The sequence below is a fragment of the Hermetia illucens genome, chromosome 6 (assembly GCF_905115235.1).
Source record: "Hermetia illucens chromosome 6, iHerIll2.2.curated.20191125, whole genome shotgun sequence".
Classification (NCBI taxonomy): domain Eukaryota; kingdom Metazoa; phylum Arthropoda; class Insecta; order Diptera; family Stratiomyidae; genus Hermetia; species Hermetia illucens.
The window spans coordinates 89,863,931-90,008,109 of NC_051854.1; the positions used below are offsets into that span (position 1 = coordinate 89,863,931).

At 44.1% G+C, this 144,179-nt stretch overlaps 3 protein-coding genes and 1 long non-coding RNA gene across 6 annotated transcripts; all 4 read right to left on the bottom strand.

Annotated features, from left to right (window-relative positions):
- Nucleotides 1–15,491: 15,491 nt before the first annotated feature.
- On the bottom strand, nucleotides 15,492–76,185 carry LOC119659131 (bromodomain and WD repeat-containing DDB_G0285837). 3 transcript variants are annotated; one of them, XM_038067056.1, is made up of 10 exons: nucleotides 75,143–76,185; nucleotides 64,288–64,502; nucleotides 32,867–33,129; nucleotides 32,618–32,808; nucleotides 26,922–27,115; nucleotides 26,566–26,703; nucleotides 18,176–18,260; nucleotides 18,028–18,109; nucleotides 17,425–17,969; nucleotides 15,492–17,334 (listed from the first exon to the last, which is right to left on the bottom strand). In XM_038067056.1, the coding sequence occupies exons 1-10, from the start codon at nucleotides 75,148–75,150 to the stop codon at nucleotides 17,097–17,099; spliced, it is 1,959 nt and encodes a 652-aa protein (XP_037922984.1). In that variant the 5' UTR covers nucleotides 75,151–76,185; the 3' UTR covers nucleotides 15,492–17,096. The 3 variants fall into 3 exon arrangements, with proteins under 3 accessions (XP_037922984.1, XP_037922985.1, XP_037922986.1); XM_038067058.1 differs by having other exon boundaries at nucleotides 17,194–17,334; nucleotides 17,398–17,969; XM_038067057.1 differs by lacking the exon at nucleotides 26,566–26,703.
- On the bottom strand, nucleotides 53,696–54,302 carry LOC119659133. The gene is made up of 3 exons (XR_005250318.1): nucleotides 54,123–54,302; nucleotides 53,938–54,055; nucleotides 53,696–53,854 (listed from the first exon to the last, which is right to left on the bottom strand). It is a non-coding gene; the product is annotated as an uncharacterized LOC119659133 (long non-coding RNA).
- Nucleotides 76,186–78,817: 2,632 nt separating the features above from the next.
- Nucleotides 78,818–80,589, bottom strand: LOC119659832 (putative nuclease HARBI1). Its single transcript, XM_038068126.1, has 2 exons — nucleotides 79,797–80,589; nucleotides 78,818–79,709 (listed from the first exon to the last, which is right to left on the bottom strand). Exons 1-2 carry the CDS (start codon nucleotides 79,962–79,964, stop codon nucleotides 78,885–78,887), a joined length of 993 nt encoding a protein of 330 aa, XP_037924054.1. The 5' UTR covers nucleotides 79,965–80,589; the 3' UTR covers nucleotides 78,818–78,884.
- Nucleotides 80,590–100,140: 19,551 nt separating this feature from the next.
- Nucleotides 100,141–136,477, bottom strand: LOC119660252. Its single transcript, XM_038068707.1, has 3 exons — nucleotides 136,219–136,477; nucleotides 134,475–136,152; nucleotides 100,141–100,805 (listed from the first exon to the last, which is right to left on the bottom strand). Exons 2-3 carry the CDS (start codon nucleotides 134,599–134,601, stop codon nucleotides 100,453–100,455), a joined length of 480 nt encoding a protein of 159 aa, XP_037924635.1. The 5' UTR covers nucleotides 134,602–136,152; nucleotides 136,219–136,477; the 3' UTR covers nucleotides 100,141–100,452.
- Between the last annotated feature and the right edge of the window lie 7,702 nt (nucleotides 136,478–144,179).

Here is a 144,179-nt window from a genome sequence, read left to right on the forward strand (position 1 = left end):
TTGACTAATAGCATTGACCCGAGATGTTTAAATCGCTCAGTTCTCTCTCGATCATTTCATTTGTGGACAAGATGCTGGAGATCATTTTTGCTATCAGACGCTAGGAAAACATCATCTGCTGGGTGAAAGAGGACGCACCTTTGAGAAGATTGGAGAGCCGGTGATATTGATATGGTGCTGCACATCGTGCTTCATCGGCTTGGAGAAACTACTTTTCGTAGTGATGTTGCGAAACTCTCGGAGTAGTGCGCGAATGCGATGGTCGGCAAAGTTCTCGAAAATTATCGAGAAAGTGTCATTTCGGCAGGTAGAAATCTTCAATGACGTCTGAAACTTTGCGTCTATTAATGTCTTGTTCTGTAAGTCAACCAGCAGCCCGTACTGACATAGGAAGTCTGCTCCTGATAGGGGGAAGGTAATGTCCGCTAAAATGAAGCGCCACGAAAACGTTCGGCGGAGTCCGAGACTCACGTCCACCTGCCTATACACATAGGTGCTGATGGGAGGTGAGTTCGCGTCCGCTAAACGCAGGTATTGCGGAATAACGGTGTTCGGACGGGGTATAGGAAGAACCGACACCTCAGCGCCCGTGTCGACCAGAAAATTGTAAGGCGGCGTGGTCGCAAAGGCACTCAGCCAGCCTAGTTTTTTATTGCGCTAAACGCGCTTCCGGTGGTACATTTATTCGCTTGAGCTCCATATTTCCAATGGTACCAACAGACTGTCGAGGCCGATGAGGGTCCCGTCGTATGACGCCTCTTTTGGGAAGCGGACCTCGACCGTGATTATGATCGAGATCTACCTCCCGAACGCAAAGAACCTAACGTCGCAGTGAGCTTGGTGACCGCGTCGGCCAATGTCGTCACCGTCGATTTCAGTTCGGCGATTTCTCGCGTTGCGTCTCAGAAAACTTTGTCGGCCGTGGCAGACAACACCTCCAGCGAACCCGAGTCCGCGCAGGCCAAGATAGCGCGGGTGCTTTCCGGACTTTAGCAGCTCCGAGCCAACCTTATCCCCACCCAGCTGCTTCATTTCGCGTCCGCCGACGCAACTCAGCCACACAGAAAAACAGTTTGGAAGAGACCGAAGACCGGAAAACACAAATATACATAATCCAAGCGACTTCTTTCCGTTTAACTACGCTGCAATCTCACAAGAAGTTGCTTCCCAATTTCCTCGTCAATTGGGATTTCGTCTACAGGTTGCGAGGACGGAATAAACGTTTTAATTCCGATTCAAAATTTTTCGCGCATTCAATCAGCACAATATTATAGTTGTACTTATTTAATTGCTGAGTGCACAGATGTTTTATGATGGATCGATAATTCATCCATAGCTCGCGAAAATTCCGATGGCAAAAACTAATCCGCGCTTTTGAAAAGTTGATGACTTGACAAAAAAATCAGTTATTTCCATTTTCCGCTAGAACTTTTTCGGGAAAAACTGTTCAAAAAACTGTACGGGTTGGGAAATGAAATTGTATCCGCGAAAAAAACTGTTCGGGGTCACTACTTTGGCCATACAGCCATTTAAACACTATTCTTATTTTCCTGATGAAATCTCGCGTTTTGATGTGTAAATATCATCATGTACAATAAACAATTGTGCATGAATTAAAATAATTAAAAAAGTTGTGGAATTATGTAAATTTTTTCTAACCGTCGGGGTTGGCGGACGTGAGTCGACTTTCTTACTTGTTTCAAAAACTGACCTCTCTCATATTTCATTGGCCCCAGTCTCATGTCAGACCGTCAACTGTTTCTGCGGCCACTGAATGCAGCGGTGAAGGCGAATCCATGTTGGCGTCTAGGTTCGCACCTCCGATGTGCCGCCACAAACTGCTTAGTTTACAATGAAGGGTTTACATTATTTCCAACAGATACACTCCCGGTTCATATTGTCGAAAGCCTTCTCGAAATCGGGGAAGAATACGCAAACCAGCCTGCTCCCTGTCGATCCAACTTTCGAGGTGTTCTTTGATGCGTTCCAGGATTCCATCACGTATATTGACGCACTCAAGACGGGTATCCTTCTTTGAAATCCCTCCCTCACAGGACGTTAACGTCGCTCAGACTTGTGTTATTCTTTCATTATTTGCATTTGCCTCCCTTACCCTTTTCACATCTGGTCGCACTGCCACCGCCTAGAAACCAAGAAAAATAACGGTTCTTTGTTTTGATTGAAAGCAACTTATTTAAATAAATTTTCACAAAAATGCACTTAACTTATAAGCTTCTTTTGGTTACTAAGAATAAATCGCGGGACCGAAACTACCGTGTTCTTAACTTATTATTTTTTAAGGTTTTGTGTGAAACAGCAGAGCTGTCCGTCTGTCTGTCTGTCTGTCACACCCGATTTATTCGGAAACGGCTGAACCGATTGTCACGAAAATTGGTAGAAGTATGTAATCTGCCGTTCCCTTTACATGCAGGAACTGACGCCATTTTGTGTTAAGTTTAAGGGGGGGCTCCCCATACATGTGAAAGGAGGCTGCAAAATTTTTTTTCATAAAATGTGGCCATGTGGGGTATCAAATGAAAGGTCTCAATTAGTACTTTTCGAAACTGGTTCAATATTTGATATTGGGTGAAACATAGGGGAGTGAGGGCTCAAAATATGCCCCCCAAAAAGTGTAACAGGTCTCGTTCTCAGAACCTATCCAACCGAAAAATCTGAAAAAAATCTCAATAGTGCATCTCTACGAAATCTAGGCCTCAAAATATATCCGGTTCCGATATCTCCATAAATAAAGTTAATAATAGTATATTTCCACATTTTAGAAATTTACCCGGCAACCCCCCTTATATTCATCCCAGAAGTACAAAATTTGGCATGCGCGTAATGAAGAATGAAGTGTATTTCGATTTAGGGTATGTTCAGAGGATCAACTTGCAAAATGTAATCTTAAAAAGAATTTTTTATTTTTTTACATTTTGATTATCCTGATCTGCTCTTTTTGATCTTTCCATCGGTAGCGGTTGCTGGGCAGTTGGTTGATATGGTGCTTCAGTTTGCATCCATCATCGAATCGCACCTGAGAGTGAAGTCGTTTGAATTTGTTGATGATTTTCTTCACCTTCACCTTACGCAAATTTTCTAAAAACGTGTAAGGTAAGCGCGAGGAGTCCATTCGCTACTGGGAATGAATTTGAGGAACATTCCTTATTCCCTGCGGAAACATTTTTTTGTTATAACAAGGGGGGTTCTTACCTTCCAAACATACCGGTAGCAAATTTACTGATTACAAAATAAACGTGACTTCATGCTTCCTTTTTAATTATATTTCCACCACCACGAAATAATCAATTCTAACTGGAAACGAAAAGCAGTCAATTACTACTGATACGACAACCAGTTTCATTAAAATAAGCGCAGAGCGGAAATTTTAACTTTATATTAATCATCTCCCATTGAAAGATATTATTCAGATCCTGGAGCTAGGATTCGAAAGCAAAAATTCGCAGTTCTAAACCAATAAATGAATTTAGCATGATCTTCAAATAAATTTAATTAAATTATTCAGAACGAGGTTTATATTAAATACTCTAATTTGTTTAATTATTCCACATTCAGTGATTATAGCGATTGTACCTCAGTTTGAGCCGTGTCTATATTTTATGTGAGCATTAGATGAGAAGTGCAATCTTTAAATTAGCATTTATTTTAAAGGAATTTATATTTTATACATTAAAGCATCATTCAAACGGGATGAAGTTCGTCAATTTTATCGTCTAGATATAAAAACAACAATCGTAGTTTTTGTTTTATGCGCATTTGAACCGTGAATATGTGATATTTTCAAACAAAAATCTCTTAACCGAGTTTTTATAACGACTGTAACGATACGATATGTGTATATGAGAAAGAATGTGAATGTGAATTTTAAAGTCCTTAAAAATCTGGTAACAGTCAGGGAAATAATTCCTAAGCATCATTGCGAATTCAAGAACAATATCCTGGCGCTTAATTATAGTAATTTGCCTCCATAACGTTGAGAATGGAATAAGATAAACGTATGGATGTAGAATTTGCGATGTCTTTTTAGACCATTCTATCTAGTCATTTTAATATGTAGGAAGTTCTCAAGTTAAAAATTATAAACGTCAACTAAAACTATAATAAATACGGAAACTCAGATATAGAGTAATAATGGAAGTGATGCATGTTTATGAAATCTATCGCACTTACTGTAAGTAGATGTTTAAAAAACAAATCTAATGGATTTATTTTAGAATTAAATAAATGAAAATTCGACATCGTCAAAAGGTATTTTATTTGAAAATTTTAACGAAATTATTATTAACTGATTCATCATCAACGGCGCAACAACTGCTATCCGCTCTAGGCCTGCCTTAATAAGTAACTCCAGACATTGATTATGATTACTTGGTATACTGACGGATCCCTCACAGCAGAGGGAGCGGGTGCCGGTGTCATTGGTCCAAGGAAAATGTACTTTGAGCCAATGAGCAGGTACACTAGCATATTCCAGGCGGAAATATACGTTATAGACAAATGTACCTCCTTTAATCTGCAAAGGAACTACAGGGGGCAGAACATTGCTATTCTCACCGATAGCCAAGCAGCGATCAAGGCACTTAGGTCCAACCAGGTGAACTCTAAAGTGGTATGGGAATGCCTTGAGAGACTGAATACACTCGGCTCGTCCAACAAGGTCTGGATACTTTGGGTTCCAGGCCATGCTGGGTTGGAAGGCAACCAGGCAATGGACGAACTAGCCAAGAAGGGAGCAGGGATGCCTTTACACGGGCCAGAACCCTTCTGCGGAATCGGAAACGGTTTCATGGCTATGAATTTAAGAAATGTAGAGAAACGGTTGAAGGAACTATATTGGGCGGGCCTACCAGGGATGAAGCAGTCCAGGGTACTTATTGGAGGACACGAACCCATGCGCACAAAGGATTGCTTAAACCTCACCAAAAAGAACCTCCGAATCATAGTAGGAATTCTCACTGGCCATTGTCGGCTGAACTATCACCTAGGGAAGCTAGGGATATCTACGGACACTGCATGCAGGTTTTGTGAGGAGGAGGACGAAACCTCTATACACGTCCTGGGACAGTGTCCGGCACTTGTGCAAAGTAGGTCGAGGCATCTGGGAGACCACTTAATACCAGATGCAAAGTTGAAAGATTTGGAAGTAGGGAACATACTAAAGTTCCTAACGGTTACAGGCCTGCTTGAGATGCTATGATCAACAGGTACACGATAACCAGTAAAAGGGGCACAATAGTTCTTCAAGGACGCGGTGCGACTTTCCCTTAACAGAATAATAATAATAACTCCAGACATCCCGGTTTTGCGCCGAGGTCCACCAATTCGATATCCCTAAAAGCCGTCTGGCGTCCTGACCTACCCCATCGCTCCATTTCAGGCAAGGTCTGCCTCGTTTTCTTTTTCTACCATAGATATTGCCCTTATGGACTTTCCGGGCTAGATCATCCTCATCCATATGGATTAAGTGACCCGCCCAACGTAACCTATTGAGCCGGATTTTATCCACAACCTGACGGTCATGGTATTGCTCATAGATTTCGTCGTTATGTAGGCTACGGAAACGTCCATCTTCATGTACGGAGCCAAAACTTCTTCGGAGGATTCCTCTCACGAACGCGGCCAAGAGTTCGCAATTTTTTTTGCTAAGAACCCAAGTCTCCGAGGAATACATGAGGACTGGCAAGATCATTGTCTTATACAGTAAGAGCTTTGACCCTATGGTGAGACGTTTCGAGCGGAACAGTTTCTGTAAGCTGAAATAGGGTCTGTTGGCTGCCAACAACCGTGCGCGGATTTCATCGCCATAGCTGTTATCAGTTGTGATTTTCGACCCTAGATAGGATAAATTATCAACGGTCTCTTATCTTTATTCTTCCCGTCTGACCAGTGCGGTTTGATGTTGTTGGTTGGTTGGTTTTCGGTGCTGACGTTGCCACCATATGTCTTGCGTTCATTAATGTGCAGCCCAAAATCTCGCGCCGATCGACGCCTGCTCGATCTAGATGAAGGCAGTTTGTAGCTTCCTCCGGCCAATTTTGTCAGAGAGTTGATAGACCAGTAGCTTACTCCAAACTACAATTTTATTTTATTATGTATATATATATATTTCGGGAGCAACTTACTTAGTACAAAGCTACAAATATATATATACATAATAAAATAAAATTGTAGTTTGGAGTAAGCTACTGGTCTATCAATTTTAGACTTAACTACAAACAGAAGGCAATATCTAACATGTCAGAGAGTTGCTAAGAAGTGCTGTCAGCTGAAATTGTGTCGCATATTAGTTCGGGTTCCTCTTAAGGAGAAGAAGACTGAGCTCTACAAGTGGAGTTGGTTCCTTTCCTCTTTTCACCTTCCATTGGTGAAATAAATTTCTTGATTTGAAGGTTCCTTAAGGCGGAGGACTAGTCGAAAATAATGTATCAAATTGTCTCGGGCTAGTTGTTCGATGACGGTGAGCTGTTAAGTTAGGAAAGAGAGGAGCAAGGATTTAATTGAATGGGTCCTAATATCTGCTTCTTCAACTGCTCTTTCTTTAAGGGGGTCATCCTGTGTGTCGGGTTGGAGAAATCGATATTTTTTTGCATAAATTGTATCTATATATAGTGGAGAATATGTGGGCAAAGGGATTTTCCGATATTCCGGGTCGTTCAGAAATTACAGTGTTAAACAGGTAAGGAGTTTGCAGCCGCCGCTAGAGTACTCCATGAGAAAGAGCATCGAATCTTTTTTTACCTGTTAGGTATAAATATAAAAAGATGGAAAACCAATAATTGTCCACACTTATTTGCTATTTGGAATAAAAAGGATTATCCAGTCTAGAGTGAGCACTGAAAGGCTTTCAAGCTATACTCAGTTATATTTTGTTGTAAGTATTGTGTTGTTTGTGTGTTAAGTGATTTTTTTAAATGGATCGTACGAAGGAAGATCGCTTTAATGTTCAACGTTATGCTCGCCCTAGAAAACGAATATTTCATGGGAATCGATAGTTATCAGAGAAGAAAAAGGACTTCGCATCAACATCAGCAAAGAAACTTTTAGCAAGCATGAACATGGATGTTCCAATTGCGACAAGTTTTGTATATTGTATATTGGATTTTGCTGGAGTTTTCTCCGGTATTTCTGCAAATTTCTGCAAATAATAAAATATAAGTGGTAATAAAAAAGGAATGCGTAGGACATGTCGAGAAAAGAATGGGGAACGCGGCTTAGAAATGCAAAGAAGAATCACAAAGGGGAGGAAAAGGGGCTGGAAAACTTACTGATAAGGTTATTAACGACCTCACTACATTTTTTGGGCTAGCTATTCGTCGATACGCAAATTCGATAGAAGGAATGAAGCAAGAAATTTGGGCAACTTTCTTCCACAAATGTTCTACAGACGAAAATCCTCAGCATCAAAATTGTCCAGCAGGCGAGGACAGTTGGTGCAAATGGCGCAAAGCGGAAGCTAAAGGAGAACTGAATAGTTTCCACCACGAAAAGGCACCTTTGACTGAAGAAGTTCAAACAGTCATCAAACCAATCTACGAAGATTTGTCACGAGATGATCTCTTGAACAGATGTTTAGGAGCAGAGACCCAGAATAACAATGAGTCGTTAAATGCATTGATCTGAACTTTCGCTCCTAAACACCTTCATTTTGGGGCCCAAGGTCGTAGAAATAGCCACTTTTCTGGCTGTAATTATTTTCAATGAAGGATTCGATGGTATTCTCAAAATCCTAGTGACAATGGGATGTCAAGTTGGTCACATATGTCAGGTTTATGCCGACCACCGTAATGAAGCGCGAATTTAGCGGTCCGAGCGACGATCGACCTCGCTAAAAGAGCCAGAATTGAAACCAGAGAGCAACAATTGGCCTTACAAGACTTTCTTGTAGAAACGGAGGATGCTCTCTATGGACCAGGTATAGCAGATTAACGGTGAGTTAAAATTTTACTGTTGATAATCACATTTAAATTTTCAAATGCGTTTTTCTCGAAACTGCATCTTGAAAATCAGCTGCCACCATAGCTCAAAATCTATCCAACCAAATTCTTTGAAATTTTCACGACTTCTTTAATACATATTTCTACGGTCGGCAAACTAAGATAATTGCAATCGTGATGTGATGTGTCGGGTCGTTTTTTTTTTAATCATAAAAAAAAGCCGTAAAAACACACCAAAATCCAAAAAATTAAGTTTAAAAGCCGACCAAAAATTTACCTTTTAATATTTTCTAATTATCCTAGTTTGCGGACCGTGGAATATTGTCCACATTGAAATGCCGTTTAGTTTTTTTCCCTCAGATGAGCACAGTGCCCTCCAGCGTGGCAGCAGAAAAATACCTTTTTTTTGGAGATGGGTGCATAAATTGACACATATTCCGAAAACTAGCTACGATATCAAGCTGAAAAATTTATCACATATACTAGAGACATCAATAAACATATGGTGAAAAATCACGTTTCTATCTTTATCCAGTCCTCCAAAATAATTTATTAATATATATTTCCCTTATAGACTTTTCGGGCTGGATCATCCTCATCCATATGGATTAAATGACCCGCCCACCGTAACCTATTGAGCCGGATTTTATCCACAACCTGACGGTCATGGTATTGCTCATAGATTTCGTCGTTATGTAGGCTACGGAAACGTCCATCTTCATGTACGGAGCCAAAACTTCTTCGGAGGATTCCTCTCTCGAACGCGGCCAAGAGTTCGCAATTTTTCTTGCTAAGAACCCAAGTCTCCGAGGAATACATGAGGACTAGCAAGATCATTGTCTTATACAATAAGAGCTTTGACCTTATGGTGAGACGCTTCGAGCCAAACAGTGTTTGTAAGCTGAAATAAGCTCTGTTGGCTGCCAACAACCGTACGCGGATTTCATCATCGTAGCTGTTACCTGTTGCGATTTGCGACCCTCGATAGGAGAAATTATCAACGGTCTCAAAGTTGTAGTCTCCTATCTTTATCCTTCCTGTTCGACCAGTCCGGTTTGATGTTGTTGGTTGGTTGGTTTTCGGTGCTGACGTTGCCACCATATATTTTGTCTTGCGCTCATTAATGTGCAGCCCAAGATCTCGCGCCGATCGCAGCCTGCTCGATCTGGATGAAGGCAGTTTGTAACTTCCTCCGACCAATCTTGTCAGAGAGTTGCTAGGAAGTGCTGTCAGCTGAAATTGTGTTGCATATTAGTTCGGGTTCTTCTTAAGACGAAGAAGACTGAGCTCTACGAGTGGAGTTGGTTCCTTTCCTCTTTTCACCTTCCATTGGTGAAATAAATTTCTTGATTTGAAGGTTCCCTAAAGCGGAGGACTAGTCGAAAATAATGTGTCAAACTGTCTCGGGCTAGTTGTTCGATGACGATGAGCTGTTAAGTTAGGAAAGAGGGGAGCAATGATTTAATTGAATGGGTCCTAATATCTACTTCTTCAACTGCGTGGAAAATGCTCCTTCTTTAAGACATCACCTAAGCATTTAGTGTAAAGACATCTTGCAAAATCCTGGCTGCTACCTTAGGAGTTTTATTGATGGTACTTTCCAAGCCAGACGCGTTTTTTCGACCATTTTCGTAGCAGTTTTCATGACTCTCTCTTCTCAGTTACTATTAAAGGTTGGATTAAATCTATCCGGATAAAGTGGAAAGATTAACAGCGCTCACATTTTAAGGCAAAGGATTCAACACTATCTGGTATAGCAAGCAGGTTAGGGGAAGTAGTCGATGGAGAGCGCCTCTGCGTTTGACATTACTGTTTCATATGCCCCATGCGTGAAGTCACGTCAGCTTCCTTAGCGAGTCACTTTTAGTTTTTTTAATAACAATGTACAATATTTTCCACGCGCCTTTGAATTACTTGCACAAGTGCTCGTATCCAAAACATCTGAGTTCCAAGTGTTATACTCATTTCTAGGACTAAATGCACCTGGGTATAAACACGTCACATGCCATGCAACTTTTCGTTGATTTGTAAAGCTTGTTCATTTGCATTTCCTTTCGCCGTTATATTTTGCTGCAGGATCTCTTTAAACGTCTGCTCGTCAAATCCATCTCAAAGCTTCTGTCGATTTACACTTCTTAATGTTTCATTTTTATGTTCTTCCATTTTTGCCTATCACCTGCACATCCTATCCTATTGTGTATTGGAACCCAGTGTCCTGATAATTTCTGCAAGATGTGGTGTATAAGCTTGAAGGCAGGGTTAGGCTATGTACAGTGAATAGAAAGCAGAGGAATTCCTAGACATCTACTCAGAGGTAAGATAGAAGCCAGATGACTACCTGGAAAGCCGGAATAGTTAAGCTAGGGTTTTTCTTAAGTTCAGTTCGGTTTTTACAATGTTAAATCAGATATAGAACCAAGGTGTGTACCAAATCTCACAGTCCTTTCGAGTTTTTCTGCTACATCAGACCATTCTAAACAAGTCAAGGTCAATGCGTGTGAAAGGTTCGCTCTATTGCTCGTTAGCGGACGAACAGATACTATTGATCGAATAGATATTTTCTACAATAAGGAAGTTCTCCATTTTCATGACCGAATTAACTAAAATTATATCCACGAAGACCTGAGAGCACAAAAAGCAATCCCCTATCAAACTGTAGAGACTTACAAGTCCCTGAACGTATCCTGCATTAAGTAGTCCTACATTTTATGGATCCTGCCGCATTCTGTAAATAATCTTAACAGAGAATCATCCTTGACTACGAAGGTAGCTGTGTTGGCCGAGTCCTGCATCGCTAGTGCGTCCTCTGCGATAGTTCCTGTAAAAATAGGAAGCAGCTTTCAAGGAATCGTGTCGCAATTAAGGACGTTTTTTCGTCACTTGCCCTTTGACCACTGCGGTTTGATGTTGTTGGTTGGTTGGTTTTTGGTGCTGACGTTGCCACCATATACTTTGTTTTGCCGTCATTGATGTGCAGCCCAAGATATCGCGCCGGCTGCTCGATCTGGATAAAGGCAGTTTGTTCATCTCGGGCCGTTCTTCCCATGATGTCGATATCGTCAGCATAGGCTATTAGTTAGGTGGAGTTAAAGAGGATCTTAACTGGTGTCCATATTCCAGTAGTTTCTCCATCGCTTGCCGCAAAGAGAAAATCTGATCTGTTGCTGATTTACCTGGAGTGAAGCCTCTTTGGTATGGGCCAATGATGTTCTGGGCGTATGGGGCTATCCGGCCTAGCAAGGTAGAGGCGAATATCTTATAGATGGTACTCAGCAACCTGATACCTCTATAATTACTGCACTGTGTGATATCTCCCTTTTTATGTGGGAGACAGATAATGCCTCGTTGCCAATCGTCAGGCATTGATTCGCTGTCCCATACCTTGAGCACAAGTTGATGAACCACTTGGTGTAACTGGTCGCCTCCATATTTAACCAATTCACGGACTGTTTCTGCTATACTTGGTGGTGGCAGTATTTGTCCGTCGTCTTCAGTTAGCGGGACCTCCAACTCGCCGAGGTTCTGGTTGTTCAGTAGCTCATCAAAGTATTCAACCCAGAACTAGAAAAGTACAGGGAGCAACCGCACCAGGCGCGGAAGTTTAGCCTCGATGCTCATCCTGCCGAGACAAAGAGGGAAATCTGATTTCAGACAGAATGGGCATATTGTAGCGATGGGTTGGATTGGACTGATGTTCGATATGGAGACATTTAATTGGGTCCTGAAATAGGTCCCTTTTTCCTTAACCGAAGTTAGGTTTGAGTTGGAGGAGGGCAGGGTTGGGGGTACGGTTTTATCTGAAAGTTTTGTGGCATTCGTGGAAGGTTCACACTTTGCTGGGTTCGCCTCTTTAATGGTGACTTGGGCATATGATCTCTTCCTAATGAGGAGATTGTTATAATCCCTTCGTCTGTCCTTGGTGTTGTTGCCTGTGGATTTTGTTTTTTGTTTTTTTTTTAAAACCGGAAAGTCTACTTCATAGCTGGTTTCGTTAAGATCCTCGGCAAGGAGATCGTACTAATTTTTGTTGGTGTCCTGAAGGATTTCCCTCCTGGATTTGTCGGATGTCACCATTAATTTGTTTATCTCTTTTTCCTTAAGTTTCTGGGGATATATTGCATCTCTAACCGGGTGTAGAGTACTGTCGCAAAGGAGGCATCTCCTCTGTTTGCAGGACTCTTGTTGGTTATGGTTTTCACCACAGTTTAGAGAAATTTCTGTGATGCTACGGCACTACTTGTCTTTATGTCCAAGTTTACCACATTTAAGGCATTGTATTACTTTTTTTCATAGTATTCCACATTTCTGACGCAAAATCCTACGCAGACTTTCTATGGTAAATACTGACCTTCGAATTCAATTTTCACTGCCTTTGTGTTTACCCAGTCGTTATCCACCCTTCGTTTAAAGCGGTAGACGCTCATTATCTTGCATGGGGATTTAGTTATATTGATCAGTTCTTGGTCATCTATATCTTCCGGTATATTTCGCAGGATCCCGTACGAAGATACGTACGACTGTGGGATATACGCAATTAACCCATGTTTTTTCAGGGCTACATTGTCTACTAAATCATTAGCTGATTTGGGGGATAAGAGTTACACCTTGGCTCCGTTAAAGTCAATTTTCTTTATATCTAGTACCCCATTAACATTCAGCTTTTTAAGTACCCGGAAGGAAATTCTATCGTTTTTCTCAATCTTTTGTAAAAAGAGTGTAGAGTGCTTCCTTCGTTATATCTATATGAAGGTCTATTTTGTTGGGCCCTATTAGTGGGCCGTTGGTCTATTTCATGGGATGGGTTCGCTTTTACTTGTGGGAAAGGTTTGTTAATATTTTTCCCCCGGTCAGGAGGGCCCGGTTCTCCCATTTGGATTCAAAAGGTCTTACCTAAATTGACCTCTCACGTATCCCGGACTTTTTTTGTCCCCTTCTTGAATGCAACTACCAGGGCTGAATAATTTAATGCTACAGTTTTAAGATTCGACCTCTACAATCAAGAGAAGGAATAGAAAAAAAAATCTATATATAACTTTTCTTTTTTATATACTTTCACCACCACCACCTCCATTCAGCGGAAAACATTTTGTATTATCCGCACGCACTAGAAATTCCAAACCCTACCACCAAACACCGTCTTTACACACCGAACTGTTCTTTCCATTTAACTCCCGTCGGCGGACGTGACTCCTCTTTTCTCGACTATGTTGACTAAAATTATCATATCTGACATTTTTCGCGACAGTCTCATGTCAGTCCGTTAGCTGCTTCTGCGGCCATTGAATGCAGCCATGGAGGCGAATTAATATTGGTGCTTAGATTCGCGCCTCCGATGTGCCGCCGCATGTATTTTGGATTGCCTTGTTCTGAGATCTTGGTGCTCAAAGGTGGCGGTGAGGAAGACGGGGCGGCAACCTTGTCGGCCAAATCAAAACCAAGTGGCCGAAGAGAACCTCCATAGTAGTGGCACCGGGAGACGCTGTACTCACTTTGGCTTGCCGGCCGTGATGCAATAGGCGAATGTTCCAAAGGCCTCATCAGGGCGATCAGACTCGAGTCTGCACGGGGACTCATCTGAAGTGACAATTCGGTCAAGAAACCTCACCAGGGGTATACTGCCACCATGGGAACCGGGATAGCCCCTGGACTCTCATACTTCGGGTGAACTCCCGTTGTATGTACAGCTTGGTTGTTTGCGGTTGGCCCCCTAGTGGGAGCTTCATGGGGGTTGTTGGTTATGCTCAAGCGAGAAGAGACCTTCGGGCCTTGGCGTGGTACACGGGATCCATACTCCTTAGTTCAGTAGAGATTTAGGTAGGTCTTGCATCCACCAGTATGAATGCTAAGCCATGCACTTGGAATAGACTGGTACCGTTGGTGCTTGTCAATCCATGTCCTAAAAAGGCCGTGGGATTAAGTCTTCCAGATAGGTGCTCACGTAAAACACTCAAGGACTTAACTGTCAGCGCAACTGAAGTCGAGGAAAAGCCACAGGACCTGACGAGATCACATCTGAGCTTTGAAAAAAGAAGAACTGGGACCTAACACTGCGGCTCAGGGAATTCTTTAATTGGGTTATTCAGCAAGGAAGAACACCATCTGACTGGCAAGAAAGTACCACTGTTCCAATATGGAAAAAGAAAGGTAGTCCAGCAGAATGTTCAAATTACCGTCCGATCTGATTACTTTCCCATACCATGAAGATTTTTGAATGCATTCTTGGCAATCGTATTCGCGAAATCGTTGAAATAACCGTGAATCAAGCTGGATTTGTCAAAAATTGCGGAACTGCTGACGCAATACAAGCTGCGCGGTTACTCATAGGGAAACACTGTGAGAAACATCGCCCTCTTTACATTGCATTTCTGGATCTAGAGAAAGCGTTTGACCGTGTGCCACACGAACTCATCTGGTATGCTTTACGACAACACTTAGTACCAGAAGAACTCGTGCGCTGGGTACAATTGCTCTACCACGATCCGAAAAGTAAAGTTCGAAGTGTGGCGGATGTTTCGTGTCTGTTGGTGTTCATCAAGGAAGCGCCCTCTCACCACTCCTCTTTGTTCTTGTAATGGACACCGTCACACGGAATATCCAACGTCCTGCGCCCTACACACTGCTTTATGCAGATGATGTTTTCCTAGCATCCAGCGTTCCACAACTGGTGTTCTTTGTGATCGACGTACCAACTAACGTCTCAAATCTAAAATTTATCAGAATGTCATCTGTCCTGTCGTTCTCTATGGTTCTGAGTGTTGGCCGACTATAAAAGACAATGAGCGACGTCTTGCGGTAATGGAGACGAAAATGTTGCGTTGGACTAGTGGCGTCACACGTTTTCATCACATCCGAAATGAGGATATCCACGATCGTTATGGGGTTACACCGATCGTGGTAAAGTTGCGAGAGAGGCGTCTTCGATGGTATGATCACACAATTCATGCTAACGAGAATTCGCTTGCCAAGATTGGTCTGAACATCGAAGTCGATGGTAAACGACCAAAAGGCAGGCCGAAACAACTGTGACTTGATACGCTGGATGGGGATTTAAAAGCCTCAAGATTGCACCAAGTTCAGGCATTCCATAGAGCCAAATGGCGAAACCGATCACAACGAGCCGACCCCGCTTGTGAACGGGAAAAAGGCTAAAGAAAAAGAAGATCTAACATTTTTCGCCCCAGTATCATGTCAGTCCGTTGGCTGTTTCTGCGGCCATTGAATGCAGCGATGGAGGCGAATTAATATTGGCGCTTAGATTCGCGTCCCCGATGTGCCGCCACATGTATTTTGGATTGCCCTGTTCTGAGGTCTTATTCGGTTAGGGTTTCACTGCAAGCTTTTGCTTTATTTTCAGTTTCAATACATGTCCTTTATGGCCATCTGAAGTAGAGGTTTACTCTCAAACAAGATGAAATCTAGAAGTGATTTATTTCATTAAGTTTGTGCCTCATTTTGCCCCCAAAGCTTACGCTTGTATTCGGCCGACTTTCTCACGGCTATAAATATAACCCCAAGAAGCACTATTCATTCAAAAAACAGTTTTTCTTTCATTCAGATTAATTTATTTCTGAAAAATGGTTTTTGCCAACAAAATAAAATACAGCTTTATTTATATTTTACAAAATTAGTTCCTTTGACCTCTATAGTAGTTAATCGTTTCTCTAAGCATATGATTATCTATTCATTCGTTTAGAAAGGAAGCAGTTTTTTAATACACTTTTCTATAAATCTGCGGATGCGGGGCATGCAACCTATAGGAAGCTAAGTATGACATGTTGATGAACGAATTAAAATACTTAAGTAGGAAGAAGTTGTAAAACATGAGCATGAGCACTAGAAAATACTTCTAGGAAATGTGGTTAAAAGTGGACTGTCAAGTAAGTGCGTGAATATACACATAGTTCACGCTTTTACATGCCATTTTGGTGTTCATTCAGATGAGGTTTTACAACAGTCGAAACTTAAAATCAATAAATTATTCAGAGACAACAACAAAATAGTACAGAGTTGATGGAAGATGGACCGAAAACATAATGTGTATATTCTAGGGGTTCGGGTAGTATGAAGTGTATTCTAATTGGGGTAAAATATTCCACTTTACAATCTATCTGTGTTTTTCATATTACTTTATACAAGGCACATTACTTCAATATTCTGCTAAGTAGGTAGAAATAGGAAGAAACTCTTACGCGAATTATTTCAGTGAATCAACGTTATTTTTACAGAGGTTATGACAATATTGGATCCGAGATTCTTATATTCACCGAGGGGAAATGCTAATCATACTAATATTCTACTAATATTCTTAGGTGAACTCTACGCTGCTTAGCAAACCATTTTGTACCCAATTCGATATAAAACAATTTGAAAAAATGGCACTAATTATAAAAGTTGCGCTACAAGGAGCTTGTACACCTTTGATTTTTCAATTCCATTAAAAATGTTTCTAGTGTTTGATGGAGATGTTATGTAATGTCCGAATGTTTTTGATTTGTAAGGTTTGACAATCGACAGGATTAAACTTTCGATAAGGCTTCCAGTTTATGAACATCAACATTACTTTTCTATGCAACTAAAAATGAGTCGTCGTGATCCTTTTTGAAATTTTTAATCGCCCTAACAATAAACTATGAAAAATTCTTGTAAAAGATTGTACATAGAAAATGGCTGATTGTTAAACCGATGAATTCTTAGTGTGCGAATCCGAATGGAGAGGACGAACTCTATTCATCCAGGCTCAAGATTCAGTTCTCAATATTTAGAGCACATTGAACTACGAATATTCACCCAATTAGGGCTCTAAATACTGAAAATTGTGCGATCCCTCACTGTTCCCATTCGTATTCGACCAATTACTATTCAATCAGTTCAACAACAACTGAAACTATTACAACTAGTCTTCGTTGCAAATCAACAAACAGGAATGTGATGTTCCATGAAATCAGAAAATATTCGAACTGGTAGGAGACGTTGGAAATTTGCTTTGAAAACAATTTGATGAAATAATTTCTTTTTGAAAATTTTACATCAGTTATTGGCAAAAACTGGAAGGTCGGATGTAAAATAATGTCACTACCGAAAATAGATTTAAATTAATAAACTGCAGTCAATCGTTACAATATGGTTGGCAGCTCGACAAAGAAACTATAAATCGGTAATGGGTCCGGCGAGGCTTAGTTTAGTGGACATAGTTTGTATTTGTGACGGACTTAAATTGTGAGTATTGCTTTGGGTATATTCGCTGGTCGCTGGTGTCGACAGTGACCCGTTCAATTGTATGCCAATTGTATCGTTATGGTGTCCGGTGGAGTTTGAAGTGGGCGGTGACCCCACAACCCCTGCAGCTCCTTTCATTTGCAGTCGCCGTACCATATTTTCAAGCCTGCAATACAGAGAAGAAATTATATTTATTAATAATAGCTGAACTATTTCGATCCATATCTACTTTTGTAATTTAGATAGTCAAACCCACGCTATAATACGATTTTCCGCTTGTTTTTTGCTAGCTATGGCATCTTGGAGTTCTCGACGTAAGTCTATAGTGTCGTTTTGAATTTGTAGTAAATGCTCTCCATCTCCAGCGCCACCATCATGTGATGACGAGCTATGATAGGCATTTTCGGGTCGGAATGTGCCTCCGTTTTGTTGCTGACTTTCTAATGTGCTGCTGTGCGAATTCTGTCGATCGAGCTGACTTTTGATCTGATCTAATTTTATGGCATCTAGTGAAACAGATTTTGGAGCCGCATTTGTTGGCATTGTACTGAAACCATCTTCATAGTTGATGGTTCCGTAATTCAAATTGAGACTGTGTCTTTGAGATTTTTGGCGTGGGGTTTCCATTACGTTCTTTCGAATAGGTGTGGAACGAACGAACTCATTCTCGTGAATGATTTCCGAAGTTCGATTATTCACGACTGAAGATAAAATTGACCTAATATATCTATTTTCGGTTTCGAGTTGTGCAATTCGTTTATTTGACTCCTTACGATCGCTACGTAGATGTTGTATTTGAGCCTATAAATAGCAAATTGATGAGAATTTTCCTTGAAAAGGCGTTCCACGGATCGCATACTTTTAGTTCTTCGATATCACGCATCATCCTTATACTACCCTCAGCTGCTACCCAGGACCTTTCCTCAACCATTGCTTTCACCCTGTTGTCAAATTATAATCAATCTATTATTTTTCTGAAACTCATGAGGAGAATTTCTAGCTCTTACCTACTAAGCAATGCCTCCTCTCGAACTCTAGCTGCTTCTTTTACTTCGCGGACTACATCAGTCATGGCCCCTGGCGTATACATACCTTAAATGAAATTTCCGATATTTATAATGATTATTCTCAATTAATTTGCAGTGCACAATGAGGGATTATTTCATTAGTTCTTTTTCTTCAATGACATTTTGCCCTTCAAGTTGTTGTTAGTTATGTGAGTTCAATCCCATTAACATATTACGCCAATATAATTGTCTACACAGGGTACGGCAAAAAATTAATTTGCAAGAGTTTATATATAATCTTTTTATTTATTTTCTTTTTCGATTTGAATTGTTCGTGGTTTAACTTACATTATACTGTGTGGCGCATAACATGCATATTTAAAATACTTAATAAAAATAAAATACGAATAATAATGCCGAGTTGGGTCAAGGGGTTGTAAAGAGCAACTCACTATCGACTCGGTAGTTGCAGGACAAGCGGCGGCATCAAAATCATCACGCCGCACTGCAGGCAACAGTTTCAGTACTTACCGAAGCACTCTTCTCCACCGTCCAGCTGAGGTTTCCACTCAGGTTCGGGACGAATTCCAAAGAGCGTGTATAGAATTCTCGGAAATGGATCCTTTACATAGACTAAGTATTCCCAGGTACTATGCATCTCCAGCAACTCCCGGAATTCTATCTCAAATCAATGATGAGATTGCATCTCGACTGTGTGCTGATATGTCGCTGCTGCAACTACAATCATTTGTGTATTGTGGTGCAGTTGCGGCTATCAGGTTGCATGCTCAGAAGATTCGCTTTCATGTAATTGATTTGAGTGATCGAAGAGATCCACCGTGTAAAATTCGTCTGGAACGTCGGCGGGACTCAATAAGGTTGATTCAAATCAGCTCTGGCAATGCCAGCAGACGGGTGAAGAATAAAGTGCAGAGGGTTTACAGAAACTATGCCATCTCCAGTGAAATACGCGTAGTTGAAATTCTGGACACACTAAAGCAGAAATTTTCTTTCATATGCAGTCGATTACGAAGGTATGGTGTAACCAGACGCCACTCCAGACGTGTCCGGAATGCAACCTACGCGAGGAACCATAGAAGTTTTTTCAGATCACACAACGAATCCCAACAGAGCGTCCAGACAGCACAGCACATGCTTTCGTTGACGAAAGCGAAAGAATACTGGGGTGGATTTTGGTGGTTAACCGCCCAGCATGCTGAGCATGAGTGGATCACGATCGAAGGTACCCGTCATGCCAATACGCCTCGCAGGATTTTTGCGGATGTTACCGAAGAGGAAGTTCGACGAGCCATAAACAGCTCGAAGAACCGGAGGGGTCCAGGTCTGGGTGCAGAACTTCTGGTACAAAAAGTTCATCAGTATACATAGTCGGTTGGCACACAGCATAAATCAGGTCATGGTCGGCCGGACGATTGTATCTTCAATAGACAGTTTAAAATCCAGGTTTATAATTCTTTGTAAATTTTATCATAGTGTTTCTCTTACTCTTTCAACACTGCTATTTAAATACCTTTGCGGCCTGGATACGGAAAGACTTGTCACGTGACTGCTGACGACTATATCATCATTGCCGGTGACCTTAATGGTAACATAGGTGAAAAGGCAGACGGTAACAGGTGCCATGAGGGAAAGGGGTTCGGAACCCGCAATGAGGGTGGCGGGCGACCCATGAACTTGTACTTATGAATACATGGTTCATCAAACGATTGTCTCATCTTCCTACATTTTATAGTCGGAACGGTAAAACGCAAATCGATTATATTCTCATAAGACGCCGACATTTTACCACCGTCACTGATTGCAAAGCCGTTCCCTATGAAACCATCGCACCTCAACATCGGCCATTGATTGCCGTCCTGCGAGTTAAGCCACCGATAAAACAGCGTGAGATACGCACTGGCCCGCCGCGCATTAAATGGTGGCGATTTCGTGAGAAGAAAGAAGAAACGATCGCACTCACGATTACCGACCATTACGAATGTGGAAGAATCGTGGTATCAAATGAAAGACACGATCTACAAGACGGCCTCTGGAATCCTCGGGGTCACCAAGCCGGGTGAGCGGTACATCAACCGAGATACTTGACTTTGGAATGATGATGTTGAAATGAAGGTCTGTGAAAAGAAACGCATCTACCACAAATTCCTCGACGATAAAACGCTTGGTAATTGGCAAATTTATAAGAATGCCAACCGGGAAGCAAAGAAAGCAATCGCTGTCACCCGAGAGAACCATTACAAAAATCTTTACGATAAACTGGAAACTCGCGATGGCGAGAAAGATCTGTATCGGCTTGCTAAAAACCGTAACGAACGTGCACAGGATATCGAACACTTCTGTTGCGTTAATGACAAGAACGGTACTTTGCTTACCAACCGTCGAGCCGCAACGGATAGATGGCGAAAATACTTGGAGCAGATTTCAACTGAAGAATTTGCTCATCCTCCATTTCCACAATCATTGCTGACATTTGAACCAGTTCCACCTGTCGGTGCAACTGGTGCTCAGAGGTGGCGGTGAGAAAGACGGGGCGGCAACCCTGTCGGCCAAACCAAAACCAAGTGGTCGAGGAGAACCTCCATAGTGGTGGCACCGGGAGACGCTGTACTCACTTTGGTTTGCCGGCCGCGATGCAGTAGGCGAATGCTCCAAAGGCCTAATTAGGGCGATCAGACCCGAGTCTGCACGGGGACTCATCTGAAGTGGCAAATTGGTCACGAAACCTTACCAGGGGTATACTGGTACCATGGGAACCCGGAAAGCCCCTGGATTCACATACTTCGGGTGAACTCCTGTTGTATGTGAGGACAGCTCGGTTATTTGCTGTTGGCCCCCCTTGTGGGAGTTTCATGGTGGTTGTGGTTATGCTCAAGCGAGAAGAGACCTTCGGGCCTCGACGTGGTGTTGCTACCAACACGGGTGCCCTACTCCGGTAGAGATTTAGGTAGGTCTTGCATCCACCAATATGAATGCTAAGCCATGCACTTGGTATAGACTGGTACCGTTGTTGCTTGTTTCAGCGGGGCTCTGATTGTGGTCACAAAATCAATCCGTGTCTTAAGAGGACCGTAGGATTAAGTCTCACGACAGGTACCCACGTAAAATCCTCAAGGACTCACTGTCAGTGCGCCTGAAGTCGAGGAGGTAATAAAACGAGTGAAAACGGGGAAAGCCACAGGACCTGACGACATTGCATCTGAGCTCTGGAAAGCGAAGAACTGGGACCCAGTGACTTCTTCAATCGGGTTATTCATGAAGGAAGAACACCATCTAACTGGCAAGATGGTACCACTGTTCCAATATAGAAAAAGAAAGGTAGTCTAGCAGAATGTTCAAATTACCGTCCGATCCGGTTACTTTCCCATACCATGACGATTTTTGAACGCATTCTTAAAAATCATATTCGTGAAATCGTTGAAATAACCGCCAATCAAGCCGGATTTGAAAAAAACTACGGAACTACGGACGCAATACACGCTGTGCGGTTACTCATGCAGAAACACCGTGAGAAGCATCGCCCTCTTTACATTGCATCTATGGATCTAGAGAAAGCGTTTGACTGTGTGCCACGCGAAGTCATCTGGTATGTTTTACGACAACACTTAGTGAAAGAAGAACTCGTGCGCTGAGTTCAATTGCTCTATCACGATCCGAAAAGTTCGAAGTATTTCGAATGTATCAAAACTGCTTCGTGTCTCTGTTGGTGTTCATCAAGGAAGCGTCCTCTCACCACTGCTTTTTGTTTTTGATATGGACACCGTCACACGGGATATCCAACGTCCATTGCAGTACACAATGTCTTATGCAGATGATGATTTCCTAGCATCTGATAAGAAAAATGATATCGAGCAACTTGTCCAAAAATGCAATGATCGCCTCATGCAACACGGTCTCAGATTGAATCGAAACAAACCTGATTTTTTGACGACCGATCCCCATGAAACAGGCACAATCACTGTCAGCGGCAGTGATCTGTCCAGAACAGAACAATTTAAATACCTCGAGTCAACGCTTTCAGCCAATGGAGAACTGCGCTATGAAAATGCTTAACGCATTAATGCAACCTGGATGAAGTGGCGTTCCACAACTGGTGTTCTTTGTAATCGACGTATCAATGAACGTCTCAAATCTAAAATTTACCGCAATGTCGTCCGTCCTGTCGCTCTCTATGATTCTGAGTGTTGGCCAACTATAAAAACAATGAACGGCGTCTTGCGGTAATGGAGACGAAGATGTTGCGTTGGACTAATGGCGTGACACGTTTTGATCACATCCGAAATAAGGATATTCGCGATCGTTATGGGGCTCCTTCGATTGTGGAAAAATTGCGAGAGAGGCGTCTTCGATCAGACTTGCAAAAGCTATACATGCATATAATGTGAAGAGCGGCTTACTGCGTACATACATACATGCATGAGTAAAAAGAGAAAACAGGCTTGAAGGTGAATGCATGATGCAGAAACCCGATGTTTAATTTAGATTTTTCTCTTACAACAACGAACTACTGGAACTATATTTGCAATTGCAATTAATTCTCGAATTGAAGATCAGTTGTGTAGTTGCAATTGCAATAAATTTCGCCCAACTCTGTTAGGATCCCCTGTAGTCTTTTTTGCACCTAAACCAAACATTTTCTCAAGAGTAATTTCATAGACCACTTTATTTTCAAGAAGTTAATCCTTAATCTTGGCTTGCCTCAATGGTAACAGATAGAGATCTGCTGAGAAAAGCCGTCATCGCACAAAAGAACTTTCTCGTCTTTTTCGAGTTTTGATCAGCACATTTTTAGTTTGAGTGCCGATTTTGGTGGCCAACAGCAATACTATAAAAGCAATCAAAACAGAAATTTGTTAAGAGACTTTTGTATGCATTTCTTTTCATATCCAGCTAAAAAAAAAGCAAAAATTGAATTTTAGCAAACCGCAAATACATAAATACCTATTCTCTCTAAGAAAAACTTACGCCGGCGAATAAAACCGCCTTTCTTGAGAAATGTCTGTTATTATTAGAAATCAGTGCACTTACCAAGCCATGTAGTTCATTACACAGTTGACTTGATCTTTCTAATAATAAAACGAACCAAATAGCTTAATGTGTTTTTTTTTATTTTATAGCAGATTCGTGGTTGATGACAGACCTCTGAATTTGTTACCCAGAAATTCCAGACCAATTTTGGCAAAACATTAAACGCTTGCTTTCAGAAATACTTAAGAAAACGACTAATTCGAAGCGTGGGTTTTTATTGTATAAAGCACGTTAGTTGCATTCACAGATTCTACTTGGTAGATTTTATCCGTAATAGAATTCCCACCATTCAACAAAATGCTACCACGTTCTCCTACAGAGGTAATTTTTAAGGTTTTGTGTAAAACAAAACCTTATTAAAACGATTCGCTGTCTGTCTGTCTGTCACACGCAGTTTTCTCCAAAACGGCTAAACCGATCCGAACCAAATTTGGTGGATAGATGGGAACTATGAAATCTCGCGCATACAGTAAGTGACATAAATTTAGGTGGTGTTTAAAGGAGGGCTCCCCATACATGCACCGAATATAGTCGTGTATGGTATCAAATGAAAGGCCTCGATTCCTGGTATTAGTTTTGGCGTGAATTGCAAAGTGCAGTGCAAAGGTAAGCAGCCAAAATGTACGCACTTAAGGTGAGACAGGACTCATTTTCGGAGCCTGCGGTGCGTTTTTTAAGGCTTTGTGCAAAACACTTATGTGAAATTTAAGACTCGAAGCCCTCGAGCCCCATTTCGATATCTGCTCAAATAAACTTACTAATAGTATAATATATTACCAACTTTTAGAAATTGACTGAAAAAACCCCCTTACGATCATTCTAGGAGTACTAAATTTTGCACTAACATAGAGGACTGACACATGTCATATCTTATGGAAATTCAACTATTAGTGTCAAAGTTATAGCAGTTCAAACTTATCAATTTCGTGCGAATTAACAGCATACTAAGCCATACAAATAAGATGCTGACGTCATAATTAAAGAGAATAATTCGAGTGAAATATTAAAATTCCATTCAAGAAGAATCTATATCTCCCTAGCCCTTTTTAAGATTTTGTGTTAAACACACACAAATAAAGTTAATAATAGTATATTTCCACATTTTAGAAATTTACTCGGCAACCACCCTTATGTTCATCTCAGAATTATAAAATTTGGCATGGGTATAATGAAGACCATAATGCACAAGTTGATCAAGTTTGAAGAAAATCAAACAATTATTAACAAAGTTGTAGGGTGTGAAACTTTGCCATTTTTTGTGAATTTCGTGCACTCTACAACCTGTATGACGTCATCATTACATATCAATTCATCTTATGAATGGGGTCACAAAGAATTATTCTGTTTTAGTTTTTTAGTCACAATTACTTCAAACAGAGATGTGTGTATGTAGGTATATAATATATGCGTGCTAATGAAGTTTGCGGGTAGTATCTAATTCAGATATTTGTATAATATATTAAACCAGCGTTATTTAATATACGTACTATATATGTACATATGAACGCTTTTGTGCACAAAATAAATCGGAAATATGGGTACGACCAATTTATATACGTGCATATATGTGTACAGTATTCGGAAATAGGTAGTTTGTGTGTTTAGGGTGAGTGTAATATCTATGGCTGTAATATGTACGAATATCTCGTAGTTTGGAAAAATATGAAGGATTATGTTGGATTTGTAGCTATATCGAATAGAAAAATGTGCGTTGAAATTTCTTACATAAGATGAACACAAAACCTCTATACCCGAAGCGCGAGCTTCCAGTATTCCGACTTGTTTCTTTTTATTTGTATCTGGTGTAGATTAAGTTCTTCACATTTACTAATAATATTAAACTCAGAGTATGAAGCGTATGAAGTTGACTATTATCAATATAGGGCTTTCCATCAAATGATTTATTTAAATCCCTTTCTAAAAAATAGAGAGTAATGGAATTTTTAGCTATGTGACACGGAGCTGTCACGCACTCGTCGCTCCTCACATCTTCTTCTTTTTCTTCAGCCTTTGTCCCGTTCACATGTGGGTACGGCTTGTCATGATCCGTTTCACCATTTTATTTTATCAAATGCCTGATCTGGATGCAATTTTGAGGCTTTTAAATTCCCATCCAGAGTATCAAGCCACCGTTCTTTCGGCCGGCCTTTTGGTCGCTTACCATTGACTTCGATGTTCAGAGCAATCTTGGTAAGTGAATTCTCGTTAACGTGAATTATGTGACGGTACCATCGAAGACGCCTTCCTTGGAGTTTCTCCACATTCGGTGCAACCCCATATTGATCCCGGATATCCTCATTTCGAATGTAATCACAACGTGTCACGCCACCAGTCCAATGCAACATATTCGTCTCCATTACCGCAAGACGCCGTTCATTGTCTTTTATAGTCGGCTAACACTCATAACTATATAGAGTGGCAGACGGACGACATTGCGGTAAATTTTAGATTTGAGACGTTCGCTGATACGTCGATCACAAAAAACACCAGTTGTGAGACGCCACTTCATCTAGGTTGCAATAATCCGTGAAACAGTTTCATTACGCAGTTCTCCATTGGCTGATAGCATTGACCCGAGATATTTAATTCGCTTAGTCAGTCAATCAATCTCGAGTTAATGCTATCAGCCAATGGAGAACTGCGGTATTGTCCTCACAAAGGGAAACACAAAACCTTTTACACCTGAAGCGTCAAGCTTCCGGTTTCCCGACTTGTTATTATTTCTTATGGGTTTGTTATAGCTGGAATATGTTTACCGACATTGGCGAAGTCTGTGGTTTAGTAATTCCGTACTCGACATTGTTATATGGTCAATATAAGTTAATTATGATAGTAATGAAAGCAAATAGTATGGAAATGAACTGTTGACAGCGAATATGCTCAAGTTTTTGCAACAGTTACACAATTAAGAATGAAATAATATGGGGATCCATTTATTTAAGTGAACCCTTTATTTTTTATCAATTTATCAAATGTAATCGCATTCATATTCCTTCTAATATCAATTACAAATATTAAATCATATATCATTCATTCACTAGTAAATAAATCTAAAATCTTTCAGTCTTTCCTTTTAACCTTTGTATTTTTTATAGAGAGTTTGAAATTAGGTTTTAGTAACTGATAGTTTAGAAACTGAAAAAAAGATACTTTATCTGTCGGAAGTTGTAAATTTAAGCGATAGCACGCAAATTCTACTCGAGCATTTAACGAAGTGTGAAGGAAAGATAAGTGTTTATCGGGAAAAGAAAGCAAAGTTAGAATTCAAACACCATGAAAATCATTAATGTTTACTTAACTACTAATTACTCAACTAGCGGAAATAAATTTGCAAACAACTGTACCTGAATGAAAAGTTGGAGCAGGACTTTGAGTGCCGAATGCAAAACCCAACGGCTGACTGTGTGTGCTCAATCCACTTAAGCTATCTCTACGGTGTCTTAAGCCCCAACTTGGAGCATGTTTAATTGCTTCGATTTCAACTTTGGAATAAAAAATACAAATACAAAACAAATAGACTCTTTTACCAATACGTTCGATCAGATACGTAAAAAGACAGATACACAAAGAATCACATTTTTCGTATGAAATAATAAAAATAAATAAAATACACCAAACGGAACATTACGTGCCACAAAAACACTTACGAAAACAAAAGTATCTCATGAAATAGCTGGAAAGGAGATTGCAATTAATTTACCTTTTGTTTCATGAAGATTTCGACAAATCTTTGAATTTGTCTCGTGTAATGAGTTAATCTCTTCGAGAAGCCTAGTCAGGAGTTTATTACTCGTGGTTTGGTTTTCAAAACTTTTTGTATCCGGCGAATTTTTACCACTAATTTTGGAGTCTGTATCGGACGGTGCAATGAGGCAAGGATCACTGAATCGCAAGCTGCAACGATGAAAAGAAGCTTTTATGATTCACTAAGGCAAAAAATACTGGTCAATACTTTTAATATTAGTTAAAACTGGTCATGTTTAAACAAGTCGGAAACCGGGAGATTGGCGCTTTAGGTATGAAGGGTTTTGTTTGTTTCTTATGTAAGTATATTTAAGTACAGAACTATCCCATTTGTACGTATCCTATAATGTATATGTATATTTAGCATGGATTGGTACCCACGATGGAATATAAAACCTGGGAAACGCCTGCTGAACCAGCACTAACAGCTCTACTACCAAACCTTATCTCCACCTCCACGTGGTGACCGCTGGGAGCACTTTATTAACGAAAAGCTGCAGATGGAGAAGGATGAAGGCGAGTCTCCCGCGCTTAAAAACGGGACAAATTGTAGCAACTAGTCCTCCAGGTTAGAGGTTTGGTAGAGCTGACAACCCTACACGGAAAACCAACGTTACGAAGCCACAACAGAAGCCTCGAACTGGACGGATAACACAACGACGAACCGGCTAATGACAAAAGAATAACTAACGATTTGCGCATTTTCTCATGGAACGTGCCCTCCTTGTACAGAGATGGAGTTGCCAAGTAGCTACCCGATACCCTGTCCCAATATAGGGCTGATATAACAGTGTTACAGGAGATGCTCTCTTGGACCGAATCAACGCCTGCGATGCACAGCTAACACGGAACGTATTCGACCCATTTTTGAACCGGATGGTGACTGGTGATGAAAAGTGGATCACGTACGAAAATCTCAAGCGAAAAAGATCGTGATCAAAGCGCGGCGAGCCGGCCCAAACTATCGCCAAGACCGGTTTGACGGCCAGGAAGGTTTTACTGTGTGTTTGGTAGGATTGGAAGGGAGTCATTCACTATGAGCTGCTCAACTATGGCCAGACCCTCAATTCGGTCCTCTACTGTGAGTAACTTGACCGTTTGAAGCAGGCGATTGACCAGAAGCGGCCAGGATTGGTCAATAGGAATGGTGTTCTATTCCACCAGGACAACACTCGGCCTCACACATTTTTGATGACCCGCCAGAAGCTCCGAGCTCCCGGATGGGATGTCCTATCATACCCACCGTATAGTCCGGACCTGGCACCAAGTGATTACCATCTCTTCCGGTCCATGCAAAAAGCTCTTAGTGCTACTAAGTTCGTCTCAAAAGAGGCTTGCGAAAACTGGCTGTCTGAGTTTTTTGCAAATAAGGAGCTGGAGGTTTTATAAGAGGGGGATAATGGAGTTGCCTTCTAAATGGCAAAAAGTTGGCACAAAACGGCGCATATTTGACTTAAATCGGATAATTCTAAGTATATTAAATAAAGCGTCAAATTTCGATCACAAATACGACATTTTTTTTCATACTTGAGGATTTTAAAAGCCGAGTAGGGACGGAGCCCATATTCAGGCGATACGTTGGCTCCCATAGCTTACATCAAAATACAGGGAACAACCGAACCAGCCGCGCAAGTTGTACTAACAAGTCAGCAGGATGAAGCCTTGCACACCGCGATGCTCATCCTGCCGAGACAAAGAAGGAAATCTGATTTCCGACAGAATGGGCATATTGGAGCGATGAACTACTGAACAACCAGAACATCGGCGAGTTGGAGGTCCCGGCAACTGAAGACGACGGACAAATACTGCCTCCACCAAGTGTAGAAGAAACAATCCGTGCAATTTATCGGCTTAAAAATCATAAGTCGCCAAGAGCCGATGGAATTACATCCGAATTGGTTAAATATGGAGGCGACCAATTACACTAAGTAGTTCATCAACTTGTGGTCAAGGTGTGGGAAGCGAATCAATGCCTGATAACTGGCAAAGAGGCATTATCTGTCTCCCACATAAAAAGGGACATATCACACAGTGCAGCAATTATAGAGGTATCACGTTGCTGAGTACTATCTGTTGAAATATGGACATCAGTTGCACCACCTTTTTATCGACTTTAAAGCCGCCTATGATAGCATAGCCAGGGTAAAACTGTACACGGCCATGAGAGAATTCGGTATCCCGACGAAATTGATAAGACTGATTAGGCTGACCCTGACCAATGTGCGAGGCCAGATAAAAGCAGCAGGATCACTCTCAAGACAATTTAACATCAACAAGGGTCTACGACAAGGCGATGCCCTATCATGCGTCCTCTTTAACCTGGCCCTCAAGAAAGTGATCCGTGATGCTGAGGTAAATGCGAGGGATACGATCCTCTTTAAGTCCACCCAACTACTGGCCTATGCTGACGATATAACGATAACGAGGAAGCACCATATCCAGGAATAATATCAGAAATTCTGCAGATTGCTCTGGTGCTGTGGAAATGGGATAGGTAAGACGTGGGGACTTTCACCAAAACGGATATACTGGATTTTGATGCATCGTCTGGTGGCCAAGACTAAACTTCGCTAACAACAGAAAGCTGCTAACGCAGATTCAGAGACTTGGTCGCCTAAGTATTACTGGAGCAATGAGTACTACTAGAAGGGAACTTCGGTCATTAAGGAGGGGGGACTACAGGCTGAATCCTGGCTGTCAGAATCTTCTCCTTCACTCTTACCGGAAAGAGCGGAAGAAAGGGAAGCTGGTGACGTGGACGATACTGTTTAACGCCGTATGGATCGGCCCAGACATCGTGAACCTGTAAAGGCCTGACAAAAGAGGGCAATGCGAAGGAAGATGAAGCACCTTGGGATGTGGCTGTAACACTAGGTGCGGTAACGTCTAGAGAAATTGGACGCACGGAAGCGGAATCTCCGGCTGAAAGTGGGGATAAACTTGTAACTCCGGTGAGATCCACACTAGACGCACCAGACTCTTCTGTCAAGTAGCGTAAGACCAACACATCTGTTGTGTCCAACGCTTTATTGTGCTCCGCATCAGGGCTTACATCCTCCCGGTGTGCCAAGAGGTGATTAAATTAACGAAAGAGATCTCAATGAAACTTGTCCCTCCCATATGAATGCGGACACGAAGGTGGGAAGGAAGAGGACGTATGCGCAAGCTGCAGCCTCTGTTCTAACTACTGCCACGGGAGTTTCCACCAACGATGGCAAAATGTCAGAGGCACAATTTACCATCCTCCGGGAATGCCTGTGGAAAAAAATGTTGGAGCCTGGAACGAAGTCACGATTTAACAATCAAAGTTTTCGCGATGGACTTATCCATTTGGAGTGCACTGACGAGACCTTAAAATGGCTCCAGCAGACAATCCCTACTTTGAGTACTGGTGGTCGGCCCAAGTTCACTATTGTGAACACTGAGCTACGCAGGACACAATATGTCGGATGTTGGTTACCGGGCCATCGAAGGAAGGCAGACATCATTCATATTCTGGGTGAACAGAACCCTGGCATGGACTTTGGACACTGAAGGCTAAAGTTCATGAATACCAGGAAGGTTAAATCAGTGGAGAGTTTAAAGTTGCCATTCGAACTGGACCAAAAGAGTCTGAAGGTGCTCAGGGAAAGCCACCATATGGTGCTACACTTTTTCCTAGATAGACTGAAATTCAGTCATATCGGGAAACTGTAGAGCATCATTTCCTGTTTGAAGGCGAAAAACAATGATGGTCATCGACTCACACAATATAGAGCAAATTTCAGCATCTTCGGTAAGCTCTCCGACAACGGAGCTGCGGGCGGAGGATAGTGCATACCGAGGCGGAACCCTCGTATGGGAGTTTACACTGGTGAAGGAACTACAGAGCGAATCCTACCTGCTAGTCACTTCTGCACCTTCCAAGGAACAGGCGGAAAAAAGGGAAGCCAGAGACGTGAACGGAACTGACTTGATGCCAATTCGAGTGATCGAATCTATGCAAACCGGACACCGTAAACTAGTCAAGGTGCTAAGTGGAAAACAGATTAATGCTCTGCAGGATGAAATGAAATTTTTCATGGATGAAGACATGACTGCTGCTGTACCTCCCAGTCTGGCTTTTCCAGAGAAATGGTAGGATATTAGACTAGGTTTATGTCGAAAAACATAAAGATTGGTCAAATCAACCTACAGCATGCCAAAGGCTCCTACTATCTACTAACGAGGCTGACGAAGCTGTAGAACTCCTCTTACCTTTTTTCTGGTGAAAGAGCCGTGGGTTCGATTTAATAGAATCTGTGGCACTGGATCAGTAAAGGGTACTAGGATCTTCTACAATGAAAGATCGATAAGACCGAGAGTTTGTGTCCTGGTGTGAAGACGGTTAGAGGCAACCACGCTGAGACAGTTCTGTTGCCAAAACTTCGTACAATATCAGATTAATGGCGCTTATTTACCCTATGATTCGAGGCCAGATAAAAGCAGCAGGATCACTCTTAAGGCCATTGGACATCAACAACGGTCAACGACAAGGGGATGCCTTATCATGCGAAGAATGTTTGGCCTCCTACATGAGGATGGACGATTCCATAACCTACATAACGACCAAATCTATGAGCGATATTGCGATCGTCTGGTTGTGGATAAGATTCGGCTCAACAGGTTGCGGTGGGCGGGTTACATAACCCGTATGGATGAGGATGATCCAGCCCGGAAAGTCTATAAGGACAATATCTATAGTAGAAAAAGAAGAGGTAGCAGACCCTGCATCGGATGGAGCGATGATGTTGGCTAGGACACCAGACAACGTTCAGGGATATCGAATTGGTGGACCTCGGCGCAAAACCGGGATGTCTGGAGTTCCTTTATTAAGGCAGGCCTAGACCGGATACCGGTTGTTGCGCCGTTGATGATGATGAAAGGGAATATAATATCCTTTCGAATAACCATCATCAGAATACCGAATCCATAGAGATATCGTCAACAAGGCATTTCGGTTAAACAACACCAAATTCTCGTTGATAATGAATTGAATTGTAAACAATTATCTAATAGAGAAATGACGCACTCTCGAAAATTGATAACAACACCACATAACGATCAAATTCATGAAACGAAGCTACCGATCATATAATGATAAAAGCAAACAGCAACCACTTATTTGCATGAAATGGTCGACTTAACCGAAAGCAAATATTGCGTAGAATAATACGAATGAAAAGATGCTCATGCATTTTATAACTCCTTTAGAGTTTGAGATGGTGTTTTCGGCTTTTTCAAAACTATCTTTTTACTATTCTTTCGGATATGGACGGACTACAAGTTTTCGGCTGGCAAATCCTCTGCTCATAGAGGACAATTTCTATTTGAAGTATATGTGATACTAGGTCGGTGTCGCTAGATCAACACATATGGAATTATTAATTGCAAAACACACCTTAGCCGTGCCACTCATTATTACGTAAATATTTACTACTTGATTTTAGAGTTTATTTTGCACGATGTCTCTTCGCGATAGAGAACGAGTTCTGTGCAATAACGGGTTGTGCTAATTTCTTTCATATTTGCATAGATGGCTTTCAATCGGAATCACGAACCAGTTGACCATGCACTTTGCATTTACGAATCGATAACACGAATTTCATATGATTTATTCGGAAAGTAACTAACCTTCTCGTTGGATCATTCATATCAATGTTGTCATTTAAATTACTTTCACCATTCGGGCCATAATTCACAAGTGGCGGAAGACTAGCAAATTCCAAACTCGGGTCGTTTGGTAGATGATGAGAGTGTGATTGCATCTTGTTGAAATTGGTGAAATGATGATGATACGAAGGAAGTTCTTGTGCAGCTTGTAACTGAAAAATGAAAATCAAATTTTATTCCGATCACTTTCATCGTATGGAACATACTCACCTTTTGAAAATAATAATTTATTGAATTTTGCGGCAATTTCGATCGTCCGTTATTACTGTTGAAGTTTTGAGATGAACTTTTCTTATTTGTACTAAAGCTGGATGCATTATAATCTAGAAATTCCGATGATGAAGATAGCTGCGGGCCTGCGGCATCTTTCAGGCAGCTTTCTAACCAATCGTCCAGGTCTTTCCGAGATGGTGGATTGGGGGCCACGGATGCATTGCTTGACTTCGATTTTTTCCTTTTCCCGTTTTCAGTGTCTGCAATCGAATGAGAAAGAAGAGTATAAAATATAGATTCAGCAACACTTTCAAGTTTCCTTCGATAATTTTTCTACAATATAATTCTAATTACAACATTTCGCGCATAGGCAATGTGTCGAAAATCAACGGGAAGGCAAATAAAATTTAACATCTGCTGTTCAAACAATGTGGAACATTGGGGTGGCAATCGGTGCTTCGCCGACAGTGTAAATCTGGTGGATTCATTTTGGGCTGCAGAAACATGGGAATGATACAGTGAATGCTAGAACCGAAGCAATTATTTTAGGTTCGCTTCGAATTGAAGACTCCATAGTTCAACTCAACCTTTCGCCCTTTTGGAGCATCTCAGTGGGCTTTAGTTATTCAGGGCACATACGAGATTACAATACCTTCAACAAAACTAATAATAGTAAGTTTTACTGACACAAACCTCCGTGTCCTAGTTTGTCGCACCGACTGTATATGTTTTTATCACAGAAAAATTTACATCTATTTTTAGGAGCCTCTCAAGAGTAATATCTTCGTCGTGTGTTTCCGCTGCTTTTAGTACGACCTCAATGCCGGCACGCTATTAATTTTCCTCAATATTACTTCAATACTTCATCGATTGTTAAAGCGTACGTATTGGGTATGGTGGAAGCTAGTTTAGCTAAACTCATTGCAAAAATATGTAAACAATGAAAGACTGCCCTGTAAACACGAGAATTTAGCCACTTGACGCTCTGGACAACCTCATGGGAGAAAGAGCTTCTTGGATAGGAGCGACGGTGATAACTCCTCGTTCAGTGTAAACACTTCCACAACGTATAATAAATATTTCGCATTATACGGATTTTTCGAAAAGTGCAAGTCAGAATAACCAGCAAACAACAGAAAGAACAAATAGATTTTTTCCAAATTGGAAAAAATGAAAACGATGCCTTCTTCGCTTCTTCAATTGAACCTAAATTTAAATAGTGTAGCGGTCAAGTGCCAGAAAAGCAAGTAATTCCATCATGATGCTGTTCTATACGCAAGCCGTTACTAACGTTAGTTAGTACTTGGATTAAATTACCAAGCGCTAGTGCTTTTTATCTAGCTTCGCTTGTCTGATTCGTATCTTTCACTTCGCACCAGCATTTGGGGATTCTTATCGCATGACCTATGAAACTTTCTTTTTTTTAAGTTGAGAAACATTTTAGTTGAATCATTTATCTTCACCAATAAGTACATTTTGTTACACGTGATAAAACAAACTTTTTGATTGTTATGGTTTCAGCAATATAATCGCACGTTCCGATCAGATGAACACGATACACAGCTTTGTTCCAAATAATTCTAAAATTGCAAGGAATGTTATCTTTCAAGTGGACTCGATTAACAATTTTGTACAAATGTGCCGGAATGAAAACTTTATAGTAACTCCATGGCGAGAGTGATTTTTATGTGCTCTCGGCATCTAAAATTGGAAATAACAGTTGGTTGCCAAGTAATTGGGAGTAATGACGTGTGTGAGAAAAATATTCGGGAACCTAATACCAAATAATGGTTACTTTCTGTTTTGTGTTCGTTTCATTTTCAACTTCGCTAATTTGGCTCAAAAGGAAGAGGAAACAGCGATTGTCTAAATCTATTTGGGAATCACGAGGACTAGATTAAGTGGATGTCAAGGTTCTGAGCTCCCTCGCATATTTTAGCCTTTGTCCCATTCACAATCGGGGTCGACCCATGGTTATCGGTGGCGCATGGTGTTCTGTCATTTGATGCAGTTGCGATACTTTCAAACCCCCATCCGGCGCTTACCATCTACTTCGCTATTCAGACCAATCTTGAATTGCCTGATCATACCATCGGAGATGTTTCTTTTGTAATTTTTCCACGATTGTTGCAACTTCATATCGATCGCGAATATCCTCATTTGGGATATGATCAAGGCGTGTTGCACCACTTATCTAACGCAACATCTTTTACAGTCGGCCAACACTCAGAACCATGGCCGGAGACAGGGCGGACAATAATCCGGTAAATTTTAGATTTGAGACATTCGTTGAGACGTAAACGAATCTGGCATTCGGTATTAAGTATTCTCTCATATTACTGAACCATTAACCCGTTGGGGAGTTCCGTCCCCAGGTACTCGTGGAGGGTGATCAGACCCGAGTCTGCAAGGGACTCATCTGAAGTGGCTCTGCCACGAAGCCTCACCGGAGGTTATCTGGTACCATGGGAACCGGGATGGCCCTCTGAGAGCATATGCTCCAGGAGAATTCCTGGAGGATGTGTTCTCGGCCCGGTTATTTACGGTTGGCCCCCTAGTGGGAGTTTCATCGTGATTGTGGTTATGCCTACATCGCGGGCAGAGCTCCTCGGAGCTCGAGCGTGGAGTTGCGCTGTACAACTCGGGTGCGGTACTCCTTAGTTGCGGCAGAGGTGTTAGATAGGCCTCGCATCGACTGGTATGAATGCTGAGCCTGCACTCAGTATAAACCAGGACCGCTATGCTTGTGTGGCGGGGCTTTGATTGTGGTCCCAAAATCAATCCGTGTCCGAAGAGGACCGTGGGATTATGCCTTCACGGCAGGTACTCACGTTAAACCCCCAGGACTTTCATATTACTGAACCTACCAGGTGTACTCCTAATTAATTTCCGTTTTTTTTTTATGAATAAAACCCATAATTCCAAGGGAACCGTAATAATTATTTTATTCGAAATATTTTCCATCGCTTTCTACATATTTTTCCCACCTTTCCGGTGATTTGTAAATACCATGCCAGTAGAATTGACTGTCTTTGGAGGTGAACCACTCAGTGAGCCATTTCCGCAAATTTTCGTACGAATCGAAGCGCTTCTCAGAAAGTGCGTGGCCCAACGAGGCAAAGAGATGGTAATCCGATGGGGCCAGGTCTGGTGAGTAAGCCGCATGGTTAAACACCTCCTACTTGAGTTTTTCCAGCGTATCGCGAACGACTTTCGACTTATGCGATGGTGCATTGTCGTGAAGCAAAATCACCTTCTTCTGTCTTTTTTGATATTCTGGTCGGTTCTCCGCAATCGATCGGCTTAAATCTTTCATTTGTTGTTTGTAGCGAACGGCGTTCACAGTTTCACTAAGTTTCAGCAGTTCAAAGTATGTTAAGCCGGTCTGGTCCCACCACACACAGCATGACCTTCCGGCCGTAACGATTTGCTCGTGCCGTCGATGTCGATGCTTCACCTGAACTCGATTTGTTGCGTTTAGGGTTCTCCAAGACAATCCACTTTTCGTCGCCCGTAACATTACGATGGAGAAAAGACTTTGTTTTGTACCGTTGAAGCAGCATTTCACACGTCACTTTTCGGTTCTCCATTTGTTTTTCGGTCATTTCATGCGGCAACCACTTTCCACACTTTTGAATTGCTCGCAGACGTTTCGAAATTGCTTCCTGTTGAACTCTTAACGTATCTGCAAGCTGTCGTTGCGTTTGCGTGTTGTCTCCATCCAATAATGCTTGCAATTCGGCGTCATCAAACGATTTTCGCTTGCAGGAGCGTGCGGCATCGTTCAGATCAAAACATCCATTTTTGAATTATCGAAACCACGTTTCACATGTTCGAAGTGTTAATGCACGATCGCAGTTCACAGTGGCTCTCAGACACTTTTTTCCTTGATTGAACATGAAAAGCAATGCACGACGCATATGCTCGAAATTGCGTACGTACGCCGACATTTTTGACGCGCAATAAAAACTTGCTGGAGGAACTTTTTGGGGAAACGTCAACGCAAACTAAACAAAATGACAGATATTTGTGGCCAACAGCGACACAAAACATAGAACGCCATCTATCGAAAAAAAGCGGAAATTAATTAAGAGTACACCTGGTAATTTGCGCAAGGGCCGGAAACTGTCTTAGAACATGTGTGGACGTTCGATCGCTTTCCTCATAGAATCTACAGACAGTGTTCGTAGATATCCCTAGCTTCCCCAGGTAAAACTTTAGCCTGTAGTGACCAGTGAGTATTAGCACTATGATCGGGAGAGTCTTCTTGGTAAGGTTTAAACAGTGCTTTGTGTGCTCGAGCACCCTGGACTGTTCCCTCAACTGTTCCTCTTTTTCTATCAAACCATGAGTCCATTTCCAACTCCACAGAATGGTTCTGGCACATATAGCGGTGTTGCCGCTCGTTTCCTGGCCAGCTCGTCCCCTGCTTCATTACCTTCTAACACAATGCGATTCAGAACTTAGAGTATCCATTCCTTATTGAGCGCGCCGAGCGTGTCCAGTCTATAAAGACATTCCTAACCAGTTTGGAACTTACCTGGTAGGACCTAAAAGCCTTAATAGCAACTTGATTGTCGGTTAGAATAGCAATGTTTTGCCACCTATAGTTCCTTTCGAGGTTGAAGGAGTCATATCTGTCTATGGTGTATATTTCCGCCTTCCAGTTTACCATGTTGCTCCAAAGTGTTTCAAACTTCTTATCGAAGTGAAACCTCGTTGTCTTGTTATCAGTAATTCGGAATGTCGCGTAGAAAGAATATCAATTTTCCTTCTATTTAGGCAGCTCCCGCCTCACTGGTACTCCCGGACATTCTGAAGATCGCCCTCCTTGCCTATATCTGTATGTGCACATAGAGAGGAGTCAAACCCAGAAGGGCCTTCAGGGATGCCGCTGGGCAAGTTCCCATTGCCCCACTAGTACAAGCCACTTGAAGTTGTACTGTTCTGCTTTCAGTTCCCAGATTACCTCTCCATAGGTAATCATTGGCCTTACTATTGCAGAGTATAAGCACTAAAGCATTTGTCAGATTGCACGGCCAGAAGATTCAGAAATCGCATCTCTCGGGGAAGAATAAAATAAGCGCGTTGAATGTATTCGCTATCCCTTCACTGGCTTATGCATTCGGAATATTGTCGTGGACGGAGACCGATCTGGAAAAGTTCCAGCGGCGCTTACGGACTACTATGTCCAAATTCCGAATGCATCATCCAAACTCTGCCGTGGAGCGGATGAACCTGCATCGTGACATCGGAGGTAGGGGCGTGGTTGACGTGGCGGCACAACATAATCGCCAAGTCGACTAGCTGCGCGCTTATTTTTACAGCAAAAAACAGGTGAGTCCCTTGCATGCGGCTGTCTGTAAGGCAGACTGTGGGCTGACTCCACTTAACTTGAAGGATCGATCTTTCAATCCTCTGAGTCGGGTGAAGTCGGACCAGGGGCGGATCGATGAATGGAAGTCGAAGGCAAACAAGTGAATTGTCTTTGGGAGCCATTTGTCGAACAAATGGCTGTCTGCTGTGGAGCTCTTTGCTGAGACGGAGGGGTTCATGTGTGCCATTAAGGATGGTATGTTTGCCACCCGAGCTTATAAAAAGCTCATTATGAAAGAACGGGTGGAGAACGACCAATGCAGAATGTGTGGTTCGGCGTTAGAGACGTTGGACCATCTCATTTCTGGCTGATTCTTACTGTACAAGCCTATGATCTTGCCAGTCTTTATGCATTTCTTGGAGACCTGAGTTCTTAGCAAGAAAAATTTCGAACTGTTGGCCGCGTTCGAGAGAAAGATCCTCCGAAGAATTTTTGGCCCTCTACATGATGATGGACGATTCCGTAACCTATATAACGACGAAACCTATGAGCGATACAACGACTGTCTGGTTTTGGATAAAATTCGACTCAATGGGGTTGCGGTGGGCGGGTTATTAAATACGTGTGAATGCGGATGATTACAGACCGGAAACTGTAAAAAGTCAATTTCTATGCCAAAAAAAAGAAGACGAGATGGAGCGATGGCGTAGCTCAGGACGACCAAAAGTCAAAGAATATTTTTGACCCTTGAAATGAAAGGGTAAATGACTTAGATAAAGGACTAACAGTGTTTTCGGTCTCGCGAAAATACAATTTGCCGTGTGAAGGATTAAGAACAGAAAGAAGAAAATTTTAAGTGACGTTAGTGAGGCAGTAGCGCTTACCAAGAAAAAAACTTGGATTTAGCCGTAAACGATTCTAGGAATATGGATTCTGGGAATATTGCCAAATATTATAAGATGAAGCACACAATGACAGGGAGAGGCAATGAAAAGAAATACCTTTTGCAGAAGCTTCGACTTTAAACAAGGCTCTAGACTGGGCGGAATACCACGGCACAGACAGCAGTGAAATTATAGCTCTTCGGAATTTACGGCAGAAAACAGTAATTTTACAATCTTGAAAAGCTGCTCTTCCTTTTTTCAAAATAATATATCAAGGATATTAAGGAATAGGCACATTTTACAAAGTTGAACACAAAACCTTTATGGTCGCAGCATCCAGCTTCCTGTATTCCGACTTGTTTTCATGTTCCTTTAACATTGACTCATTTTTTAGCATACTCTATGATAACTGCAATTACCAAATTATATTAACCATCAATCTCGATTGTGGTTGTATTGATATTTCTAGGAATCGGGGGCATATTAAGAAATCTGGGGCTAATTTCAGCATTTCGTCTTTACTTATTAGAAAACAGATTACTTTCTTTCTGCATGTCATTTCCCTAATTTTCTCGCGTTTTCCATTAATTTGAATGAAACTCAAATTTAAAATCTCTTCAAGATATCACAATACAAATGAATCAGCTCGCACCAATCAATTGCCAAACTTCGCCACTTAATGAACTTGCTGAATCATTTACATAAAGTTTAAGCAATTCAAGTTAGTCAGTTCTCGTTTCTTTCCCCATTTCTACGGTTATAAGGTGGCGACCAGTTGAAAATATGTGGGACATTAAAAATTCAAGATCGAAGCGAAAACTAAAACGAGCTTGACTAAATCCCCGGGCTTCCATGTAGGCACTCATAGCTTTCCAAAACGTGAAGATTCACCCAAAGCAGGCGGAAAAGACCAAGCAAGAGGCTTTCAAAACAATAGTGATCCAAAATAACGAAAGTATCTTCCCCATCAACGAGTACCACGTAATAGTATTATTATCATTGCTGGTTGCGGTCGGTTGTTTAATAGAGCATTTAATTACCTAACATTGCATGAGAATCACAACTACCGCCCAGGTGAAATGCTTCCGTCGCTTCTTGCATTCCCGGCAGGTTGATGAAGAAGTCAAAGTTATCGCTTCAATTAAGAAGTGAACCTGCTGCCTTACTGACTGATCGAACCCATAACGTGGGATGCAAAGCAGATATGGCGAAGTCTAGGCGAGGAATGTGCAGACAGGTTTTAAGACAGCTCCAAGCAGCTCCTATGAACATTGTACGTAGGTGTCTTACTTGAAAATCTTTTGCGTACACGATGATTATCGCAGCAGAGGAAAGACCCGCGGAACAATGCCTGGCCATTAAAACGGCGATCAAAACTAATTGTCTGCAAACAATTATTCGCTCACTGTATGGAAACGATTAATTTTCAAGCGATAACAACTATTACGTCGAAATAAGAGTTTATGATTTATTAACTGTTATTTTTTCATTAGTTTTCGGTTTAGACAGGTGCATATCACGTATTTGCGAAAAAAGTCCATTTGTAATCGATTGAGCAATTGTAATCAGTGATTATTTCGTAGATTCTGTGCGTAATATTTCTAGAAGTTGTTTTATCAGTGACTGTAGGAACGATTCGGATAGTGACTGACCTTACGGATACGATCTTAGGCTATCGAAACTGGACTATGATTAATTTTTGGAATGTGCGCACCCTTCTCGACAACGATAGCGAGCTCTGCTTTTGGCCGATACCGTAAAGCGCGTTCTTTTCATCTGGCAGCCGAATTCTGTCAGATTTCTGACTGCAAGATCCCGGTTCAGGTTAAGAAGCATCACAATTGTACAGTGCTATGCCTCCCCTTCGGATACCGCCTTGTCGTGGTGGGGGACTCTGTGGTAGTTTACTACTACATTAAATGTGTCCTCTTCAAGTGGTAAAAAGTCACAGACGAATCCACCCGCAACTTTGAGAAATAAGGTCGTGGCCAAGGCACGGATTTTGGAGACCTCACCAGATTCATGTACCCCCACGGAGAAATCTATGGAAGACAGGCTCTCCACTTCACTGGAAAACCTGCACCTGGTGTCTAGGGCGCGGTCAGCCAGAAAGGATAGTATAGAGCTCTCTTAACGAGAGGAACTGGGAAACTGGCTACGGCCGGCTTGTCGGTGAAACTGTTGCTTAACTGTTAAAAAAAAAACGGGAGAGGAAGGCTCGGCAGAAAGAAACTTCAACCGGTCAGGAGAAGGGACCATAGACTTGCCTGTTAAAACTTTCTCCTCCGCCTCTACCATGAAAAGCGGAAGAAAAGGAAGCTGGTGATGTGGCCGCAACTGATCATATTCCGGTATGTGGAAACAGATCCATGCAGCCCGAACTCCGTGAAACTGGGAGGGCTCCCATCCGACGACAGCGGAAGGCATTGCGAAAGAAAGCGAAGTTTCTTGACAATGAAAACCTGGGCGTTGCTACATCACCAAGTGTGGCGATACCCAGAGTAACCGGATGCAAGAAAGCAGAACTCTCGGCGGAAAGTGAGCAGAAGCTGGTAATCCCGGTAAGACCTACACTGAACGCAGCAGACTTTTCAGTTAGCGACGATTTTCATATTAGACTACACTTATTGGGTACTCAGAGGTGGCGGTGAGGTAGACGGGGCGACAGCCCTGTCGGCTGAACCAAAACCAAGTGGCCGAGGAGAACCTCCATAGTGGTGGCACCGGGAGGCGTCGTATTCACTTTGGCTTGCTGGCCATGATGCAGTAGGCGAATGCTCCAAAGGGACTCATCTGAAGTGGCAATTGATCACGAAATCTTACCAGGGGTATACTGGTACCATGGCAACCGGGATAGCCCCTGGACTCACATACTTCGGAAGAATTCCTGTTGTATGTGAGTACAGCTCGGTTGTTCGTGGTTGGCCCCCTAGTGGGAGCTTCATGGGGGTTGTGGTTATGCTCAAGCGAGAAGAGACCTTCGGGCCTCAGCGTGGTGTTGCGTTTCAACACGGGTGCCGTACTCTTTAGATCGGTAGAGATTTCGGTAGTTCTTGCATCCACCAGTATGAATGCTAAGCCATGCACTTGGTACAGACTGGTACCGTTGTTGCTTGTCATAGCGGGGCTCTGATTGTGGTTACAAAATCAATCCATATCTCAAGAAGACCGTGGGATTATGTCTCCCTGACAGGTGCAATTATAGAGGTATCACGTTGCTGAGTACCATCTATAAGATATTCTCCACTATCTTGCTAGGCCGGATAGCCCCATACGCCCAGAACATCATTGGCCCATACCAAAGAGGCTTCACTCCAGGCAAATCAGCAACAGATCAGATTTTCTCTCTGCGGCAGGCGATGGAAAAACTGTTGGAATATGGACAACAGTTGCACCATCTGTTCATCGACTTTAAAGCCGCCTATGATAGCATAGCCAGGGTAAAACTGTACACGGCCATGAGAGAATTCGGTATCCCGACGAAATTAATAAGACTGACTAGGCTGACCCTGACCAATGTGCGAGGCCAGATAAAAGCAGCAGGATCACTCTCAAGACCATTCGACATCAACAACGGTCTACGACAAGGGGATGCGCTATCATGCGTCCTCTTTAACCTGGCCCTCGAGAAAGTGATCCGTGATGCTGAGGTGAATGCAAGAGGTACGATCCTCTTCAAGTCCACCCAACTACTGGCCTATGCTGACGATATCGACATCATGGGAAGAACCACCCGAGACGTTCAAACTGCCTTCATCCAGATCGAGCAGGCGGCGCGAGATCTTGGGCTGCACATCAATGAAGGCAAGACAAAATACATGGTGGCAACGTCAGCACCGAAGACGAAGCAACCAACAACATCAAACCGCACTGGTCAAACACAAGCACGAACAAGAATAAGGATAGGGGAATACAACTTTGAGACCGTTGACAATTTCTCCTATCTAGGGTCGAAAATCACAACCGATAACAACTACGATGATGAAATCCGCGCACGGTTGTTGTCAGCCAACAGAGCCTACTTCAGCTTACAAAGACTGTTCCGCTCGAAACGTCTCACCATAGGGTCAAAGCTCTTACTGTACAAGACTATGATCTTGCCAGTCCTCATGTATTCCTCGGAAACTTGGGTTCTTAGCAAGAAAAATTGCGAACTCTTGGCCGCGTTCGAGAGAAGAATCCTCCGAAGAATTTTTGGCCCCCTACATGAGGATGGACGATTCCGTAGCCTACACAATGACGAAATCTATGAGCGATACCATGACCGTCCGGTTGTGGATAAAATCCGGCTCAATAGGTTACGGTGGGCGGGTCACTTAATCCGTATGGATGAAGATGATCCCACCCGGAAAGTCTATAAGGGCAATATCTATGGTAGGAAAAGAAGACGAGGCAGACCCTGCCTAAGATGGAGCGATGGCGTGGGCCAGGACGCCAGACAGCTTTTAGGGATATCGAATTGGTGGACCTCGGCGCAAAACCGGGATGTCTGGAGTTCCTTATTAAGGCAGGCCTAGACCGGATACCGGTTGTTGCGCCGTTGATGATGATGATGACAGGTGCTCACGTAAAATCCTCAAGGACTCACTACACTTATGTCTATAAACAGAAAAGTTAGTCAAATTAACCTGCAACAAGGCTGGCAAAATTGAAGAAGTGTCCTTATATATTTCCGGTCTAAGAGCCATGAGTTCGTTTTAACAAAACTGTGGTGTTGGATCAGTAAAGGGGACTAGGACATTTTTCGATGAAGGATCCTCGAGACTGAGGACCTGCGTTCTAATGTCAAAGTTGTTAGAGGCAACCATGCGGAGATAATTCTGTTCCCAGGACCTTGTTGCGGTCAACTTACAATACCAGGTTAATGGTAAGAAGAATCGTCACAGCTGCCTCTGCTTACTTACCCTATGATTCCTTATGTATTCCACCGCAGAATCAAATGGGGTTGAACTCTTAATAGGTTGTGATGCGAACCCTCAGCATATTTGTTGGGGAAGAAGCAAATGCAATCCTAGTGAAAAGTAACTTTTTGATTTTATCATTTCAGATAGTCTGACAACCAACCAAGAAGAAGTGAAGTAATTGACCTAACAATCTGCAATATAAAGTTGTTAGAGTTGATTAGAAACTGGCGAGTGCCAGATGAAATCTAACTCTCAGATCACCGTTACTTAGAATTTAGTCTGACTATTGCAGGCGAACAGCCTGTAATACAAAGAAGGGGTCCTAGGAAAACGGATTGGAGAAATTTCAATGAACTTCTTGGCGACAAAGTTGAGCTCCCTAGGTGACTAAGGACTCCTTTGACGATAGAAGGTCAATTGAAAACTCTGAATCGGACACTTTTAGAGTGCTTTGAAGAGGTTTGTCCTATTTCCTGAGGCCAACGTGGTAAAATGGTTCCCTGGTGGCACCAAGAACTCCAGAGACTTAGAAAATCAAGCAGACGACTTCTAAATCGTGCTTGCAAAAGCAACAAAGATGAAGACTGGCTAAACTTTCGGAACACAGCGTGAATATAAGAGGCTCGTAAAACGTTCAAAACGAGACTCTTTTAGAACATACTGTGAGGAATTGGAAGGTGAAAGGGAGACTTCCAGGCTGTGTAGAGTCCTTAATAAAGATGAGTTGGCCAAGTTGAACTCTCTTAGAAAACCGGATTGTACTTGCACGAACTCCAGAGTTGAGTCTATACAGAGTCTCTCTCTCACCCGGGAGAACAGGTTTCACAAGTAGGAAGAAGTGAATTAGCGGTTTCTGCAAACCCTTCAACACGAAGGTGTTGCAAGGGGAATTGACACACTGCGAGAGCGGTTGTTACCAATGAAAAGGCGAGAGCTGCTATACTATAATTTGAACACTTCAAAACACCTGGTATCGAAGGCATCTACCCAGCGATGCTAAATAAGGGTATAGGGTACTTAGAGCAACCTCTAAGAAATATTTTTCGAGGATATCTTGCTTTGGGCTACGTGCCTTCCTCTTGGCAGAAGGTGAAAAGGAGGAAACTGAATGGTCTTTGCCTTCCAGAGATGAGGGGTACAACCCTTCAACTCTCTAATGAAGTGAAACAAACCGAATCCAGTTGTCGCAATACCTTCTGATTCTCGGATCCCCATACATCTGCTTGGTAGAAGATACTAAGTTATCTTGAAACGAAGAAAAAAGAAAACTGGGGCGAACCAGAAGAATGCGTGTCAGGATATACTGACGTCTTCTACCCCGATGGCTCATAAACAGAACAGGATTTTGGAACCGAAATCTATCTCTCGAATAAAAACGAGCAGTTGGTTTTTCCCTTGGGACAATATATAACGGTCTTTCAGGGTGAAGTGTATGCGGTCCTAAGAGCAGCAACGTAGGTGATTAACGAGCGGTTGTAGCAATAGTCAAGCTGCATTTGGGGGCGTTGAATGTAGAAATCGATTGAACTCTGTTTCTACAGGGTGGTCCGAAAGTTTCTGTATACCTTTTCTAAACGTTTAGCATGTTCTTGTGGCAATGTCACCATCAAAAACTAACCAACCAACAACATCGCAACGCACTGGTCAAACGAGAAGAATAAAGATAGGAAACTACAACTTTGACATCGTTGGTAATTTCTCCTATCTAGGATCACAACTGATGATAGCTATGACGATGAAATTCGTGCGGCTTACAAAAACTGCTCCGCTCGAAACATGTCACCAAAGGTCAAAGCTCTTACTCAAAAGACAAAGGCCTTGCCAGTCCTCATGTATTCCTGGAAGACTTGAATTCTTAGCTAGAAAAATTGCGAACTCTTGGCTGCGTTCGGGAGGAGAATTCTCCGAAGAATCTTTGGCTACATGAAAAAGGACGATTCCGTAGGCTGCATAACGATGAAATCTATTGGCGATACAATGACCGTCAGGTTGTGGACGAAATCCGATTCAATAAGTTACGGTGGGCGGGCCACTTATCGGTAAGGATGAGGATGATCCAGCCCAAAAAGAACGAGTTAAAAAAAGACGAGGCAAACCCTACATAAGGTGGAGCGATCGCGTAGGCCAGAACGCCAAACAGCTTTGAGGGATATCGATTTGGTGGACCCCGGTGCTAAACCGGGATGTCTGGAGTTCCTTATTAAGGCACCGTGTGTTTCGCTACATGTAAAACGGGATTTTCCCCGTTTTGCTATAATTTGTATTCATTTTGAGTTTGTTTTGGCAAAACATCAATCGAAAATGATAGTTGAAAGTTTTAGTGGACAACAGGGGACGTATATTTCTAAATTTGGACGATGAGCGATTTTTTATAAAAATTACAATGAGGTATGTGATTGTGATATTCAATTTTGAAAAACATGTTGTATTCTATAGTGAAAAACATGAAAATTGTTTCGAAACGAGACAGTAATGTCGTGTGCAGAACCCTTCGGACCACCCCGTAGTCTCAATACGATGAAACTACTTTAGGCATCCGCTCATTTTGGTGCAAACGGAAATGAAATCTCGGACGCCTTAGCAAAAGAGGGTCCAAATCCTGTGATTTATTAAAGAATCCGGGATATTACTTTAGACGGGGGAATCGAGTAGAATGGATCATTAAGGTCTGAGTGCACCTGAACCACACACACACCAGCAATTACATGCAGTTGAGGAGAGGCTTCCCAAAGTGTTATTATGAACGTGATGAATGATCTGAATGCCATGGTGGACTCTGACAACAACTTCCTTGGACATGTTAAGAAGAAACACAATCTTGGGGACTGTAACGATAATAGTGAGAAATCTATGCGTTTCTGTAGCTTCCACTGGCTTGTTATTGATGGCACACTGTTCGAGCACAGAGTCGATCATAAGGTCAGTTGGGTTTTAACTGACCGACACCGTACAATCAATGCGTGACACAGGTCGGAAAAATGGAAAAAATTTATAGAGTAATTAGTAGAGTTAAAAATTACTGTATAAAAAGGGGTAGTTTAAGGGAGATCAATTAATTAGGTATTAGCACTGATGAAGGAGGCACGTGGTCCCCCAAAACAATTGTACGCTAAAGGAAAATAAAGAATTTACATAGTATAGAAAAAAAACTTAGTTCTTCTCTTAATTTATATATTAACTGTAAAAATTAAAAAAACATAGACAACTACTATGTTATGAAATTGTTTCACGCATCAGCGCAGCTTGGATGAAGTGGTGTTCCGCAACTGGCGTTATTTGTAACCGACGCATCATCATCTCAAATGCAAAATTTACCGCTGTGTCGCCTTCTATGCTTCTGAGTGTTGGCCGACTATAAAAGACAATGAGTGGTAATTTGCGGCAATGGAGAGAAAAATTGTATGTTGGATATGGGGATATGGGGTTGTACCGATCGGCCAAAAATTGCGAGAAAGGTTTTTCCGATGGCATGGACAAGTAATTCGCGCTGTCGATAACTCATTTGTCAATATTGTTTTGAACATCGAAGTAGATGAGAAACGACCTTGTTACTCTAGCTGGTGATTTAAGTGCTCCACGACTCCATCCAGACCATCTAACTACCAATATTTGTTCATTCAACCGCAGGAGATGGAATTCGGGTACCCTTGTCTTGGTGGTGAATGGTATCAGTTTCGTTTTAGATGGATTTATGTCTCAGCGCTTCTTCCATGATATCACTCATAATGGAGGGAAACATCCGTGACACCAATAACAGCATTCGTCAACATACACCACCACCTTCACCCTGATCCTGTTCAATATATTTTCTTAAAATTTCTTTCCATCACTACCAACCATAGTACCGGAGATATGGCGATATCCTGGGCCGTGTCTCTCAGGTCACGTGGCACGTGGTATTATTCAATGCGTAAGATACTCCTCCAATCCAATACTGGTCAAGGCTTCCTTGATTGTGTTGGTACTAACGTTGTTGAATGCTTCCTCTTTCTAGGAAGGCAACTAGAGTATACTGCTTGTACTGCAGTAATTACCTGGTAGAAAGTGGTAGGTCAATTACCTGGTAGAAAGTGGTTTCTGTGGATCTGTCTTTGAAGTATGGGTGCTGGAAGTTAGAGAAGGCATTCTCTTCATAACCGTCCTTAAGTGAATGCCCAGGAAGTGCTTTAGGGTCTTCAACACGAAAGAGGTCACGCTGATTGGTCGAAAAGTCTCGGTATAACCACTAAAAAAATAAAAGCTTCGTTATGAAAATCACTCTTGCAGGTCTCCAAGATTGTGATACGTATTCCAAAACGATACAGCTCAGATAAATTTTGACAAGCCATGGCACAACAATTTCTTGTTGCTTCTGTAGCATGACTGATATTACGCCAGCTGGGCCCGAAGATTTATATGCGGAGAAGCTGTTTATAGCCCAGCCGATTTTATCTTCGGTAATTAACGATTTGAGTCTTGCATAGTTGGGGCATCTGCATAGCCTCCAAGCAAGGCTCTGACTCACAGTCCTCATATCTCATGCTGCCCCAAAGCGTATGCATTGCATTGGCGTCGCAGCCTATGAACAGGCTAGCCTTCTTTGCAGTTGCAGTTCTTCTGGCGGAGCTGATCGATTGTGAGTCATGTAAGCTCACAGAAAAGTGTGCAGACCCATCCTCGCAATAATATCTGCTTCATGTCTATCCCGATCAGCGTCCCTTGTGCTGTGAAATAAATTATAATATTTACTTTAGAGCCCTTTGATGATTTTGTTGCCTCCGATGCAGGGCTTTTGTATTGGTGCGACGTCGATGTCTTCCTCTAGGAGAAAGACAAGTAGATGAGGCGCACTTCGAGCGCTGCAGATTTATCTGCGCTACCATCTGCATGATCTGCTTGCGTAGGAGGTTCGTCCGTCCCTACCAGATCATCGATCTTCATCTCCTCCAATAGCTCGTTAGCGGCGTCGACTGGATCCTTGTCGTCGTCCGGTTTCGCGGAGCAGAACATTTTCACCTTTGCGTTCCTGACTCCGAACCGCACTTTGTAGTCTGCCTGTTCCAGTACCTTCAGTCGCTTTCCGTGTATATGGAGCAGAAAAGGTTGGCTGTTCGCCTGGGGTTCCTCCTCCTTGATAATTACCCAATTGTCTATGGGAATCCTGGGGTTTTGAAGGCGCAGGGATTGAACGAGCTTGTCTTTATCCATACGGATCTTCGACAACCAGATGCGAGCCATTGATCTCCTAGGGATCTCGTCGTTGGGGATGAGTTTGACGACTGGTGAAAGAGACTGCCAAAGAGGACTTGCCACATTTTCGAGCTGCGCTGGCACAGACGCATGCGCGTATCGGCGGGAGATACTTTAGTGAAACTGTACTTAGGTGATGACGGATCTACACGGCCAATTTTGGCCACTTTTCTGTTTTGGGATAGCTTTATTTTCAGTCGTTTTAGTTTTCATCATGCAACATCCCTTGTCTAAACGATGTTCATCAAGAACACAAATACATTAGATTGGAAAAGAGGGAAAATAAAATCAAGATGAAACAAGTCGGGGAACCGGAAGCTGGACGCTTCAGGTACGAAAGGTTTTGTGTATTCCTTAGTGCGTTGCACGTAATATATGCGTATGTCTACTTTCGGGTGATATTGACATTGATAGTCTTCAATTTTCAAAGAAGCAAAAACTTCGACGTATTATAAATTTGTTAGTAATAGTGGGATTTCCATCAAACTTGGTATGATCATGCTCTACATTATAGCCTACATCACTGCAGCCTTCGTGCCGCTAGGATGAATTTAAGGGGGCTTCCAGCCAATTACAAAAACTTATAGTAATATACTATTATTAACTTTCTTTAAACAGATATCGGTATGAAAGGTATTTCGGAGCCAAGGCACTATATAGTGGCAGCCTCCTGATTTTTTTCAGATTTTTCGGTTTGGTAGTTTCTGAAAATGGCCCCCTTAAAGAAATGATCACTTTCAACCCCCCGCACTCCCCACGTTTTCAAGGAATGTCAAAACTAAGACCGGCTTCGAAAAGTACTAATCGAGACCTTTAATTTGGTAACATGACTATATTTGATGAAAAAAAATTTTACACTCCCCTTTTGTATGTATGGGGACCCCCCCTTAAATTCAACGTAAAAGGATGTAACTCACTGTATGTGTGAGCGTTCACAGTTCCCACCTTTCTACCAAATTTGGTGTCAATCGCTACAACCGTCTCCGAGAAAAATGCGTGTGACGGACAGACAGACAGACAGGAGCGGCGATATGGGCTTGTGGTCGACAGGCCATACAATGTACTGCAAGTCAGGCAGCCAGTGGATTTGTGTGGGCGAAAATAAGTGGTGTATATGTATACAGCTGCTACGCCCCACCAAGTTTGACACTGCCTGAATTCGAGCAAATGCTTGATAACCTTGTTCTCGACGCAAGAGGACGAAGTCCAAAGGTGATTGCTGGTGATTTCAATGCTTGGGTCCTAGAGTGGGGTAGCAGAGAATCAAATGCTAAGGGGCGCAGTCTATTAGAAGCTTTTGCGCAGATGGACATAGTTTTGGCTAACGAAGGTGCTGTAAACACCTTTCAGAAAGGGGGGTCAGGCTCGGTTGTAGACTTGACCCTGCGCTGGCGCGTGGTATGTCCTGGTGCGTCAGCGACCACTACACTCACAGCGATCACCAGGCAATCTTCTATGAGATATGTGTCGAGCCACAGGGCAAAGAGCTATCATGCCCGAAACCGAAAAAGGTTTCAGGCTGGTCTGCAAAATCTTTGGATGAGCAGACCTTCATACAGGTGTGGTTAGATCAATCTGATAAAGCAGGCGCCTCTACGGAAAGAGCCGTCCATCTGGCTCAATGCATCGCCAAAGCATGTGACGCGTCTATGCCTAGGAGGTGCTCATTCCTCAGTAGAAGACCAAACTACTGGTGGAATGATGAACTGACCGGTCTTCGATCAGCCTGCCACCGAGCCAAAAGAGTGGCTCAGAGGGCGGTAGGTAGAGTCGATCAGGAGCAGAAAGAGTGCGCCTAAAACCCTCAAGCTCGCCATCCAGCGAAGCAAGACGAAATGCTTTAAGGAGCTCTGCTCAGAAGCGGACATAAACCCGTGGGGGAGTGCTTATCGAATAGTGATGGGACGATTCAAGGGCCGCTCCTCTCTGCAGATCACGTGTCCCACCCTCTTGCTGAAAATCATCCAGGGGTTATTCCCCCAGCAAGAGGAGAGCACCGACATACTCCAACCACGTCTGAATGTAACGGCAATTCCTCCAGTCACCAGAGACGAACTGCTGGAGATCTGCGGCAGAATAGGAGATAATAAAGCGCCGGGCCTGGACGGAGTACCGAATAAGGCCCTTAAGCTTGCCGTGAAATCCAGGCCGGACATGTTCGCTGAGTTGTTCGAAGCGTGCATGTCCGAAGGAATATTTCCGGCGGCTTGGAAGCGACAGAAGTTGGTACTTCTGCCTAAGCCTGGTAAACCTCCAGGTGAACCATCGTCATACCGACCCATATGTCTTTTGGACACGGTGGGGAAAATGTTAGAGCGGGTAATCTATAATAGATTACTCTCGGTTGTTGAGAGCCAAGGCGGCCTTTCAGATTGGCAGTATGGATTCCGAAAAGCCAGATCAACCATTGATGCCATCAAATTGGTTACTGGTTTGCGTGGTAGTAACCTGGACGTGAAAAATGCATTCAATTCGGCCAATTGGAATCTGATACGCAAATCCCTAGCGAAGGTTGGTATTCCCGCCTATCTCGCTGCTATCGTCGATAGTTACTAAACTGAAAGGAGGCACTGATATGACACTGATGACGGACCGCAGGAGTACGTTGTTTCTGCGGGTGTCCCACAAGGCTCCGTATTGGGCCCACTACTGTGGAACATCATGTACAACGATGTACTTAATCTTCCCCTTCCGGAGGAAGCCACAGTGGTGGGTTACGCTGACGACATAGCACTGGTTGTTGTCGCAAAGCATCTTGAAGATGCTGAGTTATACTCAAGCGAAGCAATCAGTGCTGTCAAATGCTGGTTGGAGAGCTCTGGTCTGACGCTTGCGGAGGAAAAAACAGAAGCGGTCCTCATCACGAAGCGCCGGAAGAGAAATTACGCCTGTGTTAGAATCGGGAATCATATCATCACTTCCAAGCCGACCATCAAATACTTGGGGGTGGTGATAGACAGGAAGCTCAGCTATAAGCAACACGTACAGTATGTTTGTGATAAATCATCCACTGCCAGTATGGCCCTGGCGAGGATGATGCCGAACGTGGGAAGGCCACGGCATACCTCTAGGTTGCTTATAGCCAGAATGGTGACCTCAATCATGCTCTATGCGACCCCAGTTTGGAGCGAGGCGTTGCGGATGCGAGTTAATACTAACAAACTGAATGCAGTCTACAGGAGGGCAGCTCTGAGGGTATGCTCTGCCTTCAGGACTGTCTCAGATGACGCAGCATTCGTCATCTCTGGAATGATGCCGATTGACATCTTGGCAGATGAGATGGCGAATGTATACCATGCGAAGCCAATCTCTCCCTTATCGCAGACGAAGAACGCTGAGAGGGAGAGATCCATAAATAGATGGCAAAGAGCGGTGGGAACGCTCGGGAAAGGGTCGGTGGACTCACAGGCTCATTCCTGCCATCAAGGAGTGGTTGGAGAGACGACACGGTGAGATTAATTATAATCTCACCCAGTTTCTCACGGGACATGGAGGATATCTCCAATACCTTCACAGGTTTAAATTGGAGACCTCACCCGACTGTCCAAATTGTGAGGGAATCCCAGACCACCCAGAGCATGTATTCTTCCACTGTCCGAGATTTGTGGAAGAAAGGAGGAATCTAGAGGAGACTCTAGGAGAGGTGCTGGTACCAGAAAATCTGGTGTCGAAAATGCTAGCACATCAAGAGAATTGGGATGCGGTGAACTCCATGATCGCATCTATTCAAGATAAATTGCGAAAGGCAGAGGAAAGGAGAGGAGGAAAGGTTTACACAAAACCTTAAAAAAAGGGAATGCAATTCCAAACTTGAAAATGTGACCTTTCCTCATTAGAACCATTGTTTAATTGGTCAAAACTCACAATTTTTTTTATACAGCTGTTCCCAGCAAAGCGGCATAACGCTCTACTGAATATTTAAGTGATTATTTGTTGGTTTTACGTAGGCATATGATTATGTCCTCTACCATGTTTGAGTGTTAAATGATGTGTGAAAAATGTTGGGGGTCAACATGACAATTCATTTGTTATATGTTTAATGGTAATGAGTGACGCAAGCTTGTAATTCCCCTACTAGTTACCTTTGTATGTAAACTGCCTATCCAAAAATTATGGGTAGCAGTTGCAGGTAATAAACAATTTTCTCGGATGTGAATATTACTTGCAAAGCTGGTTGCGCTCGCAAAGAAGCCATCGAAGCGTGCCAGACCTTGTTCTACTGGAAAACGTGAATCATTTGAATTAACAGACTCATGGATAATTCCACACGGAAATTCATTTCGTCCCTTTCGTAAGTGCAATTATACACGTGATTTCGAGCAAAATCGAACAACCCATGTTTAGCTTAAATTTAATTAATACATGAGCCAAAGCATCGGATTTTGGAAAAAAAAAAAACAAAAAACCTTTCTAATCGCTCATACTTTGTAATGAATCTTTTCACTTTGATTAGCCGCTCGAAACGAGTACGACCATGTCAAAAACAAATTGAAAAAGTTGTTTTTACTGGAACGACAAGATTTTATAATAAATTGAATGCAAGGAAAATTTCATATGAAAATTAAGCTGACAGAAATCTGACATCACTTTATATCCATTCCTTCACTTTAATGGACAGAGTGGTGAGCAATAATCTGCACCTCTTGGTTTCCTACGTAAATGGTGATGTAAAAAGATACAAAGCTTGAACAAGAAAAAAGAATAAAACGAGTATGAATAGAGAAAATCGCTTACTTGATACATCAGTTGAATTTTCAAATGTTGATGGATGATAATAAAGATACAACATTTATGATCCCAGGTTGAGATCGTGGCGACGCTATTCGAATGCTGAAAGGTGCATTTCGCATTCCTAAATGAGAAAGAAGAAACATATGCTAATAGTGTGAAGGCTACTTTCACCTGTTTGTTCACGCAACCTGTCTGGAGGAGCTCATTGCAGACTGCATTAGGTGCTCCGGTTGCTTCTTATCAATCCATAATAAAATTCATATCTTCCCAAACAACACCGTCTCCATGCAGTTGCCGCTGCTGATGCTGGGAAACAACTTTCCGATTTCGAAATTGAAATGCCGTTCGGAATATCTGAGAGAGTGGAACCTAAAACGCCCCCAACAATTCGCGCAAGTATCTTTCTTGACTGGAATACAAAATGCCAGCCGCTAGTTACTGCCATACTTAAGATATGCCGCCTTCGTTTGCCGTGCACAATAAACAAATACTACGTAAAGCCCTGACTGGCATTGTTAGGAATTCCAAGTGGTTGTTAGTTATGTTCTAGTCGTGCAGCTAAATGTGGAGACAGCAAGACAGGTTTTGATCGTAGGCTTCTGTAAACACAAGAATTTAGGCCAGATTGCTGCCTGAAAGCAGTTTTGCTTCTAATTGCAGCCTCCTCCGTTTTTGATGTAGCTAGTTTGGGGCAATTAAATTCGGAAATGGTTGTATCGCAAAGGTAATGCGCGAACTTAACAAGTCGTTATCTTGCAGTGTAATCTGAGGGTCACATCGCTCCAGTGTCATGTGACATCATTGTCAACGTCGGTTCAGTCAGGTGAGCACGCGCACACCTTGTCGCCAGTGCGGTGGTCTCATCGCATTTCAGGTATTCCGTGAAATACAGAAATTGCATTGTTGACTTAGCACTATTGTTTGCTCGCTGGCGTTGATATATCCGTAGGTATTGTTATGTGGATATACGAACTCCGCTATGTTATTTACATAGAATGCTAGTCCCAAGCCCAGGTAAGGGAGTAGGGTTTCAGGCAATGTACTTTGTACTATCCTCAATAAAACAAAAATAAAATGTTGAGATCAGGCAAAGAGAAAAATAAAGTATAATTTGAGTTTCTCGACTATCGTATCATGGGAACATCAGCTGCTGGCATCTAGCCAGGAGACAGTAGCCGTCGAGACAAGCACACTCGGTGTCAATCGTAGCACCGTTGTGCTGATACCAACCGCAGCGACGTCCCGGCGTAGGCGGACTAATGGTTTCCAGCCTGGAATACACTGCTGCCAAGCTGGGTGTAGCGAGCACCAGACATAGAACTCCTAATCCGAACCCCTCCTTAGTGAAAGCCGCTACAGGATGAACCCCGAAGAGAACGGAGCAGAGGTGTCTGCGATACGGAAAACGAGGAGTGGTGGAGTTCTCGTCGAACTGGGCCCAAAGACGACCAACAAGAACACGTTCTGCGAAGCGGTCAAGGGGCTATTGGGGGAGAAGGCTCTTGTTTCCAGCCTAGAACCCATGTGCTCTCTAGAAATACGGGATCTTGACTGCCTCACAGAAAAGGGAGAAGTAGAGGAGGCGGTAACTAATGCCCGGGTAGGTATTACCCCTGTAAATGCTCGAGGCCAAAAGCTTGCTGTGGTGGAAGTCCCCGAGGAATATGCGAGGAAACTCCTTAACAGCGGGAGAATCAAAATCGGATGGATAGTATGCAGGGTACGAATGCGGATAGTCCCCACCAAGTGCTACAGGTGACTCGACTATGGACACACGTCAGCAGCTTGCAAGGGTCCGGACAGGAGGACAGCATTTCGGAGATGCGGCCAAGTGGGTCATCAAGCGAAGACTTGCAAGGAAAGCGAGAGTTGTGTTCTCTGCAGGGATCGTGGCGCGTCTGGTGAAAGCGTCGCACACACTGCGGGCTCGGGACGTTGTCCGATCGTCAGGGTGGAATTGGAGAGGGCTAGGGTGCGAAAGCCATGATCCGCATTTTGCAAATTAACATGCACCGGAGTGCAACCGCTCACCAGTTGCTAGCACAGTTCGCTGCGGAAGTAAATGCTGATCTACTGCTGATTAGCGAGCAATACTGAAACAAGGACCCGTCCTCATGGTATCTCGACTTATCGGGCACCGCTGTCATCTGGGTTCGGGACAACGTTCGACTTCGTGTTCTTGCCGAAGGCCGGGGGGACGGATTTGTCTGGATCCGGTGTTTAGGGATAACGTTTTTTAGCGTTTATCTGACGCCGAATGAGACGATGCCGGGCTCTCGGCGCCGGCTTGATGCTCTGGAGGACGCCGTTTCGAGCACGGAGGGACGAACCCTGGTTGGCGGTGATTTTAATGCCAGGGTTCTTGAATGGGTTATGCCTCAATCAGACTCCAGAGGGAAACGGATTCTGGAAATGGCGGCGAGAACCGGGCTCTTAGTTTTAAACACCGGATCCACGCCAAAGTTTTGGCGCCCAGGTTGTGAAGGAAGCATTCCTGACATCACTTTTGCGTCGGAATCTCTGGCATCATCGGTGGATGGGTGGCGAGTCCTAGAAGACTTCTCGGCAAGTTGTTTGACGCTACTTGCCGGCGAGTACCAACACGACGTTCCCCCTGCGTGTGGAACGTCGCGAAAGTCGGAAAGTTCGTCGGAGCTCTTGGAGCAGGTAGGGCCGCGCTGGGGGGCATTCCGGGGGGTGGTAGTGTCGCAGCTAACACCGTCGTAAATTCAGTGATGAATCTGATAACGACGGCGTGTGAGGCTTCCATCCCCCGGAGAGGCCCCAGGCGCGACAAGCCTTCTATGTACTGGTGGACGGCAGAAATTGCCGTTTGGCACAACGTTTGCACGCCAACGAGGAGGCATGTGCCATAAAGGGACAATATAGATCAGCAAAAAGGAGACTCCGCAGCGCTATAAATAAAAGCAAAGCTCGCGGCTAGCAGAATCTTGTTATTGAGGTGAATGAGGACTCGTGGGGACTTGGCTATAAGCTTGTCACTCGAAAATCGGGGCTCTGCGGAAGCCCTGCATACTGAGCACCGATCAGATAGACCGCATTATGCGGGCATTGTTTCCCAGACACCCTGTACGGGTTGATGTAAATAGCGCGGAAAGCGTTGTGGACTGCCTCCTTTTCACAATGAGAGAGCTCGAAGAAGCGGTTCTCACTATGAAAAACAGGAAGGCGCCAGGTCCTGATGGCATCCCGGCGGAAATTTATAAACTGGTGTTCCACCAACGGCCAGCGTTGCTGCTTGAAGCGTTCAACGCGTGCTTGAAGGAGGGCATTTTTCCTTGTCGCTGGAAAGTGGCCAGACTCGCGTTGATCAGTAAGGGTAAAGGAGACCCGGAGCTCCCGTCTGCATACCGACCGCTGTGTATGCTTGACACGGCCGGAAAAGTGCTCGAGAAGCTCATCAGGGGTAGACTCGCTGAAGCGATCCGTGCTGCCGGGGACTTATTCGCAAGACAGTTCGGGTTTAGAACAGGGAAATCTACAGTGGATGCTGTTATGGAGGTCGTAGATGCGTTTAATCGAGCCGGGGCACACAGCCGTCGATCTCGACGGATAGTGCTCCTCATAACGCTTGATGTCAGAAATGCCTTCAATTCCGTAAGATGGACAGATATGCTAGGCACACTAGAGAACTCCTTGCACGTGCCAAGCTATCTCTTGCGGATATTGAGGGATTATCTGAAAGACCGCTCCCTGCTCTATGAGACGCTAGAGGGCCAGGGGAGGATGGAAATCACGTCGGGAGTAGCACAGGGATCCATCCTAGGGCCGGACCATTGGAATGCTTCCTACGATAGTCTGCTGAGACTTGATATGCCCGAAGAGTCGCGCCTGGTCGGTTATGCAGACGACGTTGCGGCACTTGTTGCCGGACGCACTGTTGAACAGGCGCAAAGTAGACTTGGCATATTGATGCGACGGGTAAGCGGATGGATGACTGCTCACGGTTTCAACCTTGCGCTGGAAAAAACCGAAGTAGTCATCCTGACCAGAAGGAGAATCCCGACCCTGCGTCCCATATCGATCGGCGAGTTGACTATAGAGTCAAAACCAGCGATTAAATACCTTGGTTTAATGCTCGACTCGAAGATGAGCTTCTTCGAGCAAATCAAAGCAGCAGCGGACAGGGCTACAGCTGGAGTCGCCTAATAGCGAATGTTGGGGGCCCTTTATCAACTTAGAGATGTCTCCTCATGGGAGCAACGCAGTCCGTTCTTCTCTATGGTGCGGAGGTATGAGCTGATGCCCTTGACAAGGAGGTGCATCGTAAACGCCTCGTTCAAGTGCGAGTGGCGTCTGCTTATCGCACCGTCTCCGAACCGGCTGTAATCGTGATTGCGGGAGTGTTCCCCGTTGCCCTCCTTGCCAAGGAGCGCAAAGCTATCTATCGCCGTAAGGACGAAAACTTAAGAGAAGTGGTTGCCCGGGAAGAACGTCAACGCACCCTTACCGAGTGGCAACTGTCTTGGCAAAATGAGCCAAGGGGCAAGTGGACTGCGCGGCTCATCGACAAATTAGACCCATGGTTGAACAGAACGCACGGTGAGATTGATTACTTCCTTACCCAACTTCTAAGTGGGCATGGAGGTTTTCAGTCTTACCTGCACAGGATTGGGAAGGCGCGATCTCCTGATTGTGTGTTCTGCAATGGAGTGGCAGATGACGCTGAACACACCTTTTTCTCTTGCGAGAGGTGGGACGACCTCCGCCAGCAGCTTTATGCAGACGCAGGGGAGCTCTCTCCAGACAACATGGTGCGAGAGATGCTGAAGAGCGCTGGCAGCTGGAATCGTATTGCGCATTATGTTCGGGCTCTTCTTATTACGAAGAAGATTGAACTCGACCGGCGGAGGGATCGGACGGTAAGGGATTCCCTGAACTAACAACAATTCCCTTCCTCTCCTCCCCTCCCCTCTCTTTGGTGAAAGGAATTCCATGACTTGAAGACTCCCAAAGCCGGGAGAGCGGGAGGACTAGCCCGAAGTAATTTGTCAAACGGTTCCAGTCTAGTTCTCTGATGGCAGGGAGGTGTTTAGTTGGTAGTCCGCCCGCGTACTGTTGCGGGAGTCCAACACTCTGTGCGTAAACACATTCACCTACCCTACTCCCAAAAAAAAAAAACCCGAATCCCTCGTCGTCGGGGAATCCTTCAAAAGTAAAAATCGACAAGAACGTTGGTTACCGGAAACCGGCTAAGAAGCGAAGGTCCTCTGGTGACCTGCTCAAGAGTCTGTACCAGAAAGCCATGCATATTCTTAGCAAGATTGCTAAGAATAAAGAGGCCAGTACTGTCGGCCAGCGGGATGAAAAGGACCTCGTTAAATGCGAAGCGATTTTTGAGCTCTGAAACGTAATCGATCTCAAGACGAGGTCGAACAAAAGCAGAGTGGGCTTCGAACGTGGCCAGGAACCATTCATCTCTGGCGCCGGCGAATGGCAATTCGTAAATTTAAGATCGACCGCTTGTACGACTCACCTGTCGCTTGACAGTGGGGGAGCAATCTTGCTGATCGAGCGGCAGATCTACTGACTAACGCGCCTGAGAATATAGATGAGCATTGGACCGCTGTGTGGGTGAGGGTGCTGCTCAGGTCCTCGTCAACGTCCCGAAAGGGCGTCATAAGATTTGACTGACTGTGGAGTTGCGGAAGCAGATCGATGAACGGAAGGTTTTGAAGGCTCTATCGTGTGATGGCGGGCATGACGCACTCGAACTCCGATACCGAGAGGAATACCGAGAAGTTCAGCGTAGTGTACGCCGTAACAAAAGAGAATTTGCTATTGCGCTAGTCAGGGAAGTGGAAGATCCCGCAGATTGCAATCATTTCAGAACTGTATACCGCATCACGAAAAAAATTGCAAGGGGTCGCAAATCTTTCGATTGTCCTGTGAAGGACGTTAACGGTCGACCTCTCGTCGTCGTCGATGATGAACAACTGATGAGGTGGAAAGAATACTTCACAAGGGTCCTGAATAGTATAACATCCGGCGAGGTTCCCGCTCTTGTGGATGAAATGGCTAATCACCGTAATATGCGGATATGGACTGTTCCTCCAAGCAGAAGAGAAATCATTTCGACTATCAATGCACTCAAACGGATTAAAGCCGCTAGACTTGATAGTCTTCTCGCAGAGTTATTTATCGTTGCACCTGCAGTTACTGCAGATTCTATTCGTATGGAAATCTTGGGAATCCGAAACTTTTCCCAGAAAATGATGATCGTTAAGACTCCAAAAAGGGGCACCCGTTTCAGTATGACAATTGGACGGGTATCTGCGTACTCCCTGCCTTCGCAAAGATAACAGTTAAAATAATCCTGAAACGTGTTAAAGAACATCTCGAAAGCTTGATCGACGGAAAACAGGCAGCAGCAAGCCAATACCCTGTTCCAATATAGGGCTGATGTAACAGCGTTAGAGGAGATGCGTTGGACAGGGACCGGTTTCCTCGAGAAGAGTCACTACACCATATATTATAGTGGCCATCTAGTAAATCATGTGCTCGGAGTAGATTTCTCAGTGAGCCAAAAAATGAAACCCGCTATTATCTGCTTTGAAAACATAAGCGAACGACTATGTACTCTGCGTTTGCGAGGCAAATTTAGAAATTTAAGCCTCATTAACCATGCCCCTACAGTAGAGACTGCAGAGTCGGAGAAGGATACCTTCTACGAGGCAGTAGAACGAACCCTCGAAGCCTGTCCCAGATATGATATCAAAATCGTACTTGGTGATTTTAATAGCCAAGTAAGGAAGGAGTCCGTACTCAGGCGACACGTTGGCCCCCATAGCTTACATCAAAATACAAATAATAACGGACAAATGACCATTCGATTAGCAGTGTCACACGAAATGATTGTTGGAAGTACCTGGTTTGCGCGGTAAGCGATCCGGAAACATACGTGGGCCTCTCCAGACGGGACCACTTTCAACCAAATTGACGCTGCAACCTCTCAGCCTTGATGAATATCAAAACAAATAGGGGGGCCAATATAGACTCGGATCACTATCTCGTTGGCATGGTCCCGAGCTCGAAAAACAACACCACCCAGAAACCCCTCTGACAATCAGGTAAGAGTTAACACTGAAGCGATCCACAACACAGCCTTCGCGACACCTATAGGAGGGAAATGGATGCCGCAATAACCGCAGTCAACAGAATTCCTGGAGATGAAGCATCAACAAATGATCTTCACAATCACCTGAAGAACATTATCATAAATACGGCCACAAACATACTTGGCCCCAGCCGCAAAAAGAGTCGAAACAGCTGGTTTGACAATGAATATAAACTAACTACTGAACAACCAGAACATCGGCCAGTTGGAGGTCCCACCAACTGAAGACGACGGACAAATACTGCCACCACCAAGTATAGAAGAAACAGTCCGTGCAATTTATCGGCTTAAAAACCATAAGTTGCCAGGAGCCGATGGAATTACAGCCGAATTAGTTAAATATGGAGGCGACCAGCTACACCAAGTGGTTCATCAACTTGTGCATAAGGTATGGAACAGCGAATCAATGCCTGACGATTTGCAAAGAGGCATTATCTGTCTCATACATAAATAGGGGGATATCACACAGTGTAGCAATTATAGAGGTAACACCTTGCTGAGTACCATCTATAAGATATTCTCCGCTATCTTGCTACGCCGGATATCCCCATACGCCCACATCATTGGCCCATACCAAACAGGCTTCACTCCAAGCAAATCAGCAACAGATCACATTTTCTCTGTGCGGCAAGCAATGGACAAACAAACAATATCGACATCAGTTGCACCATCTTTTCATCGACTTTAAAGCCGCCTATGATAGCATAGCCCGGGTAAAACTGTACACCGCCATTAGGGAATTCGGTATCCCGACGAAATTGATAAGACTGACTAGGCTGACCCTGACCAATGTGCGAGGCCAGATAAAAGCAGCAGGATCACTCTCAAGACCATTCGACATCAACAACGGTCTATGGCAAGGGGATACCCTATCATGAGTCCTCTTTAACCCGGCCCTCGAGAAAGTGATCCGTGATGCTGAGGTAAATGCAAGAGGTACGATCCTCTTCAAGTCCACCCAACTACTGGCCTATGCTGACGATATCGACATCATGGGAAGAACCACCCGAGACGTGCAAACTGCCTCCATCCAGATCGAGCAGGCGGCGCGAGATCTTGGGCTGCACATCAATGAAGGCAAGACAAAATATATGGTGGCAACGTCAGCACCGAAGACCAATCAACCAACAACATCAAACCGCACTGGTCAAACACGAAGAAGAATAAGGATAGGAGAATACAACTTTGAGACCGTTGACAATTTCTCCTATTTAGGGTCGAAAATCACAACCGATAACAGCTACGATGATGAAATCCGCGCACGGTTGTTGTCAGCCAACAGAGCCTATTTCAGCTTACAAAAACTGTTTCGCTCGAAATGTCTCACCATAAGGTCATAGCTCTTACTGTACAAGACTATGATTTTGCCAGTCCTCATGTATTCCTCGGAAACTTGGGTTCTTAGCAAGAAAAATTGCGAACTCTTGGCCGCGTTCGAGAGAAGAATCCTCCGAAGAATTTTTGGCCCCCTACATGAGGATGGACGTAGCCTACACAATGACGAAATCTATGAGCGATACCATGACCGTCCGGTTGTGGATAAAATCCGACTCAATAGGTTACGGTGGGCGGGTCACTTGATCCGTATGGATGAGGATGATCCCACCCGGAAAGTCTATAAGGACAATATCTATGGTAGAAAAAGAAGACGAGGCAGACCCTGCCTAAGATGGAGCGATGGCGTAGGTCAGGACGCCAGACAGCTTTTAGGGATATCTTATTGGTGGACCTCGGCGCAAAACCGGGATGTCTGGAGTTCCTTATTAAGGCAGGCCTAGACCGGATACTGGTTGTTGCGCCGTTGATGATGATGGTCGGTGACGTTCTTCATGCTGATCTGTCCGGAGGACGTGGAGGAATTCAATGGATGACGACATCTTTCGTCAGACACCTTGACTACGCTGGAAACATCTGTTTGCTTCCTCATCGGGTCATGGACCTTCTCCAAATGACACTGGATTTGGAAAGAAAGTCAAGTAGAGTCGGACTGAAGATAAACACCAACAAAACTGGGGTTCCCAGTCCGACGGGTCATAGCAACCTCCCTATTTGCATTAATGGGCAGAGGATCGAAAGCGTCAATCAATTTGTATATCTAGGAAGCGTGTTCTTTTTATGTTGCTATGTGGGAGTAGTTCATGGAGAGTGAACTCCACTGTTATTCAAAAGCTCCAAGCTGTCTGCGTCCTATCATCGGAGTACGCTGGCCTAACACTATCTCAAACAAACAACTTGGTTGTCGCACAGGCTTGGCACTCGTATGCAATGTGATAGGAAGACGAAAGTGGCAGTGGATCTGTCACACATTAAGGAGTTCCTCATTAAGGCAGGGGCGACAATTCCATTGCGGGCTACCTCATGCAGTGGAATTCACTCTCCCAAGATGGCAGACGAGTGAGTCGTCCGAAAGGCACTCGGCGCAGAACAGTAGAGGAGGAGTGCGAGTGTTTCTGGAAGTTTTGGGGGGAGTTGAAGCGCATTTCAGGTAACCGCCAGCGATGGCGCGTAAGTGTGGTTGACGCGCTATACCCCACCAAGGGGTGAAATGCAACCATATGTATATATAGAAAACTGGAGTTGCGCTCCTTAAGGACTTTGCTCTCAAGTATTCATTTTCCATTGCAATCTGGATTGTTTCGCCATCCTCAGTAAGCAAACCAAAGCGTTATGTAACGAAATCAATATTCGATTCACTGCTTCTGACTGGGGGCGAGGATGCAAATAGCATCACGGTCAGTATTTTACTAAACTCACAAGCTCTTCCGCTCAGGGGAATAATATAAATATTCAACTGCTTCAAAATATATAAATCACCTCCACACTGGCAGGCTTTGCAAACAATGAAGTCACTTGCTGTTCAGTTGAAAGTTAGAAAATCTAAAATTAAAAAAAAGAACAATAAAGAGTTGCATGCGTTTACTGGTGCTGTTTACCAACTCGTTTTCGTTCATTATAATGTGTATAATCGTCATGGGAAATGCTTCGCATGCTGATGCTAATGGGCCTTGAATTCATTAAGGTTTTAATATTGAATCTTGATTTCGGAATCCAAGTACGAGATACACACGCATACATCGAGACTGCAGCGACGTGTTAACAAACTCTCAAATTAAAAATTTAAATTAGAACTAAACGTTAGAGGCGAAGTTCACTACTCTAATAAAATTGACTGCAATGAAGCCAGGGAAGCAATAGGTAACCAAAGAGCCACTCACTCTTGACAGAAAGATCACTTTCCTCGTTGCTGGCACTCCTTTGAATTTTCCCATTGAAAATCGGCTGTTGTGGCTGCTGCTGTTGAGGCGGTTGCTGGAGCTGGGATGGCGATAAGACGCTGGATTTATTGTTGCTTCCATTGTTGGGGTTGCTGCTGGTCCACGACAATGAGTTCTGTGAGTCCAAAGCAACGTGCGAGGTAGGAGGATCGTTTCTATTGAAATATAAGAAAACGAAACGTAAGGAGAACATTAATCAGAGTAAATAGAAACAGCGGCAGATTAAAGGAAAACTAATGTAAGCAGCGGATAGAGGAGGAATTGGGACTGAGCAAACAGAATCAGATGGGAAAAATGTGGATATCGACCAAACAAATTCGGTGGAAATTTGGGAATTAGGGTAACATGTGCTATAGGAAATACAAACGAGTAACTTGTATCTGTGGAGTTGCTGGATTCTGGACAGGAAATAGAATGATTATAATGCTTAGCCTAGCCTAACCTAGATTTGGTGACTGCGCCGGGAACTCATAGAAATTGCTCTTTTCCCTCAATACCTACTGAGAAAGCCCCCCTTTTTGTTTAACAAAAATTGAATCTGGCCCGGAGAAAACTGCTTATTCGGGAATCATGCTATATGCACTAGAACTACTCATCATCAGCTGCAATCTTTAGCCATTTTTAAGCTGTTGGAGAAGAAGTTACTCATCGTCTGCGGCGATCCGTCCGTGAAGTTAATTATTCACATCTTTATCTCAAGTGGAGTGCTGTTCTCAGAGTGCACTACACCGGTCAATGACAGCACATGTGTCTAGGTTCCATCGGATGCTGCTGTGAAATTCTGAAGCACATCCACCGGTATAAGCTGTAAATGAAGGCGAGTGAGAGTCGAGGTCCCAAATGAGAAACAATTATCGGAGTAGTTCTTCTAGTTGGGCGTCTTGGAGCGATGGGATATCCAATTGTTAGGAGTCGAATTGGATAGCATGAAGGTAACCACGGAAATACTTACATAAAGAGGCTCTTGCATCCAGGAGTACTAGATCACAGAAGAAACCTTAGAATTTATCATTTGATTCCTCGTTAACAACTCAAAGTAATTCCTTTCGATTCCGAGTCCAACCAACATAATAACAAAATCTTTTCTATATGAAGGTAACTTTTCGAAGTACTCTCTTTTTACCCTCATGGCTTGGTTGCGATCCTTGGCAGGTCGCCTGCGTCATAGGTAATATTCTTGGGAAAGTTTCTCAGTGAAGAGCAAACCGGAAATGACCGGTGGACTTAAGGAAACCCCAGAGTCATCGGTAATTCTCTGATTACGCGGATGAGGTGATGCGAGCTTGGCTTGGCAAAATGGTAGTTGTAAGTGTATCAAGCGCTAGCCCCTACGGTACACTGATTGAGTAGTGTGCATTGAACTGATATCAGCAGACTGCCGAACCCCCCTTGGTTTCCGGGATCAAACTAAGCGTAGATCACCTCTTAGACGATTGAGGTAATGTCTTTGTTTCCCAGGGTGCAGTAGCTTTCCTATTGCGATACACTCCCTGCACACGTTGCAGCGCTCTTATAAGTTCCACGGAGAATAAAAACAAGTCGCGAAACTGGAACCTTCTTCTTTTTCTTCAACCTTTGTCCCGTTCGCTCGCGGGGTCGCTCCGTCATGATCGGTTTCGCCATTTGGTTTTATCAAAAGCCTGATCTGGATGCAATCGCGAGGCTTCCAAATCTCCATCTAGCGTGCCAAGCCACCGTTGTATTTATTTGGGTCGCTTACCAGAGTGAACTGTCGCTAGCGCGAATTACCATCGAAAACGCCTCTCACGCAATTTTTCCACTATCGGTGCAACTCCATATCGATCGCGGATATCCTCATTTCAGATGTGATCCAAGGGTGTCACGCCACTGGTCCAACGGAACATCTTCGTCTCTATTACCGGAAGACACCGTTCATTGTTTTTTATAGTCGGCCAACACTAAGAACCATAGAGGGCGACAGGGCGGACGAAAAAGGACGAAAGGAAATAACGCAGTTCTCCATTGATTGATAGCGTTGACCCGAGATATTTAAATCGCTCAGTTCTGGGCAGATCCCTGCCGTTGGCAGTGATTGTGCCTTTTTCATGGGGACCGGACTCAAAAATTCAATTTTATTCAGATAAAATCTGAGACCGTGTTGTGTGAAGCGATCGTTCCATTCTTGGACCAGTTGCTCTAGATCATTTTTGCTATTGGACGCTAAGAAAACGGTATCTGTATAAAGCAGTGTATAGGGTGCTGGACTTTGGATCCCCCGTTGACAGTGTCCATAATAAGAACAAAGAGGATTGGTGGGTCCTTGATGAACACCAACAGAGACACGAAGCGGTTTTGATACACCCGTCACACTACTTCGAACTTTACTTTTCGGATCGTGGTAGAGCAGTTGGACCCAGCGTACGAGTTCTTTCGTCACTAAGTGTTGTCGTAGAGCATACGAGATGAGTTCGTGTGGCCCTGTGCCACCCATCAAGAAGTCGAGGACGTTAAACAAATGGTGACTTCACTTGCGAACGCGACGTACGCATGTTCGCTGCTGTTGCTGGTATTACCGTAAATTCGACTAATGTTCCACTGGATGCAATTTCAATGCAAAAACTAGGTTCTCTCCAAACACGCTAATACCGCAAAACTTGCGACTGTCTGCCAGGAACTCCTCTCCGATCCGCACTTACGACTACATGCAGGTGGACGTTAGTCTCAGATTGCGCCGAACGTTTTCGTGCCGATTCCTTTTGGCGGACATTATGACCCCCATTTTGGGCACGGACTTTCTGTGTCACTGTGGGCTGGTGGTGGACCGCATTCGCGTACTTCTCCGAAAATATCACAACAGCATTACTGAAAGTGGTTTCTCCCTGCTGGTTAAGCACGATTTGCAGCACCACATTAAGTCTATCGGCTCCTCGATTTTCTCAAAGATGCGTCCCTATCACCCCAGAAGCTACCTATTGCATAGAAAGAGTTCAATGATCTTATGAAATAAGATATATGCAGACCTTCTAATAGCTGTTGGTTATCTCCATTCCATATGTCCCCTACGCCAACCGGCGAAGCGAGGCCTTGCGGAGATCACCGGCGTCTGAATGCTCAGACAATTCCACACCGATACCCTATTCCACTCATCCATGACTTCAGGCATTACTTGACAAGGCCTGTAGCTCCTGAAGACATACCGAAAATGGTCACTTGCACACCTTTCGGACTCTTCGATTTCACCTTGTGGAATGCAGTGCAAACATTGAGCTTAGCCTTCGTTTCGTCTACATGGATGATGTTTTGGGCGACTTTTTTTCCGAATCTGAGCACTTGAACCATATCGAGTGCATTTTTAAACGTCTCCATGAGGCCGGGCTTGTTCTAAACGTTGAAAAGTGCAAATTCCTTCAACAGCACGTGAAATTTATCGGCCGCATGATCACCCCTCACGGAATTCAACCAGACCCAGACAAGGTTCAAGCGATCAAAAGCTTTCCCCTGCCAACCACAATGAAGGATCAGCGAAGGTTTTAGGGTACGGTAAACTTCTATTGTCGTTTCCTGCCTAAGGCCGTTCATCACCAAGCAATCCTAAACGTTTACTTGCCAGAGCCCAAAACAAAAGATTCGCGCGAGGCCCTGTGGTTTACTGAGGGCGTCCGGGTCTTTGAAAACGTCAATCAAAAGCTGATTGATGCTACATTTCTAGCATTGCTTCGGTCAGATGCGCCTCTACCGGTGTTCGTCAATGCCTCAAACAGTGGTAGGCTCTTCATCAACGGGTAAACCAAACCTGGCAACCGTTGAACTTGTTTTCTAAACAGCTCAACCCAGCTACAGCGCCTATGATCGTGAATTACTCGCTGCGTACCTCTCGATTAAATACTTCCATTTCTCCCTTGGGGGCAGGCCGTTCACTGTGTTCACGGACCACAAGTCCCTTACATTCGCGGTTAAATAAAAGCCCGACAATCGCCTCCTCACCAACTTTGGGCAAATGAGCTTCATCACCCAGTTTACTTCCGACATTCAACACATGCCCTGAAAAGAGAACGTTGTTGCAGATAGTTTGTCACGAATCTTCGTCCGACTATACGGCAATCGCCGAGGCGCAGACAAGGACAAACTCCAAATACAAGTTCAAGGAGTTTCCTATCTTCGGGTCAAACTCCTACTTACTCTGCGAGACCTCGGACAAGGGACCTAGTCCATTTATCACGGTTGATATATGCAAGAAAATATTGCACACAGTACACGATCTTGCGTATGCAGGCATCAACAGAACGAACCGAAGTGTAAGATGAACAGGCATTTGGAAAAGAAAGTAGGCGTATTCCCTCGGTCGACCAAGCGCTTCCACACCATCCACTTCGACATCATTGGCTCTTTGCAATACCCGCATGGTTATAAGTATTCCATCAAAATCGTTGACATGTTTACGAGGTGACCTAAAGCAATACCCCTGACTGGCATTACTGCACAATCATGTGCCGAGACTCCCCTATCGAGAATGGATCCTGCGCTTTGGTGTACCAGACGTAATCATTGCGGACTAAGGAGTGTAATTTGAGTCTACCGTTTTCTCGGAATTAGGTAAGTTCTTGGGTTTCAAACGCCATAGCACTACGCAGTCCAATGAGAAGCTCAAAAGTTGGCTTGGCACCGGATACCGAAGGCCGTTTTAATGGCTCGCGACGATCCGTCGTGGTCGCAGCCTTCCTCGGCCTTCGCGCAGCCAACAGAGAGAAGTTGACGGCCAGCCCCGCGGAGATGGTGTACGGGGAGAATCTGCGGCTCCCCGCCGAACCTGTACTGGTTATTAGGGCAGGGTTAAGCGGCTCGCGCATGTTATGTCTGTTCAGAGATGTGGTTTCGAAGCTGCGACCGATTCCGCCTTCCCGACATACGACATCAGATGTCGACACCCCCAGGAACCTCGAAACGTGGACATTTTTCGGAAGCAGCGCCTTCCCACTATATCAGGACTCCTTTAAAGTCCTGCCACGAGAGCACTCTATCAAGCTCGACGTTCAAGGCGGATCCAAATGGGTCTTGTCGAGATTGAAACGTTTCGCAGAACTGGGAGACCCTCCAAAAAAGCGTCAGGTTCACCCGGTAACAGCATTGGCGCAATCACGTCATGGATTCCTCCGCTGAATCCACACGGTTTTAGCTGGGGGCGGAGTGACGTGGTGGCACAGTAGAGGCGTAAAACTTCCACTGCATCCCCGGCAGTATGAACGCTTCCGCAATCGCACTGAACTACCGCCAATACATCTGGCGGCCTGGCACGAGGCCGATGCAGTACGGTTCTTCCTTCTCGCTGTAACCTCAGCGGAGTGCAGTTCCTCTGATCGACTTGGCTGTTTAGACTAAATTCATTAAGATAGTTTAAAATTTCTTTATTCTACGAGTAGCTCAGTCAGGATTCAAAAAGATAGAGAGTGCGGGTTTCCAAAAGCGGGAAAACTTTCATTTCAGAACAACATGGGCGAAAATACTGAAAGAGGTGAAAGAGAATTGACGTGCTTAACCACATTGCTATTTGCTGGTGAAACTTTTGCGCCTGATGCGGTTGCTCCTTGTACTTTTCGAGTTCACAGACCTATTGGTTCTTCTAAGCTTTCTTTTCGTGATAAGTCTTTACGCATGCCGGTGTTCTTTGAGAATGTCACATTACTCGGTAGGCAGCATTATTCCGTTCCGATACTAGCTTACGTTCGTCGAACCAGCCGTTCCGATTTTTTGCGACTGGAGGGAGGTACGAGGTCTGATCAAAAAGTTACAAGACTTTTCAAATTGCGCATCTTCAAGTTAACATTGACAGCTAGTTCGGCACTCATTTTTTAGCGGGAACCTTCCTGAGTAATCTCTATTTTGTTCCGTTGGTCTAACCTTCTAGCTGTTTTAGTGAAGTTTGTTTTCCGCATCCCGCGTTTTTTGTCATAGACGTGAAGTAGGAGCAACGTGTTTGGGTGAAATTTTGCATCAAATTGGGCAAATCGTTCAGGGAGAATTTTGTTTAGGGATTGAGGAGTCCTAAGTCCGCATCCACTTTATGTCGGTCAAGTGGAGAGCAGCTTTGGCCACACTGCTCCCAGAGCAGAGGTGAGGCAGTGTCTGATGAACTGCCTCTGTCCTGATACAAAACCGTAGCCGTCTTCGTCCCACTTTGGACGTTCACAGAAACTTTTCAATGCTGAAGCAAGCTTTTGGTGATGAAGTCATGTGTCGTTCACGGTGTCATGAGTAGTTTAAATGATTCAAGGAATGCAAAACCTCACGGAATATAACCCTCGTTCAGGAAGGCCTTCAACCTCAATTGACGACTTCCATGTCTCCAAAGTGAATGCCCATCAAACAGAGCTTTCTAGATGCATGGAACAGTGGAAACACCGGTGGGAGAAGTGTATTCGCTCCCAAGGGGATAAATTAGAATAATTGTAAATATTTGTAATAAAGAGTTATGGAAAAAGTACTGCAACTTTTTGATCAGACCTTGTACGTTTGCAGTCGTATCAATGATAACGTTCTTCAGGTGACTATGAAGGTCATTTGTCAATGCTTCATTTCCAAGACATCTGTTAATTGCGGTTATTGCAGCATCCATTTCCCCCTTATAGGTGTAATGGAGGAAAGAATTGTGGCTTCAGTGTAACCTCGCAACTGATTGTCGAAAGGGATCCCAAGCGGTGTTGTTATTCGAGCCCGGAGCACCTTGCAAACGAGATAATGATGCGATCAAGACTAGAAGGTAGCGGTGTTCGGTTAGTACGTGACTAATTTGGTTGAAAGTGGTCCCGTTTGGAGAGTCCCTCGTTTGTTTGTAGACCGGTTTTCTCACAAACCAAGTACTTCCGACAACCATTTTGTGCGATACTGCTAATTGAATAATGCGCAGTCTGTTATAATTGGTATTCTTATCTAAGCTATAGGAGCCAACGTATCGCCTGAATATGGGTTCGGTCCCTACTTAACTGTTAAAATGTCCAAGTAGTGGCAATATGGGTTTCGGCGAGCCCGTTCTACGGTCGATGCAGTAGCAAAGGTCGTGGAATTGGCTCGAAATGCAATGGCCATGGGCAAATGCTGTGCTCTGGTGACGCTGGACGTCAAAAATGCTTTTAACTCAGCCAACTGGAGCTGGATTAGGGGCGCTTTGGCCAAACTGGGTGTTCCTAGCTACTTGGCTCGGCTCATCGAGAGTTACTTTTCGGACAGACTTCTCTGGTACGAGACGGACGAGGGGCCGAAGGAGTACATTGTGACAGCAGGTGTGCCTCAAGGGGACCGCTGCTGTGGGACTGCTGCTGTATTGGGACCGCTGCTGTGGAACATAATGTACGACCATTGGTTTTGCGGACGACTTGGCGGTAGTTGCAATTGCAAAGCATCCCGAGGACGTGGAGCTTTATGCAAATGAAGCCATTCATACCATCAAGTCATGGTTACGAATGGCCAAGCTGGACCTGGCGGACGAAAAGACGGAGGCGGTCCTCATTACCAACCGTAGGAAGAACAACACGGTTACCATCCGGGTTGGTAATCGTGAGGTCGTCTCAAAATCGGTTGTCAAATACCTGGGGGTGATGATCGATGCCAAGCTGAGTTTCAAAGGACACTTGGATTATGCGCGAGAGAAGGCAGCAAATGCCAGCTCATCCCTTGCAAGGATGATGCCTAACGTGGGAGGGCCGAAGTATAGTCGCAGGCTACTCATCGCGGGAGTGGTGAGGTCGATCCTGCTATACGCGGCCCCTGTCTGGGCGGGAGCGTTGAACCACGCTATCAACCGGAGGAAGATATGTTCGGCATACCGGCCAATTTCGCTAAGGGTGTGCAGCACATTTAGAACGGCGTCGACGGAGGCAGTGTGTGTTATCGCAGGAATGATCCCTATAGATCTTCTAGCGAGCGAGGCACACTGGCTCTACGAAAAACGGAAGGCAAATCCAGCCGAGGTGAATGCGGATTTCCGAAAAGCCATCAGGAGAGAGTTGTGTGGCAAGTGGCAACAACGATGGGATAACTCCGACAAGGGTCGGTGGACTCATACATTGATCCCGTGCATCGAGAAATGGGTCAACCGAAAGCACGGGACACGGTGGCTATAGGAAGTACTTGCATCGCTTCGAGTTGGACGAGTCTCCCAACTGTCCTGAATGCGGTGCTACACTCGAAGACCCGGAGCATGTTATGTTCCATTGTCCCAGATTTCTGCAGCAGAAAAGGAGGTTGAACAGCATCTTAGGGGCGGACATCGAGCCCTCCAACCTGGTGGAAGAGATGTTGAAGTCGGAGGAAAACTGGATGGCGGTAAATGAGGCAGTAGCCGTGGTGCAGACAAAACTCCTGGAGTTGGATCGAGCTCGGAAGGCGGCGCGACGGAGACGTGACATGGACGAGCTGGTATAGCGAACCAGAGCCTCCCCCGCGAAGTAATACTTCAAGGTGGTCCCGCGGGGAGGGGCGGAAGAGTGGGGGTGGTTTTAGTGGGTGTGAATCCCACACACTGCTGCAACCTGGCGCAGCAGCGTCTTTCTAAGATTTCCACCTCCATCCAATAAAAAAAAAAAATGTCCAAGTATGGTTTTTGATATCATACCAGTGATGGACCGAGGGTTCGTTCTATTGTCTCGTAGAAGGTATCCTTCTCCGACTCAACAGTCTCATCTGTAGTTGTGTGAACGTTAATGAGGCTAATATTTCTAAATTTGCCTCGCAACCGCAGCGTACTTAGCCGTTCGTTTATGTTTTTAAAGCCGATAACAGCAGGTTTCATTTTTTGGATGACTAAGAAATCTACTCCGAGCACATGATTTACTATAATATATGGTGTAGTAACTCGTGCCTGTCTAGCGCATCTCTTACATGGGCCTTATATTGGGACAGGGTATAGGCTAGCTGCTGGGCAGCATTCGATCTATGTAGGTCCACGGGAAAATTGATTCGTCGCTGTAAAATCCATCGAGTGCGAGGCTCCTTTTGTGGCTTCATAACAAGTTGTTTTCCGTGTAGAGTTATCAACCCTACCTACTTCCCCCCCCCCCCCCCCCACCTTTTTTCCTGTTTTTAGGCCCGGGAGACTCTCTTTCATCCTGCTCCGTCTACAGTTTTTGTTAAGAAAGAACTCCCAGCGATCAGCACTTGGAGGTGGAGACAAGGTTTAGTAGTAGAGTTGTTGGTGTTCGTTCAGCAGTCGTTTCCTAGGTTTTTGCCTCCACGTTGTTCTCAGATCTCCTGTAGTGTTTCCTTGGTTATTGCAGGTTTAAGGGGAACCCGGAGGTGGGACCATACCAATATGTCAATTTCTTGGTTCTACCAATAGTGTGCTTCCTTGCTGGAGTATGCATGACTTTTCAAAATGAAAGTTTAGTCTTGATATGACTTGATTGTAATTTTCTTCTAGATATTAGATAGGTATACCACTAGCAACTGTTTTCGATCCTAAGCGTTGTCATTTTAAAATAAACGTAGAAACTCAGCTTAAATAATTTTATTAATATAAAATTAATGAATAATTAGCGAGACTCTCTCAGAGTTAAAGAATAATTAGCGAGACTCTCTCAGTCGAAAAACTTCACAACTTTTTATAGTTAGTTCTGCTTCATTCAAATTCAAAATGTCAAATCAACTTTTTAACTTCAATTAATTTTCTCGGCAAATCAAGGCCTACTCCGCCACGGAGAACACCGGTGCTGGCAACTGTCAATCGAATTAACAACATTCGAAATAAATTTCGAATGTTGTTAACCCTGCTGCGCCACATCACTCGGCCCCCAGATGAAACCTAGGGGTTTCAGCGACTGAACTCGGAACTGCGTTCAACATCATTCGGCGAAGCGAGCGTGACGTTGATTTGGGGTGCAAACGGCCTTCAGCCTGGATAAGGAGACAGCATTTTTATGTCCCCCGGTCTCGAGCTGGTCTCCCCGCTCGAGAACACGGTACGGGCCTTCATATGGAGCCTGCAACGGCTTCCGGACAGCATCCGCCCTGACCAGGACGTGCGTGGACGTGTCCAGCTCCTTGGGAGCGCAGGCAGGTACGGATGTGTCGGGTGGGAGGTGTAGTTTTAAGGCGGTGGAGATTGTCTTTCAGCAGGCGCAAAAATCCCAAGTCTGTGAGACCCAATCTCTTGTCGAAGACCGGATCACTTGGGAGCCTTGGGTTCTCCCCGTATACCAGCTCCCCGGGGCAGACAGTAAATTCCTCTCGGCGGGTTGTTCTGAGACCAAGTAGGACGAAAGGCAAGACCTGAGTCCAGGACGGATGGTCGCGGGCCATAATGGCGGCTTTCAGCGTCCAATGCCAACGCTCTACCATCCCATTGGATGGCGGGTGGTATACCGTAGTCCGCTGGCGTCCGACAAAAGAGTGGACTCAAATTGCATTCCCTGGTCAGTGATGATCACTGCAGGGACACCAAAGGGAGGAATCCACTCTCGACAGAGGGCTTCAGCGCAAGATTGCGCCGTAATGTCCTTCAGAGGTATTGCCTCAAAAGTTACTACACCGACACTATTTGAAGCTGGGACAAGCAATCCACTTCATAAGGAAAGGGCAGCATTTGGACGCTCTTGTTGAATAGGTCTCAGAACATTTGTGTATTTGACGATCGGGCAAATATTATGCCTAATATCCGCGCATATTGGGGGATTCATGGTAAAGTTAGCATTCAAGTGAGTTCAATCCTCATTAATCCGTGCGATGAACAATTCTTGGTACTCGTCTTCAGATGTACTTTCGCTGAGAGTGTTCGGTAGCAGTAATAATTTCTATTTATGATGAAAGCAACCACGATAAATCTGCTGTAGAGGACTCCGGTACTTACAGATCCATTTTGCACTAGGGAAGTTGTTGGCGTCTTTGACGAACTCGGTATACCGCTGGTGCCAGGTGCTGTCAACTCCAAATAAAACAATTGACCGGTGGTCAGTTTACGATGTCCGATTCCCTATAAGCGGTTCAAGGCAACGCCGCGCACTTCGCCCGCATTCATTTTCCGACAACGCACCGCCAACCAAGTGGAGTGTCTCGCGGTTGACCCCGGTCGCGCGCGCCTCTCTCCTACGCCACGCACTGCTAAGTAGGTATATGCACCCAAAGAAGTCACCGCGAAGGCCGACGTTTGGCGTCTCGATATTCGAACGGCAGGAGGCAAAGCAACTTTCCCGCGACTGGCTCCCAGCGGAAAAACAACCCAGACAGCGTAGAGTTGTGGAAAAAACGAAAACAAAACGCCTACAGACCGTGGAATGCAAAATATGCAACTACACTTGCCTGTCGCGGCTCACTCGCGGGATTTTCCTTGGATTTATTTCTTTACGAGGCGGAAGTGCCTTTGGTTTCAGCTTCTTCACTTCACTTGAACTTGGGGGTGGGATGTTCCACGCACTATCGGTCGGGTCGCGTTTCCAGTTCAGTCGAGCGCGAGATGACCCGCGATGAATCTCCCAAATGATCCGGAATTAGGCACAATCACTCTTAATCCGCGGCTCATACGCCACCACCCGATGGACTCCACGAGCGGAATTCAGACGCCAAGCCAGAGTTCTACGATCCCAATAACACCAAAGCCAGCACACACGACCCAATCCAACAGAATTTCCCACGAGCCACCAGCGATCCAACAACTTTCGCAATTTTCTATTTCTTATCTGGGTCGGAACTGGACGCTCGCGGACGCGGAATTCCTCGGATTCTTTCCACTAATTAAACGCGTCTCCTCTATGTGCAGTTATGCGGTTGCAAGTGGATTCACAAAAAAAGTCGGGACCGAGTGCGGATACTAGTTCTTGGACGGCAGAAAAAATGACAAACATAACACGCATGAAACGGGAAAGCACGTAAGGAGGTCTCCAATGACAAGCGACGATTGAGTGGAATGGGTGACAACGGGGAAAGCTCAGCGGCCGTGCAGCAGCTGCATTTGACAGATGGATTTGGATTAGGGGAGGGGCAAGGACTGGGAGCTTAGCAGATGCATCCATAAACTTGGTAAGTATTTCAGATAGTTACATGCAGAGGCCTCTATCGGGTAGTAGTTGGCAATCTGTATCATACTGTTACAGCGGCTGTTTCATAATATACAGGCAATCTTCGTACTTAAAGCGGCCACAGACGACAAACCAAGTTGGTGACCAAGTTGGCGGTTGCAGTGCGGTTGGACGTCTGTGGAGAAATTCTCCATACAAACTCAGGTTGGAGCAACGGTTGCAGCAACGGTTGCGCGAACATCAAAATGCTTTGATATTTTGTGGGCGTGGCCTCTAAATGTGAATCGGTTACGAATCGGTTCGGTGTGTGCTTGATCATTTGAAAAGCTTTCGAGCGATTTTAATGTGATGCGAACGCTTGAGACGTGTTTTCTGGATAGGATGGGAAATGGAGATTAGATTGCCACTATGTAAAATTAAAGTGCAAGACTTTTAATTACCCGGTCGCTATAAGTTAATTACGATAATGTCTTAGTTTTCTTCTTTTTTGTTCGCTCATATGCTTTTCGTAAAATGCATTTAACTTATTTGGAATGTAAAGACATGTTCTGTGGTATCTTATGATGTTCCTTATCCTTGAATATTCAAACAGATGAACATTTGATACTTCATACATTTCATTATTGGTTTATGACGCCTCGGATGCACTTATTTCTTATCGTTCAATTGAATGGTTCATAATTCTCGTTTGAACAGGTGTTTAGGGTAGTGAATTAGATTCTATGAGTTGAGGAACAGAAGCCGATTTATACTGGATGTACTTTCTTATAAAAAAGACGGAGTTGTTGTTTCGTACGGCTGATTCTCACCGTTAATTATTTGTATATGTTTACATCAACTCTTAAAGAAAGAAATTACGAAGGAATGATCCCTCTGGTCTACCTTAATCCTTTTATTAGGCTGTTTAATTGCAAGTAGGCGACGAATGGCTGTGTAGGTTGAATTCCCGTGAGGCACATGCCTCGTAATTAATAATTATGTTCTGTATTAACGAAAGCTAAATACCGCGTTTGGGTATTGTTCAAATAGGAATTTCGTTCGTAAAAAAAAATGGGTTTGCGATGTACCTGTACTCTGTAACTTTGCTTACCATTTTCTGAAAACGAGAAAGTGACGCTTGTCCTTTGCTTTATCTTGAAATTAACTCGTTAATTAAGATGCAACAGGTAATCACAGGAAAATCATTTAAGATACAATAATCAGCAATTCGCTTAATATACCGTTAATTGCTTTGTATTTATAAACATGAAATTAAATTAAATTATGGGCACTGAAAAATAAAAAGTTGATCCATCAAATTCTAATTAATTGGTGAAAGATGACGCAGATATAAATTTTCGTATGTTTATATTTGTACTTAATCTATAGGTAAAATGACCTTCTATAAGCGGAATAGCTACTTCTATACATATAATTTAATTGTTTGGAAGCATTTATTAATTTTTCAGAATAAATATAAATGTATATCACAAGAAAAACAAAGCATTAAATGCAATGTTCAAAGGTGGCACATACATTTCCTCATTTTGCTTTTGTAAATAAGCACATTATTTACCATAGTTTTCCCAGTTTTGCTGTTTAGCAATCATTTCCCTTGCAACGGATCGTCGGCTAACTTAATTAGTTTGCCTGCAAAATGGAAAGTAAGACCGACAATGGCAATCATGGTAATTAGGTTGGAGACAAAATTTCAAATATGTGTAAAAAAGGAGAGGAACGCAATTAGTGAATGTTCACAAGTACCATATATCCATTGTCAGGTTTACCTCTTTATCATGTTTTATAAAAGATTGTTGGTTGAGTGAGGTGGAAAATGCCGACAATGGAAATAATGATGGCCAATAAAAATTGAAGTCTAATAAATGTTGGGATGGGACGCATATATTTTGTTGGGAACCTTTTTTAAATATGCACGGCGCCTTTGAGAATTATGGCTTGCATTTCAGGAAGGACAGCTTCAATTGAGGAATAGGTAGCTGTACGAAGTTTCCATTGTTTTTATTGTTTTGCAAGCATTTGCCTTCTGCAGGATCAGTATATTATATTATTATATTATAGAATATTTATGGCGTAAGTATTTTCCGGCGGGGTGAGCTGGCTAATCCCAAATATGAGGATTATGATAGGCAATAAAAAGTAAGTCTAGTTTAAAAATGAAAGGAAAATTCTTAATACATGTTCAAAGGTGGAACATATTTTTAATATATACTTCGCGCTCGGTAATGATTAAAAAATGGCCCTTTAATAGATGGTGACCTCGCCATACCGAATACGATAGAAGATGTTTTCACGCTGGGGCAATTGGGAGCCCTACGTTTGACTACAGTCAATATTACTGAAGCCTTAGCAACTTCAAGTGAGCATAGCGGTGAATAACCTTCCGTTCTTCTGAGTGAAATTGTACACTGATGAAGGGAACAAGTGATTCCCGAAATATCGGTATTTGCTAGAATAAATATCCACACCAACGAAAAAGAAACAACAAGTTTTATTATTTCAAATTTCTTCCTTCCTTTCTTCCTGTTATTATTTAATCATATAGTTACATATAAATACATACTTATAAGATGAAAAATCCTAATTGTTGTTTTCATTTATAAACAAACTTTGCCAAGGCACTGCTCCAACTCCATTAAAATACCTTGTGTATTTCATTCTTGTTTCTTTTGCTATTGAAGCTGCATTTCTCGATGCAGTTGGTTGAAGTTCAGAAAGATGCTGGCTGTCTTGTCTCCAAGCACCCAATTGAATATCACCATTATTTATATGTTCAATATCAACACTTCCTCTTAAGTAGACCGAGGGGTTGGTTGTCCTTAAAAAATTGTGGAGATAACAACATGCTAGAACTATTATGCTAGCTTTTTTAGGGTTCAAATTCATGCGGTTTATAAGTATGCGGAATCGCGTTGCCACAATTCCAAAAGCATTTTCCACAATCCTTCTAGCCCTTGACACCCTGTAATTGTATACCCTTTCTTCTATTGATAGATTATTGCGGCTGTACGGTTTCATCAAATTCCTCAATAATGGAAAGGCGTCATCCCCCACAAAAACAAAGGGCATATCTACTTCAGAAAATTCAGGTATAGCTTGTGAGTGTGGAATGTTAAGTAATCCATCATTCAATTTCTCAAAAAATTTGCTATTCTGAAACACACCAGCATCAGAAACACGCCCATTTGCGCCGGCTTCAACCATTAAAAACTCATAGTTCGCGCTAACTAACGCTAGTAATACAATGCTAAAAGTTTTTTTATAATTGAAATAATACGACCCTGAGCAATTAGGTTTTTTTATTTGCACATGTTTCCCGTCCAAAGCGCCAATGCAATTTGGGAAGTTCCACCTATCCCCAAATTCGGTGGCAACGGCTTTCCATTCGTCTTCGGTTGCCGGCAGCTGTAAATAAATAAATGGTGTATTTACTTTTGCAACTTAACACAGCCAATGAAGGTGTTCAATTTTGTAAATTAGAAGAGGACTTACCTTAATATATGGCTTTAATACTTTAATTATTGCCGAACACGTCTCCATTATCAACACTCCTAAAGATTGTGGTGAAATTGCAGTAAGGAATTTCAAATCTTCAAAAGTCTGTCCACTAGCTAAAAACCGAAGAGTTGCTGGACAGACGTTCGTTAGGAGATATCGCATCACGCATTATTGTGTCCTGTTTCTTAATGAATGGACTTACTTTTCGCAATAATTCATTATACGTTTCACTGTCCATTCTTAAAAAGTTCTTGAAGTCACTGGGTGCACTAATTTCCAACTCTTTCAACAAGTTCGAATGTGATAATTCAGGCCTATTTAAATACCAACTTTTACCAAACCTTTCTCCTCTTTATTTGGGTTGGTTCTTGTATATCATCATTACATAGTTCGTCTATTATGACACATAACAAGGCCCTTTTCAAATTCACACTCATGTTTATTTTATTAACTGCACAATTTATAAAATCCACTGCAAATACGTTCAATTCACTCTTAAATCTCTATATATACACTTTTCCCACGCAATCAAATTCTACCACCCACTTCCAGTTCACGATAATGTAACCAAAATTACTTTCACGATGCGCGAATGTACACTCCTCGAGATATCGCAAGGAAATGAAGTTGCAGCACCTGTGTGGCGAACAAACCGAAACCTCGTTACCAATAGTTATCCTTCCGATGCTTGTAGTTCTTCTAAATAAAAATAAAACTAGGTAGCTTTCTCCTACTACAATATATTTTAATAGTTAGTAAATACGTATTTCGAGAGCTACTTACTCTCTTCCTCAGTACTTAAGCTACTAAATCATTAGGAAGTTTTCCCTGATTTTTAAATAAAAGAAATTAAAGGTCTGTAGGGACAGATGATAAAAAGTTGTTTAAAAGTTAAAGATCCGTATGTGGGTACACATTCTAAAAGGTAAAGAGAAAAACGTAAAAAGGTCCACATGCAGGTAGGGATAATCTTATAACTTTTGGGTTGATGGCCATCAATTATGTGGGTGGTGCGGTCCCTATGTTTGTCAGCGAGTTTTTTAATTAGCCTCGATGCACAATTCCCTGCATCGGTGTTCATCAATTTGGCCGCATCCTTCCGCAATATTTCCAAGCTCTCCCATGCGTCCAAGGTGTGTGGCTTATTCCCTTGTCGTACCAGCTCCAAATTTTGCCTCGTCACAGAATGACCCTCCTCGATGACGTGCACCGCAACCGAAGAACACACCGTGTTGGCTCCTTGTCTTTCTCCCTTCTCTACTTCCTTTAGGTGTTCTTGGAACCTAGTCGTGATGAGGCGTTTTGTTTGGCCAATGTAGACCATATCGCAATCATTGCAGCTGATCTTGTAAATCCCACTTTTTTTCTCTTCCGTTAATTGGTCCTTTTCGCTCCCTAATTGTCTTTTGAGGGTTGCGTCTTTGCTTGATCCGACCACTTTTATATTGTATTTTCCTAGGAAGGATTTTATTCTATAAAAGTCTTTGGATAATGGTATGCTCACCCATTTTGTATCAGCTAGAGTGGTTTCTTGCTCGAAGAATGTTGAATGTTGGTTCTTCCATATCTGGTCTTGCTTTCTCTTAATCAGTTTTTTGATTATTTCGACCGTGTAACCATTCTTGATGGCTGTATCAAGAATGAACATTCTTTCTTTATTGAATCCATCCTTGTTTAGGGGGTATGTATCCAGGTTATACTACGATTCGATTTTATAATAATATAATACCAAAATCCCATCAAATCCATATTAAATCTAATTGTAGTATAACCGGGGAGGTCAAGAAACGCATGGAATTACAGGCCCTGAATATTACAATCTCGGGTCTCTACGCGCAATAAGCAAATCAAAACTTAAAGGCATATAGCACCCATTTAAAATTAGCCAGAGAAGCAACATCAATTGGAGCCCCGCTGGATCAAATGTTGGTAAAAATCCAGAGAGCGACACGAAAAAGACATGTAACGAGCAGTTGAGTTGTTAGAGTTGGGTTTGATGATTGGAAATAAAATCATCTTAATAAATAAATCGTGCGTTTTCACTTTCAAGAAAACATATATCTCGCCACACTAAAAGAGAGCGCGCAACATAGCGAAGCTCACGACGCAACGACGTGCACTGTTCGATATTTCGCATCGTAATGACCATTACGGCGCGACGATGTGCACTCGTCGAGATCTCGCAACGAAATGAAGTTGCCGGTCGGTTGCTGCGTCTGTGGCAAACGACCCGCAAACTTGGTCACCAACTTGGTTTACCGTGTGTGGACGCTATAAGGTAGACTGTCGACTGACTCCACTTAACTTGAAGGATCAATCTTTCAACCCTCTGAGTGGGGTGAAGTCGGAATAAGAGCGGATCGATGAATAGAAGTCGAAGGCAATGCACGGTAAACACGTGAATTGCCTTTGGCAGCCATTTGCCGAATAGATGGCTGTGTGCTGGGGAGCTCCTTGCTGAGACGGAGAGATTCATGTGTGCGATTCAAGACGGCGTGGTCGCTATCCGAGCTTATAAATAGCTCATCATGAATGAATGTGTGGAGGATGACCAGTGCAGAATGTGTGGTTCGGCGTTAGAGACGTTGGAACTTCTCATTTCTGACTGTGCTGCTATGGCCCGGTGCAATACATCACCAGGCATAATGCTATATGTAAGGTTATCCATCAAAACCTTGCATACAAGTATGGGCTGATCACGGGAACATGACCGGTTTACCGATATGAGTCGCAAGCAGTTCTTGATAGTTCTGCTTACAGCATGTATTGGCACTGGCAAGTTCTGACTGATCGCCATAATCCACATAACAAGCCTGACGTACTGTTAGTTGACAAGATCGGTCGCTCCGCGTATATTATTGATGTTGCTATCCCCCATAATAACAATATCGAAATCATCAATATCATCAGCAGTAACTGCAATGGCGGGCAAACGGTTAGCCAAATGAACAATGCCAGTTGTGATCTCATCGATATTTGGTTGATCTGTAGATGAAGAACTTTCAGATGGCTTGAAAAAAAGTGGGCATAACCTTTTCCAAACTCATTTTAAATTGTTAGGTGTCACCTCATCCCATTAAGCAGTAATATTTTTTACGCATTGCAAAATATTATAACTTTTTCAAAAATCTCTCAGCCTCATGCCATCTTTTTCATTAGCCGTTACAGCCTCTCCTGAGATAAAAGGCCTTATAAGACGCTATAACTCCTTGATCCATCGGCTGTAACAACGAAGTGGTGTTTGGAGGCAGGAACACAACTTTGATTTGACGATCGATGTCGGCAGAACGCACAGGATGGCCGGGAGTATTGTCCAAAATAAGTAAAGCTTTATAAGCGAAATTATTGTTTAAACAGTTCTGTTTCACTTCAGGTATAAAATGCTTAGTAAACCATTCTTCAGAAAGTATTGATGTAACCCATGCCTTGGATTAGCCTTCCATATAACTCGAAGAGTACCCTTGAAGTAGTTTTTAAGAGCTCGAGGATTTTCAGACGATCTTTAGCCGCTTAAAACCCAAGCATAGACTTTTCTTCATGCGGTATAAAAGTATTTTTTTCCAAAATAAACCAGTTTCGTCCATGTTAAAAATTTGTTTAGGTGAACAGTCTTCAGTTTCGATAATTTCCTTTAATATTCCAGGAAAACTCTGAGCAGCCACATTATCGGCACTAGCAGCTCTTCCTTACACTCGATTGTTATGTAACGAATATCTCATTTTAAAGCCAAACTTAGAGGAACCCGTCACTGAGGTTGATTTTGAATCGAAATGTACAAGAGTTTTTCCATTTCACAAATTAAAGCGTTCCTTTTTCGTATAATAGTGCTGTTTAAAGAGGCGGAAGGTAGAGATGTTAGGACTTTTTCTTTATCTTTCAATATTGTTTGTACGGTCTTATGTATGACTAAATTCTCGTCCAATAAATGAGGTCGAACAACCGCGATTTTTGAGTTTTAAAACCTCCATTGTATCATAATTGTCTTTCTTACTCTCTTCTTCACTTTACTTTACTGCCTTGTTTAGGGGGTGGCATAGTTAGATTAAAATTCACTTAATGTATTACGTCTTGATTGTCCGTTGTCCCTGAACTAACTAAACAAAACGGTATGTGTGGGGTAATCCCCGCTCGCCTACACCGTGCCCCGCCGGCCCTACGGACACTGACCTGGCGACAAGTGAATTCTCCTATGCCGGAAATCGAAACTATTGACGTCTGCTTGAGGAACAATGTCAAAACGTTGTTCGACGTAACTTGAAACGATGTAAGTCGAGGACTGCCTGTACCACGCAACCGGATTCGCATGGTTTCCATTCTTTCTACCCTCAAATTATTATATATTAATTTATACGTTTTAACTTTAAGGTAAGTATTATGAAAATAGTTCCCTTGTTTCCTATAGTTCTTTTTAAGTAAATCTATTAAAAGGAAAAATTTCCAGTTTGACTACAGAATTTATTATCAATTAATTATTAATAGTTTCACACCGTAAGGTATTACACCACGGGGCGGAGTCAGCTCACAGCTTGGTTGCATTTCGTCTCTACGCGGGGTACGTAATCGCGTTTTTCTGGTCTCTTCGGCTTTTCGCAATTTGCTCTGGATAGATGCATCCCAGTCTTCCTGACATGCTAGCATTCTTCGCACCAGATCTAGTATCTAGTTTGAAACTGAACAGGTACTGGCGGTATTCTCCATGCCCCGTGAGAAACTGGGTGAAATTATAATTAATCTCACCGTGTCGTCTCTCCAACCACTCCTTAATGGCAGAAATGAGCCTCTGAGCCCACCGACCCTTTTCCGAGCGTTCCCACTGCTCTTGCCATCTATTTATGGAGCTCTCCCTTTCAGCGTTGTTCGTCTGCGATAAGGGAGAGATTGATTGTAATATAGGCGTAATTTCTCTTCCGTTTTTTCCTCCGCAAATGTAAGACCAGAGCTCTCAGCCAATTTTTAACAGCACTGATTACCACGCTTGAGTATAACTCGAGATACTTTGCGGCAACAGGCAGCGTTATGTCGTCAGCGTAATCCAACACTTTGGTTTCTCTCGGAAGGGGGAAATTAAGTACATCGGTGTACATGATGTTCCACAGTGGTGGGCCCAATACGGAGTCCTGGGGGACACCCACGGAAACAACCTACTCCTGGGGTTCATCATCAGTGTCATACCAAGGCCTCCGTTCTTCTCCAATTGACAGAATTGAATGCCTTTCTCACGCCCAGGTTCACTAGCACACAATATTTCCTAGTACTACCCTTTCCGTGGATTGCAATTTCGGCCAAGTCAGTAACTGTTTTGATAGTATCAACCGTTGATCTGGCTTTAGGGAACCTACACTGTCGATCTGAGAGGCCTCCCTTTCTCTCAACAACCTTGACTAATCTTTCTCGCTCTAGTATTCTCCCCACAGTGTCCAAAAGACAAATAAGTCTGTAGGAGGTTGGCTCACCTGAATGTTTACCTATCTTAAGTAGTAGCACAAACTTCTGTCGTTTCCATGATGGTGGGAATATCTCCTCGGACATGCATGCTTGGAACAACTCAGCGAATATGTTCGATCTGGATTTCACAGCAAGCTTAAGGGCCCTATTCGGCATGCCATCCAGACCCGGAGCTTTGTTATCTTCTATTCTAGCACAGATCTCCAGCAGCTCGTCACTGGTGACTGGCGGTATTGCATCACATTCAGGGGACGCTGGAAGCAGTCAGTGTCTTCCTCCTGCCGGGGGAATAATCTCTGGATAATTTTTAACAATAGTGAAGGGCACGTGATCTGCGGAGATGAAAGGTATCTGAATCGCCCATCATGACTCTATAAGCGCTCCCCCAGGGGTTTACGTCCGCTTCAGAACAGAGCTCCTTAAAGTATTCCCTCTTGCTCCGTTAGATGGTGAACTTGAGGGTTTTGTGGGTTTCCTTCTAGGTGCACTCTTTTTGGCCTTGGTCGATTCTGCCTATCGCCCTCTGAGCCGCTCTTCTGGCTTGGTGACATGCTGATCGAAGGCTGGCCAGTTCATTATTCCACCAGTAGTTTGGTCTTCTACTGGGGAATGAGCACCTCCTAAGCATGGACGCATTACTTGCTTTGGCGATGCATTGAGCCACATGGACCCCTCTTTCCGTAAAGACGACTGCTTTATTAGTTTGGCCTAGCCACACCTCTACGAAGGTCTCCTCATCCAGAGCTTTACCAGACAGGCCTGGCATCTTTCTCGATACAGATACTTCTTTATCATCAACGGCCCAACAACCGGTATCCGGTCTAGGCATGCCTTAATAAAGAACTCCAGATATCCCGGTTTTGCGTCGAGGTTCACCAATTCGATATCCCTAAAAGCTGTCTGGCGCCCAGACCTACGCGATCGCTCCATTTCAGGCAGGGTCTTCCTCGTCTTCTTTTTCTACCATAGATATTGCCCTTATAGACTGTCCGGGCTGGATCATCGTCATCCATACGGATTAAGTGACCCACCCACCGCAGTCTGTTGAGCCGGATTTTATCCACAATCAGACGGTTGTCGGAATCGTCCATCCTCATGTAGGGAGCCAAAAATTCTTCGGAGGATTCTTCTCTCGAACGCGGCCAAGTATTCCCAGTTTTTCCTAAGAACCCAAGTCTCCGAGGAATACATAAAGACAGTAAGAGCTTTGACCCTACGATGAGACGTTTCGAGCGAAACAGTTTCTATAAGCGGAAATAGCCTCGGTTGGCAGCCAACAACCGTGCGCGGATTTCATTGTCATAGCTGTTATCGGTTATGATTTTTGACCCTAGACAGGAAAAATGATCAACGGCCTCAAAGTTCTAGTCTCCTATCTTTATTCTTCCCATTTGACCAGGGCGGTTTGATGTTATTGGATGGTTGGTTTTTGGTGCTGACGTTGCCATAATATATTTAGTTTTGCCTTCATTGATGTGCAGCCCAAAGTCTCGCGCCGATCGCCGCCTGCTTGATCTGGATGAAGGCAGTTTGTACGTTTCGGGTCGTTCTTTCCATGATGTCGATATCGTCAGTATAGGCCAGTAATTGGGTGGACTTAAAGAGAATCACATTCCTCGCATTTACCTCAGTATCACGGATTACTTTTTCCAGGGGCCAGGTTAAAAAGGACGCACGATAGGGCATCCTCCTGTCATAAACTGTTGTTGATGTTGAATGGTCTCAAGAGTGATCCTGTTGCTTTTCTCTGGCCTCGCTCATTGGTCAGGGTCAGCTTAGTCAGTCTTATTCATTTCGTAGGGATACCGAATTCTCTCATAGTCGTGTACAGTTTTACCCTGGCTAAGTTATCATATAAGACCTTAAAATCGATGAAAAGATGGCGCAACTGATGGTCATATTCCAACAGTTTTTCCATCGCTTGCCGCAGAGAGAAAATTTAATCTGCTGCTGATTTGGCTGGATTGAGCCTCTTTGGTATAGGCCAATGATGTTTTGGGTGTATAGGGTTATTCGACATATCAACATAGCGGGGAATAGGCATTGATTCGCTGTCCTACACCTTGAGCATAAGTTGATGAACCGCTTGGTGTGATTGGTCTCCTCCATATTTAACCAATTCGGCGGTAATTCCATCGGCTCCTGGCGACTCATGATTTTTAAGCCGATGAATTGCACAGACTGTTTCTTCTATACTTGGTGGTGGCAATATTTGTCCGTTGGACCGCAGCATTCTTCCGTTCCATACCTAGCTTACATTCATCGTCGAACCAGCCGTTCCGTGTATGTTTGCGGCCATATTTATGATAATGCTCTTCAGGTGATTTTGAAGATCATTTATTGATGATTCATCTCCAGGATCTCTGTTGACTGCGTTTATTGCGGCATCCATTTCCCCTTATAGGTTTTGCGGAGGGCTGTGTTGTGGATGGCTTGAGTGTTAACTATCACCTGATTGTCAGAGGGGATTCTGAGGGGTGTTATTATTCGAGTTCGGAACAGCATGCCAACGAGATAGTGATCCGTCCCCTCTATGTTCTGACATTCATGACCCCTGAAAGGTGGTGGCGTTCGATTAACACATGGTCAATTTGGTCGAAAGTGGTCCTGTCTGGAGAGACCCACGTTTGTTTGTGAACCGCTTTCTACACAAACCAGGTACTTCCAACAACCGTTTTCGTGTGATACTTCTAATTGAATAACCCGCAGCCCGTTATCATTTGTATTTTCATGTAAGCCAGCATATCGCCTGAATACGGGCTCCGTTCTTACTTGCAGAAGGTATCCTTATTTGACTCTGCAGTCTCCTCTGTAGGGGCCTAAACGTTTATAAGGCTAATATTTCCAAATTTGCATAGCAAACGCATAGTGCATAGCCTGTCATTTATGTTTTCAAAGTCGATAACAGCATGTTTCATTTTTTGGCTGACTAAGAAACCGCCTGTACAAGACAATGATCTTTCCAGTCCTCATATATTCCTCGGAGCCTTGGGTTCTTAGCAAGAAAAATTGCTCTTGGCCCCCTACGTGATAACGACATACGACATAACGGCGAAATCTATGAGCGATACCATGACCGGCAGGCTGTGGATAAAATCCGGCTCAACAGGTTACGGTGGGCGGGTCACTTAATCCATATAGATGAGGATGATCCAGCCCGGAAAGTGTATAAGGGCAATATCTATGGTAGAAAAAGAAGAAAAGGCAGACCCTGCCTGAGATATAGCGATGCCGTAGGTCAGGACGCCAGATAGCTTTTAGGGATATGGAATTGATGGACTTCGAGGCAAAACCGGGATATCTGGAGTTCCTTATTAAAGCAGGCCTAGACGGGATACCGGTTGTTGCTTATCTCCATTCCATTTCATCTCCAAGCCCAATGGCGGATAGCGACCTTGTGGAGGTTATAGACGCCTGAATACCCAGACGATTCCGGACCGGTACACCATTCAACTCATCCAAAATTTGGCAGCCTGTCGTGTTTTCTCGACCTTGAATCTCGCCAGGGTTTACCACCAAATCCCTGTAACTCCCGAAGATATTCCAAAGATAGCAATTTCCATACCTTTCGGACTCTTTGAGGCGGATGGCTTTTAGCCTGCGCGATGTGGCGTTAACCTTCCATTGAATCATCCACTCAGCACTACGAAACTTAGACTCCTTCGTCTACTTGGATGACATTCTAATCGCATCTTCCACCGAGTCCGAGTATTTTGCCCATCTTGAGTGTTTCCAAAGAACCTAATTCTTAACGTTGAAAAGTTAGATTTCTCCAGCAGCAGGACCATTTCATAAGACCTGGCGGCGAACAACTCGCTCCAGAAAAGGCTCAAGTGATAGCGAGCTGTCCACTGCCAAAGACAATCAAAGACCTTAGAAACTTCTTGAGTTTGGTAGACTACTATATACATTTTCCGCTCATTGTGAACTATTAGGTTGTTGCACACATGGTGCTAAAATTTGAAACGACTGTAAAGCTTACAAAAATGTATTTAATTAATCAAACTAGGTGCCAGTCGATTCAAAACACTTCTCCCAGCGAGATACGCATCTATGCCAGTTTCGTAGAAGTCTAATTTTCGGGTGTTGATAAACTCGTCGAAGGCAATTTTTATGGCCGCTTCTTTCCTAAATTGTTTTTTCCGCCAAAAACTGATCCAAATGCTTAAAAAAGTGGTAATTGCTTCTCATACTGCAATTCGTCCAACTTTTGAACGGTTGTTCTGAATACATGAGGTCGTGCATTGTCGTGAAGGAGTATCACACCATCTCTGTTTACTAATCTCAGCCATTGAACACGTAATTTTTGGTGCATTTGCTCGAGTTGGGCACAGTATTTCTGTGCATTTATCGTTTCTCCAGGTGCCGAAACAGAATAGTGGCTAACTCCTGCTGTAGACCACCAAACAGTCCCCATTACCTTCTTCGGATGGGGGTATATGCTTCGGTGACTCATCGGCATCTAGCCATTGTACTGATCGGCGACGATTGTCGTATAATATCCACTTTTCATCACATGTCATTATTCTGTAAAAAAGGGTCGCTTCCATTGCGGGAGGGTAAAGAACTGCAAATTTCCATTCCAAGCGCCATGTTTTGCTCCGTAAGGGCATGCGGAACCTATTTGTCGAGCTTTTTCACCGCAAGTGCCGGGAAACTGTCGAATAGTGTACGCCCAGTTTCTCTACAACGTCTCTCACAGACTGACGTGTGTCGGATTCGACTAGCAAACGCAGCTTGTCGTTCCCATTCGATGGTACTGGATATCCACATGGCTCACTTTGAAGGTTTACGTCGCATGATCGGAATTTTTCGAACCACCGCCGTGTGATTCGTTCGCTTACCGTATCAGCTCCAAATGCGCTGTTAATGTTCCTGGTCGCCTCCGCTGCTTTATGACTGAGTTTGAACTCATACAGAAAAAGTATACGTTCTTGGCTCTCTTCCATCCTTTTTTCCTTTTGGTTACATACGCGGCTTTTCACGTCAACACAATACCCCCTAAACCAATCTTTGCTTAGGACCCGAGACAAAAGCATTTGGTCACAACTGCTAGTTACTGGCGGTCAAAGGGTAGTATAGGTCCCGGGGTGAAACGTGGATTGGTACCCACGATGGAGCATAAAACCTGGGAAATGCCTGCTGAACCAACACCAACAGCTCTACTACCAAACCCTATCTCCACCTCCACGTGGTGACCGCTGGGAGCTCTTTCTTAACGAAAAGCTGCAGACGGAGAAGGATGAAGGCGAGTCTCTCGCGCCTAAAAACGGGACAAATTGTACCAACTAGTCCTCCAGGTTGGGGGTTGGGTAGGGCTGACAACCCTACACGGAAAACAACTTGTTACGAAGCCACAACAGGAGCCTCGGACAGGACGGATTTTAAAACGACGGACCCGGCAAGGACAACGGAATAACAATTTGCGCATTTTCTCATGGAACGTGCGCTCCCTGTACAGAGATGAACCTGATGAGCAGCTAGCCGATACCCTGTCCCAATATAGGGCTGATATAACAGCGTTACAAGGGATGCGATGGACAGGGACCGGTTTTCTGGAGAAGAGCCACTGCACCATATATTATAGCGGTCATCCAGTAAACCATGTGCTCGGAGTAGGTTTCTTAGTCAGCCAAAAAATGAAACCTGCTGTTATCGGCTTTGAAAACATAAGCGAACGGCTATGCAGTCTGCGCTTGCGAGGCAAGTTTAGAAATATAAGCCTCATAAACGTTCACGCCCCTACAGATATCAAAATCATACTTGGGTAGTACAAGTAGGGAAGGAGCCAGAATTCAGGCGATACGTTGGCTCCCATAGCTTACACGAAAAAACAAATGATAACGGACTGCGGACTATTCAATTAGCAGGGTCACACGAAATGGTTGTTGGAAGTACCTGGTTTGCGCGGAAAGCGGTCCACAAACATACGTGTGCCTCTCCAGACGGGACCACTTTCAACCAAATTGACCACGTGTTGATCGAACGCCGCCACGTCTCAGCCTTGATGAATGTCAGAACATATAGGGGGGCCAATATAGACTCGATTCACTATCTCGTTGGCATGGTGCTCCGAGCTCGAATAACAATACCACCTAGAATCCCCTCTGACAATCAGGTGAGAGTGAACTGAACACTGAAGCCATCCACAACACAACCCTCCGCGACACCCATAAGAGGGAAATGGATGCTGCAATAACCGCAGTCAACAGAGGACCTGGAGATGAAGCATCAACAAATGATCTTTACAATCACCTGAAGAACGTTATCATGGATACGGCCACAAATATACTTGGCCCCAGCCGCAAAAGGAGTCGGAACGGCTGGTTTGACGATGAATGTAAGCTAGCAACGGAACGGAAGAATGCCGCATACCGAGTAATGTTGCATTCTCAAAGAACGCGGGCACGCGCAGAGACTTATCACGAACTCCGTCGAGCGGAGAAGCGACTTCACAGACGGAAAAAGGAAGCCTGGGAGAACCAACAAGTCTGTGAACTAGAAAAGTACAGGGAGCAACCGCACCAGGCCCGAAGGCGGAAGTTTTACCAACAAGTCAGTAGGATGAAGCCTTATACACCTCGATGCTAATCCTGCCGAGACAAAGAGGGAAATCTGATTTCCCACAGAATGGGCATATTAGAGCGATGGGTTGAGTACTTTGATGAGCTACTGAACAACCAGAACATCGGCGAGTTGGAGGTCCCGACAACTGAAGACGACGGACAAATACTGCCACCACCAAGTTTAGTAAGTCGCCAGGAGCCGATGGAATTACAGCCGAATTAGTTAAATATGGAGGCGACCAGTTACACCAAGTGGTTCATCAACTTGTGCTCAAAGTATGGGACAGCGAATCAATGCCTGACGATTAGCAACGAGGCATTATATGTCTCATACATAAAAAGGGAGATATCACACAGTGCAGCAATTATAGAGGTATCACGTTGCTGAGTACCATCTATAAGATATTCTCCACTATCTTGCTAGGCCGGATAGCCCCATACGCCCTGAACATCATTGGCCCATACCAAAGAGGTTTCACTCCAGGCAAATCAGCAACAGATCAGATTTTCTCTCTGCGACAAGCGATGGAAAAACTGTTGGAATATGGACAACAGTTGCACCATCTGTTCATCGACTTTAAAGCCGCCTATGATAGCATAGCCAGGGTAAAACTGTACACGGTCATGAGAGAATTCGGTATCCCGACGAAATTAATAAGACTGACTAGGCTGACCCTGACCAATGTGCGAGGCCAGATAAAAGCAACAGGATCACTCTCAAGACCATTCTACATCAACAACGGTCTACGACAAGGAGATGCGCTATCATGCGTCCTCTTTAATTTGGCCCTCGAGAAAGTGATCCGTGATGCTGAGGTAAATGCAAGAGGTACGATCCTCTTCAAGTCCACCCAACTACTGGCCTATGCTGACGATATCGACATCATGGGAAGAACCACCCGAGACGTACAAACTGCCTTCATCCAGATCGAGCAGGCGGCGCGAGATCTTGGGCTGCACATCAATGAAGGCGAGACAAAATATATGGTGGCAACGTCAGCACCGAAGACGAATCAACCAACAACATCAAACCGCACTGGTCAAACACAAACACGAAGAAGAATAAGGATAGGAGAATACAACTTTGAGACCGTTGACAATTTGTCCTATCTAGGGTCGAAAATCACAACCGATAACAACTACGATGATGAAATCCGCGCACGGTTGTTGTCAGAGCCTATTTCAGCTTACAAAAACTGTTCCGCTCGAAGTGTCTCACCATAGAGTCAAAGCTCTAGCTGTACAAGACTATGATCTTGCTAGTGTTCATGTATTCCTCGGAAACTTGGGTTCTTAGCAAGAAAAATTGCGAACTCTTGGCCGCATTCGAGAGAAGAATCCTGCGAAGAATTTTTGGCTCCCTACATGAGCATGGACGATTCTGTAGCCTACACAATGACGAAATCTATGAGCGATACCATGACCGTCCGGTTGTGGATAAAATCCGGCTCAATAGGTTACGGTGGGCGGGTCACTTAATAGGATGAGGATGATCCCACCCGGAAAGTCTATTAGGGCAATATCTATGGTAGAAAAAGAAAACGAAGCAGACCCTGCCTAAGATGGAGCGATGGCGTAGGTCAGGACGCCAGACAGCTTTTAGGGATATCGAATTGGTGGACCTCGGCGCAAAACCGGGATGTCTGGAGTTCCTTATTAAGGCAGGCCTAGACCGGATACCGGTTGTTACGCCGTTGATGATGATGATGCTAGTTATTTACGACCCGACGAATGCCCCAGGGACGAAAGCGGATGCAACACTAATTAAAAACTCGCCTCGTATCCGCCTAAGGTGAACCTTATCTTCTTCTTTTTCTTCCCTTATCAGCCGAGTAAAAACTCGCCTCGCATCCGCAAAAGAAGAAAAACTTTATCGGTCGACTCAATTGGAAAGTCAGATCAGCATCTTTCCGCAGGAGTACGAACGGATGATCCGGGAGTCCTGTTACATCGGTTGTGGAGTGAAGTTCTCTTCACAAAAACCACGTTTTGTTTTTTACGCATAAAAATAAAGCATAAGTGATTGTATAATAATTAAAAGGCCTAAGTGTAAATGTTTTGAATAAAACGAAGTATTTTCATAAAGTAAATGTTTAATTTCGTTTGAACTAAGTGGTTTGAAGATCGGATCCCCTCCGATTGAGTGAATGAAGACAGTGGGAGCACTAAACGATTTAATTTCATTTAATGCTCGATCGAACATGTAAATTTTGTATTCACTGCTATCACAACGTTGGTCAAAACTGAAATGACTCCTTGACTTGGAACTGTGATGAATCTGGAGCTGGTGTTCGACACCTTTGCTCCCCTTTTCGCTGTGGACATTGTTGTCCATCTTTACTCTGGTTGGTTATCGTTCCTCTTTTTTTCTTTTTTTTTTCCAAAACGTCCAAAACTTATATCTTATACTAGTTATTAATTACTTACAATACTAATAATAATAATAATTTTATCTTTTATTTTATCTTATCTTAACTAATAATATTAACAATATTACTTTATAATACTAATTAACTTAAAATACTATACATTCTTACAATACTAATGCCCTTAAGCTAGGATAAGTTTCTTTTTTCTGTTTTTCTGTTTTTAAAATATTTAGAGTTTTATTCTTGTGGGAATCATTTTTTTGGAATAATTTCAGGGCTTTATCTTTAATATACTTATCTATGGTTTCTAATCTTAGATCGCTATGAATATCTAGGTTTCTTATATAATGCGGGACATTGAAAATTTTTCTTACAGCTATATTCTGACATATTTGCAGTTGTTTTTTATATGTCTTACATGTTTGGTAAAAAATACTGCTCCCGTATAGCAGAGATGGGCGAATTAATTGTTTATAAATTAAAAGTCTATTCTTAATGTTTAGTTTCTTAGATCTAATTAAAGGGTAAAGGGATTTCAGTGTACCTGTGCATGCATCTCTTTTCAACTTGATGTGTTTTCTCCAATTTAGTCTGCTGTCGAAAGTCAGTCCTAAATATTTCGCTGTTGGTTTCCAATCGATGGGCTGATTTTCGATTTGGATTTTCCCCGGTTTCTGTTCTCTCTTTCTTGTGATGAAGATTGCCTGGGTCTTCTCCGGGTTTATTTTTATCTTCCACTTTTTGAAGTATTCCAACATTGTGTTGGTTGCCTTCTGAAGATTGCTTGTGATGAGGCGTGCCTGTTTCGATGTGTGGAAGAGGCATGTGTCGTCCGCGAATAAGGAGATCCCTGTGAAGCGGTTAAATTGTCTTGGAATGTCCGCCGTGACTACTGTGTATAACAGCGGGGAAAGCGGCGATCCTTGGGGTACTCCTGCCTCTATTCTTTTTTCCGTTGATTGGTGCCCCTCCAGTGCCACCCTAAAACTTCGATCTGCAATAAAGGATTGGATCAGTCTTATCATAGAATCAGATATTTTAAATTTCTTTAGTTTGGCTACGAGCCCTGCGTGCCAGACTTTATCGAAAGCTTTCGATATATCGAACATTATTAGTCCGGTCGATTTCCGCTTGTTCAAACCACTGCGAATGTGCTGGACTACTCTGGCCAGTTGAAGCTCGCATGAATGATCTCGTTGGAATCCGTATTGTTCCTCTGGGATGATGTTGAGCTCGTTGAGCTGATCCTGCAGTCTGCTCCGTATTACCCTTTCTGCAATTTTTCCAATTGTTGGAAGTAGGCTGATGGGTCTCCAGTTTTGTGGGAAGGTTGGGTTTTTTCCCGGCTTCGGCAGAAGGATAATGATGGACTTTTTCCATGCTTTTGGATATGTTCTGAGACGGAGTACTGCATTTATTACTGCGGTGATTGATTCGGCGATGTTATTCGGTGCATTCTTGATGCATTCGTTTGTAAGCATATCCCATCCTGGGGCTTTTTTGCTGCTTAGTCCATGGATGATGGTTTGGACTTCCACCTAATCTGTTTGCAGTTCCCAGTCTTCTCTTTGTGTTGAGTCATCTTGTGTCTCTGTTTCTGACTCGTACTCTTCTTCAGATTCGTCGTCCGATGCGGTGTTCTCCCTGAACTGGAGTTCGAGTGAGTCCGCGAACGCTTCGGCCTTTCCCTCTTTATAAAATTCAAGGCCATTGGGACCATGAATTGTAGGCATTTGCCTTCTCGAGCCTCTTTTAAAATATTTGCTGAGCCGCCAGAAGTTGTTGCTTCCCGGCTCTAGATTTTGGAGAAAGTATTCCCACTGTTCGTTTCTGAATCGGTCAATGTCATCTCTGATAACCTTAGTGAGCCGATTCGCTTCTCTTTTCAGATTGGGATCTCCTGTCATTCTTCCTCTTTTTCTGATGCGATTTTTCTCCCTTATTCTTTTTTTAATATTTCTTGGGAGCCGGAAGTATTGTTGGTCGTTTACTTCTGTCTCCGTTGAGCTCTCCTGCTTGGCAGAAGTTAGTTGGGCGGTTAGGTTTTGAATCTCTATCTCTACCTGCTCCGAAGTTTCTAGTTTTGAGGTTGTGGTGTATTGTCTTAGAATATGGCGGTAGGTGTCCCAGTTGGTGGATTTTATCATTTTCGGCGGATTTTCAATATATATGTTGTATATTGAAAATAACACCGGTTTGTGGTCCGACGAGAGGTCGTCCAACACGTTGATTGTGATGTGGTTGCTGTAATTCTTTGTAATAGCCACATCGATTATGGTGCCGATCGTGCTGCGTCCATAATGTGTTGGTTCCTCTGGTGCGTGAATAATTGCTCCGTTTCCGTTTAGGAAAGCGAGCAGTTCTCTCCCCGCTTTGGTGTTTCGGGTTGCTCCCCAGTCTCGATGACGCGCGTTCAGATCTCCGGCGAGAAAAGTCGGTTTGTCCTCATTGAGTAGCAGTTGAAGGTCCTCTGAAAAATTATCTGCTGATGGTGGACGGTAGGCTGATATAATTTTTATATCAGCTGGTCCTGTCCTTGCCTCGATGACTGTAGCTTCCATTCCAGTGATGAGTGGAGTTTCCAGGCGGTGATGCTCGATGCTTCTCTTAATGAGGACTGCGGTTCCTCCTCCACGGCCAGTAAGTCGGTCGTTTCTATATATGTCGTATAGTTGGGTACTTTAAGTGGATCTGTTGGTTTGAGGAACGTTTCTTGGATGAGTAGTATATCTACTTCTGCCTCGTAAAGGAATTCTTTCAATTCTCCCATTTTTCCTTTTACGGAATTTGCGTTCCATGAGACAATGTTAAGCTTAATGCTTACCATGGTGGATCTTAGTTGGGTTGCCTAGAGGGATCTGAGAGCTAAACAGGTTTTGGATCATTTTAGTCATCATTGACTCCATCATGTTCTGTATCTGTGCTTGCATGCTGCTCAGCACTTGATCCATTTGCACAGGCTTCGGGTTCGCTGAGGAAGAGGGAGTTTTCGGTGCTGTTGGAGTTTTTCCTGTCGGTTTGTTGATTGGTTGTGTTACCTGTGATACCTGTGGAGAAGAATTAGATTTCGCCATCTGGGCGAAGGTTTTTTTTTAATATTTTTAGGGTTTTTTGGACATCCGCCGTAGCTGGCTGGATGATCCCCTTTGCAGTTGGTGCAGGTTGCCTTCTGCTCCTGCTTCCTCTCGCATTTGGAAAAGTGATGCGATCCCTCGCATTTAACGCAACGTGCGTCAGCGAAACAGTTGTTCGCAGAGTGTCCAAACTGCTGACAGTTATGGCACTGCGATTGGGAAGTCCTCGGTTTTTGGGACTCGATTTTCACGATCAGGTGGCAGATCGATTTGACATTGTATATGCCGGTTTCGTTTTTCGGCATTAACACCTTTAGTAGTCTGGAGGGCCCGTTCTTCATTTTTATGAAGAAGCACTCAATAGGATGGAAGCCCTGATCCTCAAGGTCTTCCTTTACATCTTCGGGCGCTATTCCCTCGAGCCCCCGGATTATAATGTTGATGTTCTTCTCTTCTGGGAGAAGATATGTGTGGAATTGAATTCCACTTTCTCTAAAGAATTTAGTGATCTTCCGGTGGTCGCTCGGCTGCTCTGGAGTTATTCTCACTCCCAGGTGAATCCCCCTCGCGTGAAGGATATTAATTTTCCTTTTTCGCAACTCTTTCTCAATGGCTGGCCATTTTGATGGCTGCCTTAAAATCACGAGTACCGTGCCCTTTTCGGCTTCTTTAGCCTTAGGACTTTCTTGTCCTGAAGGCTTTGGCTTTTCCGGTGACTTCACTACGGTTTTTTTAAAAAAAGTGGGCGGAAGAGTTGGCACTGGTTTCGGTGGCGGCGGAGGTGGAAAGTCCACATCTTCCTCCTCCTCGGTGGCGGTGTTGTCCGTGTTGTCGGTGGACATCTCCTCTTCCGATGAGGAGTTACTTTCAGAGTCCAACACTTGTGGACTCTCGATACGCAAACGCTTGCCGTTTTCTTTCTTCTCCCTGTTTTGCAGGTCTATTGACTCCTGCAAGCTCTTAATGAGGGCTGTCAGACCCTCGTTCTGCTTCCGCTGCTCCTCTATCTCAATTTTCGCAGCGGCTAGCTGTTTATTAATTTCATCCAGACTGCGTTGCAGACTGGCGATTAGTTTTTCTTGGGATTGGTCCGATAGTAATCGGACCTCTGGGGCTTTCTGGGCCCTCGTCTCCATAACGATTTCTGCTGAAAATTCTTCAAAAAACAAAAACTAATTTCTACCCACAAAAACTTAACACTATCCACGCTTATCATTAAAGGGTACCTAAAAGATAACCACTCCTGAAAAAAGAAAATAATCTTGTAATTTAGAAATTCTCAAAAACTTTTACCACTCTGCTGCTGTCCAAAGACGTCTGCTGCGTTCGGCTGAACTCTCAAGAATTGATGACTCCTTGATTAAATGTAGGAGTATTTATACTTCATTATCCGACACCAACAGTGCCAACTGGTGGTGGTTTGATACTAACTACTCATCGCAACTAACTTCACTTGATTGCCAAATCGGTCATTTCATTTCCAACAACCTAATACAAGCCGCGTATCAGAACATTAAATACCTGAGTATTTCCCTTGAAGGCAGAGCATTCACAGTGTTCACGGAGCATAAGCCTTTAACTTTCGCCTTGAAGCGGAAGCCCGAAGAGAGTTCCTCCGTCAATTTTGCACTTACCCTACCTCAGTCAGTTTATATCGGACATGCAACATGTTTCCAGTAAGGACAATTTCGCTTACGCTTTGTCTCGGATCTTCAAAGGTCAGCATCCCAGCGCCACTCAATTTTTTGACGATAGGATCCGGTAGTGGACGTGTTGATGTTGGTTCAGCAGGTGTTTCCCAGGTTTTGGACTCCATCGTGAATACTAATTCACCGCTTCGTCCTTGAACCAATATTTCGCTTTGTCGTTGTTATCTATTTAGATCATCCAGTGTTTATCGTTAATTACCGCTCTCGTGTGGGTGGTTACGATTATCAAATGAATCACATCAGCCCAAATATAATTTCCATAATAATTTTTCCCACCATGTTGAATTGTGTGCAACAAAATCGGGCAGGCACAATAACAGTGTGGCGCGGCAGGATTCGCGACATTCGAAATTTATTTTCGAATGTTGCGAATACCAGCGGACAGATGACGCCATCGGCGCTCTCCACTCAGTTTAGACCTCGCCACAAGAGTGGAGAGCAGAGTACCATGAAGGGACGGTATGTTAGAATGTCATTTTAAAAAAAATAATTGCTGGACCTCAACTTCGACTGACAACGACCTGGAGAAAGAAAAGGAATCGACATCTGCACTCCGTTTACATTTTGAGCTATATAAAAAAATTTTATGAGTTGTGTTAGTATGAAATTAATTTTGTTTTTTAAATAAAATTAAGTTTAACAGTATATAATTCAATAAATACTAAAACAGTCTCAACTTAAAATTACCACAATTGCCAGAACTCAGCGATGCCAATTAAAACTTCTTCAATATAATGAAGACTCGTTTATCAGTTTACGTATAAGACCAGAAAATCGCATACAAATTCAGTGGGAGGAACTTTTTGCAGTCGTTTCGAATAATATCAGAATTGTATCCTTTTTCCAGGCTTTCATTCCAAACAACATTTGACTGGCAAATGTTTGTGAAAAGTTGCCAATTAAAATCGCGAATTTTCCGATTTGTTGGTTGTGCTAATTTTAGCTGTGCTTCCCAGAAAATTGAAGTGCAAGGAAGCGTGATGGATTTATGCAATTTGTTTCGCTGTGGGAAACTTTTTTTATTTACACCTGAGCTACTAAAACGCGTAGTACCAGGAAACTATGATGAATATGAGTCCATGAAAGATGAACCTGAAATGGGAACAGGAGGCGGGGGTCGTAGTTTCGGAATCGCTTCAGGGGACCTTCTGCTTTTTTCGGGATTAAAAGTCTTCTTTACATATTTACGCGAAAACATGTGTGTGTACTTTTATTTTCCGCACGTATATACTTCTTGTTGAAAACATTTATTATAAACATTTACCTTTTGTATAATGTTGTGTGTTTGTTAACATGTTTTCTGTGTTTCGCAAATGTTATCACCCCATTCACCCTCACAGCCACACCCCCATGCATTCTAGCATTACAATAAATGTAAAAATACAAACATTGATACAAAATTCACTACATATGTATACGCAATTTGTTTAACATTGTTTTTTCATTAGTGAAAAGTTCCCGGGACCTAGGTACAAACATATATAAATCTACGGGAGCTGCTGCTGTTGCCGCTCCTTGTCATAACTACTCCTAACAAATTCGCCAAGTTTCAAAAAACATGTCCCTTGTTGCGAGATTTTATGGCTAATATATCTTGCGACGAATACGTCGAGTGGCATCTTGTACTCGATTGGGTCCTTCATGCAGTGGGTGTACTGCGAGTAGATTTCAATGTTGAGCTCGTTGTGGACACTGGTATTGGAATGTCTGATAATGTCCTCGACAGATGAGTCTAGTGTGTTCCTCGCTAGGATCAGATCCTTCAGCATGTGCAGGTCCGTGTCCCGGAAATATTTGATGTGATACTGACGGTCAGCTACGAATTTACCAAGAAGGAATCCTGAAAGTAGAAGGTGAATAGACATGAGTTAGATTACATTGCTGAAGGTCATTTGACAGGTGAAAATAGAGGATTTTAACAGCAAGGATGCCATTCTCGAATAAATATGTTTATTAAGCCTTGAATGTCAATAACCATTAACTATCCCATGGTATTAACATAGTATGCTGGTCCCAAGCCCCGGTAAAGGAGGAGGGTTTCAGGCAACGTACTCTGTATTCTCCTCAGTAAAACAAAAATAAAATGCTGAGATCAAGGAAAGACATAAAGAAAATATAGTTGGAGTTATTTCACTATGCTAAATCCTACCTGATCTGTCTTGGTGACAGGTCCTGCGACAGGCCGACAAAGAAAATGCATACAATGTCGTTACAAACATGCTGATCGGATTGAGTCACAAGCCTCGGAGAAATGCTAGGGCGTCCACCTTAGTCGACGCGGCAGGACAGGCCCCGGTCCTGTCGAAAAATGTGCAAGGGTTCTTGACACATGAACGCATCAGGACGTAAGCAAGTTAGTCCGCACACAACGAACAAAACAAATGCGTGTCTGCACGCTAAATGTTGGTAACCTAACTGGAAGGACCGAGGAACTCGCAAGAGCCCTTCGGAAAAGATGCATTGACATCTGCGCTCTGCAAGAAACCCGATGGTCTGGGGCCAAAAGCTGCGACATTGAACGCGAACGCGGTAAAAATGGCTACAAACTTCTCTATTTTGGTAACCCACACACTCAATATGGTGTTGGCATTGCCATCTCAGAGGGTTTCCGTGATGCCATTAAAGAAGTCGAACGATTTGATGATCGGCTGATGAAGCTCACCATTATACCAGCTGATCGCACTATTCACTTCTTCACCGCGTATGCACCACAGACAGGCCGACCTGATGCCGAGAAAGATGCCTTCTGGCAACTTCTCGATGAAAAGACTTGTCACGTGCCTGCTGACGATTACATAATTATTGCCGGTGATCTTAATGGTCATGTGGGTGAAAAGGCAGACGGTAACAGGTGCCAAGGGGGAAAGGGGGTTGGAGCGCGCAATGAGGGTGGCGAGGGTATAATCGATTTTGCGGACACCCATGCCCCCCCCCCCCCCCCCCCCCCCCACCCATGCCCATACATGGTTCATCAAACGATTGCCTCATCTTCCTATATTTTATAATAGGAACAGTAAAACGCAAATCGACTATATTCTCATAAGACGCCAACATTTTACCACTGTCACTGATTGCAAAGCCGTTCCCTATGAGATCATCGCACCTCAACATCGGCCGTTGATTGCCGTCCTGCGAATTAAACCATCGATAAAACAGCGTGAGGAATGCACTGGCCTGCGACGCATTAAATGGTGATGATTCGATGAGAAGAAAAAAGAAACGATCTCACTCACACGATTACCGACCATTACGAATGTGGAAGAATCGTGGAACTAAATGAAAGACACGATCCACAAAGCGGTCTCTGCAACCCTCGGGGTCACCAAGCCGGGTAAGCGGTACATCAACCGAGATACTTGGCTTTGGAATGATGATGTTGAAATGAAGGTCTGTGAAAAGAAACGCCTTTACCACAAATTTCGCGACGATAAAACGCCTGCTAATTGGCAAATTTATAAGAATGCCAACCGGGAAGCAAAGAAAGCAATCGCTGTCACCCGAGCGAACCATTACAAAAATCTTTACGATAAACTGGACGCATGGGATGGCGAGAGAGATCTGTATCGACTTGCTAAAAGCCGTAACGAACATACACAGGATATCGAAAATTTCTGTTGCATTAATGACAAGAACGGTACTTTGCTTACCAGCCGTCGAGCCGCAACGGACAGATGGCGACGATACGTCGAGTAGATTTCAGCTGAAGAATTTGCTCATCTTCCACTTCCATAATCATTGCCGACATGTGGAGCAGTTCCACCTGTCAGCGTGGTTGGTTTGGTGCTCAGAGGTGGCGGTGAGGAAGATGGGGCGGCAACCCTATCGGCCAAACCAAAACCAAGTGGTCGAGGAGAACCTCCATAGTGGTGGCACCGGGAGACGCTGTAATTACTTTGGTTTGCCGGCCGTGATTCAGTAGGCGAATGCTCCAAAGACCTAATTAGGGCGATCAGACCCGAGTCTGCACGGGGACTCATCTGAAGTGGCAAATTGGTCACGAAACCTTACCAGGGGTATACTGGTACCATGGGAACCGGGAAAGCCACTGGACTCACATACTTCGGGTGAACTCCTGTTGTATGTGAGGACAGCTCGGTTATTTGCGGTTGGCCCCCCTAGTGGGAGTTTCATGGTGGTTGTCTTTGTGCTCAAGCGAGAAGAGACCTTCGGGCCTCGACGTGGTGTTGCGTATCAACACGGGTGCCGTACTCCATAGTTCGGTAGAAATTTAGGTAATTCTTGAATCCATCAGCATGAATGCTAAGCCATGCACTTGGTATAGACTGGTACCGTTGTTGCTTGTCTCAGCGGGGCTCTGATTGTGGTCACAAAATCAATCCGTGTCTGAAGAGGACCGTAGGATTAAGTCTCCACGACAGGTACCTACGTTAAACACCATGGGCTTAACTGTCAGCGTAACTGAAGTCGAGGAAGCAATAAAACGAATGAAATCGGGAAAAGCCACACGACCTGACGACATCGCATCTGAGCTCTGGAAAGCGAAGAGCTGGGATCCAACACTGTGGATCAGCGAATTCTTTAATCGGGTTATTCAGGAAGGAAGAATACCATCTGCCTGGTAAGAATGTACCACTGTTCCAATATGGAAAAGGAAAGGTAGTTCAGCAGAATGTTCAAATTACCGTCCAATCCAGTTAGTTTCCCATACCATGAAAATTTTTGAACGCATGCTTGACAACCGTATTCGCGAAATCGTTGAAATAACCATGAATCAAGCCAAATTTGTCAAAAACTGCGGAACTACTGACGCTATACACGCTGTGCGGTTACTCATGGAGAAACACCGTGAAAAGCATCGCCCTCTTTACATTGCATTTCTGGGTTTAGAGAAAGCGTTTCGTCGTGTGCCACCCGAACTCATCTGATCTGCTTTACGATAACACTTAATGCCAGAAGAACTCGGGCGTTAGGTTCAATTGCTCTACCACGACCTGAAAAGTAAAGTTCGAAGTATGGCGGGTGTATCAAAACCGCTTCGTGTCTCTGTTGGTGTTCATCAAGGAAGCGCCTTCTCACCACTCCTCTTTGTTCTTGTTATGGACACCATCACACGGGATATCCAACGTCCAGCGCCCTACACACTGCTTCATGCAGATGATGTTTTCCTAGCATCCAGCGTTCCACAACTGGTGTTCTTTGTGATCAACGGATCAACGAACGTCTCAAATCTAAAATTTACCGCAATGTCATCCATCCTGTCGCCCTCTATGGTTTTGAGCGTTGACCGACTAGAAAAGACAATGAACGGCGTCTTGCGGTAATGGAGACGAAGATGTTGCGTTGGACTAGTGGCGTGACCCGTTTTGATCACATCCGAAATGAGGATATCCGCGATCGCTATGGGGTTGCACCCATCGTGGAAAAATCGCGAGAGAGGCGCCTTCGATGGTATGGTCACGCAATTCGTGCTAACGAGAATTCACTTGGCAAGATTGGTCTAAACATCGAAGTCGATGGTAAACGACCAAAAGGCAGGCCGAAACAACGCAAACTTTGAGATTGCACCCAGGCCTGGCATTCGATAGAGCCAAATGGCGAAACCGATCACGACAAGCCCACCCCCCTTATGAACGGGACAAAGGCTGAAGAAGAAGAATGTGAATAACAAGAAGAATTACCACAACAATTTCCAGTTATTAAGAGTCCCTTGAAGGAACTTTAAAACACACTTCATTATAATTGCGATCAGTAAAGAAATCAAAAGTACATGGCAACAAACGATTTAATTATGTCAAAGTTTAGGTTTTTTTTCGGGAGTAGAATAGGTACATGCGTTTACGCACAGAGTGTTGGACTCTCGCAATAGTACGTTGTCGGACTACGAACTAATCCTGTCATCAGTAAACTAGCTTGGAACACATTATTCCGTACTAGCCCTCTTGCTCTCCCGGCTTTGGAAGCCTTCAAGTCAGGGAAGGGAACTTCATCGACGGGAGGGGACGCGAGGAAGGGAGTTTTTAGTTCAGGGAACCGCTTGCCATCCGGTGTCTCCGCCGGTCGAGATCAGTCTTCTTCACAATAAGAACAGATTGGAAATAATGCGCAAAACGATTCCGCCAGCGCCCCACAGCATCTCTCTGACAATATTGTAAAGCTGCTGACGAATGCCATCCCACCTTTCATAAGAGAAAAAAGTGTGTTCAGCGTCGTCCGCCATTTTATTGCAGAACACACAACTACGGGATCGTACCTTCTCAATCTGGTGCAACCAAGATTAAAAATGGAGGTTTTGGTTTGGAAATAATCTCACCATGCTTTTGGTTTAACTACGGATCTAAATTGTCGATGTGTCGCGCAGTCCATCTATCCCTTGACTCATTTTGCCGAGAGAGTTGCCATTCAGTTAGGGTGCGTTGACGTTCTTCACGGTCAACCACCTCTCTTAAGTTTTCACCCTTGCGTCTGTTGATAGCTTTACGTTCCTTTGCTAGGAGTGCAACGGGGATCACTCTCCCGATCACCATCACGATCGATTCTGAAACAGACACTACTCGCAAAATTTCCCGTCTCTGCACTTGAGCAAGACGCTTACAATGCACTTGTCAAGGGCTCCTCCGCATCGTAGAGCAGAATGTTCCCATAAGAAAACGTCTCCTAGTCGATATAGAGACCACAACATTTGCCATTGGCCGACTCAAGGCCGAGACTTCAGCTGTAGCCTTGTCCGCTGCTGCTTTGACTTGCTCGAAGAGGCTCATCTTCGAGTCGAGCAATAAACCAGGTATTTAACTGTTGTTTTTGAATATATAGTCAACTCACCGATGGATATGGGACGCAGGGTCAGGATTCTCTTTCTGGTCAAGATGCCTACTTCGGTTTTTTCCACCACAAGGCTGAAACCATAAGCAGTCATCCGTCCCTTTACCTGCCGCATCAATCTGACGCGACTCTTCTGGGATGTCCTGTCTTAGCAGATTATCGTAGGAAGCATTCCAAAGGATCTCTGTATTATTCCCGACGTGATCTTCATCCTCCTTTGGCTCGCTGGCGTCTAGAGCAGGGAGCGGTTTTTCAGCTAAACCCTCAATTTCCGGAAGAGATAGCTTGGCATAAGAGGAATGAGTTTTCTAATGTGCTTAGCATACCTAACCAACTTCCAGAATTGAAGGCATTTCTGCCATCAAGCGTTAAGAGGATCACTATCCGTCGAGATCGGCGGCTCTGTGCTCGGCTTGATGAAACGCGACCACGACCTCCGTAACAGCATCTGCTAAATTAGTCTAACAGAGAATCAAATGTACAAACATACATATAGCTAAGTTAAATTACTTTAACAAGGATTTGAATATACATATAGTACATCTTACAGTTTTTACATCAAGTTCAAGGTAAGGTACTCCTGACGAGCTTTTCGAGCAGCTTCCCGGCCGAGTCAAACATAGACAGCGGTCAGTAAGCAGACGGCAGCTCCGGGTCTCCCTTTCCCCAGCTGATCAGTGTAAGTCTCGCTACCTTCCAGCGTCAAAAAAAAAATGCCTTCCTTCAAGCAAGCGTTGAACGCCCCGAGCAGCAAATCTGGCCATTGGCGGAACACCAGTTTGCAAACTTTTTTCGGGATACTATCAGAACTTCGCACAATTTTGTCTTCCATAGTGAGAACGGCTTCTTCGAGCTCTCTTATTGTGAAAAGGGGGCCATCCTCGACGCTTTCCGCGCTATTAACATCAACCCGTACGGGATGCCGGCTTTCTGCAGAGCCGTGATTTTCCCGGTGATAAGGTAATACCCAAGTCCCCATGGGTTTTCTTCACCTCATTGATAAGGTTCTGCCAGCCACGAGATTTGCTTTTATTTATCGTACTGCGGAATCGCCTTTTTGCTGATCTATACTGTGCTTTTATGGCGCATGCCTAATCGCTGGCGTGTAAAAGTTGTGCTAAACGACGGAGCTTATGAGATTACTTCCATAGGTTGGCAATTTCTGCCGTTCGCCAGTATATAGAAGGGTTGTTATGGCTGGGGCCCCTCTGGGGTATTTTTTTTTTTTTTTGGGGTAAGGTAGGTGAATGCATTTACGCACACAGTGTTGGACTCCCGATTCGGTACGTCGTCGGACTACCAACTAAACACCTCCCCATCGTCAGAGAACTAGCCTGGAACCGTTTGTCACATTACTTCGGGCTAGCCCCCGAACTCTCCCGCTTTGCGGAGCCTTCAAATCAGGGAATTCCTTTCACCAACGGGAGGGGAGAGGAGGAAGGGAACTGTCAGTTCAAGGAACCCCCTGCCATCCGGCTCCTCCACCGGTCGAGTTCTATCTTCTTAACAACGAAAAGGGCCCGAACGTAATGGGCAACACGGTTCCAGCTATCAGCAGTCCTCAGCATCTCTTCCACAATGTTGTCTGGAGAGAGATCCCCTGTGTTTAAATAGAGCTGCTGACGAACCCCATCCCACCTTCCACAAGAAAAAAAAGTGTGGTGGGCATCGTCCGCAACTCCATTGCAAAATACACAATCCGGAGAGCGCGCCTTTCCAATCTTGTGCAGGTAAGGCCCACTTAAAAATTGTGTAAGGAAATAGTCAGTCTCACCATGCTTCCGATTCAGCCACGCACCTAAGTTGCCGATGAGCCGCGCAGTCCATCTGCCTCTAGTTGCATTTTGCCAAGAGAGCTGCCACTCGTCTAGAGTGTGTTGCCTTTCTTCGCGAGCAACCACCTCCCTTGGCTCATCTCCCTTGCGCTTGTATAAGGCCCGACGTTCCCTAGCAAGAAGGGCAACGGGGATAACTCCCGCGATCACCATCACGGCCGGTTCAGAGACTGTGCGGTACGCAGACGCCACCCGTAAAACTCCCCGTCTCTGTATTTGCGCGAGGCGTCTACGATATACCTCCTTGTTAAGAGCGTCAGCCCATACCTCTGCGCCGTAGAGCAGGGCAGACTGCGTTGAGCTCATCAGGAAACGTCGCCTACTAGACGTAGGACCCCCAATGTTTGCCATTAGCCTACTTAACGCCGAAACTTCAGCCGCAGCCTTGTTCGCTGCTGCTTGGATTTGCTCAGAAAAGCTCATCTTTGAGTCAAGAGTCAACCCGAGGTACTTTACCGCTGATTTTGACTCGATTATCAACTCGCCGAACGATATGGGACGCAGGGTCGGATTCTCTTCTTAGTCAGGATGACTACTTCGGTTTTTTCCAGTGCCAGGTTGAAACCATGAGTAGTCATCCATCCGCTTACCCGTCGAATCAATATGCCGAGTCTGCTTTGCACCTGTTCGACAGTGCGTCCAGCAACAAGCGCTGCGAGATCATCTGCGTAGCCGACCAGGCGTCAACTATTCGAACGCGACGTACAGATGGTCACTTGTCGAGAAGTGTTCCAGGACTTGCCAACTGTCAATCAATGGTGCCAGATATTCCGACGCGAAAGTGGTGCCAGTGATGCTTCCCTCGAAGCCTGGGCACCGAAACGTTGGCGTTGATCCCGTGTTTAAAACTGCAAGCCCGGTTCTCGCCGCCGTTTCCAGAATCCCTTTTCCACTGGAGTCTGGCTAGGGCTTGCCCTATTCAATGGCCCTAGCAATAATTTCACCGCTTACCAGGATTCGGCCCTCCGCGGTCGAAACGGAGTCCTCCAGAGCATCAAGCCGAACGAGTTTTCTTCATCCCCACTGAAGGGGATGATTCGAAATTTCAGTTCTCTTTGCTCGTAACGCCAATTAATCAAATTCACTCGTACTTTCTTGCCAAACGTACTGTAATTTATCTTCCTATTTGAACTATTGCGAAATATTTGAAATAAATTGACATTTGTAGATGTTTTTATGAACTCCCATAGAGCGTGTGCTTATGCGGCTCATATCAGACATTTCCAAAGAGCTGAAAACACATGAGAAGATATTCAAAATGTCCGTTTCCTTCCACACAGTCATAATTTATTCCACCTTTTGTTACTGAATGAAATTGTGTTTACTTTGTTGTAGATTGCGAAAACACAAATTCTTTATCATTGCTTATAAATAGCAAATATTGGAACTCTTACACACATTTAAATACGAAAGCTCGATGTTTTCATTTCCCTGCGGAAAGATGGTTCGGCTACTCTTGCCAAATATTTTCTACAAATTCTGCTCATCCATTTCAGGTTTTTCTTAAGCGTTCCGAGTTTTTCTAATAAACAAAATGAAGGTTTACGTAAACTCCTTTCGGTATGAAATGTATTGACACGTTTTGACGTCAGCGCATATGTATCAGGCCGACTTTTACGAGGTACACAGAACTTGATATGATGGAGATATCGATTGCTTCCTCCACGGAGGTAAATTGCAGGAAGTTATTATGTCAGCCTAAATTCAAGTAAGTGAAAAATACGCTGCATATGTCCGGCGCTTTCCGGTTTACTGAGAAAACGGAGCAACGTGACGTTTGGAAAAATGCTTCCGATTTTCCGCTCCGTATGTTTTGAACGAGATGTTAAACATCAAAATGACTTCTGGGCATTATTCTCTTGGACAACCCACCTCCCCCATATGTGAGGGTCTACTATGCAGTTATTGAAAATTGTTAACTTTAAATGGCTTCGTTATCCCTGGTACTCTGTTTTTATCAACCAATCAATCAAGCTTATTATTTCTTACTCTTTCAGGTTTCAGGACCGTGGAGAGAAAATCTGGGCCTATGCCATTTTTTATTCAACATTGCGAAAAAAACGGTCCCGGGGTGAAAATGATACGGTAAATATTATCCCTGGGCCCATATTACCCATTTTTTTATTAAGGGCCTCTGATAAAAGTCCGAGCTCGAGGGGAATCCCCTCTTTCCACCCCTTTCTCGTCAGGCCTGCATGGTTTTGTTAGAATCTATGAGCACTGAGTAAAGACAATTTGCACATTTGAGTGTATTCACTTTGGGCTTTTTTTGGTTCTTTGGTTGCATTATCTGGGCATTGACTTTTCACTAAATTTAGTTTTATATTCACTTTTCTCTTTGTTTTTGTAGTTTCGAGTTATTTATTTGCTTCTCCGTTTTATTTACTTTCTTTTGATTGAGGTGATTTTAGCGGGAGGAGGGTAGATAATTATGCAGGCCCCTTATGATTTCCTTCCAGCCCCCGAGTAAATTATGGGTCAGAGGGGATTAAATCTTTTTCCCCTCGGCAAACCTTCCGCAAAACTCCGACATGCTATTAACACAGGGTTTGAGGTAAAGAACTTTGTACTATCTTAAGTAAAAAAATAAAAGAATGCTGTGATCAGGGAAAGAGATAAATAAAGTATAGTTAGAGTTACTCCACTATGCTAAATCCTACCTGATCTCTCTTGGTGACGGGTCCCGCGACAGGTAGACTAAGAAAATGCATCCAATGTCGTTAAAAAGAAGATGATCGGATCGAGTAACAAGTTCTGGAAAAATGCTAGGGCGTCCACTTTAGTCGACGCGGCAGGGCAGGCCCCGGCCCTGTCGAGAAATGGGCAAATGTTTTTGACGCATGGACGACGTCATGAGGTAAGTAAGTTAGTCCGAGCAATACAAATACGTATCTGCATGCTAGATGTTGGCACCCTAACTGGAAAGACCAAGGAACTTGTAAGAGCTCTTCGGTAAAGGCGCATTATAATCTGCTCTCTGTAAGACACCCAATGGTCTGGTGTCAAAAGCTGGCTATAAACTTTTCTATTTTGGTAGCCCACACACTCAATACGGTATTGGCATTGCCATCTCAGAGGGTTTCCGTGATGCCATTAAAGAAGTCGAACGATTTGATGATCGGCTAATGAAGCTCACCATTATATCAGCTGATCGCACTATTCAATTCTTAACCGCATACGCACCTAATAGGTCGACCTGCTCCCGAGAAAGATGCCTTCCGGTAACTTCTCGATGAAAAGACTTGCATCATGCCTGCTGATGTCTATATCATCATTGCCAGTGACCGTAATGGTCATATGGGGAAAAAGGTAGACGGTAACAAGTTCCATGGGGAAAGGGGTTTGGAGCGCGCAATGAGGGTGGCGAACGTATAATCGATTTTGCGGCTACTCATGACCTTGCACTTATAAATACATGGTTCATCAAACGATTGTCTAATCTTCCTACATTTTATAGTGGGAACGCCGACATTTTACGACCGTCACTGATTTTGCAATCGTTCGCTATGAGACCATCGCATATCAACATCGGCCGTTGTTTGTCGTCTTATGAATCAAGCCACCTATAAAACAGTGTGAGGAATGCACTGGCCTGCCGCGGATTAAATGAGAAGAAAGAAGAGATAAACTCATTTACGGGATTACCGACCGGAGTCGAGAAGAATCGTCGAATCAAAGTAAAAACACGATCCACAAAGTGACCCCTGCAACACTCGGAGTTACCAAGCCAGGCAAGCGGTATATCAACCGAGATACTTGGCTTTGGAATGATGATGTTGAAATGAAGGTCCGTGAAAAGAAACGCCTCTACCATAAGTTTCTCGACAATAAAACGCTAACCAAATTTATAAGAATGCCAACTGCGAAGCAAAGAAAGCGATCGCTGTCACCCGAACCACCCATTACAAAAATCTTTACGATAAACTGGACACTTGGGATGGCGAGAGAGGTCTGTATCGACTTGCCAACCAAAACGAACGCACACAGGAAACGTGCGCTCCCTGCACAGAGATGGAGCCAAAAAATGAAACCTGCTGTTATCGGCTTTCAAAACATAAGTTAACGGCTATGCACTCTGCGCTTGGAGATACAAATTTAGAAATATAAGCCCCATTAACGTTCACGCCCCTACAGAGGAGACTGCAGAGTCGGAGAAGGATACCTTCTACGAAGCAGCAGAACGAACCCCCGAAGACTGTCCCAAATATAATATCAAAATCATACTTTGGGATTTTAACATCGAAGTAGGGACGGAGCCCGTATTCAAGCGATACGTTGGATCCCATTAGTTTACATCAAAACACAAATGATAACGGACTGCGGAATTTTCAATTAACAGTGTCACACGGAATGATTGTTGGAAGTACCTGGTTTGTTCGGAAAGCGGTCGACAAAAAAAACGTAGGCCTCTCCAGACGGGACACTTTCAACCAAATTAAGCGCGTGCTGATGGAACATGCCAGAACATATAGGGGACCCAATATAGACTTGGATCACTATCTCGTTGGTATGGTGCTCTAAAGTCGAATAACAAAACCATCCAGAATCCTTTCTGACAATCAGGTGAGAGCTAACACTGAAGCCATAGACAACACCTATAAGGGGGAAATGGATGCGCAATAACCGGAGTCAATAGAGATCCTCGAGATGAAATACCAACCAAACCAAAAACAAAGAATGCGGGCACGCGCAGAAACTTATCACGAACTGCGGCGAGCGGAGTAGCGACTTCACTGACGAAAAAAGGAAGCCTGGGAGAACCATCAGGTTTGTGAACTACAAAAATACAAGAAGCAACCACACCAGGCCCGAAGGCGGAAGTTTTACCAATAAGTCAGCATGATGAAGCCTTATACACCTCGGTGCTCATCTTGCCGAGACAAAGAGGGAAATCTGATTTCCCACAGAATGGGTATATTGGTTGGTTCATCAACTTGTACTGAAGGTGTGGGACAGCGAATCAATGCCTGACGACTGGCAAAGAGGCATTATTTGTCTCATACATAAAAAGGGAGAAATCATACAGTGCAGTAATTATAGAGGTTTCACGTTGCTGAGTACCTATAAGATATGCTCCGCTATCGTGCTAGGCTGGATAGCGCCATACGCTCAGAATATCATTGGCCTATACCCAAGAGGCTTCACTCCTGGCAAATTAGCAATAGATCAGATTTTCTCGCTGCGGCAAAGGATGGAGAAACTGTTTGAATATGGACATCAGTTGTACCATCTTTTCATCGACTTTAAAGGCGACGAAATTGATAAGACTGATTAGGCTGACCCTGACCAATGTGCGAGGCCAGATAAAAGCAGCAGGATCACTCTCAAGACCATTCCACATCAACAACGGTCTACGACAAGGGGATGCCCTAGTATGCGTCCTTTTTAATCTCGCCCTCGAGAAATTAGTGCGTGATGATGAGGTAAATGCGAGGAGTACGATCATCTTTAAGTCCACCCAACTAGTGGCCTGTGTTGACGATGTCGACATCATGGGAAGAACAACCCGAGAAGTACAAACTGCCTTCATCCAGATCGAGCAGGCGGCGATCGGCGCGAGATCTTAGGCTACACATCAATGAAGGTATAACAAAGTATATGGTGGCATCGTCAGGACCGAAAACCAATCAACCAACAACATCAAATCGCATTGGTCAAACGGCAAGAATAAAGATAGGAGAATACAACTTTGAGACCGTTGATAACTTCTCCCATGTAGGGTCGAAAATCACAACCGATAACAGCTACGATGATGAAATCCGCGCAGGTTGCCGGCAGCCAGGTTATAAAAACTGTTCCGCTCGAAAATCTCACCATAAGGTCAAAGCTTTTACTATACAAGACAATGATCTTGCCAGCCCTCATGTATTACTCGGAGACTTGGGTTCTTAGCAAGAAAAATTTCGAACTCTTGGCCGCGTTCGAGAGAAGAATCCTCCGAAAAATTTTTGGCCCCGTTTCCGCAGCCTACATAACGATGAAATCTATGAGCGATACCATGACCGTCAAGTTGTGGATGAAATCCAGCTCAATAGGTAACGGTGGGCGGGTCACTTAATCCGTATGGATGAGGATGATCTTCACTTAATCCGTATGGATGAGGATGAGCCCGGAAAGTTTATAAGGGCAATATCTATGGTAGAAAAAGAAGACGAGGCAGACTCTGTCTGAGATAGAGCGATGGTGTAGATCAGAACGCCAGACAGCTGTTAGGGATATCGAATTGGTGGACCTCGGCGCAAAACTGGAGTGTCTAGAGTTCCTTATTAAGGCAGGCCTAGACCGGATATCGGCTGTTGCGGATGCTTGTTTATCTGCCTGTCTTGCTGTGCGTCACATCTATTTTTCTCAGAAACGATATCCGTATTATCCTATGAAATTCGGTGGTAAGGTTGGAAGTGTGAATTCTCATGCATGCAGGGAATGACACCCTTGCGGGGGTTTCCGGGGGGGGGGGCTTCATAGATGTACAAGGAGAAGGTACTTTTTCTTTGCATATTGCCATGCTGGATATCGAGGCTTTGATTAATACTTTCTGAAACCGATCTTAGTGACATGAGTAGCAGAGCGGGAGAGTATGCTACTTGGAATGCCTTGAGAGACTGAATACACTCGGCTCGTCCAACAAGGTCTGGATACTTTGGGTTCCAGGCCATGCTGGGTTGGAAGGCAACGAGGTAGCGGACGAACCATCCAAGAAGGGAGCAGGGGCGCCTTTACACGGGCCAGAACCCTCCTATGGAATCGGAAACGGTTTCATGGCTATGAATCTAAGAAATGAAGAGGAACGATTGAGGGAACTATACTGGGCGGGCCTACCAGGGATGGAGCAGTCCATGGTGCATATTCCCTTAACAGAATACTAATAATAATGCTACTTGGAAACTAGTCACCCATTTTCCCAAATTGAAGTGAGTCGTCGGGCATGCTCAATGAATATACTCTACAAGTTGTGTAGAAATGGAACCATTGTGGCTCTAAATAATCTGCCACAAAACATCCCTGTTTTAGCGCTGTGCTATTCATTATTATCAACTGCCCAACAATCGGTATCTGGTGTAGGCGTGAAGTAATAAGGAACTCCTTACATCCCGGCTTCACGCCGAGGTCCACCAATTCGATATCCATAAAGCTTGTCTGACGTCCTGGTCTACGCCATCGCTCCATCGCTCTTTTTGTGCTATTGTACTTCGAAAAGGTTGCAGGAATTAAGCGTGAATCTGGTGTTGGGACTAATGTTTACGGTAATCGCAAGGTCCGCCCTTTTTATCTGGGAGCCTATTTCGGACAGGATAGTGATTGCTGATTCCGGTCCAGGATGAAAATGTTATAATAGTATAAAAATAGCGAAAAATCGATAGAGGAGCAATCGATAAATCTGAAAACCCCACGGCAACCGTGTGATATCAATCATCAATTTTTCGTGCGATCTAATTTGTAAAATATCTTTTGGGCATCCTGAGTGTACCCGCCATAATTCAGTTTTCTCAATTTTCCTTCCTAGAAATAACGGATTGGTAAAAAGTAGCTATTGCTCCATTGAAATTTACCGCGTCATATATTTTAATTGAAAGAAACTAGAAAAACATAAAACCCGAAATATTCATTTTCAAAAATGAAATATTTAGTAGTCACCGCGTCTAGACAGATTTATCTACTTAGTGGTTGGCGAAGGGGGTTCGATTTCGGCCAGAATTTTACGCCAGATTCGTTCAACTGCAGACCAATGATTTCAACCCAAATTACACATATGACACAGGAAAATTTATTAGATATTTCGACTTGTCTATCATAAACGAATGAATCAGATCATGGCGAGAAAATTACACGGAAAACCAATTTCCACGTTGAACTTTCATGATTCCTAAATATTATGATCAAATAAAATTAGCACACATATGTACGTGGAAATACATAGAATATAGGAATAAGTATGTAATCCAGAAAAAACGGCTTCACCCCCATCTACGAGATCAAGAAATTTTCCACATGTCTTCTGTCCGTCGTTTAGACTCTCTTATTTTAAATAAACACAATTTCATTATTCTTGCATTCCTAAAATAGTTTGCTGGGTCTTTTTTCTCTCCAACATTCATCTTAGGTCGTTTTCGCTATCGAAAGTACGAAAGATATTTCTTAAGTTTCATTTCTTAACCTTTTAGTCGATCACTATTCTCAAAAGTTGGACTAATTCTTAGAGAAAATAGAAAACTTCACCGTTTGAAAGGAAAAAAAATCGTTGTCCAAACTTTCTCCCCCCGAGATGTGGGAGGGAGTTGTTGAAAATGGTTTGGGATATAAATAGAGAAAGTTTTAGCTAATTTTAAATCAAAGTTTTTATGATTCCGCGAATTAGAATAAGAGAGATTTCCGGTATTAGCTGCGCTGGCCAGCACCTTTCAGGAAATTTATGAGGATTCAAGTGTCTATGCAGCATCCAAATCCAAACATTTATACTATTTGTATCTTTTCACTGCAAAATGGTCCTGGATATTTATTTATGAATTTGTGGCAGCTTTTGGGGTTCTCCCATAGTTCCTGAGATAAATGAAAATTTCATCTTCTCCCCAAACGCGCCGTAAAGTTGTGTGTTTCGAAGGATAAATAAACATCTTTGGAATCGACTACTGCTCCCATGTAGCTGCTGGGCCCGACACCCAAAGCGGGCAACGAAATAATGGAAATTTTAAATAACTTAAAATCAACATTCGGAAATCTTGCCAACGAACATTAACATTAACAATAGAACTCATCTGATCTCGTTGCAGTGAGCAATCCAAGGTTACATCTACATGTATATAGGATGGTTACCCCCAAGGTTAAGGAATAATAATAACACGCACGAGTCCTTGATCCATGAACATTTTTGAGGCTTTCGTGACAATGAAACATATTTTTGTAAAGAGAAATTCTCAATGAATATTTCATGCTTGCCGAATATTGGGTGTGTGCATGAATTTTAACCGTTTTTTGAGAAAGGAAGAAAATACACGCTCGTTTTCATAAGGACTATAGTCAATCTTATAACAACCGAGCAGTTTCCATGCTGTCAACGATTTCCATTTCCTTGACAGAATACCTGTATCCCATTTATATCTCAGGGTCCTAAATTGAGCGTAAAACAATCTTTTCTTTGTGTGGCTTGTGGGATTTTCACCTACGAAAACTGTCCCCTGATTGCTTCTTGTTGAACTGCTGCAAAGCACTGAACCCTGATGCGGATTCAGCTCTAATAATATTTTAGTCTTGATACGACTTGATGATTCTCAAAGTTAAATTTTCCAACTTTCAATAAATCGTTTAGCTTGACTGCAAATTCATTGTCACCGCAACTCTTTAAACTTCAATTATTTTTTACATTTCATTTCCAAGCCTACTCCGCCACGGAGAACATCGGTGGTGGTATCTGACAGTCGAATTAACAACATTCGAAATCAATTTCGAATGCTGTTAACCCTATTGCGCCACAATATTGTCAAGGAAAGTAGCGTTGCGTTGAAGAAGTCCCTAACTTTCCTTTCGTTCCCTTATTTCCTTTCCTTTCTTACAATTGATTTTTTTACAAACAAATTCAGAATTTTCGATTGTGCAAAAACAATAATCATTTACTAACTGTCAATATATTAATTAATTAAAGTTAATTTTGATCGGATTGGTCTGTAGCTGGCTGTAGACTCACTAGTCCGGTTAATACGCCGGTTGTCATCCGGTTACCGACAGGTAGGCGGGCTGCTCAGGTGGTTGAGTTTGGAGTTGCTCGGTCGTGGTGAGTCTGCTGTGTTGCGCTACTTCGGTTTGGATCTCGAGTGAATCTCCGCTAAATGGCTCCAAATTCCGACGCCTCGACATTACTCCACCCTTTAGGGACGCAGATCGAATCTCACGTGCCATGCCTGAGACCTCAGCGGCGGGGAAAAAGGTTTTAGCCTTGACACGGGGACGTTCTTAGGCCTGCCGTCGACGTCAAGCCTAAACAAGTGCATTCCACTGTTAAACACGTCATATGGTGGTTTCAGTCGCTTCCAGTAAGCATCCGCGGTAACCAAGATGTGTGTGCAGACGTCCTTTGCGGCGTTAGCCTTCCTAGAAGAATGAAGGGATGGCGGGGGTAATTTTAATTTGGTTACGGCGTCGCCGAGCAAGCGCAAAAACCCAGTGGTGGAAAAGGCTGACCTAGTATAGAACACCAGTTCGCTAGGGAGTCCCAAATTCTCCCCGTATCGCGGCCTTCAGCGTCCTAAGCCAGCATCCCATTGGATTGCGGGCGGTACATAGTGGTCCTAGGAGTTTGCCTAACACCGAGAACTGGGTAGACTCAAACTGCCGTCTCTGGTCAGTAATGACTTCGGCAACAAAGAGAAAATTGCCTCAAGCCACCGCGTGAACCTATCGATGGTTGTGAGGCAATACTTGAAGCCATGCGAGTCTCGCAAGGGGTCAATGATGTTGATGTGGATCGTGTGAAAATGCTTGGTCCGTTACCCTCGATGACGAAGCTGTGTCCGCGTCATTTACGAGGGCTGGATCTGCCGTTTCGGTATGCCACCGCGATAGGCGTTTGAATCACGTCTTTTTCGTTCGCTGAAACGATTGGCAGTCACGAATCAGCGGCCGAGCTCCAGCTTGAGTAGGAAACAGAGCAACACTTTGGATGTCGCCCACGGGTTGATATCACCAATGTGTCCTTCTTCTCGCTTGATCAACGAACAGCAGCACACACACGGCGATCTACATAGACCACTCCTCAATACACGTAAGGCTTTTGGTAAAAATAAGCGAAATACATTGTAGGCATAAAAGTAACAAGCCGGGAAGCTGGACGCTTCAGGTATAAAAGGTTTTGTGTATTTTTTATATAAAGACATTTGAGTATGCACCCTTTAGCATGTAGTACGTAATATGTGCATATATTATGTGAAAATATCCACTTTCGTGAGTGGTCAAAGGGTAGTATAGGTCCCAGGACGAAACGTGGATTGGTACCCACGATGGAGCATAAAACCTGGGAAACGCCTGCTGAATTAACAGCTCTACTACCAAACCCTATCTCCACCTCCACGTGGTCATCGCAATCTTTCTTCATTAAAAACTGCAGACGGAGAAGAATGAAGGCAAGTTTTCTGCCCTAAAAATGGGACAAAATGTACCAACTGGTTGTCCAGGTTGAGGTTTGGGTAGGACTGACAACCCTACACGGAAAACCAAAGTTACGAAGCCACGGAAGGAGGCTCGGACAGGATGGATTTTACAACGACGAACCCGGCAACGACAACGGAATAACGATTTGCGCATTTTCTCATGGAACGTGCGCTCCCCGTACAGACTGAATGCTGCTGAGCAGCTAGCCGATATCTTGTCCCAATATAAGGCTGATGTAACAGCGTTGCAAGAGATGCGCTGGACAGGGACCGGTTTCCTGGAGAAGAGCCGCTATACCATATATTATAGTGGCCATCCAGTAAACCATGTGCTCGGAGTAGCTTTTTTAGTCAGCCAAAAAATGAAACCTGCTGTTATCGGCTCTGAAAATATAAGCGAACGGCTATGCACTCTACGTTTGCAAGGCAAATTTAGAAATATAAGAATTATTAAAGTTCACGATCCTACAAAGGAGACTGCAGAGTCGGAGAAAGATACCTTCTACAAGGCAGTTAATTGGACTCTCGAAGCCTGTTCCGAGTATGATATCAAAATCATACTTGGAGATTTCAACAGTCAAGTAGGGATGGAGCACGCACTGAGGCGATACATCGGGTCCCATAGCTTACATAGGGACACCAATGATAACGGACGGATAGCAGTATCGCCCGAAATGGTTGTTGGAAATATCTGATTTGCGCGGAAAGCGGTCCACAATCAAACGTGGGCCTCTCCAGGCGGGACCACTTTCAGCCAAATTGACCATGCGTTGATCGAACGCCGCCACCTCTCAGCCTTGATGAATGTCAGAACATATTGGGGGGCCGATATAGATTCGGATCAATATCTGGTTGGCATGGTGCTCCGAGCTCAAATAACAACACCACCCAGAATCCCCTCTGACAATCAGGTGAGAATTAACACTGAAACAGTCCACAGCACAGCCCTCCCAAACACCTATAGGGGGAAGTGGATGCCGCAAAAACCACCTGAAGAGCGTTATCATAAATACGGCCACAAACATAGTTGACCCCAGCCGCAAAAAAAATCGGAACGGCTGGTTTGACGATGAATGTAAGCTAGCAACGGAATGGAAAAGTGCTGCATACCGAGTAGTGTTGCATTCTGAAAGAACGCGGGTACGTGCGGAGACTTATCACGAACTCCCTCGGGCGGGAAAGCGACTTCACAGACGGAAAAAGGAAGCCTGGGAGAACCAACAGGTATGTGAACTCGAAAAGTAGAAGGAGCAACCGCACCAGGCGCACAACTTTTACCAACAAGTCGACAGGATGAAGCCTTACACACCTCGATGTTCATCCTGCCGAGACAAAGAGGAAAATCTGATTTCCGACAGAATGGGTATATTGGAGCGATGGGTTGAGTACTTTGATGAGCTACTGCACAACCAGAACATCGGCGAGTTGGAGCTCCCGCCAACTGAAGATGACGGACAAATATTGCCACCACCAAGTTTCTCATATCGGTCGGTATCCCGACGAAATTGAGAAGACTGACGAGGCTGACTCTGACCAATGTGCGAGGTCAGATGAAAGCAGCAGGATCACTCTCAAGATTCGACATCAACAACGGTCTAAGACAAGGGGATCCCACCCGAAAAGTCTATAAGGGCCATCTATGGTAGCAAAAGATGACGAGGCAGACCCTACTTGAGATGGAACGATGGTGTAGGTCAGGACGCCAGACAGCTTTTGGGAATATCGAATTGGTGGACCTCGGCGCAAAACCGGGGTGTCTGGAGTTCCTTAATAAGGCAGGTCTGGACCGGATACCGGTTGTTGTGTCGTTGGTGATGATGAGGGTGCTCTCTCAGAAAGGCAGTTGGAGTAAGGCGAAGTCTACTATCTGGTGATAAAAATTGCGGAGGGAGCAATGGAGGCCAATAAATCTTGCGCGGCAGCTATTCTCGAAGTAACGAGTGCCTTGAATATGGCAAGATGGAGCAAAATAATTACGGCTTTAGCCACAGTAGGTGTTCAAAAATACCTGATGCGCATAGTCATAAAGTTCCTCCGCTTGAGGCTATTGTTTTACGATTTAGACGATGGGGCTAAAATGGGCCTAAAATGGGATATCGAACAAACTGAAGGGTTCCACAAGGATCGGTCCTGTCTTGTGGATAATAATCTGTGATTGAGTTTTGAGGTTACAGCTGCGAACACACCATACATTCGCATCAGCGTTTAAATCCCTAGTAATCATGATTGACCGAAAATTAAACTTCAAGAGGCATCTTGACAGTTTAGCAAAAAAGGCTCCCGGAGTTGTTATATCATTGGTAAAAATGTTAACGGATGTAGGTGGACCAAACCAAAGCATTCGGCTCCTTATTTCGAGATCTGTCAGCTCCATCTTCCTTTAGGCAGCTCCTGTTTGGGCCTCGCCATGGAAGTAAGCAAGTAAAGGGGAGCTTTTTCAGGAAAGTGGTAAGAGCATGAGTCGGAATGTGTAACTTATCCTCTCCTGCGACATAATACCGAAAAGGCAGTCCTGTGGGTGATCGAAGGAGAAGGAGGAAGTTTTAGTGAGTTTTACACAAAACCTTAAAAATGGCTGTATCTATTGAGTTGAAATTCGGTAGATATTCAAAAACTGTGAAATCCTATGCATTCAACGCCGATGATTTTGCGTAGAGCATACTGGGGATACCAATACAAGTTAACCGTGAGTGTAATTTTTTTTTGAATATAACCCTGAAACATATCAAAGAAAAGGTTTTGATTGGTGCTTTGCAAACCCAGTAGGGAAGCAGGGAGTCAGGAAGTATGAACTACATGTGCAACTGGGCTCATTCTAAGAAACTACCCAATCCAAAACATGATGACACCCCCTTGAAATACACCCCATACTGACATCTACTCAAATAAAGCTAATTTACTGGAAAAAATACTTGGGAACTTAGGAACATAAATAATAATGTAGGGAATTCTACCGTGATGTATGCCATTTCGGTCGGAATGGTTATAATTAGAAAACAAACTACAATTTCGGCAATATCGCGAATATTGGTATATTTTCTTCTAACTTCGAAATAGGGAAATGCAAAGTTTGAATCCTGCTTCTACGGCACACTGAAAATTAATTAAATAACTAGCCGAATTCCATTAGTGTTCATTGAGGTTAAGCGTCCTAGGTAGTAGTTCATTCTTAGTTGGGAGACATGGATAAATATTTTTTTTATTTCCTTATCCTTTTAGGTTTATTGTAAAACAGACTCACAATAACAACATATAATATGTTTTATGGAAATCTTACTATAAGTACCATAGGTATAATTGAAGTCAGCGTTTTTGTTTGAGCAGTTTTTGATACACTGTTAAAATGTTTGCAGAACTTTTAATGCAAATTATAGGTTGTTGCACATGAAATGGCCGATTTGACAATCAAGTGAAGTTAGTTGCGATTTTGCTGTATCAAGCACCACTAATTGGCGCTATTGGTGTCGGATAATGAAGTATAAATACTCCTACATTTAATCAAGCAGTCATTTCAGTTTTGACCATCGTTGTGATAACAATGAATAAAAAGGAAAAAAGGATGGAAAAGAGCCAAGAACGTATACTTTTCTGTATGAGTTCAAACGAGCGAACGAACCACACGGCGGTGGTTCAAAAAATTCCGGCCAGGCGACGTAAACCTTCAAAGTGAGCTACGTGGACATCCAGGATCATCGATTGATAATGACGAGCTGCGTTTGCTAGTCGAATCTGACACACGTCAGTCTGTGAGAGACATTGCAGAGAAACTGGGCGTACACGGCGTACACTATTCGACAGTTTCCTGGCACTTGCAACAACTTGGAGATGTGAAAAAGCTCGATAAATGAGTTCCGCATGCCCTTTCGGAGCAAAACATGGCGCTTCGAGTTGACACTCCCGCAACAGAAGCGATCCCTTTTTGTACAGAATAGTGACATGTGACGAAAAGTGGATATTATACGACAATCGTCGCTGATCAGCACAATGGCTAGATGCTGATGAGCCACCGAAGCATATGCCGAAACTGGGCCTCTACAGCAACCTAATATTATCTTTACTGTTCTTGAAAGGATCTACTAGTTTTCTATATTTGGGGTGTATCAAGCCGTCTGGTATTCACTAATGTTTTTTAATTCTGCAACATTTGCGTGGGTTTGCCCCTAAAATGACGCGGAATGCCAAAATTGGCTACACGACTAATTTGCGTTCAAATACCTCATTTTTTTTTAAAATAAGTAATCCATAAATTGCCAGGCGCAGGAAGGTGTAATAAATAATGGCGGAAAATGTTTTGTTGATTCATCGAATTGTTTTTATTATGGTTTCGAGTAAATAATAAAAAACTTTCGACGCAGCTAATGAGCTGGAATGGTTATTTTTAGAGTTCCGACAAGTGGGAAGATAAGGATTATGATTGTACATATGGTTTTTGCATATGTTTATAAAATTAAAAGAAAGTTCATTAAAAAAATCAATCAAGAACTCAGCGGGAGTGCAGATTGTCCACCAAAAACTAAGCATCTCGAGAACTCACAAGGAGTCCAGATCAGTTCTTGACTCCTAATCACAATTATGATGAATGTAAGGCTTATACGAAGTTTATTTATAGTTTATTGATACTATTTTTCAAGAGCAGAAATGGGAATTAAAGCAGGAAGTTGTTGCAAATTGAGATTTTCACACGCCCACCACGTATTAAATGGTGGCTATTTCGTGAGAAAAAGGACTAAATGATTACCAACCATCACGAATATGAAAGAATTGTGGAACCAAGTTAAAAGCACGATCACCAAAGCCGTCTATGCAAACCTCGGGGTCACCAACTAGATAAGCGATTCATCAACCGAGATTCTTGGCTTTGCAATAACAGTGTTCAAATGAAGGCCCGTACAAAACGAAGTTGGCTGACTAAACAAGCAATGAACGGCGTCTCGCGGTAATGGAGACGAAGATGTTACGTTGAACTAGTGGCGTAACAAGGTTTGATCACATCCGAAATGAAGACGTCCCCACGTACTTGAGGAGGGCGATCAGATCCGAGTCTGGAAGAGACTCATCTGAAGTGGCTTCAGCCACGAAGCCTCACCGGAGGTTATCTGGTACCATGGGAACCGGGACGGGAGCAAAAGAACATATTACTTTTCCTCCGCCCTCATCAATAAGAAAGGGTCTAGGATTCTTGAAACTTCTATTTCCAAACCTTTCGCCGTTGTCGCTCTGGTTCGCAATATTATTTTTTCCCACTTATCGATTTAAGAGAGATTTAAGAGACAATGTTGTGGAAAAACGTTTGAAAAATTGGGCTGAAGTATGATAAATATCTTTATCTTAACAGATATTAGCACCTCCGTTACGAACTAACCACAGCTTCATTTTATCATCATTTCAAATCCAAGGCCCAAAATTGTTCATGCTAGACAGAGAGCCATTAGTTTTCAACGCCACATAGTACTTCGCTTAGCTCTAACACTTGCACCGCGCCTTCCAAGGGGCGGAGGCCCTTTGCTTGTATTGTAACCCCAAAATAAACAGCCGACATCCCCAAGTGGTTGTTCATATTATCGTTGGGTGCACTTACAAGCTATGAATAGTTTGTTCCATAAAATGGCAATTGAATTGATTACCCATTATTGATTGAGTGGTATTTCGCATTTTCCTGTTCCTTTTGACATGCTATGCTCCAATTACACCTTGACGATGCAGAAAATCGAAACAAATTAAAAATGCATGTGGGAACTTCTAACTTTATATCCTCCCCCCCCAACTGAATTTTTAAAGCATTTTGGCATTCAATGTGTTTTTCCTTTTATTTTGTGGAAAGGTTTAGTTATCCTTAAAAGTATATTTTTGAGCTAATAGGTAGCAGCTTTTGCCGAGCAGGCGCGTGTCATTGGTCGTGGATAATGACATGACCCATCGGATCAGCTACGAATATCGCAAGTTTATCTTGCAGATAAGTAACCGCGGACAAGCAGAACGTTTCCACTTGTGTTCGTTTTTCTAAACTCTTTCTTCCTTTTAGGGGGAGTAAACGTCTTTAGGAAATGTATGTGGAGGTGCCAAATCTCCCATCAAGCGTGTTCCTTTGTGCAAATAAGGGAATGTTCGGCGAATGTGTCATGGACAAGTCCATATCCAACGACCGCAGTGCTTCAGTAGTGGGAACCTTGACTACTGTGGCATCTAATGTTTCAAGCGTACAGGAGGGAACTGGCTTGATTAATGGTCCCGTTCAGAAGAAGCTCGATTCTTCGCAGATCCCCTCTCACATGGGCTGTAGCCCCCGCGATCGCTACCCCCGGTGGTAAGTGCGTAGTCTTCGATGAGGAAGAATCCTTGATGCCGAATCACCCGAGAAATGCTTTAGGCAACGATCAGCTTGGAGTTGCCTTTACTGCTCTGGAGCGAGCGCAGAATATATCACCAGAATATAAGGGCCATGATAAGAGGCATCCATTTGGCGCAAGGCAAGGCCCAGGACGAACGGGTTGGAAAGCCGTCGATTGAAAAGTGAACAAGGCGACTCAAGTAACGCCTGTTCAAAATACAAAAGGAGGAAAACCGGGAAAGACGCTGTGCGAAAAGCTGAACGACTCAACAGACCAGCAAACCCCAACGTTACAAGACCAACAAGGATTCAACTCCCAAAAAGGCGGAGCTCATGAGAACTACAATTGAAGCTACCAGTGAAACTATTGCAGCGGCGATCTCGAGAAAAGGGGGCGAACGTTCAAAGACGGATGCGGAAGCTTGGAGGAAAATGGAACCGCGGAAAAGAAATGAGCGGAGGAAGATAAGATGGGAGGTGATCATCATTTCCAAACGAGGCGAAAGGTCATATGCTGACATTCTCAGGGGAGTGAAGGCGGACCCCGAACTCACCAACCTACGAGACAATGTCAGCCGCATTAGATGGTCCCAGAAGGGAGACCTTATGTTGAAGCTTAAGAAATCCAAGGATGTAACCGCGGACAAATTCTTAAGCCAAATCGGAAAGTCGTTAGGACAGGAAGCTGACATAAGGGCTAACAGGCCGGAGATCAATATAATCTGCAAAGATATAGATGAAATCACGACGAAGGAGGAGATGCGCGAAGCGTTGGAGAAGCAGTTCGATCTTGCGTCACTATAAGAGTCAGCGGTGAAAACGCTAAGGAAAGCCTAGGGAGGAACACAAACCGCCATCATCAGCCTACCAGTAGAGAGCGCACTCAAACTGTTAGCAGCAGGGAGAGTGACAATAGGCTGGGGTATGTGGCGTCCTTGGCTGCCTCACATTGCGGAGGCATGCACTAGTCCAAATGACAGATCGAAGCAATGCAGGAGATGCGTAGTAGAAGGCCATATCAGCAAGGACTGCGGAGCTGACCCAAACTGCCTACTCTGCAAAGGGAAGGAGGGTGTGGATCATCGGTACATTGCACGCATTAGTAAGTGCTCGGAATAAAGGAGAGCCCTTAACACAAATCGCAGATGAGGTTGATGCAAATCAACTTCAACCACTGCGAGGCGGCGCAAATACAATTAAACTTCGATCGTGACGATCCAACCCCGAGTGAAGGGGCAACCCTAAGCTCATCGATGGAGAACTTGAGTATTGACTCCAATTCTCCACTTACTCTCAATCTAATTGGGACCGGGTCCTTAATGGACGAGCCGAAGCAGGTCACTTCTGTGAGCACTCCTGACCCCAAGCTCCAATCAGCGCCTCCGGGCAAACCACCTTCAGGCAAACCGCCTTCGGGTAAACCGCCTCCGGGCAAACCGACTCCGGCAAATCATAATCCAAGGGCTTTGCCAAGGTTGACGGGAAAAGTTCGATCGGGGCACCTGCGGCTAAGGGGAAACCTAAGCTACCTCTTCGACACAAAAGGCAGCTAAGAGGGCTCGGCCGGCAAGGGCTAGGCCTTCATTTGCAGCCAAGGCTATCGAAGCCGATGGATGGGCCTTGTATGACGACTCTAATCCATCCGGTTACGATACGAGCATTGCCAACAGTTTAGGCGCAAACTCCTCCTAGCTGTTAAGACTGCGTCATCGCAAGGCATTAACTTCTGGCTAAAGCAGTTAATGAGAAAGAGCACTCACAGTGTATCGACAAATTATTTTAATTAGCGGCCTTCAAGTCGATGAAAAGATGGTGCTACCGATGTCCATATTCCAACAGTTTTTCTATCGTTTGCAGTATGAAGAAAATTTAATCTGTAGCTGATTCGCCAGAAGTGAAGCTTGTTTGGTATGGGCCAATGATGTTGTGGACGTATGGGGCTATCCGACCTAGCATGACAGTGGAGAATATTTTATAGATGGTATTCAGCGACGTAATGCTTCTATAATCACTGCGTGATATCTCCCTTTGCCAGTTTTCAGGCATGATTCGCTATCCCACACCTTGAGCATCAGTCGGTGAACAGCTTGGTGTAATTGGTCGTCTCCATATTTAACCGATTCGGCTGTAATTCCTTCGGCTCCTGGCGACTTAAGATTTTTAAGTCGATGAATTGGACAGGCTGTTTGTCCGTTGTTGTCCGTGAGTTGTCCCTCATCTTCAGTTGGTGATGTTCTAGTTGTTCAGCAGCTCATCAAAACACTTAACCCATCGCTCTTTATGTTTGTATAAAGCGCTGAAAACACTGGGGGCCATGCATGGAGATGCAAAAAGCGCCCATCCTTGCAAGTAGCAGTCTCGCCTAGTGATCTCTAGTCTACGAGTATATATATATATTACATTACATTACACCGAAGCAAGCAATAAAGACGTACCGACATTACCAAAACTTTACATTATTAGCTCGAAATTAGGGTACAAAATTTCTGTATTAACAAAGAGGAATATGGTGTATTCGGAAATAAAAACTTGAGAGAAGTTCAGGAAGAATCCAGACAGAATGCAAAACACCACTTTAACAATGAGTTGAATGCCAGCCTTGAAACAATAAGTCTTTGTGAAAAAGTGCTCGTTATTGTAGGAAATTCAACCCCGGGAGTAACGTTGACCTACTAAACCTTGGTTAATTATTCAGGGTGGAAGGTAGAAGGAAACTTTTGAATGTTGGAAGAATAAAAATTATGATATTTAAAATTGTTTAATGTTTTGCAATGTAAAGTTGGTTAATTGTAATTTTTTTACGGAGTGAGAAAAAAGACTTATATCTTGCCGAATATTTAGCGTCAATTGCCGTAATGTTATCGGATTATTGAAGTATCCCTAACTTTTGAAGAGGCCCCTTAAAACAAGGCCTGCAACACCATCTCCCATCTAGAGGCAGCCTCTTGATCTTTTTTCAGAATTTCGAGTCGCCAGTTTCTGAGGATGGGTCCGTGGAAGAAGTGATCACTTTCGACCCCCGCACTCTCCACCTTACCAATAAATGTCAAAACTAAGACCGGCTCCAAAAAATAATAATAGAATTATGTAACTCACTGCATGCGTGAGCGTTCACAATTCCCAACTCTCCATCAAATTTGGTGTCAATCGCTATAACAGTTTCCGAGAAAAACGCGTGTGACAGACAAACAGACAGACAGACGGACAGACAGATAGTTTCCGAAGTAACCCGCCATAGCCCAATAATAACAGCCGGCGATTTGAACGCTTTGGTCAAATATTGGGGAAGTCGCAAAAAAAATGCAAGAGGCGCATATTGCTCGAACTATTTTCACGTCTGAATGTCATTCTGGCAAATACTGGTGGCGTCAATACTCTTCGGAGACAGGATATGAAATCGGTGATAGACCTGACACATTATTTAACGATGTCCAATGGCAAGTGAGCGAGCAATTTACGCACAGTGATCATCAGGCCATCATCTTCCAAATGGAGCGTAGGATCGGAGCAAAGAGTATTAAGAAAACTGCAGTAGCTGGTTGGATATCCAAGAAACTTGACAAGCAAATCTTCGAGGAAATACTTGTGCAGGAAGCAACATCGATCGATAACGCAGAAGAAGAGGTGACGCAGGTTCTTGAAAGGATATAAAAAGTATGGGACGCTTCCATGCCAGGCCGCACTGTACTTAAGAGACGAATGCCCACCTCTGATGGAATTCGTGAAGTTTGCCTTAAAGCTAGGAGACACAGTCAACGTAGTAGAAACCGGCCTGAGTTTGAAGAGTTGCACAACCGATATAAGAAGCGAGGAAAGAACTGAAAACAGCCATGTCTAGAAATAAATCTGAACATTTCAAGAGGTTATGCAAGGAAGCGGACTCTGACCCATGGGGAGGTGCATACAAACCAGTCATGGGATCAATCAAGGGTAAACAACGTTCGCTACCGATTACCAACCCTGATTTGCTACGGGATGTCATTACCGTCTGTTCGGAAGTTTCAAATGAATCGAACCTACCCATTGTCCACTCCCGAGGGAAACACTGAAGAAGTCCTGGAAGCCGCAAAGACGATTGTTGAAAATAAAGCCTCAAGTTTCAATGGCATTCCAAATAAAGCTCTGGTAGTGGCCATTAAAACAGTTCCACGGTGGCTCGCTGAAATATTTAACACGTACCTCAAAGAAAGAAGTTTTGCCGTAAAAGTGGGGGAAACAGTAGCTTATCCTAGTCCCGAAGCCAAATAAACCTTTGGGTCATCCTTTGTCTTGTGGGTCTGTATGCCTATTAAACGCGTTGGCAAACTTTTTAAACGGGTCTTCTACAATAGGCATGTACCGATCGCAGAAAAGAAGGATAGCCTCTCACGGTTCTGCCTAAGCAGTAGAGGCTAATAAATCTTGCGCGATAGTTATTCTCGATGTGAAGAATACCTTCAATACTACAAAATGGAGTAAAATAATTGCAGGTTTAGCCAAATTGGACGTTCCGAAATGCCTTGTGCGCAAAGTCATACGATTCCTCCGGGAGAGGCTATTGTTTTATAATTCGGACGATAGATCTAAGACATACAACCTGCGCGTAGCTTGTAATGCATTGGTTTCCAAAAGGAAACTGCGTTCCGGGAAATTAATTACCTGTGAGCTGGTGGATGGCTGAAATTGCAAGTCCTTCGATGAAGGATTGAATGCTGAGGAATATCCACTTTTCACTGCAAAGGAATTAGAGGAGGAGGCCTTCCTGCGCATGAAGGACAAAAAAGCACCAGGACCGGATGATATTCCCAGCGAAGTGTTGAAACTTATATATAAATATAAGCCGAACTTGTTACTCGGCGCAACGCATGTTTGACAGCAGATGTTTTTCTCTCACGCTGGAAGGCGACGCAAGGTGACCCCGGGGCGGCGTCAGAGTATCGTCCTATCCTCCGTCAGATTATACAGCCTGAAGAAACTCATCAAGCCAAGACTTACTGACGCAATACTTGCTGCGGGGGAATACTCACCAACGCAATATGGTTTTAGAGCCGGGCGATCCATAATTGATGCGATTGAGGATGTGGTCCATGCGGTGAAACTAGCTGAGGCACACAGTCGTCACTGTCGGGCAGTGGTGCTCCTTGTGTCTGTAGACGTAAAAAGCACCATCAAGTCTGCTTGACCCACTGGAAATTGTTTCCATACTTCAGGCTACCTATTGCGTATATTGAGGGACTATTTAAAGGATCGTGCTTACTATACGAAGTCCGAGAAGGACAATTCAGAATGAAGGTCACACCGGGGACGGTTCAGGGATCCATCCTTAGAACTCCTTAGTCGAAAGTTTTCTACAAATCGAGGCACTTGATGAATCATATCTGATGGGATACGCGGATGATGTTGTGACACTGGTTACCGCACCCAAGGTTCAGGAAGCTCGGCACACACTGGGCATGGTGATGCGGTATCTTCGTGACTTTGGAGAAAACCAAAGCTGTGGTCCTGACCAAGGAGGGATTTTCAACAGTCCCTCTTATTCAGATTGGTGAAACCACGATCTTGTCGAAGCCGGCGGTGGAAAACTCTGGCATCATGATAGATATGAAGATGAGCTTCTTCGACCAGATTCGCAACACCCCAGACTAGACTGCGACTAAAATGCTTGCGAGTCGCTGGTTGATGTGCAATATCGGAAATCCCTTATCGATTAAGCTTCGCTTGCTCATGACTGCGTCCCAGTTCGTCCTTCTTTACGGTTCGGAAGGATGGGCCGACGCCCTCAGTAAGGAGATGTACTTCAAACGCGGTGTGGGACTGGCAACGAGGCATTATGTGCCCCCCACATATAAAGGGAGATATCACGCAGTGCAGTAATTATAGAGGTATCACGTTGCTGAGTACCATCTATAAGATATATTCCGCTATCTTGCTAGGCCGGATAGCCCCATAACCACTGAACATCATTGGCCCATTCCAAAGATTCTTCACTCCGGGCAAATCAGCCCTTCTCTTTCGGCGGAAAGCTATGGAAAAAAACTGTTGGAATATGGGCGTCAGTTGCACCATCTTTTCATCGAATTTAAAGCCGCCTGTGACAGCATCGTCAGGGTAAAATTGTACACGGCCATGAGAGACTTTGGTATCCCGACGAAATTAATAAGACCCTGATCAATGTGCCAGGCCAGATAAAAGCAGCAGTATCACTTTCAAGACCATTCAATATCAACAACGGTCTAAGATGGATGCCCTATCATGCGTCCTCTTCAATCTGCTCTGGAGAAAGTGATTCGCGATGCAAATGTACTGGTCTGCATTGACGATATTGACACCCGAGATCGTTAGTGTACCTTCATCCATATTGAACAGGTGGCGTGAGATCTCGGGTTGCACATTAATGAAGGCAAGACGAAATCCATAAAGATAGGCGGTTACAACTTTGCGACCGTTGAACATTTTTCCTATCTATGGTCGAAAATCACAACCGATAACAGCTAGGATGATGAAATCCACGCACAATTGTTAGCTGCCAACAAAGCCTATTTCAGCTTACAAAAACTGGTTCGCTTGAAACGTCTCACCAGAGGGTCAAAAAAAAAAATCCGAACTTTTGGCCGCATTCGAGAGAAGAATTCTCCGAATAATTTTTGACCCCATACATGAGGATGGAAGATTCCGTAGCCTAGATAACGGCGAAACCTGTGAGTGATACAACGACCGTTGTGGGTAAAATTCGACTGAACAGGTTGCTGTGGGCGGCTCACTTAATCCGGATAGATGAGGATGATTCAGCTCGGAAAGTCTATTTGGGCAATATCTATGGTAGAAAAAGAAGGCGAAACAGACCCTGTTTGAGATGATGGCGTAGGTCAGCACGCTAGACGGCTTTTAGGGATATCGAATTGGTGGATCTCGGCGTAAAGCCGGCGTGTCTAGAATTCCTTATTAGGGCAAGCCTATACCGGATACCGGTTGTTGCTCCGTTGATAATGGTCGCCTGCTTTAACTTGGTCTCGAGAAAGTGATCCGTGATGTTGAGGTAAATGCAAGAGGTACGATCCTCTTTAAGTTTACCCAACTATTGGTCTATGCTGATGATATCGACATCATGGGAAGAACGACCCGAAATGTACAAACTGCCGTCATCCAGATCGAGCAGGCGGCAGTCGGGGCGAGATCTTGGGCTGTACATCAATGAAGGCAAAACAAAATATATGGTGGGAACATCAGGACCGAAAACCAATCAACCAAACACATCAAACCGAACTGGTCAAACAATAAGAAGAAAAATAGGAGACTACAACTTTGAGACCGTTGATAATTTCTCCAATCTAGGGTCGAAAATCACAACCGATAACGGTGGTTGGCAGCCAACAGAGCTTATTCCAGCTTACAAAAACTGTTTCGCTCGAAACGTCTCACCATAGGGTTGAAGCTCTTACTGTACAAGACAATGATCTTGCCAGTCGTCATGTATTCCTCAGAAAATTGGGTTCTTAGCAAGAAAAATTGCGAACTCTTGTCCGCGTTCTAGAGAAGAATCCTCCGAAGAATTTTTGGCCCCCTTACATGAGGATGGACGATTCCATAGCTTACATAACGAGGAAATCTATGAGCGATACCATGACCGTCAAGTTGTGGATAAAATCCGGCTCAATAAGTTACGGTGGACGGGTCACTTAATTCGTATGGATGAGGATGATTCAGCCCGGAAAGTGTATAAGGGCAATAGCTATGGCAAAAAAAGAAGACGAGGCAGACCCTGCCTGAGATGGAGCGTAGGTCAGCACGCCAGACAGCTTTTAGGGATATCGAACTGATGGACCTTGGCGCAAAACCGGGGTGTCTGGAGTTCTTAATAAGGAAGGCCTAGATCCAATACCGGTTGTTCCGCCGTTGGTGATGATGAAAAGCGTGCACAGGGAAAATAGGCTCCCAATGTTTAAGACCATAATACGACCTGTGCTACTGTATGGCTTTGAGGCGTGGAATCTAACAGGCAGGCGTTAGAGAAGTCCATCGACACATTCGAACATAAAGTCCCATGTCAAATGCTTGGACCGGTAAAATATGGAGCTGACTGATGAATTAGATACAGCCATGAATTGTACCTGGATGAAGTGGCGTTCCACAACTGGTGTCCTTGGTGATCGACGTATCAACGAACTTCTCAAATCTAAAATTTACTGCAATGTCGTCCGTCCAGTCGTTCTCTATGGTTCTGAGTGTTGGCCGACCATAAAAGACAATGAACGGCGTTTTGCGGTAATGGAGACGAAGATGCTACGTTGGACTAGTGGCGTCACATGTTTAGATCACATCCGAAATGAGGATATCCGCGATCGTTATGGGGTTGCACCGATCGTGGAAAAGTTCTGAGAGAGGCGTCTTCGATGGTATGGTCACGCAATTCGTGCAAACGAGAATTCACTTGCAAAGACTGGTCTGAACATCGAAGTCGATGGTAACCGACAAAAAGGCAGACCTAAGCAACGGTGGCTTGATACGCTGGATGGGGATTTGAAAGCCTCGAGATTGCACCCAGATCAGGCATTCGATAGAGCCAAATGGCGAAGCCGATCACGACGAGCCGACCCCGCTTGTGAACGGGACAAAGGCTGAAGAAAAAGAAAAAGAAGAAGATGAATTGTACCGAGTCTATGACGACCCAGCGGCATCGATGGTGGTAAAACTACGAAAATTGCAGTGGGCCGGTCACGATGGACGACAAGCGAATATCTAACGGGGTATTCAAAGGTATACCTGAAGGACACCGCACAGTGGGAAAACCACGCAACCGATGGGAGGACTCAGTGGATAAGGCCAGTAAAAATCTGCTGAAATTTTACAACTGTAGGTCGAAGGATCAAGATGGCTGTAGGAAGTCTGTTCTGGAGGCCAAGGGCTGTCACGGCATTGACTTGGGTATTTTCAATCTTTCCTGCATACTATGGGGAAATTACGGTCGCTCCACTGTATTTAGTGCAAGGATATAATGGATGACGCCTGCCATACGCAGAAGCTGGGAGCGCCACCGTCATTATCTTTCAATGTAAGGGTCCGCCTCCCCGGACACCAAATCTGAGGCGATCGTGCAGAGCGAGGACACGTGGGGCCACGTCGCACGTTATATTCAAGGCATTTTTAAGGCGAAAAAGAGTTAGACGGATAGAATAGATGCCAGGGTAGTTCAGGGTCCCTGAATCCAGGGGGTTTTCCTCCTATACTGAACAGGTCTGGCCGGAGTTAATGTATTAAACGGTTCCGGGTTGGAGTCCTAGACGTTTCAGGGGGTGTTTTAGCCGGTGGTCTGTTGAGATAGGAGTCCGGCACTCTCCTTACCAAAAAAAAGCATGGGCAAGGTACGTAACACAAACCTGTTAAGAAACTGTTGTCCCTTGGGGTACCTAAATTTTTAAGGTGTGCAAATGAACTATGTACGCTTCACTTACCTGAAATCAGTGTGAAGAATGCAATCGTCAAAATTAAGCTCACGCATGTCCTTTTTGTAACATATTCCCGAACGTCGCGTCCGGTACCGGCGCTCATGGCGGTTTGATAGCTCAAAACACGATGCATTTTGGACCCTTTTGAGAAGTGTATGAAGGTGACTATAAAATCTGGTGATTCAAAACAAGTTCCGCTTCCTGTGCGCCTATATTAGGTTTTGTGCCGTTGTGCTCTTTTGCGAATCGAGTATCGACTATGGGAATGAATTTGTGATTTTTGTTAGAAATCTGTTACGAACCACCCCAAACTAATAAATGGCGAATGGACAGACAACACAATAAACACTCGGACAACGTCACAGAATTCGATTCACGTATCCATGCTGGGTGCTGTTGGTATTCGGGGAAAACACTTTGCATTTATAAGAACTTCTTAGGGAAGGATACGTCGTAAGGATGGGGATGAGCGCGCACTGTCTTGACACTTTTGCACAGTTCGCCTACTCCCGTTGATAGAGGTGATAAAGTAAAGTCGTAAGTAAGTAAGTAAGTAAGGTGAATGAAAAGAAATTTCTGGGATATCGAACAACCACAGGGGAGGGTTTTGAGAAGAAGTTGACAAAAGGTGGTTGGTTGGTGTGAGGTCACTAGTCCGGTCCGCAGATAATTATTAGATAAGGAACGTGGTTCAATTTCCGCGCGACGTGAATTTCTACTGAAAATCTTTGACAATCGCGTTTCCCTTGATTTGCTCAATAAACGATTCACTTTGCTCGGAGGATACACAATCGAAATTGAGTCACTCTGCGCTTCCTCTTCACCGAACGCACGATTCACACCTTAACACACCCTCGCAGTTATTGTAGCTCTGCCGCCGATACTGCCGCCGACGGCGATGCTCACTCCCTAAGAGAGAGACCCAAAATTAGCAACAAGTTCCCTAGACACGCCAATAAATTTGTCTTCTGGCTATTCCCGCTTGCTATCACCGACTTTTAATCTTTCTCTTGCTTCCAAGCTTTTTCGAGAAAGTCGCCCATGACTTCCAACGTGATCTGGGGAGGGTGGAGAAACTCTTTCTTTTCTACTCAATGAAGTAATTACACCCTCTTACGAGGCGATGTGCGTATAGCTTCCGTAGTGGGCATGTAATACCGGAGGGGTTGGGATAGATATTCTTTATTTTCCTTGGGTTCGCTTCTAATTACTGCTGCCGGTGTGGAACGATGACTGCTCCAAGCTTTCCCTATGCTCCCACTACTCTATCGGTGGTCGGTTCAGAAGCTTCCTCGGTCGCTTTTCCGCTGAGTTTTCTTTGCGTTTTTCCTGTGCACACTCTTCGGCCTTTTGCCCGGGCAATGATATTGGAATGCGAATTGAATATATTTTTCCTCATAACTTGTTGTTACTCCCAGTCTGAGCTAATGTAAATATTTACTTTTAGAAGCTTTTTGCTGCCTCCGTGAGAAAGACTTCGCAAGCGGCAAGCAACTGAGTATGTAGAAATGAAGTCCTTTCGCCAATGCCATTTTATTTGTATTTGCTTTGACTGCTCCTTCCCGCTACCGGAAGAGTTCGACTCCTTGTCTGCTGCAGGAACCCTGTTCAACCCGCTTCCTTGGGATACGTTCTTGTTACTCACTAGGTACGGACAATGTTGTGGGCGGCTTAATTTTAAAATCTGCAAGAAACAGGCTCGTCACTTTCAAAAAAATACCAAATTGGTAATGTTTTAGGGAATACCTACCCATACACCATTTGCAATTAATAGCGCAGCTAATGTCCTGTATTTCCAGCGAACGATGACGATATTCAAGGGGATAGTGAAACTTAATGGCATAACAGATGTTCAATTTCTCAGCATTAAGGGTAGCAACATCCGATAAAGGCAAAGGCCACCAAACCACGCTCCACAGGGTTTACGCAAGGATCCCAAATTCTTGGAAGACCAAAGAAAAACTCCTTTTTAAGCGTCCCCGTTCTACTGAAATTGCCATTGATGACTGACTGCGCTAAAAATTGTTGGTGAAACAATTATTGACCACTCTGTGGTGGCTTTCCTCATTACCCTTTGCAACGCCTGTGGGGGTTGCGAAGTCATTCTGAAGTCTGGTACACACCTGCCTGTCCTACCCTCAGAGTTATAATCATGTGTGTCCGTGGGTATGGGAGATGTTTTCCAGAACTAGAGCTTTCGCTTGGCTTGGGTGGTTACTGCTGGGTGGTAACAGTTGGTTAAGTTGTAAATTGTAATGGGGTGCTTTATGGGCCTGGCAGGCATATCATTCACCTAGTTGAATGCTCTCCGGTATTTACACTTTTGATGGTGAATGTACTAGCCGCTCGTCATGCGTTGGCATGGGTTAGATAAATATTTCTGCAAAGGGTTAGCAAGTCGTTAATATTGTGCAGTCCATTACTGTTTGCCTACGTGGGATTTCATATTTGCCAGTATCATGTTCCTATAGTGCTCCATGATCCTGCGGCTGCTGGCAGGGGAGCTTGTGCTTGAAACTATTTCAAAATACTTTCTAGAAGTTACACTGCATTTGTATGGTATCTACTATCTTATATTATATCTGCAAGAAATAAGTGGTAATTGAAGGAGGCTTCCTCCGTCTGGTGGCAGCTAATGAATGGAGCTTGAAAAGGATATTATTAGAAAGCTCGGCTGTCTCATTTGTGTTAATTAATTTGTTCTTCCGTGAAACGAAATGGTTATTTATGACCATTTACCCTAATCAAGTGAATTACAACCTGTTTATCGAAAATCGGCGTTAATTAGAGCTTAACGGAAAATATATTACTCTCGGTGTTAATTGCTTAGTGGTATTACACATATTTTGATAAATTATTTTGGCACCATTGAATTAGAATTATAATCGCGTCAGCTATACTTACGCGCCATCGTTCGTCATTACCTGAAATGCCTTACAGCTCTCCCTTCGATTCCTCGAGACTGCTTCTCTACTGTTCTGCACCAAGTGCCCTTGGGACGATACACTCATCTGCCATCTTGAGAAAATGCATGGCGTGGTTTGCAATGCTATTGTCGCCCCTTCTCAAAGTGTGACCTACCCACGGTCACTTTCGCCTTCCGATCACAGTTCATAGGAGTACCAGGCCTGTGCACCGACAAAGTTCTTCTAGTATAATTTCAGCGTGCTCCCAAAAAATCCAGACCTGAACCCAAGGGAGAAGAAAACCCAGGCAGCTCAGGAGTGAAGGCAGGACCCAAGAAGCCCGCCATTAGCTATGCTTGTGCGGTCAAGAGCATTCGACTGGCCATACTGCCAAAAAGGATTCCCGAGCAAATACTCACTCGGGAGGAACAGGAAATCATTGAGGACCTTGTCGTCAAGCAGATGATCAAGGGTTGGACGTCGAAGTTCACCGGGATACGCTTTCGACCAGGCATTATACCGGTGGACTGCGCGACGGAAGACACCGCAGAATGGGTTAGAACCATAGTTCCTAGATTGCCAGGCTGGGAAGGGGCAGAACTGTCAACATGTGCTGGGGATGATATACCAGGAGCCCACATGGTGACAGTTTTTCTGCCAAAGGCCGCGGCAATAGAAACGGAAGACCTTATGAGACTCTTAATTGTTCAGAATGAAGATCTCCATACTCGACTATGGAGAGTCTTCAGAAGCAAGGTAGAGGGCAAAGGTAAACTCCTCACGATCGGGGTAGATGACCGATCCCTGGAGGCAATTAAACGTCGGAGTTGTCATATCAACTACTGATTTGGCAACATACCCGTGCATGGGCACAAGGAAAAGCCAAGGAAAGAGACCTCGGAGGAGGCATCGGGTGAAAAACTTACTGAGGTCCCTGAAGAAGTCGCGGAAGCCATAGAGGCGGAAAGAACTGGATCAATTAGGGAAATAGACCTGCTGCCCAGTGAAGAGCAGAAGCTGGACGACCTAGACCTAGGACTCCTAGGGCTCGGGGTGGACAGCGACACGCAGGAAAGCGCCATGTCGGAGGAGGAGAGTGACACTCCGACAGTGGAGAAGAGCTCCAAACAATAACGGAGCCAATGACCAGCACTAAGGTAGCCCAGATAAACCTCCACCATGCGAGAGCTGCATCTGCAGTGATTGCAAGGGCAAATTCCAAGGAGAGCATTGGAATAGTGCTGGCTCAGGAGCCCTGGGTGTACCGGGGGCAGATTCGCGGTTTGCAAGGAGGAAACATGCAGGTAATTTGGGACTCCTCTTGTGAAAAACCAAGAGCTTGCATAATACTCAAACGTAATTTAAAATACATATGTCTTTCAGAGTTCTTAACCGGGGACCTTGTGGCTATCCAAGTCTCATTAGAAGCCGGGAGGAGCACTCGAGAGGCAGTTATAGCATCGGGATACTTCCTAGGAGACGAGAGCCGGGCTCCACCAAGGAGAGCTCAGAAGCTAGGCTAAGATGGGCAGTGCGAACTTTTAAACTAATGAAATCTCCCGGAGTAGACGGCATTTTCCCAGCACTTATCCAGAAAGGCCTAGGAATTATCTTAGAGTCTCTTCTGAAGGTGGTAAGGGGGAGCATAGCACTGAGTTACATACCAAGGGCATGGAGATGGGCAAAAGTGGTCTTTATTCCGAAAGCGGGTAAAAAGGATCCTTTTCACCCTAAATCTTTCAGACCAATTTGCCTAACATCGTTCGTACTCAAAACGGTGGAGAAGGTCATAGACAACTATATTAGAACTAACGTTCTAAAGCGTAATCCCTTTCATCTCTGTCAACACGCTTACCGGGCAGGACGGTCAACTGAAACTGCTCTGTATCAGCTGACAGAGGTAATACGGGACGCCATAGAAACAAAAGAAATTGCACTGTGCGCGTTTTTGGATATCGAAGGAGCATTCGACAACACATCGCACACAGAGATACAGGATGCCCTGAGCCGCAAAGGAGTGGGAAACACCCTAGCACTCTGGATGGGCAAAATGCTAGAAATCAGACAAATAGAGGTACAAACAGGTACAAATTCTATTATCATGAACACCACTCAAGGCTGTCCACAGGGTGGAGTACTATCGCCGCTAATGTGGAGTATGGTAGTGGACGAACTCCTGGACGTTTAACAAATACTGGAATACAAGTCCAGGGCTACGCGGACGACATTGTTTTAATCTGTAGGGGCAAATATGAAGATGCTCTATGTGATAGAATCCAAACTGGATTAAGGGTTGCTAGTGCCTGGTGCAGGAAGGTGGGACTGCGGATCAACCCAACCAAAACCACCATAGTACCATTCACTAGGAGGCGTAAGCTGGATCACCTGAAAACCATAACATTACATGATATGGAGGTGAAACGAGAAACAGAGATCAAATATTTGGGAATCACGCTAGACCAAAAATTACTCTGGAAGACACATGTCGGAAAGCCACGAGGGCTCTGATGACTTGAAGATCCATAGCAGGGAAAAAATGGGGTTGCAGCCCGAAGATACTACTTTGGATATATACTGCAATAGTAAGGCCAATGATTACCTATGGAGTGGTAATCTGGGCAGAAAGAACCCAACTCAGCACACAAGCCAGGGAATTACATAAGCTCCAAAGGCTGGCTTGCGTGTGTATCAGTGGGGCAATGAGGACATGCCCAACGGTATCCCTGGAGGTCCTTCTGGGATTAACCCCTCTCCATCTGCACATACAGATGCAGGCAAGGAGATCAATATTCAGGATGGGCGGTAGTATGAGTGAGGCAGGGAGCTGCCTAAATCGAAGGAAGATTGATATCCTTTCTAGGCGGTATCCCGAATTACTGATACCGAGGGACAACATGACAACGAGGTTTCATTTCGATAAGAAGTTTGAAACACGTTGGAGTAACAAGGCAAACTGGGAGAGCGTGGCTGCGACTTATGGCTTAAACCAGCAACTGATTACTTGGTACACTGACGGATATCTCACAGCAGAGGGAGCGGGTGCCGGTGTCATTGGTCCAAGGAAAATGTACTTGGAGCCAATAGGCAGGTACACTAGCATATTCCGGAAATATACGCCATAGATAAATGTGCCTCCTTTAGTCTGCAAAGGAACTACAGGGGGCAGAACATAGCTACTCTCACCGATAGCCAAACAGCGATCAAGGCATTTAGGTCCAACCAGGTGAACTCTAAACTGGTATGGGAATGCTTTGAGAGACTGAATACACTCGGCTCGTCCAACAAGGTCTGGATACTTTGGGTTCCAGGCCATGCTGGGTTGGAAGGCAACGAGGCAGCGGATGAACTAGCCAAGAAGGGAGCAAGGATGCCTTTACACGGGCCAGAACCCTTCTGTGGAATCGGAAACGGTTTCATGGCTATGAATCTAAGAAACGAAGAGAAACGGTTGAGGGCACTATATTGGGTGGGCCTACCAGGGATGGAGCAGTCCAGGGTGCTTATTGGGGGATATGAACCCATGCGTACAAAGGATTGCTTAAACCTCACCAAAAAGAACCTCCGAATCATAGTGGGAATTCTCACTGGTCATTGTCGGCTGAACTATCACCTAGGGAAGCTAGGGATATCTACGGACACTGCCTGCAGGTTTTGTGAGGAGGAGGACGAAACCTCTATACACGTCCTGGGACAGTGTCCGGCACTTATGCAAAGTAGGTCGAGACATCTGGGAGAACACTTAATGCCAGATGCAAAGCTGAAACATCTGGAAGTGGGGAACATACTAAACTTCCTAACGGTTGCAGGCCTGCTTGAGATAGTATGATCAATAGGTACACTATAACCAGTAAAAGGGGCACAATGGTTCTTCAAGGACGCGGTGCGACTTTAAAAACCCCTAACAGAATAATAATAATTCAGCGTACTCCGATGATACAACGCAGACAGGTATTGACGACGACTTTTGTGTGAAACAAAACCTTATTAGAATTGAGTCGATGTTCTCTGTTCGTCTGTCTGTCTTTTTTTCCGGAGATGGAAATCTTCCAAAGACCCTGGCACATATGTTCCAACGTGTATAATTTTTACCCACTAAAACCACCCCCTAACTCCTGCCCTCTTCCCCGCGGAACCACCACAAAGTACTTTGTCGCGTGGTGGTTCTAGCCTCTTTATTCGTCCATCGATTACAATTCCGGTGCTAGTGTTCCTCATAAATCTCTCCTCTAGATTCTTCCTTTTCTCAGCGAATCTAGGACAATGGAATTAAACATGTTCCGGAGCCTCCGGAATACCATCGCAGCTGGGACAGTTGGGCGTGCTGTCCAGTTTAAACCTATAGAGGTATTTACAATAACCGCCATGCCCCGTGAGAAACTGCGTGAGATCTTAGTTTATCTCACCATGCATCCTCTGCGTCTACACCCTGATGCTGGGAATCAATCTACGGGTCCATCGACCCGGTTTCGTCTACTCCCACCGTTGCTGCCACCTGCTTAACGATTCCTCCCTTTCAGCGTTTTCCATGTGCCGATCAGAAGAAGAATCGAGCCCATTATAGATACGTATCATCTCATCGGCCAAAATGTCGATCGGCATCATTTCGGCTCCTGCATAGGCCGCTTCGTCCGAGATGGTTCTATAACCACAACACGCTCTTAGTTTACGAGTGCTCGCAAAACCTCTGTTTTATCCTCTGCGACTGCAAGACCTGCATCTTTCAGCCACTTCTTTACAGCAGTAATTGCTTCGAATGAATATAATTCCACATCCGTCAGATCTTTTCCAACAACAATCACCGCTATGTCATCGGCGTAACCCAATATTGTGGCTTCGCTAGCAACTGGGACATTGAGGACATCATTATACATGATGTTCCACAATAGCGGTCCCAGCACAGAGCCCTGTGGAAGACCCGCGGAGACAATGTATTCTTGGGTTCCATTATCTGTGTGGTATCAGAGCCTTCTATTTCTTAAGTAGATGTCGACTAGCGCAGTTAAGTAACTGGGTACACCGATCGCCGCCAATGATCTCCTTATAAGTTAACTGCCAGAGTTGAACGCATTTTGCACGTCAAGGGTAATCAAAACACAATACTTGCTACTGGCACCCCTTTTCCGTACATCACACTTTCAGCTAAGCCAGTGACCAGTTTGATGGCGTCGACCGTTGGTCTGGCCGTCGGTCTGATAAGCATCCCAGACTTTCTACAGCCGGCAGCAAAATGTTGTAGATTATTCGCTCCAACGTTTTCCCCATAGTGTCTAATAGACATATAGGCCTGTAGGAAGATGGTTCACCAGGAGGCGTACCAGGTTTTCATCGTCATTAACGGGGCAACAACCGGTATCCGGTCTAGACCTGCCTTAATAAAGAACTTCAGACATCCCGGTTTTGCGCCGAGGTCCACCAGTTCGATATCCCTAAAAGCCGTCTGACGTCCTGACCTACGTCATCGTTCCATCTCGTCTTTTTTTCCTACCATAGATATTACCCTTATACAGTTGCCGGGCTGAATCATCCTCATCCATACGGTTGAAGTGACTCGCCGTGCGACCAGTGCGGTTTGATGTTTTTGGTTGGTTGTTTTTGGGTGCTGACGTTGCCACAATATATTTTGTCTTGCCTTCACTAATGTGCAGCCCAAGATCTCGCACTTATCGCCGCCTGCTCGATCTGGATGAAGACAGTTTGTACGTCCCTTGTCGTTCTTCCCATGATGTCGATATCGTCAGCATAGGCCAGTAGTTGGGTGATCACTTTCTCGAGGCCAGATTAAAGAGGACGCATGATAGCGCATCCCCTAGTCTTAGACCGTTGTTGATATTGAATGGTCTCGAGAGTGATCCCGGTACTTTTATCTGGTCTCGCACATTGGTCAGGGTCAGCCTAGTAAGTCTTATCAATTTCGTTGGGATACCGAATTCTCTCATGGCCATGTACAGTTTTACCCCTGCTATACTATCATAGGCGGCTTTAAAGTCGATGAAAAGATGGTGCAATTGATGTCCACATTCCAACAGTTTTCCATCGTTTGGCTAATTAAGCAACCTATTCCGAACACATGGTTTACTAGATGGTCACTATAATATATGGTGTAGTGACTCTTCTTATTGAAACCGGTCCCTAACCAACGCTTCTCCTGCAATACTCTTACATCAGCTCTATATGGGGACAGAGTATCGACTCATTGCTTGGAAGCTTCATCTCTGTACAGGAAGCGCACGTGTCATGAGAAAGTACGCAAATTGCTATTCCGTTGTCGTTGCCGTGTTCACCATTGTCGTGAGTTCAGTCCGAGACTGCTTTCGTGGCTTCGTAACTCCGGTTTTTCGTGTAGGGTTGTCAGTCCTACCCAACCCCCAACCTGGAGGGCGAGTTGGTACAATTTGTCCCGTTTTTAGGTGCGGGAGACTCGCCTTCATGCTTCTCTGCTTGCAGCGTTTCGTTAAGGAAAAGCTCCTAGCGGTCACCCCGTGGAGTGGAAATAGGGTTTTTTAGTAGAGCTGCTGGTGTTGCTTCAGCAGGCGTTTCCCAAGTTTTATGCTCCATCATGGTTACCAATCCACGTTTCGCCTTGGGATCTATACTACCCTTCGACCACCGTTTTTTATATACAGTAGTTTAAAGAGAAGAGTCCCGTTAAAACCCCTATTAGGGTTTTAATGTCCCACTTCTTAAGGGGCAATAAAAGGGCCGCGGTTTCCTTCATCGGCGACAGAAGATCAAATTTCTCCATTTGGCTGCATGAATCGTTACAGTTTTCCCCTTCAGAGTACTAATAATGCTACCCGACTGCCGG

Coding starts and splice junctions, on each gene's coding strand:
- LOC119659131 (XM_038067056.1), bottom strand. Junction 32,809..32,866: donor TAAATTATTATTTTCAAAAG/GTGAGTATGTTC, acceptor TTCATTTTTCAG/TTACAAGCTGCACAAGAACT. Junction 18,110..18,175: donor GAGGAGGCATTGCTTAGTAG/GTAAGAGCTAGA, acceptor ATTTGACAACAG/GGTGAAAGCAATGGTTGAGG.
- LOC119660252 (XM_038068707.1), bottom strand. CDS start 134,601: ATGCATCGTGTTTTGAGCTATCAAACCGCCATGAGCGCCGGTACCGGA. Junction 100,806..134,474: donor ATTCTTCACACTGATTTCAG/GTAAGTGAAGCG, acceptor TTCTACTTTCAG/GATTCCTTCTTGGTAAATTC.
- LOC119659832 (XM_038068126.1), bottom strand. CDS start 79,964: ATGCGATATCTCCTAACGAACGTCTGTCCAGCAACTCTTCGGTTTTTA. Junction 79,710..79,796: donor TATTAAAGCCATATATTAAG/GTAAGTCCTCTT, acceptor ATTTATTTACAG/CTGCCGGCAACCGAAGACGA.